The 144,179-nt window shown below is 38.1% G+C and overlaps 1 protein-coding gene and 1 long non-coding RNA gene across 2 annotated transcripts; both read right to left on the bottom strand.

Moving 5' to 3' along the window:
- Window positions 1-4,003: 4,003 nt before the first annotated feature.
- On the bottom strand, window positions 4,004-4,901 carry LOC111549890. The gene is made up of 2 exons (XR_002733863.1): window positions 4,736-4,901; window positions 4,004-4,394 (listed from the first exon to the last, which is right to left on the bottom strand). It is a non-coding gene; the product is annotated as an uncharacterized LOC111549890 (long non-coding RNA).
- Window positions 4,902-39,371: 34,470 nt separating this feature from the next.
- LOC111549888 lies at window positions 39,372-133,445 on the bottom strand. The gene is made up of 3 exons (XM_023223078.1): window positions 133,347-133,445; window positions 123,912-123,956; window positions 39,372-39,739 (listed from the first exon to the last, which is right to left on the bottom strand). Exons 1-3 carry the CDS (start codon window positions 133,353-133,355, stop codon window positions 39,491-39,493), a joined length of 303 nt encoding a protein of 100 aa, XP_023078846.1. The 5' UTR covers window positions 133,356-133,445; the 3' UTR covers window positions 39,372-39,490.
- Window positions 133,446-144,179: the final 10,734 nt, after the last annotated feature.

The following is a 144,179-nucleotide window of genomic DNA, read 5'->3' as shown; positions in this document are numbered from 1 at the left end:
ATTAATACAATTTCTCCTTTCAGTGGCAAGCACAAGGCAGTTTAATTTCACTTACTTCTCTATTTGACAAGGTTGTTTTTATGATCTCTTCCATTTCTAGCCAAATGTTCTCCAGTGCAGTACTCCTCAAACTTGACTGTGCATGAAAATCACTAGGAGAGTTGTTAAAATGTGGGTTCTGATCCAGTAGCTCTGGAGTAAGGTCTGAGAGTCTGTGTTTCTAACAAGCTCGCAGTTAATATCCATGCTGCGGGACAATTTTACAACCCTGTTAGAGAAGCAAGGCTCTTGTTCGTAAGACACTATATTGTGGAGTATGAGTGGGGAGAGGAGTAAAAAGATCTACTGCCTTAGAAAATGGAGTCAAAAAGAATATTTAATTACTTTGCATTTCTAAAGATTCTCCAATTTTGGGATATCAGTATTGACATCTTTTATCAGACTGATTTCAAAAACTCGTTATGCTTTCCTTTTTAACATAAACAACATTTTTCTTGTATCGCTGACTTCTAGCATTTGAGACTAGTTAGTTCCTCAAATGTTAAGTCTGTGTTTATGTAACAAAAAATGAATCTAGATTTCTGTTTTCAAGGGTTCAAGAGGATTCTTTTCTTCTCTTATAGATGAATCTGTGAAGCCACAAAAATCAAAACCAACTAAGGCATGGTGGCTCATGCCTATAATCCCAGCACTTTGCGAGGCTGAGGTGGGAGGATCACTTGAGGCCAGGAGTTGGAAAGCAGCCTGGGCAATATAGTGAGACCCTGTCTCAAAAAAAAAAAAACAAAATAGCTGGACATGGTGCTGTGTACCTGGAGTCAAAGCTACTCAGGAAGCTGCGGTGGGAACATCAGTTGAGCCCAGGAGTTTGAAGCTGCAGTAAGCTATGATCGCAACACTGCACTCCAAACTGGGCGATAGAGTGAGACCCTATCTCTAAAAATAAAATAAAAATAAAATAATGTCATTATTTGTATAGGTGTATACATATGTTATCTGAATCAAAATGGATTTTAAGGCAAAAATACATACAACACAATTTTGAAGTTTCTTTTTGACAAGCAGTAGTAAGTTTCAGTCTAGCCAGGGGTGACCTAGTCTAAGAAAATGCTCCATAAATAATTGAGGGATACAGATTTGCTCCTTCTCCTTCAGAAGCTTCTGGCTAGAAAAAAAAAAAAAAAAAAACTGAAATAAGATTTCCAGTTATAAAGTAAAACAGTATCTCTGTTAGTGGTGTAGTGAAATAAAGCTTGATTCTTCTCATTTCCCAGATCAGAAAATCAAGGCATGGAGAGGTTAGTCCACTTGTTCAAGATTGCTGGAGTCATTAGCTACAGAGGATAAGGCATGAGAATAAAAGCCAGCTCACTGATGCTGAGGCCGGTTCCTTCCTCTCCCTATGCTGCCTGCCTGCTTAGGTTTCCACCCAACTTGGCTTTCCTGTCCTCTGGATTTCTCACCTTCAGAAATGTCATTGACCCCTTAACATTTCTGGGCTCAAGTGATCCTCCCACCTCAACTTCTTGAATAGCTGAGACATAGTGCACACCGCCATGCTCTGCTAATTTTCCTTTAGAGGCAGGGTCTCGCTATGTTGCCCAGGCTGCTGCTCTCCAACTTCTGGCCTCAAGTGATCCTCCTGCCTCAGCTTTCCAAAGTTATGGAATTACAGACATGAACCACCATGTCTGACCTGATTTTTATCGTTGATATGCTGGAATTTTAGGCAGGTACTAACTCAGTTTGCCAGTGAGATGTTAAGATTGGTTCTCAGCACAAGTGAATGTCCTGTTTCAATATTTTTGCCCAGACCCACTGGTATATTATTAATGGTAAACTTCACTTGCTCTCTTATAACTCCTGTCATGTATTATGAGATTTGAGAAATCTAGTCTTAGAACTCTAATCTTCTCCTGCTACCCCAATTTCCTTTCATTTGGCCATTCCCAAACCCAAATCTCTGTAGCCCATGACCCTGCCTCACACAGCTCAGTTACTCAGAGAGTGATGAAGGAAAGGAAAAGCGAACTGTCTTTTTTTAGAGAATCCTGGCCCATTCACAATACAAGCATTTGTTCTATCCTTCACAGCTAGGATAATCAAATGAGTCATAGTCTACATCAGGACAGTTTTGAAAATGACAGGAGCAAGGTTAAAACTAGGCCAGGGTTACAGGCATAAATTAGGACTGTGCTAGGCATATTGTAACATGGCCAACCTAAAAATGGCTACACAGGGCTCTCCACGAACTCCTCTAAGATTTCACTGGAAAAATCACTGAATGCCGGGAAGTTTAGTGGACCCTGAGCAGTAATCTATGCATGAAATGTGGTGTACAGCCTCTAGAAGTTTCACTACATTATAACTTTCAGGTGTCAATTGATTTAACAACTTTTAAGATCTCAAATTATAATGAACATATGCAGAGATACGCACAAAGCAACAGCGTAAAGAAAAAGATGAGACATATTCATTTTTTTTAATTTTTACTTCCAGCTGACTTAAAACCTCTGTTTATTGGATATAAAACATTTTCTGTGTTTGCAAAAAAAAAAAAAGAACACTTACATCAGAAATCAGTTTTGATCAAAGGGAGAAACCCAGTTTATATTTAATTACCGTTGGCTCCCTATTCCCATTCTTTGCTTAAGAGCCAAGTTTATGTTTAATTTTAAAAGAAAAGCAAGGCTGAGAAGTGATAAATTGTACTCTCTAAGAAGATGTTAAAATACTCTTATTTCATAACACATGTTAAAATCTGGAAGTCCCCTGTACAGTGACATCTAATTCCCTCATGGAATGCAACAACACAGAGAATGGGGTATTGTATCATCTTAAGCTGCCTTATAGATGCTATCTCTAAAATATTTTCCCATTTGTTTCTTAACAACTCCAATCTTTGTCTCCAATAGTCTCCTAATTCTTAGTCTCCTTGAATTTATTTGCAGCCCTTGTGATCTTTTGCAAATGCTTCTCTGAACCTGTATCTCCCCAGTATAGAATGTGTCAAGGGCCCCCAATAAGGAAACTATAAAGTATTTAACCCAATTTACAAATCCCTACATCATCTATGCCTCCAGACTTATCGCTGAGAAAGTAATGGGCTTGCATTTGTTGAATGATTGTAACCCAAGATTAAAAAGACATGCCAAGCCTTTCTCTCAAGTGACTTACTTTCTTTGAAAAGGTAGTTAAAATACTAGTGTTGGGACGGACTGAGATATCCCAGGAGCTGGTTGGAGAATAGTTTTTATTTCTGTTTTGCAGAGCTCGTGGTAATTGGGGAAGTGAATAGGAGGAAGTAAGAGGGAACTGAAATTGTTTTAGTCTAGGAAGCAGGTGGAGGAACTGGGTTCCAAGCTGTGGAGAACAGCCGAAACCTGGAGGAGTGGAAATGAAACAAAAATGAAAAAGGAGCCGAGAGACCAAGATTGGAAGAGAACTTTCCAAACTATTTTTAAATCTCTTCCAGGTTGCAAGAGCTCATTTCATCAAAAGAAGACTCACGTTTTATGTTTGGTGCCATAGATGTGGACCCTTTGACTCAGTGATTCTCAATCGTGGCTGCACATTGAAATCACAAAGACATTTATAAGATGATCATTTATAGCACTCAACTCTGGATGTTCTGATTTAACGGTTTTAGGTGGGGCTCATAAGTATACTGTTTAAAAGCTTTCCCCTCCCCGCCGCCACCACCAGGTGACGCTTGTGAAGATGAAATGAGATTACCCATGTGACTTCACTTTACACAGGGCTCTCTAAAGGTTGATCTTATTGATAGGATCCTATCTTATTGATAGGATTACTAAATCAATGGCCACTGAATTTCAAAGCAAATGGGAGAAAGAGCACAGTTATGGACTCTGCTAGGGCCTAAGCTCTGTTCATAACAACTTTTTCACCTAAATCTTGAAGTCCAAGTTAGGTAAAGAATAGGGTCAAGCAGCCCAGGAGAAGGAAGAGCACACACAAAGGCACAAAGGTGAGAAATAGCATATTCTGTGCAGAATGAATTTAATTTTCTGATTTATTCAACAACCATTTATTGCGTAATTAATCCATGCTTCACACTGTCCTATTCAGTGGGGGCATAAAAGTGACCAACAAGAAATTTGCAAACTAAAGTGGATTGGACACAGCAAGGCTGTCTTCTCCTCTGGAGTGCTTGCAATGGTGGGTTGGTCAAGTTGAACTTTAAAGGAACCTTTAGGAGCAAACAAGGGGCAGGACCTTCCTGCAGTGAAGTTCTCATGCCTCAACTAATTCAGAGTCAAAGACTGGAAATCAGGAAGAACCGGCTTAAAAGTCCAGTGTGATTAGCTTCACAAGAGAAAAGTACATGAGTAAGGGTCTCATATACATCCTCTTATTGGCACATTGCAAAGACTCTGCAATATGAAGCAGCATTATTATTATTATTGGCTCTTCAAAGCAAATGTTAATAAATCGAGAAAAAAAATTTAATACCTAGTATTAATCCCACAGAAACTATAAAAGGCATTTAATATTAAGATATTAAGATTTAAACACTTATTCAGATCTTCAGATGTGTAGTGACCCAGTTCATCCAAGTTTTAGTAGTTGCCAGAGACTCTTTATGGAAAGATACATAAATTCACAAACACATATACAGGATTATTGTGATCGCAACTCTTCCCAGATATGTTTTTTTCATTAAAAATTTCCCACGTTTCTAAGGAAGTATTTGTATGAATCAAGAGTAGCTTACCAAGCCAGTCCAGGGAGAACCAGGACCAAGGATATAGAGACCCCTGGGCACTGAGGGTGTTCCATAAAGTGACTGGGAGTTGAGAGGGGAAGCTGGAGACTCAAAAACCAACTACAACACCTAAGTTAGTGCAGTGATTTGCAAATATGGTCCTAGAATCAGCTATGTCATCATCACTGGGAACTTGATAGAAATGCAAATTGTCAGGCCAGGATACACATTGAGCCAGACCCCTTGAGGGTAGGATCCAATCATGTGTGCTTTAACAAACCCTCCAAGTGACTTGATGGTTGAGAACCACTAGATTAGTGGTCTCCACTCCTGGCTACTTATTGAATCTATTTAAGGACTATATTAGTTTTCTAGGGTGGCCATGACAAATACCACAGACTGGGAAACTTAAATAAAAATTATTTTCTCACAGTTCTTAAGAATAGGAGTCTGAGATTAAAGTGTTCACAGGGTGGGTTTCTTCTGAAGCCTCTCTGCTTGGTTTATAGGTAGCAGTCTTCTCACTGTCTTCACATGACATTTCTTCTATGTGTCTGTCTCTGTGTCCTAATTTCCTCTTCTTAGGACATCAGTCAGATTAGGGTCTACCCTAATAATATCATTCTAACTTAATTACCTCTTTAAATATGCTGTCTCCAAATACAGTTACATTCTGAGGCACTGGGGGTTAGGGCTTCAATATATGAATTTTAGGGGTGTCATGAGATAACACCCTAAATAGCTCAGATCACAGCAAGAACGTTTCATTTAAAAATATCAGTATCACATGAGACCAACTGACTCTGAATTCTTAGGGGTGGGGCCCCCAGCATAAGTATTTCTTAAAAGCTCTCTTGTGAGTCATGTGTGTAGCAGGGCTGAGAATCAGGCTATAATGGGTAAAAGGCCAAACAGTTGGGCACATGGCAGAAGATGTAGCCATCAGTGGCCACATGCTGCCCGGTAAGGCAGGTAGACCCTACCAGGAATAGAGGGTGCTATGAGGTAGCAGGAACTCAGCCATAAGAAGTCTGGCTTAGGGAAGCATATGCAGTCAAGCCCTAAAGCAAGAGTGAACAGACTGAGAATTCAGGTAATAGCCTAGAGGTGTGTGAGATAGCCAGTTTATAAGACAGCAACATCAGAACGAGTGTGAAAGATTAGAACTCAGCTGTAATCCACAGAGCTCATTTGACTCTGGTGGCACAGGTTTGTGACCAGGGTCTCCTGGCCAGGAAGTTGTTGCCAGGGCCAGAGGATATAGCTGCAGAAACCCAAGAGATGTCAGTGAAGGAATTCAGATGGCATCTGAGGCTTTTACAAGACATCCTACCTTTTAATATCTCAAATACACATATCTCTTTATAGTGTTTTATAAAGAAAGAAAACAAAACAAACAGCAATAACAAAACCACTGCCCTGAAGATAAACTGTATTTATGGTGTTAGGAGGCTGTGTGAAGAGCTATCCAATTCCTAGTGAGTTCCTGGACTTTATATTCTGTGGGTGATGGGGAGTCTCAAAGAGTGACTGATTAAACATCTAACCACTTTTGTCTTGTCAAAGCCAACAATCTCTGCTTTGTTATACTTCAGAGAGAGGAAGCCAGTTGTGTTCAAATTGTCATTATTAGCTCCATTTCCAACACCACAAAAATTAAAGGACTGCTGCAAAGAAACAAATGGAATCCAGGAAGAACACGCAATCTCTTTGAAACCTCTTCGCCCCCATCCACCCACCCGGCCCAGAGACGGAGGAATTACAGGGAACCCAGCTGAGTAATAATGTTGTTGATTCCCTGCTAATCGGATTTTTCTTGAGTCCAGCAACAGTCAAGTGTTTACAAGACTTCTCTTTTCAAAACAACTCAAAAGACATTCCCAGCAGAGAAGCTAGGAACCAACAAATCAATAATGTAGGAACTTCTACTGAGGATTTTCATCTGCCCAGCAAGGAGAATATTTATTTATAGAAAAACTGGCCACTCCAGTTTAGTGTGGTAATAACATGGTGCAGCTAGTTCAAAGAGTGGCACGGTTGAACAAAGCCTTGTATTATGCCCACAGTAAATGGTCTCCATGAGGAAAGGCCTATAATTTAGAGAGATTTGCCATGGATGGTAAAGCCCGGGTCATTGTAACAGATACTTTTTACCAACTCTATTTGTGGAGAGGGCATGCAAAAAGGAAGGAAAAAGGTTAGCGTCAGGAAACCTGGAAGGAGAAAGTAAGCCTCATTTGTTTTTACCTACATGAGAGCTATCTTACGCCCAACCTGAAGCCTTCCTTGATGGTTGGAGACAAATTTATTACAAAGGCACAGAATTTTTGACTTGCAATATATATGTTTTGTTCCCTAAAGAATCATTTCTCCACTGTCCTGCTTATACATTATCTCTCTCTACCTGCTCCTTGAATGCTGAGGAAAAATGATGTACTCTTCAATTGCATTTTTATATTAGGGGGTATATCATGGGGTGGAAGTCAGAAAACACTGACTCAAAATGTCAAGTTCTTCTCCAGGGAATTCCCTGGGGCATGGCTCTTTTGGCCTTCTGTTGTTTATCCCATCAATCTTTGTCATTGCTACTGGAAAAGCAGGAGGTGCAGACTGTAGATGTGGCTGTTTCAAAGCCAGTCTCTGAAGATGCAGGTAACAATTTCTTAGACCTATTTTTTTAATCATCAGGTAAATATTCTGTCAGGAATGAGGAATTGTACATCTGAACTTATCTCTCTGTGTCTGTCTACCACTGTCATTTCTAGTTTTTATCAGCCAGCTGTGATGCAGTCCCAAAGATGACATCTGTCCAGTGGTATGCTGGTAAAGATTTAAAACTGGCTCTCTGGGGAAAATATGACTGATTCGTATTGTTTGACAATTTCCTTGGTGCAAATACTTCCACATGGCTCATTTCAAGCTATCAACATGAAGTTCTTGGAAGCAAAGTTGGGAAGAGATACACCATTATGTAGTATTTCCAGAACACAAATACAGTTGAAGGAAAAAAAACCCAGGAGTATATATAATAATAAAATGTAGTAAAATAAGTAGTAAGTGATAAGTTTTGAGTATTTTTGAGCTTGTTTTTAATAAAATTTACATAACTGTAAGTTTATATAATTCAGTTTTTTAAATGTTTGTGTTTATCATCCATCTTTACAAAATTCCCAAAAATCCAAGATTGGCTTATATGAGCCAATAGTAGCCAGTTTCAGCTCACCGCTGGTCCTCTGGAAGGTGAAGCCCAGATTTATGAATGAAAGGAGAACACAGACCCACAACATCAAGCATTACATACTGTGAAAACCTTGAGCCTGTGAGCAGAGAAGAGGCTGATCAATTGGCACTATAGGCTTGAGGAATAAACACAAAACCGCATTTTCAGATTCCAGCCTGTAGGGCAGAGGTCACCAATTAGTGGGCTGAAAAATATCTTTTGTTGAGGAGTTCTGATCCCACTGGGCCAGCTTGTGCATTAAGCACTGCAGAAATCAGCTGGATCTGAGAGGTAGCTGCCACCTTTGGGTAAGATTTGTGAACTCTATTTTACAGCTCTCCAAACCTCTCATTCCATGGCTTGTTGCATTCATTTACACTGCCCCTGAAGGCAGGAGTGCTTCCAAGTAAGCACTCAGCCAAGTACACCCATTCAAGAAGCCTCATGGCTTTAAGTGACATCTACATGCTGATGCATTCCTCCCCTGAACTGGAGACTCCCGTATCTAGCAACTGCCTACTCAGCATCTCTCCTTGAACATTTAACAGGCAGTTCAAACCTAACATGTTCAAAAGTGAACTGCCCCTGTCACTGTGTTCACCCACTCAGAAAACAGCTACTCTATCCTTCTAGTTTCCTGGCCAAGAGTCATGGCCTCATCTTTGACACCTCTTTCTCTGTCCCACATTCTATCTGGTGGCAAATTTTGCCATCTCTGCCTTCAAAATCCATCCAGAAGCTGATCTTTTTACCACATCCAACACAACTTTCATAATCTCTCCCCTTCATTATTGCAATAGCATCTTAGTCTCTGTTTCTGGCCTTGCCCATCTACTGCCCATTCTCACAACAGCTACAACTGAGCCTTTTACAACTTAATTCTAGTCATGTATTTTCTCTAGGGAAAGAACTCAAAATCTCCCTATTTCACTTAGAGTAAAAGCCAGAGTCCTTATGCCTTTGTTTCTGCTGTTCCCTAAGAAATGTTCTTTCCCCAGATATTCTCATGGTCCCCTTTCCCATCTACTAAGCCTTTTCTGAATGTCACCTCTTCACCTGTCTTCAGAATTGTAACCTCCAGCAAAATCCCCTTTGGCTTTCTTCTCCATTGCACTTATCACTAGCTGAAAGACTGTACATTTTACTTTTTTTTTTCTTCCTGGAAGAAGTTAAGCTTCCTGAGGGTAGAAATTTCTATTTTGTTCACTGCTGTATCCCCAGCACCTAGAAACAATGCCTAGCATGGTGGGTCTCAGCTATCAGTTGGAGCAATGGATACCCCCCCATAGGAAATTAAGTTATTTCAAATACAATTAGGGAGGTGTGGTGGGATGGGAGAGGAGGTAGGGAGAAAGGAGTTAGAGGAGTCATAGGAAAATGCAACATTCCAATTGGACAATTCAGAATCTAGTCTCTTCAGGTTTCTTGCTGAGAGTCAGTGAAGGGTGTGGAATTTTAGAAAATTCCAGCACTTCTGATGTGGAATAGGGGCATATATAAAGGCAGGCTGTGTGCTTTCCCAAAAAGAACAATACTTTGAAGTGAGATAAATGTTGTTGCTGCTCCTGTCGTTATTTTCTTGGGTATATAATTTAACCCCTCTAAGCCTCTCCTGGTTCTCCTTTCGTGGAATTCTTCCCTTTTTAGGCAGCTGGCTTCTGCGGCATCTTTTACTCCCTTGATCTGTTAAAGGCTGTGCCCAGCAGCCTTTCTACCACCCTCTTCTCTTCTGACTCTAGCCTGATAGAACCACACCTTTCACCTTCCTGATTTCACTCACGCTACTCCCTTAGCCTGAAGAAAACAGACAAATTCAGACAGAGACAGCAGTGCAAATTCAAGTCCACCATCTGTTCAGATCAAACTGTCTTTGTGTTCCCATGATCCCATCTCACCCACCTCCCTTATAACTGCAAGATGTCATGGGACAAGTGTAAGCCTTAGAGGAAAACCCGAATTAACCACAGGACCATCATTTCACAGCCATGTTAACTTGAATCAGTCCCTTAAACTGAACAAGCTTCTGTTTCTCTAAGTGAGAAATGGGTAGGCAGTCAGGCATCCTGGCTCTAGCAATAGACTCCTTGGGTCATATCACAGCTCTGCTACTTTTAGCTGGGTGAAAGGGCAAATTAATGTCTCCAAGCCTTGAAGTCTTCCTTGATGAAAGTATGAATAATGAGACCCACTTCACAGGGTTGCTGTACAGATTTGATGAGATGTAAAACCCTGATACACTGCCCTCAATTCAGGTCAGTTATTACAATTATTATTATGGGGCCACTGTAAATAGCCATGAGCTAATGTCCGTGTCCTGGACAGCTCTGTTTGCCCCTCTCTATCCACGCTGCCCCAGCCTTCTTCCCCGAACTCGGGTCCTATGAAGCTCAGTTGGAGGACCTCCATCAGAGCTCCTTCATCCTTGGGCTTCTGTTCGGGCAAATGGAGGCACTAGCAGGAGATGTGCTCCCTCCCTGGGAAGCTCCATGGCTCCTGTCAAACGACTGTCTCCACAGGATGCCCGATGCACTGTATATACGGTCTGGGGACGAGTAACCACTCCTTCCCCTTGGCAGCGACCTCCTGCTCTGACTAGCTCTGGGATATTATATTATCTTGGTTTTGCTTCACTGTGGTGACTACCCTATAAATAGTTTCTTTATTGAACTCTATGTGAGCGTGCTAACTGCTTCCTGACTAACACCTGAGTGTACATTACTTTGTGAAGTTACAACACACATCTTTCACCTATGTGCTTATTTGTCCCCACATCCCTAGCAACTGGCAGGGTCAAGCACTTGAGGGAAAACAAAACAAAACAAAACAAAAAAACACTGGGTTGGGCGCGGTGGTTCACACCTGTAATCTCAGCATTTTGGAAAGGTAGATCGCTTGAGTCCACGGGCTTGAGACCAGCCTGGGCAACATGGCGAAACCCCGTCTACGAAAAAAAAGAAAAAAACGAAAATTAGTGGGCATGGTGGTGCACTTCTGTAGTCCCAGCTACTCAAGAAGCTGAGGTGGGAGGATATCTAGAGCCTAGGAGGCAGAGGTTGTAATGAGTTGAGATCACACCTTTGCACTCCAGCCTGGGTTACCATGCAAAACGCTGTCTCAAAAAAAAAAAAAAAAATCACTGTTCAAGTTTTTAAAAAATACACTGCCGGCCGGGCATGATGGCTCACGCCTGTAATCCCAGCACTTTGGGAGGCCAAGGCGGGCAGATCACAAGGTCAGGAGATCGAGACCACAGTGAAACCCCGTCTCTACTAAAAATACAAAAAATTAGCCAGGCGTGGTAGCGGGCGCCTGTAGTCCCAGCTACTCGGGAGGCTGAGGCAGGAGAATGGCGTGAACCCGGAGGCGGAGCTTGCAGTGAGCCAGATTGCACCACTGCACTCTAGCCTGGGCTACGGAGCAAGACTCCATCTCGGGGGGCGGGGAACACTGCCTTGAATGTATCCTCCAAAACTCATGCTGAAATTTATTTGCCATTGTGACAGGATTAAGAGGTAGGATCTTTAAAAGGTGATACAGTCATAAAGACTCTGCCCTCATGAATGGATTAATTGCAGGAATGGGTCTGTTTCATGAGGGTTCAGCCCCTATTCTCCGTGAGTCTCGCTTGCCGGCTGTTCTTCCTTTCACTTTGCACCATGGAATAGCCCTTGCCAGATGTCCGGCACCGTTATTATGGACTTTCCAGCCTCCAGAACAATTAGTCAAATAATATATTTTCTTTATAAACTGCCCAGTCCGTGGTATTCTGTTATAGCAGCAGAAGATAAGTCTAAAACAAAAAGAATGACACTTATAGAATGACACTTTTCCCTTTTATGAGGCATTCTTTGCTAAGCCTTCTATAAAATGTATTAGCATTTCTTATCAGCATCAATGGACAAAATTCGTTACCAGGTGCCAAGCACTTCTATCAGGTGTACATCTTAGACCCCGTGGAGAACTGGAACTGCTTCCATTGCTCCACAAGACTTTTCTTCTGCAACCTCCCTTCATCACTCTTTCTATAAGCTCCCAGGTTAACGTCTCTTTGCTATTTTTATTTGTTTCCCTGAAGCATAGTTTGTTTCCAGCTGTCAGTTGTAGTGCAGTAACCCTTTTAAAGTCCTATCATACTTCCTTCTAGAGATAATTGATGCTAATGAGGCATAAAATAATCCATTTGAATAACTGATAGAGAAGTTTCAGTTTCAGTTCAGTTTCTTTTCATGGAAAATAAAACTTCACAACTTGATCATGTGTGAAAGCAAAGTCAACCATTTCAAAGAAAGAAACTGATTAAAAAGAAAACACACACACACACACACACACCCCATAACTTGTTGACACTAAGGTATCTGAACACAGAAGGCATTTGGGCCAAGGCAGAGTAATTGAGATTTGTGCTTACTTTTCCCTTGGTCTTGCCCTAATGGGTTCATGAGGATTGTCTGTAATGAACAAATAATTCTGTTAAATGAGTTTATTGGTTAATTCATAAAACATATGGCAAGCTTCCTCTGCCACAGCATTTGGGTAAAGGAAAAGCAAATGAAAATCAAGAATAAACAAATGATGTGACACAAAAACAAGGTTTTGAAGTAGACCAGAAAAGTCAACTAATTAGGGTTTTATTGATCTAGAAAAGAAGAAATCCCAGTTCTATTCTAGGCACATTTGCAGACACCTAAGTATCAAAATGGAGATGAAAACCGTGTGTACATTAAAACTCAATGCATACGGGCCCTAATTCTCACATTCTTCTGTAGGTTATCACAAGCTTGCTCTGTAGACTTTATGTTGCAAAATAGTGAATACTATACAAAAGGAGCAGTTACCGTCCTCATATTAGTCTGGATAAGAATGACAGTGCTGTAATATTAAATAACCCCAAAAATCACAGTTTTAACTTAGTAAAATCTTATTTCTGATTCTCATAGTGTATACTGCTAGTCCAGGTGAATGTCCAGGATAGGCTTTTTGATCTTGTTTTACTTCCATTTCAACATGTATTTTCAAGATGGCTGATCACTTCACCAGAGAAGATAGTGTTACTGGAGGAGGTCTTCTACCAACAATTAAATACGCCAGCCACATGGTACCTAATGTCCAAAAGGAATGTGGAGCCATTACTGTAACACGGAAGCACTATACAGCTGTAGTCATTTCTGTCACAATTCCATCTTCTCCAAAATCCAGGTCATAGTGAAGCCTCTTCTTGGCTTGTGTCTTTCTCTACCCTGGAAGATGCTAAATTTTTAACAGCAGAATATCATAGTAGGAGGAATAGTGGTTTGACTTCTGTTTTCACCAATTCCCAAGTGACCTTGGACATATTATTTAACTTCCCCAAGCCTAATTTTCCTCATTTGAAAGATGAGGATAATAGCAGTTCCTATCTTATAGGTTTGTGGAATTAAAAGGAATAATACATGAAAAGTAGTTGACATTGAAGAAGCATGCAGTAAATGCTTGGCCATCCCAAAAAATGCAGTCATGGACAAAGTTTCATGTGCTGTCCATCTCATATACTCTCTACCCACTGAGAAATGCCTGTGAGAAAGGGAGATTAAGCAGCAATGCCTATGAGAGAGGGAGAACTCAACTAGAGGACAAGCAAGTGTCTGGATCTGAGGTCTCTGCGTGGAGGTTATGAAGTGTCTGGGTCACTACAATTAGAATTGCTTCTGATCCCTGTAAACACTGCCCTGGAAAATGAACTTAGGTGAGTACTTTGCAACTCCCATGGAAATGAAGGTGATAGACAACAGGCAGCCTACTTCTCTGGAACCATTTCAAATCTGGTTTAAGTTCACTTTGAAAAGTAAACAATGGTTTACAGCAGTCCTGTGAATAAAACCTACATAATACTTTACCCAAAAGCACACTTGACCTTTTAAACTTGCTTTCAGAAAGAGGTGAAGATGTCATTCTATTTCAATAGAACTACTACTGTATGAAATGTTTGATTTTATGTAAAATCATTATAGGTATGATTTATCACTTTGCAACAGGATTCAGTATAGAATTGATTTAAATAGCACACCTTTGAACTTTATCTTTATTAGTATATATACTTATTATATATTATTACATAATAACTATTATTTATTTGTCTGAACTTTATTATTTTTACTGTTTATATTTATGTATTTTTTATTTTCTCCACTCCCCTCCACCTTTCCTGGCCTCTGGTAACCACACATCTACTCCCCATCTTCATGAGATCCATTCTGTTTTGCTCCCACATATAAGTGAGAATATGTGTGTTATGTCTTTCTGGCTTACTTCATTTAATGTAATGTCCTCCAGTTCCTTCCATGTTGCTACAACGACAGGATTTTGTTCTTTTTAATGAATGAATAATATTCTATTGTGTATATATGCTACATTTTCTTTATCCATTCATTCATTAATAGGCACTTAGTCTGATTCCATATTTTGTCTACTGTAAATAGTCTTGCAACAAATGAGAGTGCAGATATCTTTTCAGCATATTGATATCTTTTGGGTATATACCCACTGGTGGAATTGCTGGACCACATGGTACTTTTATTTTTAGTATTTTGAGAAACCTCCATATAGCTTTCCACAGTAGTTCTCCTAATTTACATGCCCACCAACAGTGTATGAGAATTCCCCTTTCTCCATATCCTTACCAGCATCCATTATTCTATGTTTTTTTGATAACTGCCATTTTAACTGGAGTGAGATATCTCACTATGGTTTTGATTTGCATTTCTCTGATGATTAGTGATGTCAAACTATTTTTCATATACACATTGGCCATTTGTATCTCTTATTTTGAGAAATACGTGTTCAGATCTTTTGCTCAGTTTTTAATTGAAATTTTTTTTGATTATGGAGTTGCTTGAGTTCCTTATATATTTCAGTTATTAATTTCTTGTCAGATAGAGAGTTTGTGAATATTTTCTGCCATTCTTTAGGCTGTCTCTTCACTTTGTTGATAGGTTCATTTGCTGTGCAGAAGCTTTTTAGTTTAATATGGTCCCATTTGTTCATTTTTGCTTTGATGGTCTGTCCTTTTACCCAAGTCTTACACAAGAAAAATATGTGCCCATATCAAGTTCTGGACCATTTCCCCATTGTTCTCTTCTAGTAGTTTTATAATTTCAGGTCTTAGATTTAAGTCTTTAATCCATTTTGAGTTGACTTTTGTGTACGGTGACAGATAGAATTCTAATTTCATACTTCTGCATATTGTTATCTTGTTTTCCCATCACCATTTCTCAGAGACTGTCTTTTTTCTATTGTATGTTCTTGGTACCTTTGTCAAAAATGAGTTTGGCTTTAAATGTGTGGATTTATATCTGGGTTCTCTATTCTATGTGTCTGCTTTTATTCCAGTACCATTCTGATTTGATTATTATAGCTTTGTAGTATATTTCGAAGTTAGGTAGTGTGATGCCTCCAGCTTTGGCTATTTAGGATTTGTGTAGTTCCATATAAATTTTAAAACTTCTTTTCAGTTTTGTGAAGAATGCCATTCGTATATTGATAGGGATTGCATTGAATCTGTACATTGTTTTGGGAACAATTGTCATTTTAACAATATTAATTCTATCCATGAGCATGAAATATATATATATATAGTTTTTTTGGTGTCCTCTTCAATTTCTTTCATCAGTGTTTTATTGCCTTCCTTTGATAGAATTTTCACTTTGGTTAGATGGATTTCTAAGCATTTTATATTATTTGTAACTACTATAAATGAGATTGCTTTCTTGATTTCTTTTTCAGGCTGTTCAGATAGTTGACATATATAAATGCTACTGATTTTTGTACGTCGATTTTGTACCTGCAACTTTACTGAATTTGTTTACCAGTTCTAACAGTGTTTTGGTGGATTTTCTAGGCTTTTCTAAGTGTGAGACTGTGTCATTTGGAAACAAGGCTAATTTGACTTTTTCCTTTCCGATTTGACCTTTCTTTCTTTCTCTTGCCTCATTACTCTGACCAGGAATTCCATATTATATTGAATAAAAGTGGCGTAAGTGCACATTCTTGTCTTGTTCCAGATCTTAGAAGAAAAACTTTCAATGTTTCTCCCATTCAGTATGATGTTAGCTATGGGTTTGTCAAATACAGTTTTTATTATTTTGAGGTATGTTGCTTCTATACCCCATTTGTTGAAGGTTTGTATCATAAAGGAATGTTGAATTTTATTAAGTGTTTTTCAGCATCTATTGGAATGATCGTACAATTTTTGTTCTTGGTTCTGTTAATGTGATGTATTATTTTCACTGATTTGCATATGTTAAACCACTCTTGCATCCCTGGGATAAATCTCACTTGATCCTAATAAATGATCCCTTTAATTTATTGTAGAATTCACATTGCTAGTTTTTTGTTGAGGTTTTTTAATATATACATATTGATCAGTGACTGTCTTGTAGTCTTTTTGCTGTTGTGTGCTTGTGTGATTTTGGTAACAGGGGAATGCTGCTCTCATAGAATAAATTTGGAAGTATTCCCTCCTCTTCAATTTTTTGGAAGACTTTGAGCAGAACTTGTGCTAGTTTTTCTTTAAATGTTTGGTGGAGCTTCAATCTCATTATTCATTATTGTTTTGTTGAGGTTTTCTATTTTCATGGTTCAATCTTGGAAGGTTATATGTGTCCAGGAATTTATCCACTTCTTCTAGGTTTTCCAATTGGTTCACATATAGTTGTTCATCATAGTCTCTAATGATTCTTTGTATTTCTGTGGTCTTCATTGTTATGTCTCCTTTTTTGTTTCTGATTTTATATATTTGAGTTTTCCTATTTTCTTAGTCTAACTGAAAGATTTTCAATTTTATCTTTTCAAAAAGTCAACTTTTCATTTGTTGATCTTCTGTATTATTTTTATTCTCAATTTTATTCATTTCTGCTCTAATATTCATTATTTCTTTCCTTCTACTAAATTTGCGTTTAGTTTATTCTTGCTTTTCTGTCTGCCTGTAAAGCTGTCTAACATGCCAACAAGTTTTCAAGAATGCAATACAAACTAAAAAGGGTTTCGTGAAGGCCAAATATGCTCAACAGAAGACTTCACTTCTCTACTTTCTTTTGCAGCTTTCCAAAAGAATCATGGCAATATCCAAGTAAGCATATACACAGAGATTTAAATTACCATGATTTTCTCCTTCAGAGAAAGGGAATGTTCTTATTTCTAGAGTTCAAATATATTTTTCAAAGTGTCCAGCTTTCAACAAAAAATTGTGAGACAGCCCACATTTCATTGATTGAAAGTAATCAATGAAAACTGTCTTTGAGGAAGCCCTAAATGTTGAATTTACTAGGCAGATACTTTAAATCAGTTATTTTAAATATGTTCAAAGAACTCAAGTAAACAGTATCTGAAGAACTAAAATGTAAAAACAACATCTCACCAAACAGAGACTATCAATAAAGAGATATAAATTATAAAAAAGAGTCAAACAGAAAGTCTGATGTTGAAAAGTATAATAACTGAAATGAAAAATTTAGTAGAGACATTCAACAGCAGATTTGAACTGGCAAAAGAGAATCTGTGAACTTGAAAACAGATCAATCAAATGTATCCACTCTGAAGAATAGAAAGAAAAAAGAATGGAAAAAAAAGAAAAAAGAAATCAGAGCCTTAGAACATTGCAAGATACCATGTCCAACATAAGTGTAATAAGAGTTTCAAAAGAAAAAGAAAGCAGAAGGGAAAGAAAGGAATATTTGAATAAATAATGACCAAAATTGTCCAAAATGTGTTTAAAAAACAGCAATCTACACATTCAAGAAGCTGAATGAATCCAAGTAGACAAAGAAGATTCACACCAAAACTCATAATACAACTGTTGAAAAAGACAAAGAGAAAATCTTGAAAGCCACAAGAGAAAAGCAGCTCATCACGTATATAAAAGGGATCCTCTAAATTAACAGTTAATTTTTGTTAGAAACCATGGTGCCAATCACATAGTCAGAGCGACAAAAGAAAAAAAAAAAAATGTCAACTAAGCAAAACCACTTCTTAAAGAGGAAAGAGAAATTAAGACATTCCCCACATATAGAACCAGAGAATTTGTTGCTAGTTGGGCCCCAAAAGAATACTACCATGAACAAATATATGGTAACAGATTAAATAATCAAAACAAAATGAACACATTCTTAGAAAGACATAAACTACCAAAAGTGACTCAAGAAGAAATAAAATATCTGAATAGACATATAGCAAGAAAAGAGATTGAACTAACAATTTAAAAATTCCCATAAAGAAAATTCCAGGACCAACTGGCTTCATTGGTGAATCAACCAAATGTTTAAGGAATTAACATCAGATCTTCACAAACTTATATAAAAAATAGAAAACATTTCAGACCTCATTTTATGAGCTTAGGATAACTCTGATACCCAAACTAAACAATAGTATATCTAACAAAAAAGTGCAAACGAATATCCCTTATGAATATGGACACAAAAATCCTCAAAAACAAAACAAAACTAGCAAACTAAATCTGGCAACATATATCAAGAATTATACATCATGACCATTAAATGAGATTTATTTCAGTAATGAAATATTGGTTTAGCATACAAAAATCAATGTAATACATAAGTAGTCTGACTCCCAAAATATTATGTGCAATTTTTCAGGTCTGACCACAGGACCAATTTCAAAAGCTTTACCTGGCAGGCCTCTTGGGGGAGAGCCACCTTCTCTACACAAGACATGGAGTACAGCTACAGCTAGTGCACTGCAGGCTCCAATGAAAATTGCAGTCAAAGACTCAGTTTCCCCTGGCTAGTCATGCATTTATGCATGTTTCCATTCCTAGCTCAGGATCCTCCCTTCAAAGGCGTCATTAGCAGGAGGCCCTTGACCAAGGTCTTTTCAGGTGCATCTACTAAGCCTGGGGGACCTTGAAGACACTTTTCTTTACTCTGACTTGGTATTAAGTACTTTCCCACTCCTTTTTGTCTCTTCCCCTTCCATCCCCTGGGTCAGGAAACAGCAGGAGCCTTTTTGGGAGGAATCCCTTAGCAATGAGATAATCCCCATGTGTGCAATGATACATCTGACTCCTCTCAACACCATTCCATGGGGGAAAAAGGGAACATTGAGAGAGCCAGCACTTTTTCCTGTTTAGCCTCTTGCTTATATTATCACCATAAGTGATTAAAAGTTTGACTGTTACTTTCACTTTGGCTTATTATTTTAATTGGCTACCTAGACCCTGCAGCTCACCTCTCTTAAGTTCAGTTCTCCTTTTTTATTATTATACTTTAAGTTCTAGGGTACATGTGCACAATGTGCAGGTTTGTTACATATGTATACATGTGCCATGCTGGTGTGCTGCTTGACACAGTAATGTATTACATAACTATTGTAATATAATAAAGGACAAAATCCACATGATCATCTCAATGGGCAATGGGCACAGAAAAGACATTTGACAAACACCTAACAGCATTTTATTTTTATGATAAAACACACAAGAACCTAAGAATCCTTTTTTTTTTTTTTTTTTTTTTTTTTTGAGACAGAGTCTCTTGCTCTGTCGCCCAGGCTGAAGTGGTGCAGTGGCGCGATCTTGGCTCACTGCAAGCTCTGTCTCCCAGGTTCCTAAGAGTACTTCCTTAACTTGATAAAGGGCATCTGTAAAAACCCACTATTAACATTATTCTTAATGGTAAAAGACTGAAAGCTTTCCCCTTAAGATCAGAAATGGGACAGGTATATCCTCTCTCATAATGTCTATTTAACATTGAATTTAACATTCTAGCCAGAGCAATTAAGCAAGAAGAAGTAATGAAAGGAATACAGACTGGAAAGAAACAAGTAAAACTATCTCTATTTCCCGATGACATAATCTTGCATATAGAAAATTCTTTTTAAAAAATCCACAAAAAAAATATTAGAACTAATAAATTAGTTCAGCAAGATTGCAGGATGTAAGATCAGTATACAAAAATCAACTGTTTTTTCACACACTAGCAATGAATAATCTGAAGAAAATTAAGAAAGAAAGCTATTATTGCATCTGTAATAGTATCAAAAATAATAAAATACTTAGTAATAAATTTAACAAAAAAGTTTGGTATTCTACATTGAAAAATAAAAAAAAAAACTCAAAGGAAATTTAAAAAGACATAAATAGATAGAAAGGCATGCCATGTTCATAATTTGGAAGATTTAATATGGTAAAAATGGCAATATTCTCCAAATTGATCTACAGATTTAATTCAATCAGTCTCACAATTCCAGCTTCCTTTTTTAGAGAAATTAACACACTGATACTCAAACTCAGAAATTTAAGAGTCCCAAAAAGCCAAAACAACCTTGAAAAAGAAGAAAAAATTTGGATAATTCTCTGTTTCTATTTCCAGTTGAGACTGTGTGTTACTCGTCCAGGATAGACATATAGGTCAATGGAATAGAATTGAGAATAAAAAAAGAGAAAGAAAGAAAAAGAAGAAAGAATCTTGCTACATTTACAGCTTTTTTTTCTTTTTTTAAGACGGAGTTTTGCTCTTGTTGCCCAGGCTGAAGTGCAATGGTGCGATCTCAGCACACTGCAACCTCCACCTCCTGGGTTCAGGTGATTCTTCTGCCTCAGCCTCCTGAGTAGTTGGGATTACAGGCATGTGCCATCACGCCCAGCTAATTTTGTATTTTTTGGAGAGACAGGGTTTCACAACATTAGTCAGGCCGGTCTCAAACTCCTGACCTCAGGTGATCTGCCCGCCTCGGTCTCTCAAAGTGCTGGGATTACAGGCATGAGCCATCACGCCCAGTCCATTTACAGCTAATTTTTTAACAAGGGTGCCAAGACAATTGATTTAGAAAATAATATTTTTTCAACAAATTGTGCTGAGATAATTAGATATCCATGTGTAAAAATAATGAATTTGGATTCCTACTTCACACCGCAGAAAAATCTATTCAAAACTCTATGTGTAAGTGACAAAACTGTAAATGTCTTCAAATCAACCATAGGCATTAAGTCTTTATGACCTGAGATTAGACAATGATTTCTAATTATTACTCCAAAAGCACAAGGAATAATAATAATAATAATAAAATAGGTAAATTGCATTTTTCAAAACAAAAACTTTTGAGCTTCAAAGGACACCTTTGAGAAAGTGAAAACACTTGCAAATCATAGAGCTAATAGGTACATATATTTAGAATACATACAGAACCCTTATAACTCCATAACAAGATGATAAATAATCCAATTTTAAAATGGGCAAAGGATCTGAATAGACATTTCTCCACATAAGATATACAGATGGCCAATAAGCACATGAAAAGATGCCTAATATCATTATCTCTAGGGGAAATGCAAAGCAAACCACAATGTCATACAACTTCACACCCACTAGGATGTCTAGAATCAAGAAAAATGAACAAATGTAAGTGCTGTGGAAGATGTGAAAAAATTGGAACCATCGTAAATTGCTGGTGGGTATGTAAAAATGGCACAGCCACTGTGGAAAACCATTTGGCAGGTCCTCAAAACTAAAGATAGAGTTTAATAATAAGATTCAGCATTTCTACTCCTAAACACATACCCAAGAGAATTGAAAGCTTATGTCCACACAAAAACTTATGCATGCATGTTCATAGCAGCATTACTCATAATAGTCAATAAGTGAAAACAACCCAAATATTCATCAACTCATGAGTGGATAAACAAAATATGTTATATCCAAATGGAACATCATTCAGCCATAAATAGTAATGAAGTACTGATACATGATACAACATAGAAAAACCTTGGAAACATTATGCTAAGTGAAAGAAAACAGACCCAAAAGACTACATGTTGTGTCCCTTTATAGAAAATATCTAGACCAGGAAACCCCACGGAGACAGAATGTAACTTAGTAGTTTCCAGGGGCTTGGGGGCAAGGAGGAATAGGGAATGACTGCTAAATGGTACTGAGTTTCTTTTTGGTGTGATGAAAGTGTTTTGGCATTAGACAGAGGTGATGGTTGGATACCCTTGTGGGTATACTAAAAACCACTGAATTTTACACTTTAAAAAATGTGAATTTTATGATATGCAAATTATAGCTCAATTTTTAAAAACCCATGGAGAGGTTTAAAATGAAAATTAACGCCATCAATAACTCTATGTTTTGGAGACAAGCACCACTAACATTTTGAATATTCCATTCCAATCTTTTTCTTATGGATATATACATATTTTAAGTCAAACTCATATCCTACATATGTAGACATATATTTTCCTCTATTGGCATTATATTTTTTGTTGTAAGAACAAAAATTTTAAGAAATATTCTAAAGACCTCTTTTTTTGGAAGTGTTTATTAATCTTGTGCCAATAGAGCAGTTCCAGCTCATCCACTGATTAGACAAATGCAAGAAGTTGCTTTCTAGGAGCAAGCCTTCACATTGAAAATGATTTTGAATCGTGACATTGTAGAGGTACCAAGATGCTGTAGAAAAATGGTTCGACAGGATATTTTGCAAAACGTTTTTCTTTCTCTTTCAACATTCCTTTCCTTTCTTTCATAAATATATTTGTTTTTCAACACAGGTCTACAGTCAAAGCCTGCATACTGGCTAATGATTAACCGGCTGCTCTGATTATTTGCCAAGTTAATGTTGTACGGGAATATTGCACATTGAATGATACAAAACTTGGATACCGCACATTAACTCTGGTACAACATGTATTCTAAATGTCCCCCATTTGACTGGGAAAGTCTAGTACATTTCAAGTGTGGTTTATTTTTGTTTGCATTTCATTCAAAGGCTGAAACAGTATACCATCTTTCCTAAGTGCACAAATGGCTCCAGCATCTTAACCATGAAAATTAGGATTTTTTTTAAGACAGTGTCTTGCTTTGTCACCCAGGCTGAAGGGCAGTGGCACCATCATAGCTCCCTTCAGTCTCAACCTCCCAGGCTCAAGCAATCCTCCTATCTTAGCCTCTTGAGTAGCTGGGACCGGAGGTGTGAGCCACCATTTGATTAAGACACCAAATTTTAATTCCAAAGTACTGTGACCCTTCCTGGGCACTCAAATTATAGAAAAGATTTTTGAGGCAAAGCAATGGCTCTTTATGAAATAGGTCCTATCTATAGCATTATAAAAGTATTTCAGAAGATGGTTTAAATCAAATATATAGCATAGATGATACTCATTAAAAAGCATTCACATAAGACTATGTTTTGTAGGCCCTTGGAAAAATTTCATTGGTTATCAGTTACAATATAGTAAGTCAATTTTTTTTAGAAAAGGCAATTGAGATGCTCATGGTTAGATTTGCTCAGACCCATCCAGCAACACAATGACAGATTGAAAGTCCTGGTTCTTTAATTCCCAGGCCTGGTTCTAATGCTGCTGGATCACAAGGTCTTTATAATAGAGCTTATAAAAACACATTTTATGTGAGGTGACTGGTTAGAGAAAATATGACCTTTCAAATTATATCACCGTTTTCCACATAAAAGCCTCAGCCAACCTCCTAATTTATGCGACCTTTGGAAGCCATAAAATCACTTCCCAGGGAGAGTTGATGTTGATTTGATTAGGGTCTGCTCTTTTTGACCCAGAGTGGATAGGAGCCAGCCACCCAGGGAACAGCCCAGGGAACATCAAAATTCACTCAGCCCAGGGAGAAATCTGCAGCCTAAGCAAGTCATTTGAGCCCAGTAATGCACTTGCTAGAGACAGCTAGTTACTCCAGCTAAAGGTTTAATCTTTATCTCCTAATTGAAAACCTTAAAAAACCTTTAGATTTGCCAATTGCTTGAAGAGGAATATTTCAGAGATGTTAAGGAATACAGGACTCTACAAATAAAAATGCTAAGAGTATGTATGCATAGACATTAAAGTCATCAGAAAAGGAAATGCTGCCTGACTGAAAACTCGTACATTTAATAGAATTTCTGTTTATTAATAAAGCAGTTTTACTTCAGAACTTGATGAATGACTAAGTGAAACAGGGGAAAGAGCAAAGGACTTGACAAAGTGCTGTTTAATAGCTTTAAAATACATCCTGTTTTTTAATATAAAGTCATTTTTATAGTATATCTGCCTTATGGGAAATCCCAAAGAATTGGATAATAAAAGATACAACTAAGATTTGTTGGATTTTACACTCAATACTTTTTGTAATGTACAGATTTAGGTACCTAGGGCGAAATTCTCTTTTAATATATAGGATAAAAGTAGGAGATATATGTGTGTGTGTGTGTGTGTACATATATATATCCTTTTAGGATATATAGATACGTGTTGTATATACTGTATACTACACACATCTATATATCCTACTTCTATTCACAAAACATCATAGTAGCATTTTCCCCATGTGATTATAAATACTGTGAGAACATCATCATAAACTGCTGAATAATATTCCAACATATAAAAGTGCTACAACTTATTGAAATATTCCATTATTGATGAACATTTAGAGTTTTCAATTGTTTTGTATCATAACAACCCATTAAACATTTTTGTGGATAAAAAGTTTTCGTGTATTTCAGCTTGTTGTGTGGACTACATTAATTTATAACGTATTAAATCACATTTCCTTTTAGAAGATGAGTATCACCAACAGCCTTTCTATTTTTCTATTTTTCTCCAGGTATATTACAGCCTTATTTCTGCAATTATAATAATTGAATTTGGACTATGAATCAAAGAACCAGGTTCAATACTGTGTTTTTACCTGCATGCCTCTGACATTCCATAGATTTCTTGGATAATAATTACTCTCCCTTTAACAACACCATAAGTCCATTTAATCTATGAATTTGAACCTTGAACAAGAGATAACTGAAGAATTATGTAAGAAACAAACAGAAGAAGTGATGTTCTCAAACTCCGGAGATCTTCAGGCAGCTTTGAAAATCTTTTTTGTCTTATGTTTTATTCCCATAAAACTTAAATCCTACTGGGGCTTTAAGGTAGTATCTGAGGGGTAGTTTTTCAAGATGTTCTTGTACAGCTTCCTTCTAGAAATATCTAGAGTTCTCTAAACTACATTTGAAAGCTCACTAATTTAAGACTTGTAACTTTGCAGATGGACTTTCCTACCTGGGAGAATAAATTGTTCTTTTCTGCTTCAAGGACATTTTAAAATGCTAAAGTAAGGCTTGCTATCCTCAGAGGCAATACTGGCATCCTGAGACAATTTTGGCCATCTGATTCCTTAGGGTTTGGCCAACAGCTGTGCCCAAAATGGATAATTGTGCCTGGTTAAGTTTAGTCCTCTCTGACATCACACATCACAGAGGAAAGCAGTCCCACACATTTTTCTTCAAGGAGAGAAGAAAATTCAGATGATTCAGAATCAAGGAATGGAAATGACAACAGGCATGCAAATGTCACACTGAAAACAAAAATCCCTCCAAGCTCATTGGCTAAAGAGACAGTAGAAACATCCTGGGTGGAACTGACAGCTGTGACTCTTGCGCTTGGTGGCCTGGAACCATTCATTCACAGCACCATCAGGAAGTGAAGGCAGGGAGCAGCGCAAGGCCGGTTGTGTCTGTTTACTGAGTTCTGTAGGCCTCACCACCTATCATGTAGTAGTCTTTTTATGGCAACTAGATAAACAATATGCGTCACCATGGCTATTTCACTTTATCGGAGAAGTTGAAGAAAGGCTTCTACAAACTGCAGATATCACGCACGTGTGTGGGCCTTTCCAAGCTATTATTGCACAAAATCAAAAAGAAATTGAAATGTTTTCTGCCAATGACTGATTATTTTTATCCAAGTCAGACAGAAAAATATTTCTAAACATAGAGATGCTTACCAGCTGTTCCTAGAGGCATTCACGTGACTGCGACACCCTTTCTATCAGCCCTTTAGGTTTGGAGTTTTCCATGCCAAAGAGAATAATCATCTTCTGCATTTTAACCCCAGCTCAGAGACACTTCCAGGAATTCCAGTCCTCCAAGATTTCAAATGTCTTTATTCCTGTTCTACACTTCAGTTTTGTGCTGAAAGCATATAAAGGAGAAAGAATGAGGGAGGAGGAATTCTGCCCCCTTTTTTCTGTTTTCAAAATTTGTGTCATTCACTTTTTTTCTTTTTTATTTATTATACTTCAAGTTCTGGGGTACATGTGCAGGACGTGAGGTTTTGTTACATAGGTATACATGTGCCATGGTGGTTTGCTGCACCCATTAACTCGTCACCTACATTAGGTATTTCTCCTGTTATCCCTCCCCTAGCCCCCCAGCCCCCAACAGGCCCCTGTGTGTGATGGTCTCTGCCCTGTGTCCATGTATTCTTATTGTTGAACTCCCACTTACAAGTGAGAACATGTGGTGTTTGGTTTTCTGTTCTTGTGATAGTTCGCTGAGAATGATGGTTTCCAACTTCATCCATGTCCCTGCAAAGGACATGAACTCATCCTTTTTAATGGCTGCATAGTATACCATGGTGTATATGTGCCACATTTTCTTAATCCAGTCTATTGCCCTCTCTTTAATCCAAGGTCTTCTCAGCTTTGCTTACCAATATTTGTTGAATGATGAGTTGATGTCTCAGTTTTACCTTCATCTTGCACTCACTGTGTTTCAGTGGATCCTTACCTTCTTTCTGATCTCTTCTTTGTGATCTTATTTATCAGGATCTTTCCTTGAGGGACTTGGGATATGTAGCATATACTGTGGAATCAGCCAGGGCCCATTTATCTGTTCAGTTATACTTATCTGACTATTATATTTAATTTATGAGGCATTGTCTGGCTCATAAAGTTTGTAGAAGTCCAACCTTCCCTCTCTTTCTCTTCCTGTTCCACCGCGCTCACTTCCTACACTGGTACATTTGTTTGTTTGTGCTCCCCTATGATTTATCCCCACTTCTCCAATTGCTCCATACTCTGACAAGGTTAAATTGTTGGCCCGATAAAATGTTCTCAAGAGGCACCCATGATTGTTGTCCTAGTATCTAATTAAGAAAGGTTGGAGAAAATTCAACAGCAGGACCACAGTGTCATTGGGAAGGGAGGAAATCAGATCAGTTTGCTTAAAGGATATCTGCACTCACATGTGCATTGCAGCACTATTCACAACACCCAAAATATGAAACCAACCTAAGTGCCCATCAACAGATGAATGGATATGTGGTGTGTACACACAATGAAATACTATTCAGCTGTCAAAAAGAGGGAAGTCCTGTCATGTGCCACCACATGGATGAACCTGAAGGACATGATGCTGAGTGAAATTAGAAGTGCAGAAAGGCATACAACTTTACAATTTCATTTATATGTGCAATATAAGAAAGTCAAACTCACAGAAGCAAAGAGTGGAATGGTGGTTACCAGCAGCAAGTTGAAGTAGGGTGCAGAGGTGGGGTTGGTTTGGGGAGATGATGTTCGAGGATGTAAGATTTTAGTTAAGTAGAAGAAATAAATTCAGAAGATTTATTGTATATCATGAGGGTTATAGTTAATAATAATGTATTGTACACTTGAAAATCGCTAAGGGAATAGATTGTATATGTTCCCATCACAAAAAAATGATAAGTATGTACAATAATAAATATGTTAATTAGCTTGACTTAGTCATGTCACAATGTTTATATATATACACATATGTCAAAATATCATGCTGCATACCATAATACAAACCACCATCAGAGAATCCTATAAACACCTCTAGGCAAATAAACTAGAAAACCTAAAAGAAAAGATAAATTCCTGGACACATACACTTTCCCAAGACTAAACCAGGAAGAATTTGAATCCCTGAACAGAACAATAGCAGGCTCTGAAATTGAGGCAATAATTAATAGCCTACCAACCAAAAAAAATCCAGAACCAGATGGATTCACAACCAAATTCTACCAGAGGTACAAGGAGGAGCTGGTACCATTCCTTCTGAAACTATTCCAATCAATAGAAAAAGAGGGAATCCTCCCTAACTCATTTTATGAGGCCAACATCATCCTGATATCAAAGCCTGGCAGAGACACAACCAAAAAAGAGAATTTTAGACCAATATCCCTGATGAACATCAATGCAAAGATCCTCAATAAAATACTGGCATACAGAATCCAGCAGCACATCAAAAAGCTTACCCACCATGATCGAGTGGGCTTCATCCCTGGGATGCAAGGCTGGTTCAACATATGCAAATCAATAAACGTAATCCAGCACATAAACAGAACCAAAGATAAAAACCGCATGATTATCTCAATAGATGCAGAAAAGGCCTTTGACAGAATTCAACAGACCTTCATGCTAAAAACTCTCAATAAATTCAGTATTGATGGAACGTATCTCAAAATAATAAGAGCTATTTATGACAAACCCACAGCCAATATCATACTGAATGGGCAAAAACTGGAAGCATTCTGTTTGAAAACTGGCACAAGACAGGGATGCCCTCTCTCATCACTCCTATTCAACATAGTGTTGGAAGTTCCGGCTAGGGCAATCAGGCAAGAGAAAGAAACAAAGGTATTCAAATAGGAAGAGAGGAAGTCAAACTGTCCCTGTTTGCAGATGACATGATTGTATATTTAGAAAACCCCATTGTCTCAGCCCAAAATCTCCTTAAGCTGATAAGCAACTTCAGCAAACTCTCAGGATACAAAATCAATGTGCAAAAATCACAAGCATTCTTATACACCAATAACAAACAGCCAAATCATGAATGAACTCCCATTCACAATTGCTTCAAAGAGTATAAAATACCTAGAAATCCAACTTACAAGGGATATGAAGGACCTCTACAAGGAGAACTGTGAACCACTGCTCAGTGAAATAAGAGGACACAAACAAATGGAAGAACATACCATTTGGATAGGAAGAATCAATATCGTGAAATGGCCATACTGCCTAAGGTAATTTATACATTCAATGCCATCCCCATTAAGCTACCAATGACTTTCTTCACAGAATTGGAAAAAACTGCTTTAAAGTTCATATGGAATGAAAAAAGAGCCCGCATTGCCAGGACAATCCTAAGCCAAAAGAACAAAGCTAGAGGCATCATGCTACCTGACTTTAAACTATACTACAAGGCTACAGTAACTTAAACAGCATGGTATGGGTACCAAAACAGAGATATAGACCAATGGAACAGAACAGAGCCCTCAGAAATAATACCACACATCTACAGCCATCTGATCTTCGATAAACCTGACAAAAACAAGAAATGGGGAAAGGATTCCCTATTTAATAAATGCTGCTGGGAAAACTGGCTAGCCACAAGTAGAAAGCTGAAACTGGATCCTTTTCTTACTCCTTATACGAAAATTAATTCAAGATGGATTGGAGACTTAAATGTTAGACCTAAAACCATAAAAACCCTAGAAGAAAACCTAGGTAATACCATTCAGGACATAGGCATGGGCAACGTCTTCGTATCTAAAACACCAAAAGCAATGGCAACAAAAGCCACAATTGACAAATGGGATCTAATTAAACTGAAGAGCTTCTGCACAGCAAAAGAAACTACCATCAGAGTGAACAGGCCACCTACAGAATGGGAGAACATTTTTGCAATCTACTCATCTGACAAAGGGCTAATATCCAGAACCTACAAAGAACTCAAACAAATTTACAAGAAAAAAACAACCCCATCAAAAAGTGGGCAAAGGATATGAACTGATACTTCTCAAAAGAAGACATTTATGCAGCCAACAGACACATGAAAAAATGCTCATCATCACTCGCCATCAGAGAAATGCAAATCAAAACCACAATGAGATACCATCTCATACCAATTAAAATGGCCATCAATAAAAAGTCAGGAAACAACAGGTGCTGGAGAGGATGTGGAGAAATAGGAACACTTTTACACTGTTGGTGGGACTGCAAACTAGTTCAACCATTGTGGAAGACAGTGTGGCAATTCCTCAAGGATCTAGAACTAGAAATACCATTTAACCCAGCCATCCCATTATTGGGTATATACCCAAAGATTATAAATCATGCTGCTATAAAGACACATGCACACGTATGTTTATTGTGGCACTATTCATAATAGCAAAGACTTGGAATCAACCCAAATGTCCATCAGTGACAGACTGTATTAAGAAAATGTGGCACATATACACCACGGAATCCTATGCAGCCATAAAAAAGGATGAGTTCATATCCTTTGTAGGGACATGGATGCAACTGAGATTGTGTAGCGACATGGATGCAGCTGGAAGCCATCATTCTCAGCAAACTATCACAAGAACAGAAAACCAAACACCGCATGTTCTCACTCATAGGTGGGAATTGAAGAATGAGACCACTTGGACACAGGAAGGGGAACATCACACACTGGGGCCTATTGTGGGGTGGAGGGAGTGGGGAGGGATAGCATTAGGAGATATACCTAATGTAAATAACGAGTTAATGGGTGCAGCACACCAACATGGCACATGTATACATATGTAACAAACCTGCATGTTGTGCACATATACCCTAGAACTTAAAGTATAATACAAATATATATATACACACACACAATATTTACTTGTTGGTTTAAAACACTTAAATTTAAATTTCAACAAATGGAAAGGGAAATGGGTTAGGAGTCACTCAGAACTGGATCAGATTCCCGGCTGCACAACTTACATGGACAAATCCTTTAACCTTGATGAATGTCCACTTTCTCATCTTTAAAATTTACCTAATAATACTCACCACAAGAAATTTCTGGAAATATGAAATAAACTAATGTACATAAAATGATTGGCAAGTTATAGATGATCAATATCAGGGTTAGTTTCCATCTCTCTGCCCCTCAGTTTCATTCCTTCTGCCCTCTCTTCTGCCCAGAGCTCTTTCATTCTATATCTGATACACAGACAAAATACAATAAATAGTTATTGACTGGGTGAACTTGTGTAAAGATGCTGGTAAGCAGACTATGTTTGCAAATGTGTAGAGTAATATCACCCTTCTTGCCAACCCAAATTCTTGCTTTGCATAGGGACTTTCTCAGGTCTCCAGAATTCCCAGACAGATAACAAGAGGGATACAGGTGAGATGGATATTATTGTTTTTTTTTTTTTAATGTGCCATCAATATGTATAACTCTGCATGTAAATATTTATACTGGGTGGATTTATATAAATTTTCTGTTTCTAGGCAAGAGTTTCCTACATTCCACTTTTCTGGATTATGAGGAAATCTTTGAATAGTGTGGGCTCTGCCAACCTCTCCGTCTAATTTTCTGACATCTCTTTTCCCTTCCAGCATTCCCATGCCATCTAAATAATTCAAAAGTGCTGCTATCTCCTCGATGCCTTTGCACAAATCATTTGTTCCATTAGACACATCCTTCCCTTAATCTACCATGTATTAACTTGTCCTGTAGCTCAACCATTACTTCTGAGAAGACTCTCCTAACACCACCTCCTCTTTTCTGAGAGTTGTCTAGGCTTTTCCACTCACCATATTTGCCATTTTATTATTGGTTTAGTTTCTGTCTACTTCTTCCCCTAGATTCTCATCCTCATGAGAGCTGGGTCAGCAATTTTTCTTGCTTTCTTCTGTGTTTCTATAGTACTCCATAGTTCCTGGCACATAGTAGGTGCTTTAAAAGTATTTGTTGAAGGAATGAATGAAGAGGTGAAAGCACTTCACAAATTCACATTTGCTTCTCTTCAAGTAATGCTCCTGTATGTAGAAAATGGTTGGGTATCTTTCCAACAAGGTCATGTTATATAATTTGGCAAACCTGAAAATGATTTTACGTCCATCTGAGTCCTCAGCACTTAACTCAATATTGTTTTTAAAAAGTTTCTCATAATAAAATACAACTAAACTTTCAGTGGGTTTATAGAGGAAATACAGGAAAGAAATATCCCTTTTAAACAGGCAAGCTTCATGGGCCATTCATATCTAATGTGCAGCAGAAGCAATTATAGGTATTGTTTCCAATTCCATTATTATACTCATGATTTTTCAATGACGATGCAACCACATACCTCTGATTTCCTTCTTAGAATCTTTGTGATGTTGTCGATACAGGTGCACGCCTTCAGTATGTACAACATGAATCATAGAGTGTATGACATCACAGGAGGTTTAACAAACATAAAAAGTAACTAGAGTACGGTTGCTTGACTGGTGTTGCTAGGTTACTATCTAGTAATCCTCTTGCTTATCTTGGGTTTCTGGTATTTTCAATTCCATTTAGTGAGGGTTGGAGCTACCCTGATGTGTTTAGTTCTGCAATATATTCAAAGTCTAGCCAAAAAGAGGTGGCTATTCATTATCGGTGGGAGCTAGGTGTTTAAAAAACACATGCAATGAGAGAAATAGACCAAATCATCAGGAAGGACAGTGTCAGGAAGCTTTGTCTGACTTATTTTAATTCCTTTTTTTAACTATCTGACTGCATGTAAGTATTCATAAAGCTTATCTTGCCAATATAAAATGTGCTAATCATGATATTAACATTTTTACCTATTGATACATATTTTCTACTTCCTAAATGTCTTTTAGCACAGGTGGGAGAAAATTGGGTAGGTAACATGGTTTTCAGTAGTTCAAGTTTGCCACTCACGGATATTTAAAAATAGAATAATGGCAACATGGCTTTCCTAGAAATGCAAGAAGAATCATCCACTGACTGTCATAAAGCACGAACCATGAGTAACATACATGGGACACAATAGTTATGAACTTTTTTCTTCATTTAGAGCTGAAGAAGAGAAAGAAAAAGCGAAAAGACAAGAAAAAAGAAAAGAAGAGAGAGTGAGAAAGAAGAAAGAACAAAAGAAAGAAAGAGAAAGAGAAAGAAAGAGAGAGAGAAAGAAAGAAAGAAAAGAAAAGAAAAGAGAGAGAGAGAGAAAGAAAGAAGGAAGAGAGAGGGAGGGAGGGAGAGATGGATGGATGGAAGGAAGGAAGGAAGGAAGGAGAAGAGAGAAGAAAGATAAAAGAAAAGAAAAGGAAGGAAGAAAAAGAAAAGAAACTCAATAAATGAGAAGAATCATTCGTCCATTGAGGCAGGCAGGAGATCACTATGTATATTTTACACAGGTAATAAATGGCAGGGATATTGCTGAGGACAGGAGGAAAGAGGAATTAAACCCATAGAAAATTAGACAAAGTGCAATACTCTAGGAGTTAGACCTCCAAATTAAATCCTTACAATACTGTTGAGCAAGTGTTTTGATATGTGTATAAGCAGAGTTCTGCGAGAAGAAAGTTTTAATGCCTTCTGGAGGACAGCAGGGAGGCCTCAGAGAGAAGACAGCCCTTGAGCAGACTTTCACAGCAACTGCATATTTCCTCCACCAAAATCTCCATAAGGCACTGAAGCAATTCACTGCATTGCTGAACAGAAAGTTTATGAAGGGGAATAAAATACATCTGAGATTGGACAGCCACTTGAATTACCTCTAAAGTTCACACAACTCCAAGGTAACATTAACAACCACAACAATTACTACTATTACTAACATTTATTCACAATATTTTATTTTAAATTACCATTTGTTAAATACTAAGAACGTACAGGACTTAATGCTACAGAACAGAAACCATAAGTGGCAGGAGGCAGTATCTCTCACTGATTAAAAATGAATGAGGACATGCATTGAACAATGAGATAGTTTAATAATGTGTCTCATGTGAACCTGCATAAGACAGAAAAAATCTTGCTCTTTAAATCCATTAAACAATAACAAAGAAATTGGTGTCAGAAAACTTAGATATGCGTATGCAGCTATATTAAATAAAACAAAGACCAAAAGAATTGGAATAATCTTAATTAGATATTTATTCTAGTCAATATCTATATCTAGTGTGTACCATTTTGGACAGTTGTCTTTCTTTCAAAACCCTTCAGCTAGTATGCCTACCCCACCGTCACCTCCACTGCAGCCTTCAAGACCAAAGTCTCACGTTGTTATGTTGATCAAGGAGCCAAGTTCAAACAATCAACAGAGTTGTGGTAAAAATTGTAGTTTGTTAAATAGTTTACTGGTTCAACTTAAGCATAAAAAAAGTCTAATTTTGCCAGAATATTGCAGTAGAATCTTCGTGAAAGATATTCACAAAGGGGCTAAGTCTACAAAAATTTAGCTTAACTAGATTGGAAAGGAAACAAAAATTTAAAACAAAGAAACCAAAAAAATGTGTGTCTGATCAGTCATAGCTTGCCAATAGCTCCTCCAGCCAATAGAACCCCAGAAGCAGTTTCCTCTACTGATCCCATACCATCTTCTCAGATCATTCTTTTTAAGAGGCCCCAGTGAAAGTCAGTTCCACTAGATGTGTGCTGACTCAGTCTGGCCAGCCAAGCGTGATTGAGAGCTCACCTGAATGCAGGAGCCATGAACCAGTCAGTTCATCTCTGAAGTGAGAGAAAGAACAGTTCACATCTTCGCTAATTAGATACTAGCAAACTAAATGAGTAGATTCATAGGAGTAGGCTATCATTTTACCACCTGAATGAGAAAAGGAGAGGTGGCACAGATATGATTCTTCAGCAAATTAGCTACAGCTGCCAAATTGCACTTTCAGACAGCCCAAGACAGTAACTATTTAACAGAATATCTGTGCTGGGCCTAAAATTTTCCTAAGACATGTTTTTATATATCTTATCATCAGTTGGGCTGAGGTATAGGCTAAGAAGTTAGATGAGACATTGGTTTATCTTTCTAACTGAATTAAGTTTGTGAAAGTACACAGAAAAGATGGATTCATTTAACATTCATGACTTTGATTTATTTTGCCTCAGTGCATTTATCTGCAAAATGAGACAGACAAATATCTGTTTAAAGGCACCTCCTGGTATTGAGCTGAAAGTAACATAAATAAGAAAGGCATTTTAAAAGCTAAAAATGCAAGTGTAATTTTTACAGTGGATGATTTTTCTCTTTAAGCTACTGATTTTTTTTAAAGTCTTATTTTCTTTGTATTTTGTTTCTACCTTTGCAGCATGAGAATACTTTTTTTTTTTTTTTAGAGGCAAGTTTGCCACAAAGTTTGCTCTTGTCGCCCAGGCTGGAGTGCAATGGCACGGTCTTGGCTCACTGCAACCTCTGCCTCCTGGGTTCAAGTGATTCTTGTGCCTCAGCCTCCCAGGTAGCTGGGATTACAGAGGCCCACCACCACACTCGGCTAATTTTAGTATTTTTAGTAGAGATGGGGTTTCACCGTGTTGACCAGGTTCATCTCAAACTCCTGAGTTCAGGTGGTCCTCTTGCCTCGGCCTCCCAAAGTGCTGGGATTACAGGTGTGAGCCACCGTGCCCAGCTGAGAGTACTTAATACTCACAAATACAAAGGACAATTGTTCAAATCTAATAGTAAAACCATAATTGGATATTAATCTGTCAAAGTGCTTAACTCTACTAGATCAACAAGATTCTAAATAACAACCTGAAACAGAACCTGTCATTAATGAACAAATTTTCAAAAAGTAAATTACATTTAAAAATTCCTTGAGAGTAGATCTCATGTTAAAACATTTTACCACAATAAACTAAAAGAAAAAGTGTTTAAGTAAATAATTTGTAATTTTATTGGGTTTTCCTATTTGAAAATGTCTTTGTGGACTTCAGGGAAAGGATGCTGTATAAGAAATTCTTATTTTACAAATCTCATGTTGATTTTAGGCTCCACCGAAGAATATGATTAGAGTTTGGCCCACAAACTGTTGACAGAAACATTGTATTCAAATTTTATTTGGTGACTTTCATTGAATGAAAAGTTTATGAAGATGTTTGTCTTTTACATTATATTCCTTCCCATTCTGTCCTCATATGTGTGCACTGGGGGATGATAGGGAGATGATGACAGGAGAGATTTATTAAAGGAGGACTAATTATTTTCTGGCCAATTTCTAATCTAAATCTAAATTCCTAAGAAAAAAAGACAAGTCTTTCACGGAACTGCTACTTAGCAGACATCAATTTCTGCTGTCATTTCCAGAAAAGCACAATGATTTAGTGTGGGACTCTAACATCAGACTTTTGGGTTGGGATCTCTGCTCTGTCACACACTAGCTGTGTGACTAGCTGTGTGACAGAGGGCAAATTATTTGACTGTTTTATCTCTATGTTCTCATGTGTAGAGTGGGAATAATATACAGTTGTTAAGATTCAGTAAGTTAATGCATGTAAAATGCCCAGAACATAGTTAATGCTCAGTAAGTTTTACTTATTATATCAATTTTTTAAAAATTTGTGGGGGTTTTTTGGAAAAAATTAATCTTCTCTGCTGTTAGAAAACAAGAGTTGCTTAAGGTGAAATGAAAGAAAGAAAAGTAAAGAAAGAAAATTCTATTAGTCTACTAGTTGTGGAAAAATCATATTTTATATCTGACTTAGAATTGAAACGGAAGACCTCAAGAAGAGAAAGACTCAGTCACACCAGAAGAAAGAATTGCCCATGAAACTTGAACTATTGCTAGCAGAGGTCACCATGCAAAAGCAGGAGCCTGCAAGCATTGTTGAACACACAGTCTTTTTAGAGGACAGCTCAGGGACACAGGTCAAAACTATGCAACTTCCATTCTCTACTACTCAGCTCTTCTTAGGAATATACGTGCTAAAAAATCAGTCAAGAAGGGAATAAACTCTACCATGTTTATAAAAATGCCTATTTCAATATTATGTATAATCTTGAAAAACTACAAAATGACCTAGCTCATAGGGAAATGTCTAGTTGATGAAATATTATATTATTAAAATCATACATATAAAAATTAGCAACATGGAAAACAATGTTTAATACTAAGAGAAAAAGGACTTGAAAGTGTACATAGCTTATTACTGCATCTTTATGGAAATACATTCATAAATATTTAATGCAATTATATGATAAAAGGCAATAAGCAAGCTGAGAAAAATAGTTGGGTTTGTGATAATAATTTCTTTGTACTGTTTTTGTCAGTATAATTTCTTTGTACTGTTCTACATTGATACTAAATAAATACGAAATTAAAACAAACACATATATGAAGCATAATGCTAAGATCAATCAAGTAACTCATGTTGTAACAAACCAATAGCTTATATAACTGTTCAATTTCATGAATTAGTAGAGGATTTGTTTTACTTTTCTGCTGGTATTGATACTGTTACTAAAGCAGTGTTCATTTCACATGTGTAATAGGAAACCTATGTGTCATAACTTAGCAAGTTTGAAGTGAAAAAACATCTTATGGATTTTTTCCATCTAAAAAATAAATGTCAAATAGTTCATCGTTCAATAGTTAATTATGATTAAAAAATAGGTGGCACAGTGAAAAACCAACATTTACTGAAAACATATTATGTGATATGTAGGGTTTTTAGAAACATATGATTTCTCCTTTCAAATGCTTCAAGAAAATTATGATTGATAATACCAGAATAAATAATGAATCAAATGCCATTGTGGTCAGGCACCATGTTTGCCTCTAGGAGTTCCATGAACCACAAATATAGACTGAAAAGAATGTGTGTCAAAGAAGTAGACCATGAATTCCCTTGCTGCTGACTTCGGCTCAGAAACATGACCCCACAAAGCACACTGGAGCTCACCAAGTTGCACCCAAGGATTGGACCAGCCACCCACAGTGGAAACCAGTGAAAGACCACAGGATACTAGGTGACTCCTCCTCCTCCCAGCATCAAGAGGATCACAAGGACAGACACCACCTTGGGAAGAAGTAAGAACTGAAAGGAAGAAGCCACTATAATAAGGACTTGAATTTGGAATTCCTGGAATATTTACCTTAAAGAGAAATCTGAAATCAAAATAGACTGTTTAAATCAGAGGAGGCAAAGAAACCACTGAATGACATTATTTTTCTTCTTCCTTGCTACCCAGAGGGGTAAGGTAGAGATGGGGAGGAGAGAGCTTGAGTTTAAGGAACATTATATAGAATGTAGAAAAAGAAGATAATCTTCTTTGTTCATTTAAGCAGTATATGAATAGCTTTTTATATTTCGGAATCTCTGAAAGAAGAAATCACATTTTATTCTTGTACTTATCCCCCTTTAGAAATTAGTTATACAATAAATGGCACTGAATGAATAAATCACAAGACTTGAAGGGATGAGAGAGGTTTTCTAATTCATCATCCCAATTTCAGGTAGACTCCCATAATTCAGCACAGAAACCTTTTTCTTAAGGACCTGGAGTATTTATCGTGGGTTTGTTCTTAGCCTGTGCAGTAAGCAGGCACAACAGTCACTCTCCACCAGCCCTACCTTTCCTTTCCTCCTTTCATTACAACTTGCAGGCTGTTTTTCTTTACTTGCTGATTGTTAATAAATTTCTGCCCTTCCTCTCCCCACCCCTCATATCAGCTTACTTTTCCAACTAAGAAAAACACCCGTCTTGTTGAACCATCTATTACAAACACTAGAGCAGAATAGCAAAGGGATTTTTTAATCAAGGAAAAACTTAAGGTTAAATTATTACTATCTTGATTATGTGGGTTGTTCAAAAGAACTTTAATTGTTTTCTCCAATGAGAAATTCCTCCAGATAACCTATTGAGTATTTGAGTCCTCTGAGTCCTCCTGAGACACTAGCACACTCAATTTTTTATATCGATCAAATTATAAAACACACCATACATGCAATTTGTTAACTTGACTAAGTTTTGTTTTGCTTTTGTTCTTTTTAGTGTTATTTGTTGTTCTGTCTCCTTTAGGGACATTTATTTGGAATGAAATAAAAGTGACTTGTAATTATAGTTTAATGCCTCAAAATAGAAAAGTGTGCCAAATTGCTTATCCAAATACATATTTGGTTGGGATTTCAGAGTTACTCCTGAGTCAAGGCCCTGGAAAGTCTGAACCATTGCTTATCTTTAATTTATGGTTCTCTGCTAAGGGCAGCGCAGAACTGATTGTTCATAAAGGTAAAATTTTGGCTTATGAAAGCTGTGCATCACAGAACAGGCATTAAGACAAACTTCTATTGCATTCTTTTTCTTAGTTGTGGCATCTGTTTCCCTCCGTTTAATACTCCCTCATGGAGGTATATCCAATCCTGATTAACAAGGCTGTGGATAACATGGTCTGAGATAAAGGCAAAGTGTTCGATGAGCACTTCCTGAGATTCCTGAGCTCTTTCATTTCTTTCTTTCTTATTTTGGCCTCATAAAATAATGTTTGTGGTGTCTCACCAGAAGTGATCTTGTACACCTTAGCATTTTAACATGCAAACTTTTAAAAATGCATATATCTCCAAGTTTAGAGTAAGAGTAAGATGGAGAACTGTGCTTTTCTCAAATGTTTGCCAACTTTCAAACCCTTGGCATTTTAAGTGGAGATCCTTACAACGTGGAGCTTTCCCTGACATGTCTGGATGTGTATGTACCTGAACCAACTGAATTTAGTCTTTCAGGGAAGCAGAAGATGGCCAAGGTGACTATGGGGGGCAGTGAGGGCCCTGTGGCTTCATTCCTAAAGCTCAGCACAGCGTTCCTCCATCTGTGCAGCTTGGTTGATGTACCAACCAGGATCCTGACAAGAAACAGATGGCACACTCAAATTGGGTGCTTTGAAGAGAGATAGTAGGGGGACTATTTATTAAGGTGAAGGTAAGTTGAGGAAGCTACAAGTACTCTGAGGCTACTGACAGTTGGATTGGGAGGAAGGATTGGTGGTACCCTAGGTCAGAAGGGGAAAGGGGAGGAAGTAGTTACCAGAACCTAGAGACAGATAACAGACATAGAAAGAGATATGTGGTGAGAGCTGTTGGCAAGAGCCTGGCTTCCAGTGGGGATATAGCTGGACTAAAGAAATTGGACACAGCCAGCCCAGAATGGACTTGTCCTTGAGCTCCACAACTTGAATCCCAGAATAAGGGAGGCTGTTGATGCAGGTCAGACTTTTGGAGAAACAGGGTGAATTCTGGATCTGAAAGTGAAAACAGAAGACATACAAAAACCAAAGAGATTGCTTTCCGAACTCCAAGGTCATGGCTGCTGCTAATTCATAGGTACCTCTTTGTAAACTAGAAAAATAAAATGCCCTTTTTGAGTGACACAGACCTACCAGTGCACAGGGTTTTGTTCTACTGGACTTTGATCAATCTGAGCCAACTGAAGTAATTCTATTCCCCTTGCCAGAGTTATTGGTTTGGTGATGGGTGCAGAACCTAGTCCAAACCAGTCAGCATCCTGACTACCCCCTGGTAGAAGTCAGGTTTCAAGGGCAGGCATGTGTCTGGCAATAGCCTGATGGGAGTGAAGTTCAGAACATTTGATCTATGGCTGTTCAAGAAATTCTTTCTTCCTTCCCCAAATGAATGAGGGAGCTTGTGGTCCTGAGAGATTCTAGCATTTACCATAGGGGAACCCAGACTAAGAATAGGCCTGGTGTCTAAAGGGCAACAAAATGAAGAAATTATCCATAGCTCTTTTTTATTATTATTATACATTTTATATCCTGAGACTTTGCTGAAGTTGCTTATCAACTTAAGGAGATTTTGGGCTAAGACGATGGGGTTTTCTAAATATCCAATCATGTCATCTGCAAAGAGAGACAATTTGACTTCCTCTCTTCCTATTTGAATTCCATTTATTCCTTTCTCTTGCCTGATTGCCCTGGCCAGATCTTCCAATACTGTATTGAATAGGAGTGGTGAGAGAGGACATTCTTGTCTTGTGCCGGTTTTCAAAGGAAATGCTTCCAGCTTTTGCCCATTCAGTATAATATGGGCTGTGGGCTTGTCATAAATAGCTATTATTTTGAGATACATTCGATCAATACCTAGTTGATTGAGAGTTTTTAGCATGAAAGGGTGTTGAATTGTATTGAAAACCTTTTCTTCATCTACTGAGATAATCATGTGGTTTTTGTCATTGGTTCTGTTTATATGCTGGATTACATTTATTGATTTGTATATGTTGAACCAGCCTTGCATCCCAGGAATGAAGCCGACTTGATTGTGGTGAATAAGCTTTTTGATGTGCTGCTGGATTTGGTTTGCCAGTATTTCACTGAGAATTTTTGCATCGATGTTCATCAGGGATATTGGCCTGAAATTTTCTTTTTGGTCTACCCTGTCTCTGTATTTTTCAATCACATTAGTCAATATATTTCCTTTAGTTTGTAAGTTAGCCAGAGTTGAATTTTCTTTTGCTTGGAAACAGGGATTCATAGTTCTTATTGACCTTTCCACTGTGGACAACTTAAAGCTTTTTAGCTTCCTCATTATTTGAACCATACAGGACAATGAAGACTTTTTAAAAATTGATTCAACCCTAACTACATTTTCAACTCAAACCAGATTGATTTCAATCATTCCTGTAAGTCTATCCTTACTGATGTTCACTTAGAAATGAAAGTACCTGCAAAATTGCTTAACACATTTCAGGTCATGTTTTCTTTCTGACATCTTCTTTAGCACAATTGCAATGAAAGTATCTTTTATCATCTCCTCAAACAATTGTATTTGCATTTGTCAAAAAATGCTCCCTCTGAGTGGACATCTGCCCAAGATATCCTTTTCATATCCACAGTTGAATTTTCTTTTGGTAATTTGAATATTTTGCATTTAACTTCCTTGTTCACAAATATGAAGGTATAATTTAACATTAGAGATATTTCTGTAAGAAGAAATAAGAAAATGCAAACTAAAGTTTAGCAACTCAGGAATTTGGTTAGGTTTAACTATCAGGAGCTGGACTCCAAAAGTAGACTAAAGTGTGGCTGCTCTAATCTCTGCAGTGATCACAGCTTGTCTGAACTCTTTTGTGTATATTTGGTTTATTTCTAGCTGACAAATTGAGATTTCTTTACATATTTAAGGTATGCAACATAAAACAGCCTTTAAACCAGCTTCCCCATAGGTAATCTTGACCTCTTGAAAATCTGCCTTTGCACTACCCACAAGAAGTTGATGGTCACTCTCCCAGTTGGAAAGGAAATGTCACATAATAAGGCCTCAATAGACTTTTGTATGGTTTCTTGCTTCAAAGAATTTTGTTCAGGCCCCTCAACAAGAAAGATAAAGTCCTTATAGTCTCGCTTGGCTTCCAATCTGGTTTCCTCCCTTTCTCTTCCATGCCCTGAACTTTAACTTAATGAGCATTTCCACTACACAATTCTGTTTTCTAGCTGTGTCTTTGCTCCATCTCTCCACCTGGAATGTCTTCTCAGACTCCCCTCCACAACCTTCTCAGGCTTACCTGGCCAACTACTACTTATGTTTGGCTCAGTTGGCACCCTCTCCAAGAACGCTCCGCTTTTCACACTCTGGCAGCTTCACTTCCTTCACGCTCTCATGCTAGTTCTGTCCTTGCAATTCTACTGTCAGCATATCTCAATGTGTGGACTCACCCACTAGACTGAGCTCCACAAGCAAGAATAATGTCTTACTTCCCTTGTTATGCCCACTGACCATGGAGAGGGAGTCCTATACTTAAAGAATTCCATGTACAAAAGAATATCTTTATCTCCTTATCCAGGTATGAACGCCCTAAAACATTACATTTCATATCACAAAACACAGTTGAGTCAACTGAGAAAACAATTAGTTTGCATTAAAGTTAGACATTGAACTGAAATTCCTTTTGAGCTGTAAGTGGAGAAGATAAATTTAAATTCAAACAAAATTTTAAGTTAACAATACTGTAAGTGATATTTTGCTTTTCTTGATATCATTGTATTTTTCCAATAGCTTGCTAATCAGATTCCAAATACTTTCAGTGACTGATGTGATGGTACCTTCAAAAAGCAGCAACAAAAACAAAAACAACGATTGCAAAGCATTCTTTCAAAAATCTGTCATCCACATTGTGTAATAAGCATAGAGTTTTACAATATAAAAACAGTTCTGGAGATGGATGACAGTGATGCCTGTACGACATCATGAATGTATATAATCCCACTGAACTGTACACTTCAAAGTGATTAACATGGTAAATTTTATGATACATGTAGTTACCACAAAAACACTGGGGGAAAATCTGTCAAACAAAAATTCCTGGTGAAAAAAATATTAATTCTAAATTTCTGATAGGCTTTCTTCCACCTGCTTGGTCCTCATTTCTAATAGCCAGATATTTCAAGGGAAGTTCTAAAGTAGAATTAAAAAGGAGTCTGGTTCTTCTTAGGACCCTTCTAGTTGAGGTCTTCTAGGAAGCTCTATCTTCCTATTTGAAATCATTAAATGATATCAAAATCTACCTTACTCATCCAAGGGTTGTGAACCAGCAAGGAGGGAGACCTCCTGTCACCACAGATGGGGGAGCAGCCTGGCATGGAACAAGTGTCCACTGAGCGGCGAGGAAAGCCTGTGACCATGGTGAGGGGAGGAGGCAGTGCAGCTGACAGCCAAGTTGATCAGCTAGTCCAGAGAGATATGGCCAGGCAGGCTACGGGACCTTGTAAGCAGGGGTGGGCTCCCTTCCAGGACCATGACGGGGACCTTTATCTGACCATAGAAGGCAGGTAGCTCTATGAGTACGTTAAGAGCTCAGTATCTGACTGAGAGGAAATAGTGTAATAGTATTCATAGCTGTGACAGAAAACATTTTAAGAATAAAGAAAGTCAACTCTTTTCTTTCTTTCTTTTTTTTTTTTTTTTTTTTTTTTTTTTTAGAGGGAATCTCACTCTGTCACCCAGGCTGGAGTGCAGTAGTGGAAATCTCAGCTCATTGCAAACTCCGCCTCCCAGGTTCATGCCATTCTCCTGCCTCAGCCTCCCAAGTAGCTGGGACTGCAAGCACTCGCCACCACGCCTGGCTATTTTTTGTATTTTTAGTAGAGACGAGGTTTCACCGTGTTAGGATAGTCTCGATCTCCTGACCTCGTGATTCGCCCGCCTCAGTCTCCCAAAGTGCTGGGATTACAGGCGTGAGTCAACTCTGTCTTTGTAAATAACTGGACACTAGGGCAAAGAAAGGCAGCCCAACAAGCCCCATAACCAGTTGGCAGAGACCAGCTTGAGAGTCAAGAGGAGAACACTGAAGGTTGGACTAGGGATGCAAAAGAATACAGGGACTAGGAACTAGGACCGCCTGTACTCACCACCAGTCACAGGATTTAGGGCAGAGATACTGAAAAGTAACCACCATGACATTATTCTCTGCCCACATTCTTACTATGTGGGTACTCAGGATCACTAAGGAAAGCATGTATATAATTTGCCTAGAATGCCACTTTGATTCTTTCAGTTAATTATCCTTTTATTTCAAAAATCTCATATTAAGAGTATTAGAAACCAGTGCTATCTCTGCCATGTCTCAGGTTTCCCTATATGTGTGGATACAATTCTAGGTCCTCTATTATATTTCATATTGTTGCATTTATCTATCTGTCACCACCATTATTGTATGGCTGCAGCTCTAGAATAAGTCTTTTCTCTGATAGGACAAGTGCTCCCCATCTTGTTCTCCCATATCAACTTCCCAGATCATCTGAAATGGCTTTCTGTATGTACTTGAATTCTTACAAGTCTTGATATCACTGCTAGTTTTCTGCCTTCAACGCAGCTTCAGGCACGATCAACAGCAGCCCTGGAAGCTGCTCAAAAATGAACAGGAAGGGGCCAGGCGCGGTAGCTCACAGCTGTAATCCCAGCACTTTGGGAGGCTGAGGACAGTGGATCATGAGGTCAGGAGATGGAGACCATCCTGGCCAACACGGTGAAACCCCGTATTTACTGAAAATACAGAAATTAGCTGGGCATGGTGATGTGCGCCTTTGGTCCCAGCTACTGGGCAGGCTGAGGCAGGAGAATCACTTGAACCCAGGAGGCGGAGGTTGCAGTGAGCCGAGATTGCGCCACTGCACTCCAGCTTGGTGACAGAGCAAGACTCCGTTTTGAAAAAAAACAACAAACAAACAAACAAACAAACAAAAAACAGGAAGGAATGTGCACCTTCTGGAAAAACAAGAAGAGATGAAGAGTGAGACAGTGAGAGAGGTAAATCAGAAATGGAAGGAGAATTGGTGTGGTTTGGATCTGTGTCCCCACCCAAATCTCATGTCAAATTGTAATCCCCGATATTGTATTTGGGGCCTGGTGAGAGTGATTGGATCATGGGAATGGAATCTTCATGAATGGTTTAGCACTGTCTTCTTGGTGCTGTTCTTGTAATACGGAGTGAGTTACGAGATCTCGTTGTTTAAAAGTATGTAGCACCTCCCCCATCTCTTTCTTCCTCCTGCTCCCACCATAAAAGACAACTGCTCCAGCTTTGCCTTCTGCCATAAGTAAGAGCTCCCTGAGGCCTCTCCAGAAGCAGATGCTGCCATGCATCCTGTACAGCCTGTGGAATCATGGGCCAATTAAACCTCTTTTCTTTATAAATTACCCAATCCCTGGCATTTCTTTACAGCAATACAAGAGTGGACTAATGCAAAAAAAAAAAAAAAAAAAAAAAAAAACTATATAAAATACATGCTGTTAATAAAGATGTAAATCCAGTCAGAGCAGACAAATGAGAAGTAACTGCAAAAAATCAAAAGGTATAAGAAGATATATGAATTGGGTTGTGGTTCCCCAAAAAGATATGTCAAAGTCCTAATTCCCAGTATCTCGCTCAGAAGGGTCTTATTTGGAAATAGTCATGCAGATAAAATCAGCTATCATACTGTAGTAGGGTGGGTCTTTAATCCAATATCATTGGTGTCCTTATAAGGAGAGGAGAAGACAGACGCCTGAGAGAGAAGGCCATGTGTTGATGGAGACAGAGATTGAAGTGCTGCAGCTTCAAGTCAAGGAGTGCCAAGGATTGCTGCAAACCACCAAAAGCAAGAAAGACACAAAGGAGGATTCTATCCTACAGATTAGAGGGGAGAGTATGGACCTGCTGACACCTTGATTTTGAACTTTTAGACTCTGGAACTGTGAGATAAAATAATGTAAAATAAATTTCCATTCTTTTAAGCCACGCACTTTGTGGTATTTTGTTACGCATGCCTAGGAAACTAATATAGAAGTCATACAATATCTCATCAAATGTGATACACCATTGATTGTAAGATGCCCTGTTATTTTATGCACCTTAAAGAGATTTTAAAAAGCTGGGCCGGGCGCAGTGGCTCAAGCCTGTAATCCCAGCACTTTGGGAGGCCGAGAAGGGCGGATCACGAGGTCAGGAGATCGAGACCATCCTGGCTAACACGGTGAAACCCCGTCTCTACTTAAAAAAAATACAAAAAACTAGCCGGGCGAGGTGGCAGGAGCCTGTAGTCCCAGCTACTCGGGAGGCTGAGGCAGAATGGCCTGAACCCAGGAGGCGGAGCTTGCAGTGAGCTGAGATCCGGCCACTGCACTCCAGCCTGGGCAACACAGCGAGACTCCGTCTCAAAAAAGAAAAAAAAAAAAAGCTGCCAATTTGCTGGGAGTGGTGGCTCATGCCTGTAATCCCAGCACTTTGGGAGGCTGAGGTGGACGGATCATGAGGTCAGGAGTTCGAGACCAGCCTGACCAATATGGTGAAACCCTGTCTCTACCAAAAATACAAAAATTGGCCAGGCGTGGTAGTGCGCGCCTGTAGTCCCAGCTACTTGGGGGGGGGGTTATGGCAGAAGAATCACTTGAACCCAGGAGGCGGAGGTTGCAGTGAGCTGAGATCATGCCACTGCACTCCAGCCTGGGCAACAGAGCGAGACTCTGTTTCAAAAAACAAAACAAAACTAAACTAAACTAAAAACCACCAATTCAATTAAGGCACATCGTCAGTTGTAAGATGCAAACTAATTTAAAGATGTTAAGAAAAACAGTATCTTAGAATCTATAAAATATGGTACCTCGATTCTATCAGCTCAGTTAAATAGTAATGTTTGGGTGAGTGTTAACTTGTGCATCATCTAAGATGCCAGGTACCTTGAAAGTACTTCCCACTTGGTTGTCTAAACAGACATCAACCTATACTGGACACTGTCAGATAAGTAAGGTATGTAAAATGATACCAAATAGGTATAATCCGTTTTAAGGTAAACATGGGTTGTATCACGTGGCGTTCATCTTTACTTCTGGGGAATATCAAGCCTGGGGAAAAAAAAAAATGACTGAAGTGTTTCTTCCTTCTTCCTTTTAAGTTACTTCTGTGTTGCTTGTTACCATAATCATGGCTTTCATTTTATATCCTCTTAGAATCCCTAAATGTCTAGGCTAGTGGTTCTCGACCTGACTGTACATCAGAATTAGTTTGAAAACATTTTTTGAGAATCTATTCCTAAAATTCAGAAGCTTGGTAACACGTTCTGTTGAAAAAATTATGGAAAAAGATTTTCTCATACATTGCTGGTAGCAATACAAAAAAAATCTGACAATACTCATGGAGAATAATTTGATAATATCTATCAAAATGCCTTTCCACCCAGAAATCCCACTTTTAGGAATTTGCTCCCAAGCGTTACAGTGCTATAAATACAAAAAGAAAACAATTCTAGGTAAAAAGGTTACTCACTGTGGCACTGTTTGTCATTTTTGAAAAAATGGAAATTATCCATGTCTGTCTACAGGAGACTAATTGAACAAGTTCTACTATAGCCACACAATGGAGTACCATTTTACATTAGAGTTATACAAAAAAAAAAAAGACGACTTCTGAGAGTGAATATGGAGAGAGAAAAAAAGGAAGACACAAAAGAGTATGTTGCCACTTGTATATATCTATCTTACATAAATATATAATTGTTTATTTTGTCAAAAATATAGGAAGGATATACCAGAAATAAACATAAACGGTTCACTCTTTGGGGTCAGAGGAGAGGAAATCGGTGGTAACACAAGCTGGGAGGCATATAAAGCTTCTCAAAGTACAAATTTTTAACAGTTTTGAGGGTTTGCGGGATGTATAAATATTTTACATATTCAAAAATAAAATTGTATCAACAAGGATGGAAAACAAATGCTAAAATGTAACTCAAACAGAAACAAATTGACCCAACTGTATATTAAAGTAACACAACCTCATAGGAAAGAAAAGAATGATTCAAATAACTCGTGAACACATTTTTCTTAATGTACACATTTAGTGAGGTATTATCTCAGGCTAGAAAGAGGAACATGACTTAGTAAGTTTGTTGATTATTAAAACTATTTTGTGTATTATAATATAAAGCAAATGAGTAAATACATTGGTGTTGTCAGGATTCAGGGTTCACACTGTGGGAGAAGCAGTGTGTAAACATGGAACGGGGAAGGTAAGGAGATATTGGTTCAGAACCAGAGGTATTGGTTCTGAAATGGAATCATCAGCATGAACTCAAGATTTCAAAAATGTATATATTCTCTGCCCCAGAAAGGACTCAGAAACGATGTCACCTTGAGGCATTGAACATATTAATATCAAGATCTTGGTTTTGAAATACTTACTCCCTACTCACTACTGAAAGCAAACAATGTTTCCTGGAGAAATGGCTAATTCCAGATTACAGACAGATCGTGTATAAGGTGAACCCTGAACACTCTGTGTCGGAAAGCTAGGGAAGTGCTCAGAAAATGATAAATACAATCAAAAGAACAAAGTGGCAAGCATGAAAGGCCAAATATGAGATAATTTGGGAATTTAAAAAATGAACATAATGGACCGTAACACATTGAATTTTTTAAAACTCATGAGCCTGTAGTGATACCAGAGTAAGGAGTCTTTTATTTACACAAGAATGCGAGAAAATAAATGTAAAAGGGATAATAAAATTAGGAAATGACTATTTTGCAATCTCTAATGTGGTTAAGACAAAGGTCATCAGTGCATACTAAAACTACTGGGTGAAAGTGTATTGGAGAACATGACATTCACATAGAACCAAAATGTCATCCCATCAATTACTTATTAATATAAAGGAAAAAGCATAACTTCCAAATGAGAAAAAAAAAAAAAAAACTTGACAGACACCATCTTAACCAGGTAACCAAACATCACACAAAACACACAGAGGCCCCTGATGTGATGTAATCGAATGTACACAACAGCATCTGTGTGGTTTTTCTGCCAAAGATATTTAACCTAAATCTAGTCATGGGACACAATCAGACAGGTTCAGAGAAATTCTCTAAGACAAGCCTTAACTCTTCAAAAATGACAGGTTAATCAAAGGCAAAACACAGGTGGGAAACTGCTTGGAACTTAAGAAAGACAGTACAACTAATGCAAGGTGTGGGATTCTTGATTAGAGTCTGGATTTTTAAAATCAGCTAAAAGATACATTACTAAACAAATCATTTTGGGACAACTGAGATAGTTTAAATATTGACTTGTTATATTGTTCACTGTAGTGCGGAACTTTTTTAAACCCTATTTCAATCAGATGATATTATTCATATGCAATAGGTATCAAAGTTTTAATGGCCAAGCATTATTAATATAACAAATAGGTCTTCTAAGCATTTCATGTAATATTTTTTAAGTTTATTAAGAGAGTTTTTTATGTCATAATAAGAATACTGTTTCAAATGTAGAGATTATTTTACATTTGATAAAGATGAAGCCTGTGGTTTTTATAAATTCCCCTTTTCTCTCTCTGCCAATCAACTGAAAATAATTGTTTGGCAGCTAGTCAACTCCACAAAAACCTACCAGAGAAAGCAAATTGAAAAGTTATAACAACAAATAAACCAAAGAAAAAATTAAATTAAAATAATTCATGCATATGAACAGATACCTTCATTTTTTTCATCTCTTCTTCTCTTGTAATAATTAGCACATGGCCTTTTATATGATAGATGATTGTCACTTCTCAAGACCCAGCCAACTAACAGTTACTAAGATTGACTCAGAAACAGGGCACAACATGAAAAATAAAGTTCCTAGAACTTGAACTATGACAGAAAATTGGTGATCACTAGGCTACAGGATCAGTGCTTCCAATGATAGAGGCCACATCCCAAAGTGTAGTTAAACAGTGGAGATGGTAAACACTTGGTGGTCATGCTGTCTTTCCTTTTTCTACACCCACAACAGACACTGTATTCTTTTTCCTCGGCTTGCACCTTTGCCTCATCATTTTCTTCCACCCAGTACTCAAAGTCACCACCAATAGTCAGTTGACAGGAAGGGGAGCATCACACACCGGGTCCTATTGTGGGGAGGGGGTGGCGGGGGATAGCATTAGGAGATATACCTAATGTAAATGATGAGTTAATGGGTGAAGCACACCAACATGGCACATGTATACATATGTAACAAACCTGCACGTTGTGCACATGTACCCTAGAACTTAAAGTATAATTTAAAAAATGCATTTCGTATGAAATAAGAACTACAATTTTGAAATTCTTCTTGTTTGAGATTAGGCCAGAGTAGCAAGAAGAGGAGGGGTTATATCACCACAGCTTTGAGAGGAAGCTTGCCAGGCTAACAATCATGCAGAGATAAATAACGCTCAATAGCTGTTAAATTAGAAAGTGAACTAAAATAGACATGAGCAGCAAAAATAATTTTCTTCTACATCCCAGCTTGTATCATGACCTCAATATGGCAAGTGCTTACCTGGTTGCAAACTGCGCAAAAGCAAAAAAGCTGCCCCACTTCACAAAGATAAGTTGCTGATTGAGATATCAGAAAACAAGTCTGAACCAGATGGCTACAAAGGTGTTATTTCAAAGTTTTCACAGGGCTAGTGGTATCTGCTAACCTGGGGTGTTTGGAACAAATTCAAAGGAATTCTTCATTGTGCATTCTCTGAGTCGTTTACAAGTAACACCTATGCTTCCTCACTCTTTGACATTCTACCATTATTAACTTTTTAATACTAGGCTTTTGGGTACTAAATAGGGTACACCATGAAGCAGTTTGAAATTTTACTGAAAATGACATATTTTTGAAAAATGGTTGTGCAGAATTTTTTATTTGCAAAATATTTTTGTTACAAGCATCTTAGCTAATTATCCATCCTAGTTATTCAGGGACTAGATTACCCTTACATTACATATATGAAACATGAGAGAGGTAAGTTCAGCTTAGTGAACTCTGCATGCCTCCTAGCCAGTGAAAATCAAAATAATTTGCCCTACATTGTACAGGAAAATGATCACCTAGCCATGATTAAAACCCTCAGTCTCAGAAACTCCTGCTCAGTTCCCTGAATAAATTCAGCCCTTTTTATACGGATTTTGTTGTTTCAGAATATATTTATTTTTCTTGAAAAATTAGTCTCCTATAGTAAACGCATAGTAGTCAAAACTATAATTGTTGACTATTTAGGAAATAAGGATGCCATTTATTTATTTTATATCTTCCACTTCTCATACGCCCAGCATTACCATTTCTTTCTCCATAGCTTATAAACATGCCCAAGAATCTCTAATTTTATGAAATCTCCTGACCTTACATCCTCATTAATAAACTAGTTTGCTGCTTCCTCTTTTTAAACTTTTTGACAAAATAACCTATATTCACCATCTTTATTCTGGCACTACCCAATCACTCCTTAGCTCACAGAAATTTACTTTCTGTCCCAATCAATTAATTTACATGTTGTATCCAAGTGCATTCACTGAGTCAATTATTCTCAAGTCCAAAGGGCACTTTGAGATTTTATTTATTGTTCTTGATCTGATTGATGTATTTAGCTTTGTTGAGGTCTCTTTCTCAACTCTTTATATTTACCTCTGTCCAGTCCTCCTCTATCTCTTTCATGAGCTACTCCTGGTTTGTCTCTCTCTTAAACGTTGAGTTTCCTAGTTCCATTCTTTTTCCATTGCCTTTTTCATGGTAAAGGTTCTCTTTGGACTGTCATCCACTTTCAGGATTTTAACTACTTTCCATGTCCTATTAATTTTTGAAACTAAATCTTCATCCATGACCTTCCTTCCAGATTTCAACTCACATATACAAGTATCTGTTAGGCACTTCCAATAATATGAGATCCATAGGCTACATATAAAATTTATTTTACCCTCAATCCTGCCCTTCCCCTATTCCCTACATCATTTTAATAAATAAACATCTACAAACCTTAATTCTGCGAGCTTTGCTAGTTTTCTCTGTGCTCATTCTCCATGTTCAATTAAATAACATATTCTGTCCATTATATCTCCTAAATATTTATTAAATTAATCTTCTCAGCTCTACTTCTACTATATCTCCCATGTAGTTTTATTCTCATAAGTTTAATTATGTTCTAATTGAGTTTCTTGTTTGTAGTCTCGACTTCTCCAAACTCATTCACTGCACCAAAGCCACCTGGGGTAAAACCAAATCTGATGATCATTCACCTTCTTACAGTCCTCAAAGCTTCCCTATAGCTTACAGAATAAAGTCCAAGTTCGTAAGAGTGTGTACAAGGGCCTTTATAACCTGACTTTAGTGTACCATTGCCAAAGATACCTGATACTCCCTGACTCACTATTTAGTAGTACCAAAATATTTATAGTTTCCCAGGCACATGGAACTTTATCAAGCCTCAGCTGTTGACTGTGTCTGGAACACTCTTCAAATATCACCCCTGTGGGACTTATTAATAGTGTTTTCACTATTTCCAGATACTCTTCTGGGTACATGGTAAGATAGCACTCCCCACCCCCCTGAAGATGGGCATGACCATATGACTTGCTTTGGCCAATGATAAGTGAGGAAAACTGATGTGAATTGCATCCAAGCAGAAGAATTTAGGAGTGATGTATAATTTTTTGTCTTCCTTCCTCCTGTCATGGCAAAGCAACATTCCAGAGGCAGTTTAATTTTTTTAAAAGCTAATTGCTGTATTTTATTTAACCATTTGTCTTGAAACCAGCATCTGAAATTAATTCAAAAGAATGGTATCCTCTAGATCTGTCACCGCATTAGTTGGGTGACTTTGGGCAATTTAGCATCTCAGAGTCTCAGTTTCCTCAACTGTAATATGTAGATAATAACACTATCCACCTAATAGGGCTGTTGTGGGATTTTTAAAAGTCAGTTCACATAAGAATGCTTTAAAAGGTAAATATCTAGATATTTGCTTTATAAAATGTACCTGTTACTGTGGTGGTTATTATTATGATATAATGATGTCATTTGCCTGATGACTATCTCTTTCCCATAGGCTTTGATTGTGCCTAACTTTCTGTCCTTCAGTAAAAATCAAGCTAGATAAGCCTTGCTCCAGATAGCTCTCTTTATCAAAATGCCAGTACCAGAATTGCCAGTTTGGAGACTGGAAATATCCAGAATAGAAAAGGAAAGAGTGCAGACATGTGGTCAGGTTTCAGCTACACCACATGGTCAGGATATGTTTGCATGATTAACTTCTCTATGAGCTTCTGTTTATTCAATTTTAATATATAAATAGTAATATGCAGAGGGTTTGGGGGGATTAAAGGAAATAACATGCATAAGGAGTCAAGCATCATATCTAGCACATAGCAATTTCACAATACGTGATTTTCATTCCTAGTTACTGTTATCATGTTTATCATCGTGAATCCTGATGAAAGGCTGTCATTCTGGGACCATAAATAGGTTTTAACTTTGCTTTGCCTCCACTACAATTCACAAAACTAAGGGCAGACACGCCATCACATTTTATTTATCCAGAATGCCAAATACAGTGCTCAGTAAATATTTATTGGGTTCAACTGAATTTTTAATCAAGTGTTTTGGATAGCTCAAATCCATGTGGTGAATCTCTGGGTTGAAGATAGAGTTAGGGTTACATTTGGAGATGGCACAAACTCCCGGCCTCTCCCAGCTGGGAGACAACTGCCATTGGCATGTCATGCCACTGGTCTTAGGAACTGCCTGTCTATCTGAACTGTTCGAATTGCCACCTGTAATGTTGGTGATTGTTCACAAACACTACACACATATCTGTATCAGCTTCAGCACTGTGCAGGTGCAGTAACACACACAGACTGCCTGAAAATATTTGTTAAGCTCTACAAAAGGGCAACCACTGACAAGAGATAATACAATAAACTGAGGAATTCTATCACTCACCGTAGAAAATCTCATAGAAACAATTAGCATCAAAGTTTGAGAATTTGGGACCCTGGCTGTAAAAGTATATTACGTGTCTTTTTTGTTTTTTGTTTTTTTTTTTTCTGTATCTCATACTCTGACCAGCTTTCAGCAGAGAATGAAAAGTATGGAAGCTTTAAAACAATCTATAGAAATGTGATAACCTGCTGAATAGCCACAACTAGAAAGGGGAAGAAAAGAAGAAGAAAAGAAAACTTCTACACATGATTTTGGATGAAGTTCAATATGCCACACAGAAATCCATCAATAGATTCCGACAAATCAGTATTAAGCGAAGAAAATTCATGATTCTTTTTCCCAGTAACTTGGTTCAGATAAAGAAACCCTAGGACTAAGGTCACATATATAGCATGACAGTCAATTGGGAACCAATCTACTTATCCTTGACCTGACATCTGACATTTAGTTTTCCCTTTGTATGCTGAAATACTTGCATGTATATCAAATGACTGTAAGAAGCGAAAACCAAAACAAGCCTTCATCCTGCATAGGGAATATGAACCATTTGTCAAGACACCAGCCTCCCAGGCCACACCAGCATTTGAGACCTATGACTACCAATGATGATGCCATCAGCAACAAGTGGCCAGGAATCGCCCAATCCAGACAAGTCCATGTGATCTTCATGTTCTGCTTTCTTGTGCAAAGGCATTCATCTTTTACCTACCCGATCAAACACTGAGGTTCTAATAAAAGTAGCTTCTATGGAGTCTGGATCTTAGGGAAATATCTTCATCAGCCAAAATAAATACATTCATACAGTATTTTTTAAGGTACATTATTCTTTGTCTAGTTTGCATTTTGCTTATTTTATCAGGCATGAGAAAAATGCCTTCTGGCCAAAAAGGAGAAGTATTCAAAAAGAAAACATAGAAGAAAAAGAAACAGTTGCTAGAACATTTTATTCAGACCTCTTCCTGAAACTTTATCTGGCAAGCCATTTCAGAAAACATAACACATAATCTGCTAAAAATTTTAAAAGTGACTGGGAATTTCTATTATCAATCCCAATGTTCTGACCAAAACTTTCTCTTCTAGCTCTAAGAGCCAAATCTGCATTGACATATGCTTTTCTTCCCACAGCCTCTCTGGATTTCATGGTGGATAAAGTTATTCCAAGATTTTAGAAATTGGATGACTTCTTGTTTCATAATGATTTTGTGAGAAATTATATTACTCTGTGAAGAGAGAAGTGAACTCAGGTCTAATTTTTCCAGTGACTTTTTTCTGGCCCAGACAATTCATTAAATTGTCTTGGCACCATAGAAACATTTATTTATTACCTATATTGCTTAGTGTGGCAGAATGGAAGAGAAAACATGTTTCGCTTGAAATTTGAAGTTAAACTGGGAATTAAGAATTGACTTCTAACTCTACCTCCTACTAGCTGCATGAATGTTATATAACAATTCTGAAATGTGGTTTTTATTCCTTTCTTTCTCTCCTTCTTTCCCTCCCTTCTTTCCTTCTCTTTACCTCGCTGTTTCTCATTTATTTATATGATTATTTGATTATCCAACAATCAAAGGATTATTGGGAGGATTAGGCATATGAAAAGCAGACATTGCCTCGAATGTAATAACTCCTCCATAAGCATTAAATTCTGTTTATTTCACTGGTTTTCCATGTGAGCAATCCCTATTTTGTTAATGTGCCAAACGTCTAAGTAGGCATGCATCAGAATCACCTAGAAGGCTTGATAAATGCAGACCTCTGGGCCCCACACCCTAAAATTCTGATTCAGTAGGTCTGTGGGTAGGCCTGAGAACTTATTACCTCGAACAAATTCCCAGATCATGTTGATGCTGCTGGTCCAACAACACACTTTGAATGTCACTACACATCTTAACAGACAGTAAACAATTTCCTCACTTGGGCCAACTCCAGTTATTGGTGTGCTCTGTTCAGAAAGATTTTGAGGCCATGTCAGGTTTGGGGTGAGACCATGTTTTTGGTGTGCTGAGTATTTAAACATTTCTATCATCCATGCAAAAACTTTTTTCCTTTTTCTCACCACTTGCCCCTTTCCCAATCAAAATGCTAAATCAACCTCAAATTTCAGCAGCTTCAAATCATATGGCCAGTCCTCACACAGGAGCAGGAAGGTGCAGAATTGTTCCATCCACTTCCTGGTACTAGACCTCCTTTCAACCCCACAGACACCTATAGAACAGTCAGGAACAGATGCTTATATATGTCCATCAACAACAGAAAACCCATGACATCCAGAAAAATAAATAAAAACGATAATGATGTCAGCCCTTAGCATGCACATATATATTTTTATTTAATTTTATTTTTTATCTTGTTATTCCAACAATTCAATGATATATTATTGTCCCTGGTTTAGTAATGAAGAAGTGATGTTTGGAGAGTTTTCTCAATTAGTTTTCCCGAAGTTATTCAGAAAGTATGCAAAATATTTCTAATCCCAAAGACTGTATTCTTAATCTCTACAGAAATAAGAGGGAGAAATACTCAAAACACTTTCTCCATTGTTTGAAAGCAAAACACTATTGTCCTTTGGGGGCTAAGATTTGTTTTAGTTTTATTAAATAGATGCAATCTATCATTCTCATATATCACATTCGACTGAAGGATCTGACACATACAGTAGCACCCTCCACCTGCAACTCTTCTTTCTGAAGTTTCAGTTACTTGCAGTCAACCATGGTCCAAAAATATTAAATAAAAAATTTCAGAAAGAAACTATTTGTAAGTTTTTAATTGTGTGCTGTTCTGAGTAGCATGATGAAATCTTGTGCCATCCTCCTTTATCTTGCATGGGATGCTAATCATCCCTTGGTCCAGCATATCCACACTGTACATGCTATCTGCCTGTTACTCACTTCATCACCATCTCAATTAGCAGATTTAAAAAACAGTATTGTATGTGTATGGTTTAGTATTATCCATGGTTTCAGGCATCCACTGCAGTTCTTGGAACATAGCGTCTGCAAATATGGGAGTATGTAAATGGAGTTCTATGCAATTTCAGAGTCATCTCTTCTAAATATAGACTATGTATACATGCTCTGGCTTAGTATTCTTCAATATTTTGTAATCAACTATTCTTATTACAGAAGTACCTCAGGTAAAAAGCAACATATCTTAACTCAAGATTCTTATTTATCCCAGGTTTTAAATTTAATGCATATTCAATGCTTTGCTAGGCTCCAATATTAGATGTCTTTACTTTTTACTTGGAAGGCACTAGGGTCATATTTTATTACTGATTTCTTGCTTCCTAATGTTCACTATCAAATTAATTTAATTTATGTGTACCCATGCATGATTCATTTCTTATTTCTAAGAAAAAGCATATTTCAAAGCAGGTCAGACATTGGTAAATTACGTGTATGCTGCAATAATTTAATATGACTGCTTAATAAAGAAAGGACTGCTATAAAAATCATTCCCTCAAAGCTCTGGAGAATTTAGGTTAGTGGTAGAAGCAGAAATTTTTCCTCCCAGGTTGCTGGTATATTTATGAAAATGGATAATCAAAGCCATTTTGAAATGTCATTTATTCTATTCCTTTTATGTTTGGGAAATATCTTTTTTTAAGTAACATGTTTGTATTGACAGAAATTAATTTGGCACTTGTGAAAGGTGCTTCAAGGATAGTACTGTGAGTTGTTTTTAAGTTTTCTTATTCTCTTGGATAACTCATATTGTCCTGAGCAACATAGAGGGAAATAGCCTGGTATTTGTTTTTCTCTGCACCTTACAGAGCTGTCTTTGAGATCAAAGAGATTCCTATGTGAGAATGAGGCTCATGTAGTACACGATGAACAGGCAGCTGATGCCAAACAGGCAGGGGAGTCTGATTGTGAAGACCAACTTCCAAGTAACCAAAAATATCAACTGCTGACATAGGGAAACGAGCATTACAGGATTATAGAGCTTTGAAGTCCAATGTCAGTTAGAGAAAACCTAGCCTGACATTTGTATTTCACAACTGATTACACTGAAAAGGACAGAGTATCCAAGATCTCAAAGTCAATTGCAGTAAAAGAAAAGTTTATTAAAATAATGACGAATAATGCCACCAGAAACCCTCTGAGTTGTGATCTAAGCCAGAACAAAAATTAGGTGACATATTCACCAGTAAGCAGCCAACTATAGGTGGGAAAGGGCTTCAAGATTCTAAGTAGAGGGAAATAGCTTTTTATTTCTTAAAGAAAAGGAAAGGAGATTCATCATCATACTATTTTTATTTACAGCTACAAGAATATTAAGAATGAATTAGAGAAACAGTCACTGAAAACGTATAAAAACTTTTCTACTAGGACGTATTTTATTCTATTTAGGAACAATTTTGACCAAAGTGTGTCTGGTCTCCCTGGTGACTTCCAGGGAGTTGGATTCAGCAAGAAATCTATGAAAAGATGACTCCAGAGGAAAGAGTCATTAAGATAGGATCCTTCATGAAAGGGACACAAAACGTATTTGCCGACTTTACACTTTAGGTTCACAGTATGATACCCGGTATTAACTCTGGTACCATTTCTAGCTTAACCACAACACTTATGAAGCCGAGACTTTGATTCTAAAACAGACCTCATCCAAGCAAACGTATTACAAATTTGAATCTACAAATTAGGATAAATACAATATTATAGTGTAAAACTACAAGTTACACACACACAAACAAAAAATGTCCCCAGAATTAGCTCAAAATTTTATAGAAGGAAACTTAAATTGCCATATTTACCAGAATGTAGGTAAATATTTGCCTCCATTGACAATTGGTGCAAATATTTAAACAGCATAGGTACCTGTTTACTTATAAGGTTGGTGTTGATTCCCTTGTTACTATAGGAGACAGTTAAAGTTGACTTCATGCTCTAACCAAAAGCTTTCATAGCTGTACTCTTGGGAGGTGTGGATGAATTCCACTACTGAAAGCTAGGGAGCTCCCTATGTGATCAGGCCTTGTCAATGTTAGTTTGAATCATTTCTAACAACGTTAGTAGTTACTCTAGGTAACCAGGAATTGCTTTATTTTTTGGATATTGTACACATTTACACTGGCACATGCACCAGGAATCAAGGGAGCAAACAATATAAAATTAGCAACTAGGTGCTTTGGTATGTATCCTAAGCAGACTAGTCACTATTTCCTGGAAATTCATACTAGTTTACACTTACGTTAATTGCACACTCTGTTCGGGATGCTTAGAACACCTCTTTCTTTTCCCAACAATGCATTTCTGTTTACCTCCTGAAGACTCAATTTCCTTTATCTTTCCTTCAATATTAGAGAAAACCATACGTAGACTATATATACGTTAAATGGCAAACTGCTTTGTCATTTAACAACATGTGATTATTTCATATTCTATCATATTATATTAGCATATATAGATGTATTTTTAATGTACTACAAAGTTTTCCATTAGATTACATAAAACAATCTATTCAACCAGTCCCTTACTGGCACTACTATTAGTAGTATCCAGTTTGTGCAATAACAAAAAAGGCTTCAAAAGGTTGTAAATTGTTGTATCTCTGTTTGTGTGTCTTTGAACATACGAAATTATAGCTAGAAATTGCTGTGGTTAAGGAGCTTATTTATTTTAAATTTTGGTACCAATTTCTAAATTGCTCTATCAAGGGCTTACAACAACAGAAATAGGATTTACGAATGTTTCTTTGCCCACCCCAGAGCCAACACCCTACCAGCAAACTTTGTTTATCTTTGTACATCTGACTAGTGCAAAGTAGCATATTTTTCTTAGTTTTTTTGAATATGAGTCATTTAGATACACATTTTAGACTTTCTAAGGTTTTGTGTTCTATGTTGAACTACTTCAACCCATTTTTAAAAGTTCACGTACAGTTTGAGAATATATTTTTTAATAATCTAACCTACAATCTGAATTTTTATTTTATTTTATTATTTTCTCTCTCACACTCTGTCTGCATCTTTTGTATTTATCTTTGTTAAATCTTCTCTTGTTTGTTTCAGCCATTCTGCCAGCCTATGTAGTGATCCCATCACCCACTGCATTAATCCCCCTCCCAGCTTTGTGCTCGCATCCTTCCATAAGAGCAACTGTCATTTTCTTCATTCAGATTTCTGGCCTCATGTGCAGTGGCCAGAGCCCATCCAGTTGAGATGCTGTTGGCGCTCAACTGAGGCCTTGCCCATCCTGACAGAATATCCCACGTGGCCTCTTATGCCCATCTTTAAGCTCTGAAACATGCTTGGGAGAAATCTCTTGCATAGGAACCATAAACGGAGATGTTTCTGCTGTATTTAAAGAGAGTTGTTTACCCCCACCTCTCACCACTCATCGTGCCTTCTCCTGGTTGTTTTATTCAGCTGTATAATCAATCCTGATGAGTCATATCTTCACTACTGAGGGAAAGGGAATGGTAGAAAAGCTGAGGGAAACAGCCTCCTGATTTAGTTTATAAATCCACTGACTAAATGAACAGACGCTCTTGGTTTGTTTTTCCACCAACTCACACTTGAATGTTTTGGAGTCATCTGATTTATCAAATACATTCACATTTTTTTCTTTCCTTTAAAGTGGTAGCTTTACTTAATAAAAAATGAAAACTGATCATAAATTGAATAAACCTAATTCAACCCTCCTTGCCCTTTTCTTCATGACTTGTTATGGTCATCTTATTTTCATCTGCAGATGATTCAAACTTATTGTAATTCCTTCATATCCTTCCAAATCTTTTCCCCAAATATTTTTAATTCGGGAGTTCTATCTAGACACACCCAGAGAGCTGGGTCTCAGGGCTCAGGAGATGTCCAAATCCCCTCTCCAGAGGGCAAAAGTATAGGGTAGGCAGGAAATGATCTACTTCTTTAAAATCACAGCATGTCTAGACTTATGCCCAAATACATCGGTTCATGATAAAGTAGTAAGTAGGACTTTTGTGGAAAAATATATGGTAGAGAAAACAACACAGAAGCTTACATCCTTTCAAAATTGGACATTGCATAGGGTTCAGGAATTGTCTAGCCACAGGTTGTTTACATGTGGTCTGAGCATTTTCTTAATGTGATCCTGTACTTAAGTGTATATAGGTTCAGCCAGAAAAGAGAAAGACGAACATCAAATTGTTGCAATGCCAGAAGAAAATTATAGGGTGTTTCCATGTTTGAAAGATCACTAGTTTTCACCATTGGTTTGGAGCAATGAATTATCCATAAATAAAAACCTTAGAGATCTTTGACCAAAAACATATACTCTGTTTACAAAAAGTACAAGTTCAATGAGTAGCCACTCCTATCAAAAAGATTGTGTACTCGATTTGAAAAAAAAAGATAGAGAAACTAAAAGCATTGAAGTAGCTTTGGAAATTTTCTACCAACATATTCTAGAGTTTCCTTTCCACTACTGACTTATTTTATAACAACAACAACAAAAAAAAAAAAAAAAAAAAAAATAGGATAACTTTTGTTTCTGTTTTTGCTTTGTTTCATTTTGAGACAGGGTCTTGCTCTGTTGCCAAGGCTGAAGTGCAGTGATGTGATCACTGTCATTTCAGATTCCTGGGATAAAGTGATCCTTCCACCTCAGTCTCCCAAATAGCAAGGACTACAAGTATATGCCACCACTCTGAGCTAATACTTTTTCTTATTTGTAGAAACGAGGATCTCATTATGCTGCCTAGGCTGCTCGAACTCCCAGCCTCAAGAGATCCTCCCACCTCAGCCTCCCAAAGAGCTTGGCTTATAGGCATGTGCCACCTTGCCTGGACAGAAAAAGCTTTTAATAACTAATTCTATTTAGGAAAGTCTGTAAATAATGATAGCTTTCATTTATTGTTTACTCTGTGCAAGACACTGTACTAAGAAGTTTACATGCATCACCTCATATGATCTTCAAAATAACCCTGTACATTGGTCAACACTGGCTCCACAAATCTATGACAAATAGAAATTCCACACGATTGACAACATAGAAGTTTATTTCTGACACACAAAAGTTTATTCTAACCCAGTGTGGGTCAGGTAAATTTCCAGGGCAGTCATCCTCAGATTTCACATCACTGCAGTATAAAACAGCTAAACATTGCACTATAGCTTTCAAATTCTTTAGACTAGAAGTGGCACACATTACTTTCATTAACAGCTCACTGGCCAGAATTACTTGTATGTCTAAATGTAACTGCAAAGGAGGTGGGGAATGTGAGGAAGCACATGGATATTTACTGAGTGTATTTTCTATATTCTATAGAGTAGGCATTATCTCCATTTATAGATAAAAGAAACTGAAGCGTATCTATAAATGTATAGCTACGGAGAAGTAGCTCTCTCATTCAAACAATAAACTGCATCAGCTGTTCAAGTATTGGAACCATCTTTGTTTTGCTAATAGTAGTAAGGCTGCCTTACTTATCTTTGCATCTTATATAATAAACTGCATAACTAGATAGGGATCAGCAAATTAATGTAGATATACTATGACTTTTTATGAATTGAGTAATGTGATTATTTCTTAAACCCTCAATTATAAATAGAAGAGTCTTCTACTTGTTATCTCTATAATCCCAAACACATATCTCATACTAAATGCTCAATTAGTAAGTATGTGTTGGTTGGTTGAAACAATTTTCACCTTCCCATTAATACTTTCCATTTGGACTAGTTATTTGCATTTTCACATTCTGATAACAGAGGTAAAATATCCTAAAGAAAGGCAAAGACTTTTCTGGAAAAAGAAGATAGTTATTTATTTTAATTTTTCTAGATTTACCTGATGATTTTCAGCTTGGATAAAGAAAAAAAAGCATTTTAAAGTCATTGAAAACTGACACATACCACAGAGTGCTACCAGTCAGTCATTGTGATTTTATATGATTTGGTTGTCTTCTTTTTAACACATTATTATTTTCAGTTTCTAGGACAGTCATAATTTTGCATGAGTTCGTACCAGATTTCTCTCTCTGCCTTTACGTATTTTTTTAAACTTTCTATTCTTCTTAATATTCTTCTATCCTCTTATTTTGTTTTTGAAAGCTTCTTCATCTGTCTTCTGGTATGTTTATTTATCTTTCAAAATAATCTTCAATTTAGTATTTATATGCTATTTTGTTGGGGGTTTTTGTTGTTAACTGTTTCTTTCTTCTTGATTGTCCAGATGTTTTCACTTTACAGCTTTAACTGGACCTCCTTTTACCTCTAATATCCCTGACACTGTTCTTAGCATGACTACATACTCAAGTGATGCTTAAGTGGACTTGTAGGATGGTAGTAGCATCAAGTCTTTTTACAATCTCACTGCTCATTTGTTTCTTTTTTTTTTTTTTTTCAGTTTTCCATTATAATGGGTTTTTTGTCTTTTATTCTGTTCTTCCAGAGACCACACATTTTCTCTAACTTCCCATTCTTAATTATGTAATGCATTTAACACCCGGTTTGTGATATATCTTTACCCCTCTGTTTCTGTATAACTTCTATATAATTGTGTGCTGATGAAAAATATGTTCTTCATTTCTTTTTCAACTATGTATCTTTATATAAATTCATCTATTGATAATTAAGCTTTTTGAATAAAATGAGCAGACAACCAAATCTGTTAAGCATAAGCTGTTTTGTTTTTATTGTTTTTATAGTCAAGAGTAATTAAAACTAAAGATATTAGTTATATCATGATGAGTTTCTTTTTATCCAACGGATTACTTTCTTAAAAATGGTCGAGCTAATTACCAGGTAATTCAGCACTGACAAAATCATTGCTATAAAAATAAGTTTGGGTGGCTGGCAAGATAGCCGAATAGGAACAGCTCTGGTATGCAGCTCCCAGCAACACAATGCAGAAGGCAGGTGATTTCTGCATTTCCAACTGAGGTACCCACCTCATCTCATTGGGACTGGTCAAACAATGGGTACAGCCCACGGAGGGTGAGCCAAAGCAGGGTAGGACGTCCCTCACCTGGGAAGAGCAAGGGGTCAGGGAACTCCCTCCCCTAGCCAAGGGAAGCCATGAGGAACTGTGTCTTGAGGAACTGTGCATTCTGGCCCAGATACTATGCTTTTCCCATGGTCTTTGCAACCCACAGACCAGGAGATTCCCTCGATATACCTACACCACCAGGGCCCTGGGTTTCAAGCACAAAACTGGGTAGCCATTTGGGCAGACACCAAGCTAGCTGCCGAAGATTTTTTTCATACCTCAGTGGCACCTGGAATGCCAGCGAGACAGAACCATTCCCTCCCCTGGAAAGGTGGCTGAAGCCAGGGAACTAAGTGGTCTAGCTCAGCAGATCCCACCCCTAGGGAGCCCCACAAGCTAAGATCCACTGACTTGAAACTCTCACTGCCAGCATAGCAGTCTGAAGTAGACCTGGGATGCTCGAGCTTGGCGGAGGAAGGAACAACGGCCATTACTGAGGCTCGAGGAGGTGGTTTCCCTCTCATAGTGTAAACAAAACCACCAGGAAGTTCATACTGGCCAGGGCCCACTGCAGCACCACTAAGCCACTGTAGCCAGACTGCCTCTCTAGATTCCTCCTCCCTAGGCAAGGTATCTCTGAAAGAAAGGCAACAGCCCCAGTCAGGGACTTATAGATAAAACTCCCATCTCCCAGGGACAGAGCACCTGGGAGAAGGGGTGGCTGTGGGTGCAGCTTCAGCAGACTTAAACATTCCTGCCTGCTGGCTCTGAAGAGAGCAGTGGATCTCCCAGCACAGAAGGGGAACTCTGCTAAGGGACAGACTGCCTCCTCAAGTAGGTCCTTGACCCCCATGCCACCTGACCAGAAAACACCTCCCAGCAGGGATCAACAGACACCTCATAAAGGAGAGTTCAGGCTAGCATCTGGCAGGTGCCCTCTGAAACAAAGCTTCCAGAGGAAGGAACAGGCAGCAATCTTTGCTGTTCTGCAGCCTCCACTAGTGATACCCAGGCAAACAGGGTCTGGAGTGGAACTCAGGCTAACTCCAGCAGACCTGCTGCAGAAGGGCCTGTTAGAAGGAAAACTAACAAACAGAAAGGAATAGCATCAACATCAACAAAAAGGATATCCACACAAAATCCCCATCCAAAGGTCACTGCCATCAAAGACCAAAGGTAGATAAATCCACAAAGATGAAGATAAACCAGCGCAAAAAGGCTGAAAATTCCAAAAACCAGAATGCCTCTTTTCCTCCAAAGGATCCCAACTCCTTGCCAGCAAGGAAACAAAACTGGACGGAGAATGAGTTTCACAAATTGACAGAAGTAGACTTCAGAAGTCGGTAATAACAAATTCATCCAAGCTAAAGGAATATGCTCTAACCCAATGCAAGGAACCTAAGAAACTTGAAAAAAGATTAGACAAATTGCTAACTAGAATAACCAGTTTAGAGAAGAACATAAATGACCTGATGGATCTGCAAAACACAGCACAAGAACTTCATGAAGCATACACAAATATCAATAACCAAATCAATCAAGTGGAAGAAAGGATATCAGAGATCGAAGATCAACTTAGTGAAATAAAGCATGAAGACAAGATTAAAGAAAAAAAGAATGAAAAGGAATAAACAAAGCCTCCAAGAAATATGGGACTGTGTGACAAGACAAACCTATGTTTGACTGGTGTATCTGAAAGTGATGAGGAGAAGGGAACCAAGTTGGAAAACACTCTTCAGGATATTATCCAGGAGAACTTCCCCAACCTAGCAAGACAGGCCAACATTCAAATTCAGGAAATACAGAGAACACCACAGAGAAACTCCTCAAGAAGAGCAATCCCGAGACACATAATCATCAGACTGACCAAGGTTGAAATAAAGGAAAAAATGTTAAGGACATTCTTATACACCAATAATGGACAAACAGCCAAATCATGAATGAACTCCCATTCACAGTTGCTACAAAGAGAATAAAATACCTAGAAATTCAACTTACAAGGGATGCGAAGGACCTCTTCAAGGAGAATTATAAACCACTGCTCATTGAAATAAAAGAGAACACAAACAAATGAAAAACAGTCCATGCTCATGGATAGGAAAAACCAATATCATGAAAATGGCCATACTACCCAAGGTAATTTACAGATTGAGTGCCATCCCCATTAAGCTACCAATGACTTTCTTCACAGAATTGGAAAAAAAAAAAAAACTGCTTTAAAGTTCATATGGAATCAAAAAAGACCCCGCATTGCCAAGACAATCCTAAGTCAAAAGAACAAAGCTGGAAGCATCATGCTACCTGACTTCAAACTATAATACAAGGCAACAGTAACCAAACCAGCATGTTACTGGTACCAAAATAGAGATATAGACCAATGGAACAGAACAGAGCCCTCAGAAATAATACCTCATATCTACAACCATTTGATCTTTGACAAACCTGCCAAAAACAAGAAATGGGGAAAGGATTTCCTATTTAATAAATGCTGCTGGGAAAACTGGCTAGCCATAAATAGAAAGCTAAAACTGGATCCTTTCCTTACTCCTTATACAAAAATTAATTCAAGATGGATTACAGACTTAAATGTTAGACCTAAAACCATAAAAACCCTACAAGAAAACCTAGGCAATACCATTCAGGACATAGGCATGGGCAACGTCTTCATGTCTAAAATACCAAAAGCAATGGCAACAAAAGCCACAATTGACAAACGGGATCTAGTTAAACTGAAGAGCTTCTGCACAGCAAAAGAAACTACCATCAGAGTGAATAGGCAACCTACAGAATAGGAGAACATTTTTGCAAACTACTCATCTGACAAAGGGCTAATATCCAGAACCTACAAAGAACTCAAACAAATTTACAAGGAAAAAACAAACAACCTCATCAAAAAGTGGGCAAAGGATATGAACAGACACTTCTCAAAAGAAGACATTTATGCATCCAACAGACACATGAAAAAATGCTCATCATCACTTGCCATCAGAGAAATGCAAATCAAAACCACAATGAGATACCATCTCACACCAGTTAGAATAGCCATCATTAAAAAGTCAGGAAACAACAGGTGCTGGAGAGGATGTGGAGAAACAGGAACACTTTCACACTGTTGGTGGGACTGCAAACTAGTTCAACCATTGTGGAAGACAGTGTGGCAATTCCTCAAGGATCTAGAACTAGAAATACCATGTGACCCAGCCATCACATTATTGGGTATATACCCAAAGGATTATAAATCATACTGCTATAAAGACACATGCACACGCATGTTTATTGCAACACTATTCACAATAGCAAAGACTTGGACCCAACCCAAATGTCCACCAATGACAGACTGGATTAAGAAAATGTGGCACCTATACACCATGGAATACTATGCAGTCATAAAAAAGAATGAGTTCATGTCCTTTGTAGGGACATGGACGCAGCTGGAAACCATCATTCTCAGCAAACTATCACAAGAACAGAAAACCAAACACCGCATGTTCTCACTCATAGGTGGGAATTGAACAATGAGATCACTTGGACACAGTAAGGGGAACATCACATACTGGGGCCTGTTGTGTGGTTGGGGGAGGAGGGAGGGATAGCATTAGGAGATATAACTAATGTAAATGATGAGTTAATGGGTGCAGCACACCAACATGGCACATGCATACATATGTAACAAACCTGCACATTGTGCACATGTACCCTAGAACATAAAGTATAATAAGAAAAAAAAAAAAAAAAAAAACGTTAAGGGCAGCCAGAGAGAAAGATCGCATTACCCACAAAGGGAAGCCCATCAGACTAACAGCAGATCTCTCTGCAGAAACCCTACAAGTCAGAAGAGAGTTGGAGCTAATACTCAACATACTTAAAGAAAACCATTTTCAACCCAGAATTTCACATCCACCCAAATTAAGCTTCAAAAGTGAAAGAGAAATAAATCCTTTACAGACTAGCAAATGCTAAGGAATTCCATTACCACCAGGCTTGCCTTACAAGAGCTCCTGAAGGAACCACTAAACATGGAAAGGAAAAACTGGTACCAGGTACCAGCCACCACAAAAACTTACCAAATTGTAAAGGCCATCGACACTATGAAGAAACTGCATCAACTAATGGGCAAAATAACCAGTTAGCATCATAATAACAGGATCAAATTCACACATAACAATATTAACCTTAAATGTAAATGGGCTAAAAGCCCCAATTAAAAGACATAGACTGACAAATTGTATGAAGAGTCAAGACCCATGGGTGTGCTGTATTCAGGATACCCATCTCATGTGCAAAGACACACATAGGCTCAAACTAAAGGGATGGAAGAATATTTACCAAGCAAATGGAAAACAAACAAACAAACAAACAAAACAGAGGTGTTGCAATCCTAGTCTCTGATAAAACAGACTTTAAACCAATAAAGATCAAAAAAAGATGAAGGGCAATACAAAATGGTAAAAGGATCAACGCAACAAGAAGAGCTAATTGTCCTAAATATATACGCACACCATACAGGAACACCCAGATCCATAAAGCAAGTCCTTAGAGACCTACAAAGAGAATTAAACTCCCACATAATAATCGTGGGAGACTTTAACACCTCACTGTCAATATTAGACTGATCAATGAGACAGAAAATTAACAACGATATTCAGGACTTGAACTCAGCTCTGGACCAAGCAGACCTAATAGACATCTACAGAACTCTCCACCCCAAATCAACAGAATATACATTCCTCTCAACACCACATCACAATTATTCTAAAATTGACCACATAATTGGAAGTAAAACACTCCTCAGCAAATGGAAAATAATGGAAATCATAACATTCTCTCAGACCACAATGCAATCAAATTAGAACTCAAGAAACTCACTCAAAACTGCACAACTACATGGAAACTGAACAACCTGCTCCTGAATGACTACTGGGTAAACAATGAAATTAAGGAAGAAATAAAGAAGTTATTTGAAACCAATCAGAACAAAGACACAATGTACTAGAATCTCTGGGACATAGCTAAAGCAGTATTTAGAGGGAAATTTATAGCACTAAATGCCCACAGGAGAAAGTGGGAAAGATCTAAAATCAACACCCTAACATCGCAATTAAAAAAAATAGAGAAGAGCAAACAAAAAGCTAGCAAAAGACAAGAATTAACTAAGATCAGAGCAGAACTGAAGGAGATAGAGACCATAAAATCTTTCAAACAATCAATGAATCCAAGAGCTGGTTTTTTGAAAAGATTAACAAAATAGACCACTAGCCAGACTAATAAAAAAGAAAAGAGAGAAGAATCAAATGGACACAATAAAAAATGATAAAGGGGAGATTACCACTGATCCCACAGAAATACAAACTACCATCAGAGAATACTATAAATACCTCTATGCAAATAAACTAGAAAATCTAGAAGAAATGGAAAAATTCCTGGACACATACACCCTTCCAAGGCTAAACCAGGAAGTTGAATCACTGAAAGTTCTGAAATTGAGGCAGTAATTAATAGCATACCAACCAAAAAAGTCCAGGACAAGATGGATTCACAGCGGAATTCTACCACAGGTACAAAGAGGAGCTGGTACCATTCCTTCTAAAACTATTCCAAACAATAGAAAAGGAGGGACTTCTCCCTAACTCATTTTATGAGGCCAGCATTATCCTGATACCAAAACCTGGCTGAGACACAACAAAAAAAGAAAATTTCAGGCCAATATCTCTGATGAACATCGATGCAAAATCCTCAATAAAATACTGGCAAACCAAATCCAGAAGCACATCAAAAAGCTTATCCATCACAATCAAGTCAGCTTCATCTCTGGGACGCAAGGCTGGTTCAACATACACAAATCAATAAACGTAATCCAGCATATAAACAGAACCAATGACAAAAACCACATGATTACCTCAATAGATGAAAAGGCCTTCGATAAAATTCAACACCTCTTCATGCTGAAAACTCTCAATAAACTAGGTATTGATGGAATGTATCTCAAAATAGTAAGAGCTATTTATGACAAACACAGGGGCAATATCATACTGAATGGGCAAGAGCTGGAAGCATTCTGTTTGAAAACCGGCACAAGACAAGAATGTCCTCTCTCACCACTCCTATTCAACATAGTATTGGAAGTTCTGGCCAGGTCAATCAGGCAAGAGAAAGACATAAAGAGTATTAAATCAAAAGAGAGGAAGTCGAATTGTCTCTGTTTGCAGATGACACAATTATGTATTTCAAAAACCCCATCATCTCAGCCCAAAATCTCCTTAAGCTGATAAGCAACTTCAGCAAAGTCTCAGGATACAAAATCAATGTGCAAAAATCACAAGCATTCCTATACACCAATAATAGACAGAGAGTCAAATTATAAGTGAACTCACATTCACAATTGTTACAAAGAGAATAAAATACCTAGGAATACAACTTACAAGGGAAATGAAGGTCCTCTTCAAGGAGAACTACAAATCATTGCTCAAGGAAATAAGAGAGGACACAAACAAATGGAAAAACATTCCATGCTCATGGATAGGAAGAACCAATATTGTGAAAAGGCCATATTGCCCAAGGTAATTTATAGATTCAATGCGATCCCCATCAAGCTACCATTGACTTTCTTCACAGAATCAGAAGAAAACTACCTTAAATTTCATACGGAACCAGAAAAAAAACCCTGTATAGCCAGTCCTAAGCAAAGGGAACAAAGCTGGAGGGATCACACTACCTGACTTCAAACTACACTACAAGGCTACAGTAATCAAAACAGCATATTAATGGTGCCAAAACAGATACATAGACCAACAGAACAGAACAGAGGCCTTAGAAATAATGCCACACATCTACAACTATCTGATCTTTGACAAACCTGACAAAAACAAGAAATGGGTAAAGCATTTCTAACTGGCTAGCCACGAGAAGAAAACTGAAACTGGACCCCTTCCTTACACCTTATACAAAAAGTAACTCAAGATGGATTAAATACTCACACATAAGTCTTAGAACCATAAAAACCATAAAACCATTAAAAAAAGACTTAAACATAAGTCTTAGAATCATAAAAACCATAAAAACCGTAAAAACCCTAGAAGAAAACCTAGACAATAGCATTCAGGACATAGGCATGGGCAAAGACTTCATGACTAAAACAACAAAAGCAATGACAACAAAAGCCAAGACTGACACATGGGATACAATTAAACTAAACAGCTTCTGCACAGCAAAATAAACTATTATCAGAATGAACAGGCAACCTACAGAATAGAATACACTTTTTTCAATCTATCCATCTGAAAAAGGGCTAGTATCCAGAATCTACAAGGAACTTAAATAAATTTAGAAGAAAAAAAAAAAAAAAAAAAAAACATCAAAAAGTGGACGAAGGATATGAACAGACACTTCTCAAAAGAAGACATTTATGTGGCCAACGAACATATGAAAAAAAGCTCATCACCACTGGTCATTAGAGAAATGCAAGTAAAAACCACAATGAGATACCGTCTCACATCAGTTAAAATGGCAAACAAACAACAGATGCTGGAGAGGATGTGGAGAAACAGGAATGCTTTTACACTGTCGGTGGAAGTGTAAATTACTTCAATCTTGTAAAAGAGAGTGTGGCGATTCCTCAAGGATCTAGAACCAGAAATAGCATTTCACCCAGCAAACCTATTACTGGGTATATACCCAATGGATTATAAATCATTCTACTATAAAGACACATACACATGTACGTTTATTGCAGCACTGTTCACAATAGCAAAGACTTGGAACCAACCCAAATGCCCATCAATGATAGACTGGATTAAGAAAATGTGGCACATATACGCCACGGAATACTATGCAGCCATAAAAAAGGATGAGTTCATGTCCTTTGTGGTGACATGGATGAAGCTGGAAACCGTTGTTCTCAGCAAACTAACACAGGAATAGGAAACCAAACACTGCATGTTCTCACTCATAAGTGGGAGCTGAACAATGAGAACACATGGACATGGGGAGGGGAACATTACACACCAGGACCTGTTGGGGGAGGGGGTGGGGAGCTAGGGGAAGGATAGCATTAGGAGAAATACCTAATGTAGATGTCGGTGTGTCCACTTATCACTCAGCGATAGTCGATGTCCCACTGCTTGGTGATAGGCGAAAGTCTCACTGATTGGCGATAGGTGAAGGTCCCTTCATGGTTGCCAAATGTGTCCAGAATTGGTGGGTTCTTGGTCTCACTGACTTCAAGAATGAAGCTGCGGACCCTCGCGGTGGGTGTTACAGTTCTTAAAGATGGTGTGTCGGGAGTTTGTTCCTCCAGCCGTTCAGATGTATCTGGAACTTCTTCCTTCTGGTGGGTTCGTGGTCTCTCCGCCAGGAGTGAAGCTGCAGACCTTTGCGGTGTTACACCTCTTAAAGGTGGCGCGTCTGGAGTTGTTCCTTCTTCCCTGTGGTTTTGCGGTCTGACTGGCTCTAGGAGTGAAGCTGCAGACATTCATAGTGAAAGTCACAGCTCTTAAAGGCAGCGTTGACCCAAAGATTGAGCAGCAGCAAGATTTACTGCAAAAAGCGAAAGAACAAACCTTCCACATTGTGGAAGGGGACCCCAGTGGGTTGCCACTGGCTGGCTCCAGCAGCCCACTTTTATTCCCTTATCTGACCCCACCCACATCCTGCTGATTGGTCCATTTTACAGAGAGCTGATTGGTCCATTTTACAGAGAGCTGATTGGACTGTTTTGACAGGGTGCTGATTGGTGCATTTACAATCCCTGAGCTAGACACAGAGTGCTAGACAGAAAAGTTCTTCAAGTCCCCACTAGGTTAGCTAGATACAGAGTACTGATTGATTGGTATATTTACAAACCTTGAGCTAGACACAGTACTGATTAGTGTATTTACAAACCCTGAGCTAGACACAGAGCACTGATTGGTGGGTTTACAATCCTTTAGCTGAACACAGAGTACTAGACAGAAAAGTTCTCCAAGTCCGCACTAGGTTAGCTAGATACAGAGTACCAATTGGTATATTTATAAACCTTGAGCTAGACACAGAGTACTGACTGTTGTGTTTACAAACCCTTAGCTAGGCACAGAATGCTGACTGGTACGTTTACAATCCTTTAGCCAGACATGAAAGTTCTCCAAGTCCCCACTAGACTCAGGAGCCCAGCTGGCTTCACCCAGTGGATCCCACCTGGGGCTGCAGGTGGAGCTGCCTGCCAATCCCATGCAGTGCGCCTGCACTCCTCAGCCCTTGGGCGGTCATGGGACTGGGTGCTGTGGCGCAGAGGCAGCACCCCTCGGGGAGGCTCCAACCTCGCAGGAGCCCACAGCAGGGGGAGTCATGGCGGGGGAGGCTTAGGCGTGGCAACTACAGGTCCCAAGCCTTGCCTGGGGCGGAGGCAGCTGAGGCCCGGTGAGAATTCCAGCACAGGCCCGGTGGGCTGGCACTGTTGGGGGACCCAGCGCGCCCTCTGCAGCTGCTGGCCTGGGTGCTAAGCCCCTCACTGCCTGGGGCCAGCCCGCAGCTGCGAGTGCAAGGGCTGCCGAGCCCATGCCCACCTGGAACTCATGCTGGCCCGTGAGCCCTGCACTCAGCCGCGGTTCCCTCCTGCGCATCTCCCCCCGGCACCTCCCTGAAAGCAGAGGGAGTAGGCTGTGGCCTGGGCCAGCCCAGAGAGGGGCTCCCACAGTGCCGTGGTGGGCTGAAGGGCTCCTCAAGTGCTGCCAGAGTGGACACGGAGGCGGAGGAGGCTCTGAGAGTGAGGGCTGCTAGCATGTTGTCACCTCTCAAGGTTGATGGTGCAGCAAACCACCATGGTATGTATATACCTATGCAACAAACCTGCACATTCTACACATGTATCCCAGAACTTAAGTAAAATAATTAGAAAAATTGTATAACATATGAAATTAGAAATATTTATTACAAAAGTGTAATTTTTGAAATGAACACAATTCTGTTTAGTGAAGAATTAACTTTATCCAAAGAGAAGACTGATTGACCTTTGGGAAGTATGCTGTAAATGCTTAGAATTAGTCAAATGATGGAAATCTCTCCCCTGTCAATACAACTGAGAGTTTATGCTAATGAGATGACTCAAGATGGGCTCTTGGCTGTGCCAGAAAGACCAACCCAGTGGTTAAAGATTTAGAATTTGAGCCACATGAAACAGCCTCTAAGGAGGGAGAGAACCACATGTGCAATAACTCAATCAATACTGCCTACATAATGAAGCCTCAGTCAATACTCTCAACACTGATGCTTGGTCAAGCTTCTGGAGTTGGCAATACTCTGTGTTTTTCTACATATGAATACCAGAAGGATAACACATCCCTAAGAACACACCTGTGCATTTGGGAACCTGCAAGACTTACATTCAACTTTCTGCATCTCTTTTTTTCCTAGTTCTGAATTTTTATTCTTTTCCTATAATAAAAAATAATTATGAGTACAGCAAAATTAAAAAGCTTAAAAAAAAATTTTAACAAATATTTCTTGGGTACCTACTATACCTCAGGCATTATGTTGGGCACCAAAGTCACATTAGAGAAAACAGACAAAATGCAGACTGTTATAGAGCTTACATTTTGGTCTGGAAGAAAGAAAATAAAAAGCAAAGTAAACCGAATTATAAAAGATTATAAGTTGCAAAATCATGAGATTGTTAAAAACACAACTTGAGACACAGGTACTCTCCATAGCAGAGTCAGGAACTATTTCTATAAGGCAGTCATATTTACACTGCTGTGTAGTGTACGAGAATATTCTCAAAGTGGGGAAGAGCAGGTGGCCTACAAAGGCCTTGAGGAGGAACAATTCAGTATGTTTGTACAGTAGAGAGATGGCTGCTGTGATATAGGGCCAAAGTAGGGGATCAGGGATTAATCAGGGAGGGGGTAGAATTACATCAAGTGTGAAATGTAGGCAGATGCCAGGTAAAATACAACCTTGTGATTTACATTGTATTATATTAGATATCAGACGCCTTTAAAAGATTTTAAGCAGGGAAGTAGCATGAGTCTACTTACGTTTCCATAAAAATATATTTATTAAGTGCCTACTGTATGCCAGACATGGGTTTAGACACTGGGGACATAGCAGTGAACAAAATAGACACAAATATCTGGTGGCATAGAAATTTCATTATAGTGTTTTGAGAACATCCTAGTGATTGCTGAGTGGAGAAGGGATCAGAGCAGCCAAGACTATGAGATGACCACTAAGAAATTTCTCACCAGATTCTAATAGACAGACAATGAATGCAGGCCTCCAGTTGAATGACTCACCTAGGCTGGTATGATTTTATGAATAAGATGATTTGAATACACATCCCCTGTCTTTTAAAATCAAACCAGTATAAAGTGATATACAACAAAGAATGCACAATAATCATTAAATCAAGATATATTATATACAAATATAAATTCCAAATAGATTAAAAATATTAACATAGACAGATACAACTATAAAATACAGAGGCATACTTTTTCAATTCTGAGGTGCAGAAAACCTTTCTAAGCATAGCCTGAAACCCAGAAACAATAAAGGAAAAAAATGGAAAGTTTGACTACATAAAAATAAAAAGTCTGGCCAGGCACAGTGATTCACATCTTTAACACAGCACTTTAGGAGATTAAGGCAAGAGGATTGCTTGAGGTCAGGAGTTTGAGACCAGCCTGGGCCACATAGTGAGACCCTGTCTCTGCAGAAAATTTTTTTAAGATGAACCAGGTATAGTGGTGTGTGCCTGTGGTCCTAGCTACTCAGGAGGCTGAGGCAGCAGGATCACTTGAGTCAAGTGGTTCGACATTACATGAGCTATAATTGTGCCACTGCACTTCAGCCTGAGCAACAGAGCAACACTCCATCTCTTAATATATATATATATATACAACTCTGAAAGGCCAAAATCCCATAAATGTAGTTTAAAACACAGCAAAAACAAAAAACAAAAAACTGGGGGGATAGGGAAAAGCTGGCAAAATACATATAAGGCATTAATAGATAATACTGAAAGACCTCCAAGAAATCAATATAAAACAATTTTAGAGGTCCATTTTAATTTCTGTCAACATTAGCAGGACATCTAATTTGAATGCCCACTACTGTGCTCATTTGAGAAAGTTCACTAAATATCTTTTTCATGCCTAACATGTGCTAAGGGCTAGAGAGATCAATATAAACACAACAGATGTGTACCAATCTCTCAGGTAACTTACAGTTTGGGTTTGATTCTCATATGATAAAAGCATTCCATTATAATCATAGATATTAGGATCTATAGATCCTAATATCTATAGGATCATTTTTCTGTGCCCCAATACTAATAAATAATTCTAATGCTTTTGTTTATTTATTTCTCCATAGTTCTATAATGTTTTCCATTGTTCTTTGGAAATATTATAATTCTTAAGCTACAGGGTCCCAAAATGGGGTAATGTATATTTTTAAGGAATATTTTCTATTTCTTAATTCATCATACTTTTAACCAATTTATTGGGCTCACATTCTGTACCAGGCTGTAATATATGCTAGGACTATAAAGGTGAGTAAAGGTGATTCTTGTTCTCAGGGAATTTACAGCCTAGGGGGAACAAAGACTAATTTATCAAGAAGCAGCGAATGGTGGATGCATGCTCTCATAGAGGAACATATGGGACTGGATAGGAACAGAGAGGGACTATCCAAATCAGACTCAGAGTAAGGAAAGGTCATGGAGGCTTCTGGGTTGACAGTGGTAAAATTCCATCAAATCTCTGGGTTTCAGCCAAGTGAAGAAGGGGAGGGGCCTCCTCAGCAGAGGGACTAGAAAGTGCCAAGGAAGGAGTGAAGCAACATGATGTGCCTGGAAAATCGCTAGAAAGTGAAGTGTTTATGACAATGAGGCGCAGTAGATAAGATTAGAAGGCAGACAAGGAAGCTCCGCTGAGGATTTAAAAATTATTCTGAAAGCTGTGGGAGAGCCATTGAAGACATTTAAGCAGGGGCTTAAATTACTTTGAATTTAATAATGACTACCCTGGCAAGAGTATAGAAAAGATAATTAGGTGATAATTGCATAAATCCATCTTAAAAGTGATGAGAACTGAATGAAAGCAGTCTGGATCTCCTGTTATGCATCCAGCAGAAAATTTTAAAACATAGTTGATGACCTATTGGATGGGAGGGATAGAAGGATAAATGAAAGAGATGGGTTCAAGATGACTCCAAGTTTTCTAACCTGGATGCTGCAGTGAATAATGGTTCTACTCATGAAGATAAGACACATAAGAAGAGCAAGTTTGGAGATAAATAAGATAAATTCCAGCTGGTCATATTGGATTTGAGGTGACTTCACTATCTAACTGAATATATCCAGGAAGCTATTGAGTATTTGGGTCTGGAGCTCAGGAAAGATGACTGCACTGGACATTAAAATTTGCTACCGTCTGGGCGTGGTGACTCACGCCTGTAATCCCAGCACTTTGGGAGGCCAAGGCAGGCAGATAACGAGGTTAAGAGATCAAGACCATCCTGACCAACATGGTGAAACCCTGTCTCTACTAAAAATACAAAAATTAGCTGGGCGTGGTGGCACACACCTGTAGTCCCAGCTACTCAGGAGGCTGAGGCAGGAGAATTGCTTGAACCTGGGAAGTGGAGGCTGCAGTGAGCCAAGATCACGCTACTGCACTCTGGCCTGGTGACAGAGAGAGACTCTGTCTCAAAAAAAAAAAAAAAAAAAAAAATTTTAACCAAATAAGTTGTAACAGAAACCATGGGTTAATATGAGATCACTCAGGGAGAAGATGTGGAATGCAAAGAAGAGGTATATTAAAAGGTAGCCCTGAGAAGCCAGTTGAGAGGGAGTGGAGGAGAAGAAAATGAAAAAGAGGAGTCAGAGGGAAATGAGAATAATCAGAAACCTGTAATGACACAAATCCAATGAAAGTTTTAGGATGCGCCACTGATATATTGCAAGGTAAAGCTAAAATATAAATTTGTCTCTGTGCAACATCCTTTAGTTCCACAGATTTAAGTGGATAAGTAACCAGATAATTAGAATAGGATGTATTTTAGGTAGGTTTACAATGGGGTAGGGTACATACCCATGTGAGCCCACTGAAAGGCTGGAAAGTTGTTAATGTTGTGTGCTGCTATTGTTGTTTTCTAAAGAAAGTGATACCCAAAACAGACTTAGAGGAAAAGATGGAGTTATTTTAGTGAGGTGTTGATGGAAGAGAGAAAAAGGTAATCCAGGAAGAGAAAATATATTCAAAGATCCCAAGGCATGAAAGGATGTGATTAGAACAGAGTGGTGAGAAGGGCATTAGCAGAGGTCAGATTGTGCAGGGTCTTGTGAACTTAGGTAACATATTACTTGCATGTAGATGATTCCCAAGTGTTTATGTATACACAGTCTCTAACTCTTTTCTAAATCTCTATTTTGTCTTCCAGTTACCTTCTAAAATTGTTCATCTGTTAGTCTCAAAATATATAAAAGCTAATTATGCTTTAGTAATAATCCTGTAGACTCATGAACCAGGCTGCCTTTATTTGATCCCTGTTCTTTCACTTAACACTGTACTGAACTGAGCCCAGTTACTTAGCCTTTCTGTGTACTGGTACCTCATCTATTTAGTGGGGATAATGATAAGAACTACTTCATAGGATTTTAATGAACATTAAATGAGTTAATACATGCAAAGTGATTAAAACAGTGTCTGGCAGATAGTGAGCCATAATAATTATGTATAAAACTAAATATATCAACATTCTGAAACTTTCTATTTCTATATTTACTCTCTATATCAATGGCTCACTATCTTTCATTCATACAGGTTGGAATCTTGATGTCACCCACTAGAATGTGAGCTCCATGAGGGTTGTTGTTGGCACCATCTAGAGTGTGCCTCACACTGGCAGCTCAGTGAAAATTTTAGAATAAATAAATGACTTACGATGATTGTCTGTCAGTTACTCTTAAAATCTCAGCTGTCAAAACCTATTAACCCTACTTCTATAAGATCATTCACTTGTATATCTTCTTCTTTGTCTACCGTCTCCACTTTCATTTTTTGGTTGAGTACTATAAGGCCACTATAAAGTACTCTAACTGGCCTCCGTGTATCCATTTTCCTTTTCTACCCAGGCTCCCTGTCCTTCACTCACACACACACATCTCCATGGACTCATTGCCACTAGATTCAGATTTTTAAAACAGTTTTGATCCAGATACAAACATGTTATCCTAGAATTCAAGGTTTTTTATTTTTTTATTTTTTTATTTTTTTTATTTTTTGAGATGGAGTCTCACTCTGTCACCCAGGCTGGAGTGCAGTGGCATGATCTTGGCTCACTGCAACCTCCGCCTCCTGGGTTCATGCCATTCTCCTGCCTCAGCTTCCCAAGTAGCTGGGAATGCAGGTGCCCACCACTATGCCCAGCTAAATTTTTCTTTTTTTTTGGTATTTTTATTAGAGATGGGTTTCACCATGTTAGGCAGGACGGTCTCGATCTCCTGACCTCATGATCCTCCCGCCTCGGCCTCCCAAAGTGCTGGGATTACAGGCATGAACCACCATGCCCGGCCGAGGCCTTTCACAATATCACTCTAATCTACTTTCCCAGTATTGAGTTCTGAATTGGATCATAGAACTAAAAGGGAAACAAATAGATAACATATATTCATTGCAATGTATGCTAAATTACAAACAATATAGTTAAGATGATATGTACTATCTTTTGAGAGACATTCCTATAATTCTCTCTTAAGATTGGTATAACTTAGAAATGTTTATAGTAAAAGATAGTATTAGATGAACCTTGAGAGAAATGTAGAACTCAGATGAGTAGAACAGTAAGCAAAGGGTATTCTAGGAAAGCAGAATAAAGATGTAAATATAGAAATGTGTAGGGCATGTACATGTGCCAGTAGGTAGATTTGAGATATTCAAGGAAGGCAGATAAGGAAGCATGAGGTCTGAGCTATGATGGTGAAGTTCAGACAGGAGATAATTTAGGATATGGGTCCATGTTGACAGAAAGCTGTTTGGAGGCAAGAAAAGATAAGCACAGATTAAGATCTATTAAGTTCCAGGAGAAAAAGGTCCCAATAGAAATATTCAGTGAGAAAGGGCTTGAACTTAAGCTACTATTATGGGTTGAACAAGAAATTTGGGAGTCATCTAAACATAGAAGGTTGGTGTAATCATAACAAAGGGTGTGCCCATATTGAGGATGTAAAAGATGAAAAGAATTCATTGTAGAAGACAGATTGGTTATAAAGAGAAAACCAATAAAGAGCAGTTTCATCTACATCAATGGAGAAAAAGATTTTAAAGGAAAAATCAACCATGTTAAAATTATTGGGTAGAGGTGGAAGAAAATAAGCATTGGATATTATGTCATTGATTTAAAGCCTGTTGTCAATCTTGAAAAAAAGAAGGTACTCAGAAACTAAATTGCATCCATTCATTTCATAAATAACTATTGAGTATCTACTAAGTGCCAGCCACCGAAGTGGATCCTAAAAATATAATAGGGAACAAAATAGATGGGATCTTTAACTTCAGAAATCTTAAGATTGTGAAACAGACAACCAGATAGTTAGAATAGAATGTATTCTAGGTTAGCATTAAGATAGGAGGAGGTTCCCTATGAAAGCCCACAGAAAGATGGGAAAGTTGTTAATGTTGTGTGCTGCTATTGCTTTTTTCTGAAGAAATTGATGCTCAAGGCCGACTTGGAGGATAAATTAGAGTGATTTGAGTGAGGTGTTGATGGAATAGAGAACAAAAGTAATCCAGGAACAGGACAATATGTTCAAAGACCCAAGGCATGAAAGGAGGTGATCAGAAGACAGAGTGGAGAGACAGGATATTAGTAGAGGTCAGATTGTGGAAGGCCTTGTGAACTGAGTGTATTAGTCAGGGTTCTCTAAAGGGACAGAACTAATAGGTTAGATGTATATATGAAAGGGACTTTATTAAAGAGAATTGATTCACACGATCACAAGGTAAAGTTGCACGATAGGCAGTTTGCAAGTTGAGGGGCAAGGAAGCCAGTAGTGGATCAGTCTGGAGTCCCAAAACATCAAAAGTAGGGAAGCTAACACAGACTTCAGTCTGTGACTGAAGGACTGAGAGTCCCTGGAAAAAACACTAGTGTAAGTTCAATAGCCCAAAAGCCAAAGAACTTGGAGTCTGATATTCCAGGCCAGGAAGCATCTAGCACAGGAGAAAGCTGAAGGCCAGAAGACTCAGCACATCTGCTAATTCTGCCTTCTGCCTGTTTTTTACTAGCTGCACTGGCAGCTGAGGAAATGGTGCCCACCCAGATGAAGGGTGGGTCTTCCTCTCCCAGTCCACTGACTCAAATGTCATCTCCTCTAGCAACACTCTGGCAGACACACCCAAAAAAAAATACTTCAATTCAATCAATCCTTCAATCCAATCAAGTTGACATTTAATACTAACCATCACAAGTCCACCCCTTGTCAACTTGAACCCATATAGATCTCCAAATAAAGACAATAATAAGGTCATAATTATGCCTAATGTAATACAGCTATCTTTCATACAACCAGAAGTGCACTAATCCTTAAACTAAATGTTATTACATAAAGTTAACAACACCTATATGCTGATATGGAGTCAATAAATCTTATGTCGCATGATAAAGGAAAAAGAAAGGAAATAAAATTAAGATATTTTCTTAGTACAAGTGTATATATACACAAACATTTTCTTAACAAAATAAGGAGGAAATATTCATGACAATTACAGTCCTCATTTTGGCAACTGGTCACGTGGTCATAGCTGGTATTGATGACTACCTTCTTCTACTACCCATCCTATATTCCCTTTACCTTCAGCTGGCACCTCAGCATGCATGGTTTTTCACCTGGTGGAGTGACCTAAACCTTCATTCCTGAAGAGTCTGGGCCATTTGTAGTCCCTGCATGGATTGGGTTGTTGTAGTTTCCCATTGACTTAATCACAGGACATGGTAATACTAAGAGCTGCCCTAAAGGATCTCCTGTATTCCACACATACTCTTCCTTACCTCCATTGTGGAGTAGTAGACTTTCATCTTGATAGTCTAAGGTCAATCACCCCAACCAACACTCTAACTCCCTTCTTAGCCTGTTAACTTACAAGTAGGAGGAACCCAACATGGCCAGGTGGCAATCTTAACTTGCAGTTTAGTGGAATCATTGTTGTGTCTCCTGATGGCAGCATTCCTCACTCTGGAGTTAAGATCTCTAGGCCAGCAGAATGTGCTGTAACAGAAAGCAAGAATTTTGCTAGTGAGTCACCGGGGCTGATGGTGAGTGACGCCACTTCCACTTCCATCCCTTCATTCCTGAACCCATGAATCCTGGCTATGGGAAAAACAGTACCATATATTGGATCCTAATTTAGAGAATACATAGCCTTCTGGAGAACTTTTCCTTAGCCCTGAAAAGCACTGTCACCTACTTAGTGTTGTAATTGTGACTTCAAAAGGCCATTCCACCCTTCTATCAATCCAGCTGCTTCGGGATGATGGGAAACATGGTAAGACCAGTTAATTCTATGAGCATGAGCCCATTGCCATACTTTTTTAGCTATAAAGTGAATGCCTTTGTCAGAGGCAATGCTGTGTGGAAACCATAATGGTGGATAAGGCATTTTGTGAGTCCACAGATGGTAGTTTTGGCAGAAGCATTCAGTGCGGGATAGGCAAACTCACATGGGGAGTAAATGTTTATTCCTATGAGGACAGACTGCTGTCCTTTCCATGATGGAAGAGGTCCAGCATAATCAACCTGCCACCAAGTAGCTAGCTGATCACCCCAAAGAAAGGTGCCATATCAAGGGCTCAGTATTGGTCTCTGCTGCTGGCAAATAAAACACTCAGCAATGGCTGTAGCAGGTCAGCCTTGGTGAGTGGAAGCCCATGTTGCTGAGCACCTGTGTAACCTCCACCCCCGCCACCATGGCCACTTTATTCATGGGCCCATTAGGCGATGACACGGGTGGCTGGGGAAAGAAGCTGAGCAGTACTCACAGAATGAATCATCCTGTTCACTTGATTATTAAAATCCTCCTCTGCTGAGGTCATCCTTTGGTTAGAATTCACATGGGATACAAATATCTTCAGTTTTTGACCATTCAGAGAGGTCCATCCACATTCCTCTTCCCCAGATTTCTTTGTCACCAATTTTGCAGTCCACTGCTCGAAATTCTGCCCCCTGGGAAGATTTCCCTTGGCCACTGTTCTTCAGGCATGTCCTAGAAAGGGACTCTAGTGTTGTAGCTGTCCACTTTCAGGTGGTGCCTGTATATCATGCATGGCCATCTGTAAATCAGGCCCTAGTCTTCTCTTCTTCTGTCAATTGATTATAGGAAACTCCCAATGAGGCCATCAGTGCAGGCTGGGGGAGAGAGGGCAGGGTGGCAGGAGTGGACACCATGGGCATTTGAGCCACTTCCTCATGTAACTTACTTATGTCTTTAAGAGCTACTCAAGCCCAATCAAGCATATATAACTTTCATTTGATGATGGAAGGCTGCTGAAGTGTGCATGCCCCACTTTATGGCTAGATGGGTCAGAAAGCACCCAGTTCACGATAGGCGGTTCAGGTCACATGGTGACTTGACAACTCATAGTCAAACGTTCAGTTTCTAGTAACCCAGTAACAGGCCAAGAGCTGTCTCTCAAAAGGAGAGTAGTTATCTGTAGAAGACGGCAGGACCTTGCTCCAAAATCCAAGGGACCTTCACTGTGACCTATGGGGGCCCGCCAAAGGCTCCAAACAGCATCCCTATCTGCCACTGACATCTCAAGTCGCATTGAATCTGCTGGGTAATATGGTCCAAGTGGCAGAGCAGCTTGCATAGCAGGCAGGACCTGCGTCAGAGCCTTCTCTTGTTCTGGACCCCACTCAAAACTGACAGCCTTTCAGGTTACTCGATCAATGGGCTGGAGTTATATACCTAAATGAGGAATGTGTTGCCTCCAAAATCCAAATAGGCCCACTAGGCATTGTGGGTAGGAGGAGCCAAATGCAACAACTTATCTTTCACCTCAGAAGAAATATCTCAACCAGCCCCACAACTACTAGACCCCTAGAAATTGTACTGAGGTAGAAGGTCTATGAATTTTAGTTAGATTAATTTCCCATGTCATGGCACTCAAAAGTCTCATCAATAAATCGTGTGTTTGCTGCTTCTTGCTTGCTGGATCCAGTCAGCATAATGTTATCAATGTAATGGACAAATGTGATATACTGTGGAAGGGAAAAACAATCAGGATCTCTGTGAAAGAGATTATGATATAAAGCTAGAGAGTTGATATACCCCTGAGGTAGGACAGTGAAGGTATATTGCTGGCCTTGCCAGCTGAAGGCAGATTGCTTCCGGGGGGCCTTATGAACAGGAGTGGAGAAGGTATTTGCCAAATCAGTGGCAAATGGCTACATACCAGGTGCCAGGAGATGTGTTAATACGTTCCAGCAATGAAACCACATCTGGTACAGCAGTCGCAATTGGAGTCACCATTTGGTTAAGCTTAAGATAATCCACTGTCATTCTCCCAGATCCATCTGTCTTCTACATAGGCCAGATAGGAGATTTGAACAGGGATTCAGTGAGAATCACCACCCCTGCATCTTTCACGTCCTCGATAGTTGCACTAATCTCCACAGTCCCTCCAGGGATATGATATTGGTTTTGATTTACTATTTTTCTAGGTAGAGGCAGCTCTGATGGCTCCACTTGGCCTTTCCCACCATAGTAGCCCTCACCCTACCAGTCAGGGATCCAGTGGGGGAATTGCTAAGAATTTCTATGCCAATTATGCATTCTGATACTAGGAAAATGACCACAGGATGAGCTCAGAGGCCCACAGGACTCCCTGTAAGTCAGATCTGAGCTAAAACGCCATTAACTAGCTGACCTCCATAGGGCCCTACTTTAACTGGATGTATTAGTCCATTTTCACGCTGCTGATAAAGACATACTGAGACTGGGTAATTGATAAAGAAAAAGAGGTTTAATAGGTTCACAGTACCACATAGCTGGGGAGGCCTCAAAATCATGGTGGAAAGCAGAAGTCATGCTTTACATGGTGGCAGGCAAGAGAAAATGAGAACCAAGCAAAAGGGGTTTCCCTTTATAAAGCCATCAGTTCTCATGGGACTTATTCACTATCAATAAATTCAGCCTAATCCAACTTTCCGTTCCTTCCACCATTATCCCACACCCTTAATATCAATTTCCATGTCTGTTCTCCAGATTTCTGATTATATAAAGTAGAAAACTAAAACAGTTTTCTTGGAGTGTAGCACATCTCCTTATGGGTCATACTCTGAACCTTACCTCTAAGGACTTGCTGGGACTTGAGTCTAGTTATAGGTCTAGAAGCAAACAGGGGTATTGGGGGTGGGTCCTGAGGAGAATCAGCATTGTCTTGCCTGGCAACTGCCTCATGGGAAGTCCATCACTGTTGCCTCAGGTAGTGCACGGTTAACCTCTTCAGACAAAGGTAGAAATGTTAAGGGCAACCTAGCCAAGGTAGGGGATGTCACACCACTGGAGTGGGGAGGCTGCATCCTCTGGCAAAAAAAGGTCATCAGAGTTAATAAGTTTAGTATCCCCAGCTTCATCAGGGTCCTCCCACACATCCCCATTCCAAATTGCAGGGTTCCATTCTTTTCCAATCAATGCCCTCACTTTAACAGTAGACACCTGGTGAGACTAAGTGTATACCTTTCATTGCAGATCAGCCACTCATATGATAAGAGCTTGTGTCTGATTTTCTGAAATTTCAGCCCTTTGTCTACAGGAGATTAGATTCTCACTCAGGGCAATCTTTGAAGACTTGAGGCTTAGTATGTGTGCCTGGAGCAGGGAGTTAGGATCCCTGGGCTCATCTTTTTCTTTCATCACTTTATCCAGCAAACTCAGGCACAAGCAACCAACTTCATTATATTCCTTGGTTCTCCACATATGATCAAATGTATTATGTAGAGACACTAAACTCCTTGCCCATCATGAGCAGTAAATCAGGAGTATCAAATGCATTTATTTTGCATAGCTTTCTAAACAGTTCACACCAAGGACTCTCCGTATTCTCCATACTATTAGAGATAGAGTCCTTAGCATTTTGGGGTCTAATCATATTAAGTGACCAGTTCCAAAAATCCCAAAACCAACTAAAGAAATTCATCCTTAAAATTCTGTTCCTCTAGAACCACTCCCAGTACCAAAATCCGTATTAGGGTTCTCTAGAGGGACAGAAGTAATGGGAAGGATATATATATGAAAGGGAATTTATTAAGAAGAATTGACTCACATGATCACAAGGTAAAGTCCCACGACAGGCTATCTGCAAGTCAAGGGGCAAGGAAGTCAGTAGTGGATGAGGCTGAGTCCCAGAACTTCAAAAGTAGAGAAGCCGACAGTGCAGCCTTCACTCTGTGACTGAAGACCAGAGAGGCCCTGGCAAAACCACTAGTGTAAATTCAAGAGTCCAAAAGCCAAATAACTTGGAGTCTAATGTTCAAGGGCAGGAAGCATCCAGCATGGGAAAAAGGTGAAAGCTGGAAGACTCAGCAAGTCTGCTAATTCCACCTTCTGCCTCTTTTTTCTAGCCACTCTGGCAGCCGAGGGGATGGTGCCCACCCAGATTAAGGGTGGGTCTACCTCTCCCAGTCCACTAACTCAAATGTTAATCTCCTCTAGCAACACCCTTGAAGACATACCCAAAAACAATGCTTTGCATTCTTCAGTCTGATCAAGTTGACACCTAATATTAACCATCACACTGAGGTAAGGATTTTCAACTCTTTATTATAAGAGAGAGCTTGCCACAACAGGACTTCGGGTTCAGAAACATTCCTCTGGATTCTGCGTGGCAAATGGTTTGCAAAACAGTCAGATGGGAAGCCAGGAGTGAGAAGTGGTTGAAAGAGAGATCACTAATTGAGGACAAACATCAGGGCTGAATTGATAGTAGAAGTGCACATCCTAAGGACTGAAAGTTTCAAGTAGTGATGGTTGGAGAGACCAGTATATTGTCAACAAAGAGGAACATGGATTTTGCTCTGCTCAGTAAGGACCCAAATAATTTTAGGAACCTGAATGTGCAATTGACTAAGTTAACAAATGCTATAAAATTATCCAGCAATGCAAAGTGACCTGGGAAGATTAAGGCCTTGAGTATGTCCTGGGGCTGGAGATTAGTTAGACAGAATGAACATTTACGAATCCTCATAAATAAATAATTACATTGGAGCTGCCCATCTTAAACTTCCTTCATCCAAAGATGAATTATGTAACAGCTTGACCTGGAATAAAGGTCAAAAGCTGATTTTAAGGGAAGAAGAAGAGTGGCAGAGTAGAGCTAGACAGATCAGATATATAGGAAAGAAACAAAAGTAAACAAACATTTCAGAATACTGACCATCAGAGGTTGGTCACTGTTAGTCTCAAATGCATAGAAGATCCTATAACATAAATTGAGATACCTAGAATTATTATAAAAATGTGAAATACGATAATGCTAGAAGACTGTCTGGTCTGTTTTGTTCACAGATCTATCCCTAGAGCAGTGGTGGTGCCCAGCAAGTTTAAATAAATATTTGTTAAATTAATTATTGAATTTATTTGTAATATTTGACAGATACATCTAGATGAAGGAGCAAAACTACTGTAAAAAAAAAAAAAATCCAGAAGAAAAAGTTATTTCTTTAGCTTTAATTTTCAAAGGTAATATAAGGAACTTGCTTAGAAATGAAGGTCTAGTACAGGGAATGGGTCCAAAAGGAAAAGATTTTTTGAAATAGTAATACACAGAAGGTGAATAACACATCACACAGCCCACAGTTTATTGACACATCTTCCCTGGTCTGTTACGTCAGTACACAGAATTGAGTATATTTAATTTGAAAGGCACAGAACAAACCAGAATATCTTCCTCTACAGCATAATGTGTGTCATACCGACTTTGGTTTTGATCCTTAGCTTTGTATTTGAGCATATGAGGCCTGTTAGGAGACATTTGACCACACACAGTCAAAACAATAGCTTAACTGTTTCAATACTATCCAAATATTAGTATCAACATAACAGTAATCTGCATTTCTTTAACCCATTACATTTACAAATATGCTTCATTTCGTTAACTCATTTGCTGGTTGGAACAACTCACTCTATATAGGCAAGACAGAGATACTTCACAGATGAGTAACTGAATCTCAGGGAGCTGACAGGATTTACTGTGACCACCTGATTAGAGGCAGAGCTGGAACCAAAATTTAGTGTGCCCAACCCAAACCAGCATTCTTTCCAGTACCCCATACAGACACATCTCAAACCACAGTTGAGTCACATTTGAGAACATGGCTACAGCCCATGGTGCATAAGCTTTCAGTCTGGTGGTTTAAACGCCACTTGGCTTCACTACAGAGCTTCAGCCTAGTGACCTAGTGCCGAGTTTCAGAATGCATTGTGAAAATCTGGGTAAGAATCCTAAGACAAATGTTGCCCTCTTCCAGAACAGTAGGCACTGGCATCCCTCAGTGTGCATTTTGTTCAGGGAAAGTAATTGCTCTGAGGTCAAGACAGAGCATCTTAGTCGTAGATTTCTACCAGCTTACTTCCGTGGCACTGATTCTGGGTGAGATCATTGGGAGACACCAAGATACCAAGTAATTCAGCCTTTAGATGAACAACATAAAAAAAATGCAAGTAGCCACTCCAAAATCACTTTATAAAGGACTTCAAAAAATACTATGAAACAAAAATAAATCCATTGTTCCATCTTTTTGTTATATATTTCAGAAAATGAATTTGATATGATTTTATGAAGGAAAGCACACTTTACCTGACACCAGAAACTTTGCCTTTTTGTCGCTCTATGCCAGCTGTGAGACTTTGATCAAGCCGCTTGCTTTTCTCCTGAGCTTCACTTTTCTTATAAATTTTAAAAAAAAAAATCTTTTTCAATTCTATAATATCATCATTTGGGTATTTTAGATAGTACTGAGTTTCGATTGAGATATACTTTAAAACTTGAACCCTGAAAATATCTAAAACATAAAAATAAATTATAGACATACTGAATCATGTTAATATCTGTCAAAACTGAGGGATAGTAGAAATATGTTTGGAGTTAACGAATTTTCCTATATTTTTTTGTTTCCACTCTGAAGTTTCTTGAGTCCTTATTCATTTGCCCAAGAAAGCTTAATTTAGAATTGGCCTGACTCCGAGTCTTTAGGATTGGTTAGGATAGTCCTAAGTGCTACTTAAATGCCACCTTCTATTTCCTGGGCAAGAGTGCCTGGGCTAGCACAACCCCACAGCCCGGCAGGACAGCAGTGGTTGTGGTAGGAACTGCAGAGGGGTTGCTGTTTCAGCCCCTGAAATTAGTGCCTAGAGAGCTGGAAATTCTAGTAGTCTCTGATCAGAAGGTCCGGAACTGGAAATAACAGGAGTGAGAAGTTCATAAAAGAGAAGGCTACAATCCCAAGGGAAATTTGCACAAGAGCCCACCACTGCACACCACATTCAGTAGAGAAGAACTCAATGCCATTCCTGCCTGGCTTTCTACCTTCAGACCTGTCTTCTCCTGGCTGATATTAGTATTAAATAATGTGGCACCTGTGTCTAGATCTACTCAGTGAGAACAACAGGGTCTTCACCCCACCCTGCCCGCTTCTCTTCAATCCTGTCTCCTCTTCCTTAACCTTACTTCTGTTTTCTGTCACCTATTCTTCTTTCTGACTGTAATTCCTCTACCCTAGCAACTTCTCATATGGTTTTTGAAATTTCAGGCAGGGCATAAACAACAACATGACCATGCTGAATCTTTAGTGTCCACATTGCCAGAGTAGGGAATATGAATTTTTACAGCAGTTGTTAGTGCTCCACTCCCAAATAAGACTCCAGACACACCCTACACCTAAGCAGGTAGAGGAGCCAGGTAGAGAAGTTCAACCTCTTAAAAGCCCCATGAGACTTCTCTCCAGGCTCCAGCATCTCATTGAATGACAATTAAATGACTTCTAAAAGTATAATTTTCAAATAAAAAAAAAAAGAATATATGACTCATGATACCTAATGCATGTCAGTACCAACATTCAGTTTTCCAAGTACCTTTTCTCTTTGGAAATCAGATAAATATAAATCTCTAAACTGATACTAAAAACTGACATACCACCAACTGTGTCTAGAAACTAGCAGCTAGTGATTCCTGATAATGAGGCCAGAAGCTGATATCAATATGGCAATGTGGGAGACACTGCAAGTCTGATTACTCAGTCATTTAGCTGATGAATACAAGGAAGACCTCAAGTTATCTACACCAGGATAAAGACTTGGTGAGAAGATTAACCAGAGTCAGTGCATGAGAAAGGAACATCAGCGAACTGAGCTTCTTAACTGTTTTGAGAGTGTTGCTACTAAGTAAAAAACAGTGACAGGCACAGTAGATGTATCTATTCTTACCAGTCTTCAAACAGTGGCTCTACCTTCATGAAGTAGGATAATCTATAATGATTTAAATGGCAATAAGAAACCAGGTAAATATTTTAGAGTCCCCAGTCATACATCTTATACTCCAGCCATATCAAATGTCTTACTTTCTTTAAACCAGCCTGGCCTATTTATAGCCACTAAGGGTTTGAATGCTCTATTACCTTCCCTATCTGAAATGTCTTCTCCTCTCCAGGGTATGGAGCACCGTTACCCAGTTTTTAAAACCAGTTCAATTTTTTTTTTCCAGCAGATATCCCTTAGCTGAGTTAGGAAGTTTTTCGTGGAGGAGGAAGTGTCTTACAAAATTGATTTATTTCCTCTTAGAGAATTCATCACATTATATCATATCTAAGTGTGCACATGTCATCTCTCCCCATTCCCCACCCCCTACCTCCCCCTAGAACTTAAGTTTAACTGGGGCGAGAGCCATGTCTTAGTTCTCTCTTTGTTCCTAGAATAGGTCTGAAAGGTAGTAAGCTCTCAATAGGTATTGAACAATGAGTTGAGAATGCATCTGAAGGCAGGTTAGAGATAGAGTTGGAGACAGCAGGGGTCCTGTTGGTAAATGCACCCAAATTCATACAGCAGGAAAGCCTTGGGAAAGCTCTAATCTCTTTGTAATATATTAAGTGATACCTAAGACATAAGTAAGCTGCATGTTTGTGCTGTGAAATTTTGAAGACTTTTGTATTCAGCATAATGAAAAGAACTTTCTATAATTTTTTAGAAAAACAAAGGCAAGGAAACAATTCCTGAACAAACTAAAAAAAAGAAACAAGTTTGCTGTGTGAAGTCTCAGATAAGAATGAATCTCCATTAGTGGATTCTGGGTGAATTTAAACTTCCAAGTTTCCAACATTCAGGAATAAAATATTTAGAAGACAAAAAATGTTATAACTGTAAAATGGAGTAGTGATAAGTACCTCACAAACATAAAACAATTATGATCTCTATTTTCTGTCTTTTTAGAGAAAGTGTGCATATGTCTCTATCTTGTATAATTAATGTAATGATATGAAAAGCTAAAACTTCTAATTTCTTGTAGTTGACAAGATGAGGAGGCATCCAGAGAGCTGGGAAAAGCTCATGGTTACCTCACAGATTCTGGGAACATATCTCTCTAATCTGTATGACTTCACACACATTGGACTTGAGTCTGAAGAGAAGCCCAGGATAATTTCACAAGAGAATAAATTTCTAATTTTTTTCAGAAGGGAAAGTAAAACATCATCCATGTCTGGGCAAGAATGCTGAGGGAGATTCAGCGTGTGTTTATGAACATGGGAATGATGACTTACGCATGTTTGGAGAAAGAAGAAATATATTTATTTCTCTTTGCAATCATCTCCATGTATTTTTGAGGTACAGGAACACACATTTGAGAGCCCTGACACAGAAGGGCAAAAAAAGAAAAGAGAAGACATCAAAAGGAAAGCAAAACTACACCATGTTGTCCTTGGAGGTGTAAGATGTGAGAATCTGAAGGTGAAGAGACCAGTGGGCTGAGTTACCCACTGGGAGACATGGGTTTTGCGCTCCATCTGGTTTAGTCATTCTAACTAGTACTGAGGCAGACACAACTGGAGAGGAAAGACGCAGGCCTTATATTCATAAACCCACTCTGGGAAAACAGCCGCAAAGCCTGATGGTTCATCAGAGGACACAGTAGGAGCAGGTTTGGCAGAAGTGGCATTTGTGCTGCTGACCGTTCTGTTGTGCTCTGTGCTTTGCAAGGCTCTGAGGGATGCAGGACAAAAGGGCATTGATGATCTCTTGGCATGGTCTGAATGACAGAAAGTTGCATGTGGGGCCAACAGGCAGATAGAATGAATGGCATCATTTAGAGCCAGAAGTCAAGCAGAAGGGATAGGGCGGGAACATTTTCATTTCTGCGTTCCATCCACACAGTCCCTAGAATTGTTCCCAACACACTTGGGAACTCAGTCAATATTAATTAGGAAGAAGGGAGAAACATACTTAGAAGCATGAAGTATCATTGAAAAAGACTGAACGTGGGCAGAAAGAGATGGAAAAAAACTTGACAAGGTATACTTATTTTGAAAGTTGGGGTCAAATCTGTAAGCTTTCAACTCATTTGCAAAGAAGAAGCTGAGAATCTTGAATAAATTCTCTGTTTTAGGATCTTAGACAGGATTGAATCAGTGGCTTCAGCAAGTAACATATTTTCTTTGCTTGTTTGTTTTCTAATGGAAGAAAAGATAAGGTCCTGAACTTCAGACATTGCTGAAATTCTGTTATTAGTGAATCAGGGGCTTGAAAGGCAAGAAGCTCATTAGTGGCTTCTGCGGAGAAGTCTGGGGCACTCCATGCTAGAAGGAAATGGAAAAGCTGCCAGTTAACAGCAGGAACATCTAAATCATCACACTTAGGAGGAGAACTGGAAAAACAAGACAGTATTTTACCCTCCACAGAAAAATAATAATGAAAGAAAGCCTTCATTGAGTATATATACAAAATGTCTTAAGTCAGGCTGCTAAATAAACAGCCGCTGTTGATGAAGGTAAGAAGATAAACAGGCATTCTTAATGGTCAGAAGGTTAGAGAGCATCAGCTGTGGGGTAGAGGGCACTTGCCATTGCTGATCACCAAGTCAAACATATCCCAGGCAATACTGACTCAGAAACCAGCAGCTGGTTGCCCCTCATTCTGTGGCAAATACTAGGTTCAGTCTATTATTACAATATCTCATAGCTTGGTGGCCTGGGTCATATCAACCAACCAACTAATATTTTTAAACATTGACCATGTGCGAAACACTAGGCTCATCATTGCTGGGAGTGTCGCGGGGGGGGGGGGGGGGGGGGGGGGGGGGGGGGTTTTTTTTTTTTTTTTTTTTTTTTTTTTTTTTTTTTTTTTTGAGATGGAGTCTCACTCTCTCACCCAGGTTGGAGTGCAGTGGCATGATCTCGGCCTCACTGCAACTTCTGCTTCCTGGGTTCAAGCAATTATCTGCCTCAGCCTCCCAAGTAGCTGAAATTACAGGAGCCCACCGTCATGCGAGGCTAATTTTTGTATTTTTAGTAGAGACGGGGTTTCACCACCTTGGCCAGACTGGTCTTGAACTCCAAACCTTGTGATCCACCTGCCTCAGCCTCCCAAAGTGCTGGGACCACAGGCATGAGCCACCATACCTGGCCGCATCCTCCTTTTAAAGCATGTCCCTTGTACTCACAGAAACAGGATCTAAACACAAAAAAGGCTAGCAAGCATTGCGGTTCCCAGAATAGCACTGAATAGCCAAATGATAATAAATATTCCAGGGGTTGAAAGGAGGGCAAGATTGCCAGGATATGAGGTTGTTTCATTGAACTGTTCAGAGACCAAAGTACATTTAGGCTGAAAGATTGTCAAGAAAGCAATGCAGTCCAAAGCTTTTCAAAAATTAGAAAATTGAAGGTATCTGAGAAATGTCCATGGTATTACAGTGACTAATAGTTCCTCGGAGGAACTTAGTATTTGAATCACAGTTGCACCATGTATTTCTGGGAAGTTATTTAACCTCTCTGCACTCAGTTAGCTCATGAATAAAAGAGGAATAATGATAATAATCCACACAAACTATCGTGAGAACTGAATCCAATCATTAGCCAACCATGACGTTCTCTCCCTGAGATCCAGACAAAGCCTCAGACCCTTCTCAACACAGAGCCCCGGGCAGCCTCAGCCATTCCTAATTCAATAGAATTTCCAGTGGGATTCAACGTATAAACAATATTTAAACATATTTGAACAACAATAAACAAACATTGATTTTTCAATAAATCAAGGGAATTTTTACTGCTATATGACAAATTCTGTAAACAAATTAAAAACCACTATTTTTTTTAAGTTGTAATCTAACTCCTTTCAGAAAGCTAAATTATTTCTTGGTTTGATTCGCAACTCCCAAGTCTCACTAGATCATCGCCATTAGTTGAAACCAATTACACAGGAGGTCTCCACAGTTCCTGATTGTTCTCAGAGCATCTGCTTCAAAATAAAATGTATGTTTTCATTTTTAGGTATGACAGGCAGCAGTCTGGTTTAATATTATGATGTGGCATGTCATGAGGTGGAAGCTGAGCTTGTCCCACTTCAGTCTTTCTTTCAGACAAGGAGGCTGAAATCAATTATAGTCACACACACACCCCACTGCTGCAGATGCTCCCCCCGACCGTGTGGCTGGTTTTCATTTAATGGGCGGAGTAAATCTAAGAGCCACCGAATGTTAAATATGAGAAGAGATCTTAGAAGTGATTTAGCTCACTCTCCTACCTAACATACAGTTAGTTCCCTGTTACGGAAGACCATAGGCTGAGGCAAGTCAGAAGTTCCCCAGCACCTTCATTGGCAAGATCAAATTAAAGGCATAGTAGTCACATGAAGAAAAGTTGAAGCAGCTGGAGCAATGGCACCTGGGAAGGAAAGAGAATCCACCTATTCTGTAATCTTCCCTAGTGAGTCCATCAACTGCTTGCTTAAGTCAGTGCAGTATTATGTTTGTGTCCAATATTATAGAACTTGGATAGGCAGGGCTAAAGAAACCCTAATTCTGATAGATCAACAATGTCTTATGTAAAAGGAAAGAGAAATGTAAAAACAGTTGAGACTAAACATCCCTGCTTTACATAGTTCAAAGGGCATGTTTGTGGTTCAGGAACACCCGACTGCAGAAATGGGAAGATGTTGGGATGAAAGCGTGGAGATGGCTCCCTCCAGACTAGTTAATGGGAAGATTATGTGTTGTGTCCAGCTTGATAATGGAGGGAATCTAAGGGGTTTATCGATGAAGTGCTGATGGAAGTACTCACCTGCACACCATTATTTATCTCCTTTGATTTGCTAAAGTATAAATAATCAAAATGATACATAAATTTAATTGCTGGTGTCGTGTAGTTATTTTTGAGGAACAGCCACAAATCTAAGATCTGGTATTTAACAAACAACTCAGGCTACCTACTCAGACTAAACACATAGTGTGTTTTCCAGGCTGTAATTTTATAAAAACAAAATGTCTTTAGAGAGAGAACAAGCTAGTACTATTACTTTAAAAATCACTTTAGGAAAAGTTTCCTTACTAAACTAAAATAAAACATAGACAATGTAATCCATTTTGCTGGCTGGCCCTGATCCACCCTGTTATGCCATGTTATTACCTTCATTTCATTGACATCCCACACAAATGTCTTCTCTCTGACAGGCTCAGGAAGCAGATAAACTCCTCTCTCTTATGGTGGGGTTTTGTTTCCCTAAAAGCAGACATTTCAGTTCTGGACCTTTTTATACCCTTAAAAATTATTCAGATTCTACAGACCTTTTGTTATGTGTATTTTGTCTGTTGATGTTTACTGTGGCAAAAATTAAACATTTTTTATAAAAATAATGTCAGCAAAACAAAATTGAGTAAAAAGGGTGACATTATGTCACAGGTTTGCACAGCTCTTTATTGTCTGGATTAACAGAAGAGAACTGGGTTCTCATATCTACATCTGCATTTCATCTGTTAGGATGTGTTGTTCTAGTTGAAGTACAGTATGTAAAGAACATCTAGCCTCACACAGATATGTAGGGAGAAAAGGGAAAACTATTCTGATAGTCTTTTCAGAGAATTATAGATATTCATTCTACCCAAACTGAACAAGTAGCAATTTCTTAAAGATTAGTTGCAATGAGGCATCTGAAACATTACCAACAAACTTTTTGTACTATATTACACTAAAATCCATTGGTCTATCTTGTATTTTTTTCTTTTTCTTTTTTGAGACGGAGTCTTGCTCTGTAGCCCAGGCTGGAGATCAGTGGCGCGATCTCAGCTCACTGCAAGCTCCGCCTCCTGGGTCCACGCCATTCTCCTGCCTCAGCCTCCTGAGTAGCTGGGACTACAGGGGCCCGCCACCATGCTAATTTTTTGTATTTTTTTTAGTAGGGACGGGATTTCACCATGCTAGCCAGGATGGTATCGATCTCCTGACCTGGTGATCCACCCGCCTCGGCCTCCCAAAGTGCTGGGACTACAGGCTTGAGCCACGAGGTTGTATTTTTAAATGAATCTTTTATCTATGTATGATTTTTATAAGATCATTTTATAAGGTCATTAATACTTGTAATTATACAATATCCAAAAATCACATAGATCTGTGAGATCACAGTCTCATAGATATTAGGAAGCTTTCAAGCTTATGATAGTTGACACAAGTGTATTTTCTCTGTGAGTACTTGGTGGCAAAGACTACAACTGACTACTTGTGTAATTTGGAGCCACTGCCTTGATTTGTGCTAAGGCAATGGGACTTTTATTCACGATAGCTTTTGCCCTATTAGTGCAAATGTAACAAAGGGGAAAATGCAAATAATGTCTTAGTATTGTTAGGAAAATAGTTTTAATCTCAAAGACAGACTGAAAATGTCTCAGGGACCCATAGGGGTCCAGGGAGCATAGTTAGAGAATAATTGTGTTGGAGTTTTTCAACAAATTTTGCAAGCCAAAATAATTAAGTACAAAAAGGAAGAATATCCAAATGGGCAACAGCCATTAATTTTTTTTATAAGTACTTTATTATAAAGTCAATAAAAATATCAAAATACAGGAATGCTATGTTCTCAAAATAGAGAGCTGCTCCCTTTGACCCATAATTTTTGTCCATAATTCTTGATTACTTGCATTTCTCTGAGTCTCAGATCTTCCAGCTGTAAAATGGAAACGATAAAAGCACCTTCACACATTTCTCTTTTTTTTCACAATTACAAACTCTTTATTGAGGACATCTATGACTCATGAGTGTGAAGTTATTTATGATAGTTTTCTGTGATAAAAATATAACTGCACTTTTCCTTCTTATATATTCTGACATCAAAATGCTCTTTAATAGTTTCTTCCTGAAAGATTTTTAAAATAAACTTAATACTGACAAGGCAAAATTTGAAATGAAATGTGAAGATCCCTAAAATTAACGCCTGCTACATTTTTATCTATAGAAAAAAGGACAAGGATAGTACTTGTCCCTTGTACAATATGATTGACTAAATCAGAATGATGAGAGTTATGGTGAAAAAGGTTGTGAGTTTATTATCCAGCTTAAGATTTTAATTATTAAATGACATAAAATAATACTTTTGATGTGCTTTGACATTTTCCTTTATTAGAAAATGTTTTCAAATAGCTAAGTAACAGCACCATTTGCAAAAATATTGAATTTTGCAGAATATAACTCTCAGTGTCGCCTGGCATGGGATGAGACATACTACTCAGTGTGAATTCCTAAGACTGAATGAGGGCTTTGAATTTGAATAAAGGTTCACAAACTTCACAAAAATCTTTCCTTCCTTCTGGCATGAACTTTGAGAAATACCTCTGCCAGTGTTGACACAGTTTTAGGAGGGCTTCATGGTTTATGATCAGATTAGTCTATCTTCCCCCTGGTGCATGGCTCCCAATTCCACATGTGGAAATGTTTCTCCGAGAGCAGTAATGAGTGAAGCCTGTGCTTCAAGAGTTCCTGCAGTCAAGAGTAATCAAAATCTAATAAAGGCAGTCAGTTTGAGAGATACTAGATTTCAAATGTGGTCTTATTTTAGCAAGCTAGACAATAGGGAGAAGGACTTGGGTTCCTATACTATAAAAATGTTTGAAAATAAACCCTCCTCACCTCACTCACCTGAAAGCCAATAACACAGCTACATGAGTTTCAGGCTGTAACTGCCATGTGAAAATGAAAGCTAGATATAGGATGAAAAAGAGAGTGTGCAAAAAGTGACCACATCACCTTCTATGTTTCTGCTTCATACTTCTGAGCTGCCATTGGCCTTGAAATGGAACAAAACTGAGCAATGGAAAGAACCCCAGGGGCTGAGAAGTTGTATCCATGTGGCCAAAAAATGGTCATCATGAGCATGGATGATGATGTGTTATCTAAGCAGTTTATAGGTGTTGAGCCAATAAAAGGACATGGGGTATAACTTGGGCAGAACAATGTAATGAAGAACTATGCATCAAGGATATCAAAGGTTAGAAAATGATTGTGGGAATGCATCTGCCTAAACACAGCCAATCAACCCAAAAAGTCTTAGTACACACTTACTATGTACCTACTGCTGTGTTGTACTCTGATCATTGGATGACAATGTTCATTTCAACAATGTCCTATACAGACCAGGAGGCTAAGGAGGAGTCACCACAAGAGGCAACATTTCCTAAAAAGAAAGGGAGACCAGTGAGCAGGATGTCCTTCACCATAGGAAAGCTTCATATTCTTCACCAAGAATATGAAGCTCTGCCATCTACCTTAGCAGTAGCAATAGCACATCTTCAGATATATACAGAAAGACAAGTGAGAAGGCGAAGGAGTAAATTGAAGAGTAGACAAATAGATCAAAAGTAATCTTTCTGTAGAATACCCAGGCATCTTCTGCAACTTGGATCAGTAGTTTAATAGATAATTCCCTTTCTTATTTAGTTTCTGCAGTCCCTTGAGCTCAACTTAATCCTTGTATAAAGTGACAGCTGGAAGTAGTATTTCACTTTAAAACTTTCAGAACATTTCTTGCAGTCAAATATTTGGTTTTGCGCCCATGTTTGTTTTTGCACCTCCTTGTGCTACACAGCAACCCTGCCTTCTGCAAGCCAAGGCCAGACAGAGCCTAGGAGGCAAGTTCCAAATGGCTGACAGTGCCAGATTCCAGATAAAAGAAGGCATCTTTCCTCTCCTGTGTCTCTCTTTCTTTTCCTGATGACAAGGAGAGTGATTTCTCTGCAATGTGACATTTGAAATTATGCCTAGCTTTCACTAAAGATAAGCAAGCTGCCAGCCCTGGAAGAATTGTGATGACCCAGGATTTAAGAGCATGGAAAGTATTGGGAGGCTTATTGCTCACCCTCTTGTATAGTACTAGTAGAACCAACTCCTCACAAATCACCTTTTCTTCATTTCCAGAACCTCTGCACATTACAGCGAGGCAAAAAAAAAAAAAAAACAAAGAAAAGAAAAGTTAGAAGCAAAAGACAACAGTTCAGGTTAGTCGACAGAAGGAGAGAAGTGATTAAACTTCTCCATAAAGAGAGTGAGAAAAAAAAAGGGGGGGGCTTTTTAGATATAGGCTAAGTATATTAGATCTTTTCATAAGTGTCAAAATTAAGGTGACATTAATATTTTTAAAAACAATTGTGGAAGACTTTGTTAAGACTAAAATGTGAGGTTTAAATGATTAACTCTTCAAATATGTTGGCTTCTCTCTTGCTGAATTTACAAACTATTTAATAACTCTGCCTCTAACACTTTGTACTAACTTTAAACATAGTAAGTTACAGTGAGAATTGTTAAAAATAGAATTCTGGGAAATCAAATGCTCTAGTTCTTTTGCTCCTTATTTTCTCCTCATTCTTACCATCTCTGAGAAATTTAAGATGCCTTCTCTCTTTTGTTCTAATCACCCTCTGCAATTATCATTTGGGTATCATCACCTTCTTAAATGTCTATAATGGTTCCCCAAATTCTTCAATTAAAAGTAAAAATCATGATCATGACTTTCTAGACCCAGCAGCTGTGAATTCATTCATCAAACATCTATTGCATACCTAATGCATGTCAGATATTTGCTAGGTGTGGAAAATATAGAGATGAAAGATGGGCTTAGTGTTGAGTAACACGCAGTTTTGGAGGAGAAATTGATCCATAAGTGACTTCTACCAATCAGTGTTATAAGTGCTATGGGACCACGGAGACAAGACCCTTAAAACTCAGTGTTGAAGAGTTGGGAAGGCTCTCTGGAAGAGATGATGATTAGGTTGATTTTTAAACAAAAAGTGGACATTAGCCAGGTGAAGGAAGTTTATGTCCAGGGGACAGCATGTACAAAGGTGCGGAGGTGAAGCAATTTACAAATAAAATGCTATTTCTATCAAATTACCAAGATCATTTTTCACATAACTGGAAAAAAACTATTATAAATGCACATGGAACCCAAAAAGAGCCCAAATAGCCAAAGCAATCCTAAGCACAAAGAACAAAGTTGGAGACATTACATTACCTGACTTCAAACTATACTACATGACTACAGTAACCAAAACAGCATGGTATTTGTGCAAAAACAAGTACAAAGACACATAGAACAATGTAACAAAATAGAGCCCAGAAGTAATGCTGCACACCTACAACCATCTGATATTTGACAAAGTCAACTAAAACAAGCAATAGGGAAAGGCCTCCCTATTCAATAAATTGTGCTGAGGGAAATGGCTAGCCACATGCAGAAGATTGAAACTGGACCCTTTCCTTAAACCATATACAAAAATCAACTGAAGATGGATTAAAGACTTAAGTTAAAACCTAAAACTATCAAAACCCTGGAGGATAACCTAGAAAATACCATTCTAGACATAGGACCTGGCAAAGATTTTATGAAGAAGATGCCAAAAGCAATTTCAACAGAAACAAAAATTGACAAATAGAACCTAATTAAACTAAAGAGCTTCTGCACAGCCAAAGAAACTATTAACAGAGTAAACAGATAGCCTACAGAATGGGAGAAAACATTTGCAACTATGCATCTGACAAAGGTCTAAAATTTAGAATCTATAAGGAACTTAAATTATCAAGTGAAAAACAACCCCATTAAAAAGTGAACAAAGGACGCTTTTCAAAAGAAGGCATACATGTGGCTAAAAACCATATGAAAAAAAAATAAAAGTTCCACATCATTAATCATTAGGGAAATGCAAATCAAAATCATAATGAAATACCATCACACACCAGTCAGAATGGCTATTTTTAAGAAGTTAAAAAATAACAGATGCTGGTGAGGTTGTGGAGAAAAGGGAAACCTTACGTGCTGCTGATGAGAATGTAAATTAGTGCAGTCATTGTGGAAAGCAGTCTGGTGATTTCTCAAAGGCCAAGGTGGGCAGATCACGAAGTCAGGAGATCAAGACCATCCTGGCTAACACGGTCAAACCCCATCTCTAATAAAAGTACAAAAAATTAGCCAGACATGGTGGTGCACGCCTGCAGTCCCAGCTACTCAGGAGGCTGAGGCAGGAGAATGACTTGAACCCGGGAGGCAGAGGTTGCAGTGAGTCAAGATTGCGCCACTGCACTCCAGTCTGGGTGACAGAGTGAGACTCTATCTAGAAAGCACAAAAAAAGAAAAAGAAAAAAACAAAAACGAAGAAGAAAGAAAGAAAGAAAAAAAAAAGGAAGAAAGAAAGATACGGACATATGGGCAGATAAGATTTATAAACAGCATTGTAATTTCTGATCACACACTGCTTTGGGGAGCTATCACTGAGGGAAAGGAGAAATCAAATAAGATTCCCAGTTAATGATTTTATTACTTTAAAGAATAATCAGGCCTGAGAACAGAGATAACCTTATTGTGGACATGTTGCTTTTGAATGACCTTTTGCTTTATGATTCTATACTATGTATACAGCCTGTACTGGATTAGGAAGTACACACTTACTCATCAGCATGTTAGTCACATACATATTAGTTAAAAAACCGGGAGAGTAAATGAGGTTATTTGGATTTTATACCTAAAACACATGATCAATTATCTGGAAGGTGAAACCAAAGAATGATGTCATGGAAGCCAAGGGAAAAAGGAGTCTCAAGAACAAAGTGGTCAGCAGTGTGAAATGCAGCAAAGACAGCATGGAAGATAAAGCCAGAAACCATCATTGTGTATGGCAACTGTGACCTTTCCACAATAGTTTAATTAGAGTGTTAGGGATAGAAATTGGAGTGTAGGGAGTTAAGGAGTGAATGAAAGATATGTAGAAAAATGTGCCAACAACATTTGTGTCATCCAGGATAGACTAACTTAGGCTGAAGGAACAACTCTCAGATTACAGTGGCTGACCATAACAGAGGCTTATTTTTCATTGTGCTACATGTCCAATGCAGGTCATCAGGAGAACTCTGCTGATGGTAGTCACACAGAGGCCCAGGCCAGTGAAGGCTCCACCTCAGCACATGCATCTGCAATTGCTGTAACAAGAAGAGAGAACTGCTGTACCTCACCTTGGCAATTAAGTGCTTTCACCTGGAAGCAAGACCTGCCATTTCACTCTTACTTCACTGGTCAAGACAAGTCACATGGCCAAACAAGGCAGAGAAGTAGAATGCTATCGTGCATCCAGAAGGAAGAGAACTGGGATATTTGCATACAGTCCTCAGGAGCAGGTTAGAGCATTAGCTACAACAGGGATATAGGTTGGTGGAGATACTTTTTGTTTGTCTGGTTTTTAAGATAAGATAGACAATGACACTAGTAGAATACATTTCTCGTCATGTTTCACAGCTTGCCCTTTGTGCTGCTGTTGTGCAATCCACCAGGTAAACATGTTTGATCCTCTCTTTTGGAACATCCTTCCTCCTGTCCTGTATTGGGTACATCTTGCTCTACCTCCAAACTCTGTTTATGAATCACTTCACACATGAAGTTGTCCCTTGACGAAGCTACTTGGCTACTTGTGTCCAATTATATTTAGATAAGTATATTTTCTTATGTTTCCATTGTTCACTTGTATCTTTTTCATACATTTTGAAGCCCTTTTCCCTAACCTCCTAAAAGGCAAGAATGTCCCCATTTGTTTATTTTCTTTCCATGTGGTAACTGGCCATAGGTATGTGCTCAGTCCACGATGTCGGCTAAACAATTGGTTTCTCCAAGACCAGAGAAGATCCTTCAGCAAAGTTTATGGGGTGTTACCACCCCTGAGCACACAGAGTCATTTATACAATGGTTTATGAACAAAACTTCAGATTCTGTTTTTTTTTTTTTTTTTCCATGGCTGAAGAGGCAGGAAATTGAGCAGCAGTGGCAGCCTAACGCTTATGGAAACTCCACCCCATGAATTGGCACCATGGTAATTTTGCGTAGTCTGCTTTCTGGGACTAGCCCAAACCTGTCAAGTTCTCACTTTGAAAATTTGCAGATGCATCCACCACATATTTATGCACTTGCTTTCATATGCAAAGAAGTGGCTACCGAGAAGAGACACCTCATCAAGAAAGCTTACCACTGAGTTGTTTTGATGATGACAGATTTATTCAGATTCACCTTCATTTCTCCATCTGGCCCTCCAGTACCATGGCTAGGCATGTGCAGAGTACCTCTGGGTTCAGAGTTCAGCTTGGTCTGCAGGACATGTGTACTAACTGGCACCTAAGCATCAAAACCACAACCAGGCCTCATTAGCACCATCTGATCTTCTGAGCTGAACAACCACAGACATGCAAATTGAGGAAGACTTTGGAAATGAAACAGGTGCACATGCATTTTAGTAACGATTTCCATTTCACTCAGAGCTAAAAATTTAGACTCAGCTATTAAATTTTGGGGCCAAGAGGAGTCACAAAAACCACCCACACACAAAATAAATAGGTCAATACATAACCCAGACAGGCCAGAAGAGGCCTTTTGAAGAAAAGGGAAAATTTGTCAAGAAGTATGTTTAATGAGAGGATAGATTATGCAGCAAAGACAGTTTATGATTAGAGAAAAGCTCAGCCACAGCTATGTGGATGTGTCCTGAGGACAAGTATCTATTGTGATCCATTGAAGCTACTAAATAATCTTTTCACACAGGTGAGAAAATGCCATTTTTGGTGTTGCTAATTTTAATTCTCGATACAGGATAGCAGCAATACCGAAGAAGCCTTACAGCCAAATTGCAATCATAAATAATTTTCCTCTCAAGTGAGTTGGTTCCAATTGGCACTTATCAACTTACAGGTCAGCACAAATGTTTTTATAATAAACCATAAAAGGGGAAAATATACTCTGCACTGGCAATCAGAAATTCTGCTTTCTTGTGGCAATGCGACTGAGTCTGACTTTAATATCAGCTCCTTGACAGGTTAGGTGGGTGCAATTTCTTACCTTTGAAATGGTGTGTAAAATATTTTAACAATGGGCAACACATACTTCAGGGGTAGGTTGGCTGGACCACTGAGTGGCTCCTAACACAATCACTGGTGTCTTCTTCCCATCCCCACCTCGACTCACTAAGCACATATTTTTTGTATCCACTTCTCCCTGCTTCTATTATTCTCATTCTCTCAGTTTTTTTTTTTTTTTTTTTCCTCATTCTGTATGTTTTAGTCCTGCTATTGGCACCTAGACCTCCCATACCCACTGCTAAGCTTTGTGGAAGGACTGAGGATGCAACTGTCTTACAGCTACAATGAAGATGCTGCTGAAATGGAAGCCTCATGAGGGCAGAATCATGGCTTCCTTGCACATAGTAAGCATTCAGTAAATATAGACATGCAGGGTTTAACATATTTTCAGTAGCTGAAACACATTTCTCCTAAGCTTTCACATGAAAATATTTATTAACATTGTCAAGGTACCATATCGCATTTATATTCCTCAAACATCCTAACACAAGGAACAGAAATTTGCTTCTGGACTATCAAGTTTCTAAATACTTCCAGTCAGTCTCTCAATCAGTGGCTCTATTTCAGTAAAATCAAGAGAATGGAAATGGAAATAGAACCAGGAAATAGTTTTGTATATCCCAAACTAATTTAGAACCAGACTCCACAGCATTTTGAAATTCATGTTGTCACTGTTGTATTTCTAACATTTTCCACAGCAGCTAAAAATCTCATGCCATAAAAAAAGCAGAGGGGATGACTACAATACAAAATCTGTAGGAAACTCTCAAGAATGTAAGTCTTTTATGAGAGAGTTACAGCTCAGCAGACTTGTTGAAAGAGGGTTGTAACAGGAGAAAGCGGGAGATACTCAGCACTTCTGGCCTATAAAAAAGAGTCGTTTTTCAATTTTGCTCTTCCACTGCCTGATGTCCTGACATCTTACTCCAAATTCCATTGACTGGCCACCAGCACAGACCAGTTAACAACTATTTACTAAACACTATTGTAGCTAATAAAGCCCTCCAAACCATTATTCCATCTGTTTGTTCCATGACACAGTTTGACTTTATAGAATAAAATATTAAAATCATCTGCCATAAACTCAGACTGTTATTTTAAATTTGAGACAGTTTTTGCCAAAGCCAACAAGAATTTTAGAGTAAATTATCCTTAAGGCAACCAGGATGACACATTCCAAATTATCGTGAGGATAACCATCAGCCTACAACCTTGCTGTTCTTTGAAAACAGAAGCACAAACTACTTTTATCCAGTAGGGTCTTTGAAAATTTGCACTGCACTGCTTCAACAATTTAAATCTAAGTAGAAGGAAATTACTTAGGAAGTAGAAAGAACTGTAATATAGTCTCATCAGATGTAACAGTCTCAATCCATTTACAAATAGAATGACAAAATATTTAAGCTTAATAGTACAACTTGATTTTGTGCCAATACTTTTTTGACTACTGCATGTTAACACAAATAGTCAAAGGGTGCTTTTCTTACTTCCCATGTTAATCCAAGCATGCCCTGTCCTTATGAAGGGAAGTTAATATTTTCCAAAGAAAGAGAGCCCAATAAATGGTGTTGTGATTACTTCGCCCAATTCCAACATGTCCCGTTTATCTTCAACGTTAGATAAACCTCTAAAATCTAGATATGCAATGCTCATCCCATACCTTAGCACATTTAGCAATCCCTAAATCCCAAGAACCAAAATTACAAAGCAAAAAGTAATCTGTAGTACAATGATTAAGAAAAATATATTTTACCTCCTTTCAGTCACTATAATTTGAAAAAAAAAATTTTTTGAAAAATAATGAAATACTCAAATCCACAGATAAAACATCACCTGAATCATTATAATTTTCATAAATAAACATAAAATATGTCCTAAATAATATAACTAAAAAATATATTTTTAGAAAACAGATAAATTGATGATTCCTTTTTGGCATTCACTCTGACAAATAATATGGAATAGCTACTTTCTGTTTTTTAAAATGTGGAATTCTCTGGTTTTGGCAACTTGGAAACTCCCACCTTTTTCTCTCATGTCTTTGGTTATTCTTTTTGAAGATTAAAAATTTAACATTTTCATTATTCAAAACACTTCTTTGTTATCATTTAATAAATTAAGTTAAATTGGCTTGAGAATTTTTGAAAAAAAATTAAATTGTATCTAAGTGGTATTATTTTTAATGAAAGGGAGAAAAATTTAAAACAACCTAAACCCTATTTGCTTGTTAAAAATAACTCTTTTGAATTTTTTAAATTCTAAAACTTCATGACACCAATTACTAATCAAAGTTTATCAACTGCCCAAATGTGGTACATGGAAACATGCTGGTCTACCCTACACAATCTTGCGGTTTCAAAATAATAAACAGCAGGAAATGAAAGAGACTAGAATTGCCATTGACCACGTTGAACACCAAAGAACTTTCGTTCAAGTGAAGAGAAGGCACAGGTGAGGTTGGCGAAAACATAGGAAGGAAATTAACAATAGTAGGTTTAATATGAGCTAGGAACAAACTGAAAAAGTATCTCATTTAATCCCCCACAACAAACTTTAAAATATGTATTATCTCCATGAAAGCACAGAGGCAAGCAAATCATAAAGAAATAAAATAATTTGCTCAAGATCTACAAGCGAGGGATCAGTGGGGCCTGCAGGTATGTGCACTGTGAACTCTACTATGCAGCTTTACCATTGTAGTTCTACTTTTGTGTTTCAAGATCACACTGTATATTTTAGTCCACCCAGCAGACACTGTTAGCCCTGTTAGCAGTAGGGGCATGCTACAGAAGAGCTGAGTGCGTTTACATCCAGATCCTGAGGCTCAGATTTGCATATGTGAGTAACAAAGCCGGTGAGAGGCAAAATTGCAGAGTTCACAGATACGATCTTTACTGCCTCCACCCAACTTTCCCCTGAGGCACCCTGATGTCTTGCAGATGCCTGGCACCTTCAGCTGGCCCAAGCCCTGAAATAGAGTAGCACTTCTAGCTCGTCTCCTCCTGCAGCACCTCAGATTGCCTTGAATTATAATTACCTATGTGGCCTCCTCATCATGATTTTCTAGAGACCGACTTCCACTCTTGTCACCTAGGCTGGAGTGCAATAGCACCATCTTGGCTCACTGCAATCTCCGCCTCCTGGGTTCAAGCAATTCTCCTACCTCAGCCTCCCAAGTAGCTGGGATTACAGGCATGTGCCACCATGCCCAGTTAATTTTATATTTTAGTAGAGACAGGGTTTCACCATGTTGGCCAGGCTGGTCTTGAACTCCTAACCCCAGGTGATCCACCCACCTTGGCCTCCCAAAGTGCTGGGATTACAGGCATGAGCCACCGCGCCCAGCCGCATTTCCCTATTGTGCTTACCTTAAAGTGGTTTCTCAGTGAATATCTGTAGAATAAATTCATGAATGTGTGACTGGAACTCCCTCTCATTCCTCATCAAAATATTCATATCCTGTATTTTAACTCTCCAGTTCTCTGATCTTTGCTCCTTAAGGTGGTGAACAACTAATACATGCTGTTAACATATCAAGATGTCATTGACTGCTTGACTCTCTCAGGTCTTATGTATCAGTATCACTGTATGTATTTGTTTTGAAGACTAAATACTCAATATTTGCAATAGATCCACTGGCTACTTGTATCTTGGGAATTTGGACACAGGCCATTAGAGAGCGGAGTATCTCAGTAAGACTGAATGTGGAGTGATAAAAGTGCCTAGGGGGCAGGGCCAGTATGACAATGCCTAGAGTGGTCTGGCTCACAATAGCAAACAACAGCAGGCAGAAAGCAGAGTGCATGCGAATACCTCACATTTGACAGATGGCATCTCATTTCATACTCACAACAACCTTTGAAGCAGGTTCCAATTTTACTGAAGGAAGAAAGAAAAGGCCCAGAAACATTATGTATTATGCCAAGATCAGACAGGGAGTAAGGGTAGAGAAAGGCTTCAGTTTGGGCCTGCCAATAACTCTTTTACTATGCCCGAGTCCTTCAGTCCCTCAAAGTTATTGTCCAAGCAGCAGCTAGAGGACTGAAGACTTAATCTATTATAAGGAGGGTTTATCAGGAAAACTAGGACTGTTAACCCTCTCAGTGTGAATGGAGAAAGAAATCTTGGGATAGAAAAGAAACATAACTCATTTGGGACACAGTTGCCTAGCCTTGGCTAGGACAGGCTGATAGCACCACCTGATATGCCACCAAAAGTGCCACTTCTCTTGCCACAGACGCCCTTGCCCATGGTAGCCATAAGGCTGTTTCTGAACCTGCATCAGCCACATAAATAAAGGCCTGGATGGTTTCTGTGGCACAACCTGGGTAAAGATCTCATTTGATAGGAAATGAATTTCATATCCCTACAAGATATTTTGATTTTTTCTAAGAAGAGTAACATAAACATTCAAAACAATCTTGTAGTTGATTACATGGATATAGTGAAAAGAGCGCAAGACCGAAAGACAGGTGATGGTTGTGAGAATTATATGCGATAATGTATATAAAGCACACAGTAGAGGTTCAAATGAATTATGGCTATTATTATTATATTAGGACCTCATATATTAAAAGAGATTGTTATTTAAAAAGAAATTTATGAATACCAACAACCAGTCCTAAGCTAAAATGGCCTCAGTTGGTTCCTGGTAACCAAAATGAAGTTGATTCTGAGAGGAATTCCACAAACTCTCTCTTGATTATCCTGCGAGCATGATTTGTGCAGTCAGGGTGGCTCATGGCTGTTTAAGCACCACACTGAAGGTTGTTGTGTATCAGTCTAATAGTCAGTTTCTAGTGCTTTCCCATGGCTCTGCTCAATTTTTAGAAATATATTCTTTCTTTTATGACTACAAAGAAAATATATTCTTTCTTGAGAATATGAAAAATCTTAAAAATTATAAGAAAAAAATGAAAATCACCCCAAATTCCAGTGATGACAACGGGTTTATATCTTTCCAGCCTGTCTCATTTTTTTTTTTTCAATTTCAAAGTGTATGTGTATATATGTATATACAAATATAGGCACTACCACAAATTGGTTTTATATTATACACAAACTTTTTAACATGTCATTCAAACAAAATATTTTATGACTATTCAACGTTCCTCTGAAACTTGGTTGCATCTTATGAATTTATTATAATTTAACCAAATTTTACTTTTGTCATTAATATTTTACCATTTTAAATATCAATGATTAGCATCATTGTACACGTCTGTGTATATTTCTAAAATAATTTTGTTTTTAATGATAAATTTGTGAATTTTCTGGAGAAAACAGAATGTGCGTATATCATGGGTTTTGATACGTTATCCTTCAATGTATTTATTTTGCTTAGGAAACTATTCATTTAACTCAAATCCACAAACTTCAGATATTATGAAGAAGAAGGTTACCACTGTGATAAGTTCAAAATGCTAACGATTCATTACTTTGATTTATGCTTCCTTTCTGACCTGTGAGTTTGAGTATTTTAAAATATTTATTGAACATTTGTTTTTCCTTGTTAAAGGATTGTCTGTTTGTAAACTTTTCCCATAATTCAATTGGCCTTTATCTATAATTTCAAATTATTTGAAAGAGCTCCTAAAAGATTAAGAGTATAAATCTTTTGCCAGTACATATATTGTAAATATTTTTCCCAGTTAATCACTTTTTATTTTTTTTAAATGTTTTGATTTTTGACATATATAAACACAGTTTTCATTTAGGCAAACTTATCCACCTTTTCAAAAGAAAAGAAATAGCAAGACCTATATAAAACAGATAACCTAAAATGGTGGCAGAAATAAACAAATGTACTTTAATTATGACAGAAAATGTAAATTGTTTAAACATTTGTATTAGAAATAATAACTTCAAGTTGAGTCAAAAAAATTAAATCCAACTTTATGGAAGACAGCCATCAAAATAAAGTCTATTTAAGGTGAGAGGATAGTTAAAAAATAAAGCATCAGCTAAGGGCAAATAACATTTGGAATATTGGAGTAAGAAATATCAGAATTCAAGACAACAATAATAATAGAAGTAGTAAGAAGGTCAAGAAGCACATTGTATATCAATTAATGAGAAAATAATCTACAGGAAATATATAATAGTCACAAAACTATGAGTTGAAGAGTCAAGATCAAAATATATAAATCAAAAACTTTAGAAATTCAAGGAGAAATCAGCAGAAATATAATGTTATTGGAATAACAGAATTTACCACACAGTCTTTGACGGTTCAAATAAGAAAACAAGGAACTAAAGACACAGATCTGAATAAGATCATTAATAAGTGTAAGTAGATAAATATAGCAAACTCTGTAGCCAAAACAGTACATCTTTTTTTTCAAGCACTCATTTACAACTTACAATAATATCATCCTACACACAAAGAAAACAAAATATCTAAAAAATAAGTTACACTGTATACAATGTGATCACAAAGCAATAACATTAGAAATTGTTAACAAAGTAAAAACAAATAGAAGAAAATGGGTTGGAGTTTTTTAAGTACAGTTATTCCTCAAAATCCACAGGATTTTGGTTTCAAGACCTCTCTCCCAATACCAAAATCCCTAACGCTCAAGGCTCTGATATAAAAAGGTATCATATTTACATATAACCTATGTACATTCTTCGTTTAATTCATGTCTAGATTACGAAAAAAAAAAAACCTAATACAGTGTAAATGCTATGTGAATAGTTACACTATATTGTTTAGGGAATGATGACAAGACTCTGTACATTTTCAGTACAGACACAATATTTTTTAAATATTTTAGATCTATGGTTGATCAACTCCATGGATGCAGAACCCACAGATATAGAAGGCTGACTGTACACACATTTCATCAACTCATATTAAATATAAAATTAAAACTTTGTTTACAAATTAGATCCATATTATTGCCAGAGATAAATCCAAGACTTTTTAATTATTAACAAGGTATGTTAGGCAAAAAGATAAAATTTTAACCTGAATTTGTGCCTTAAATGCAATTTGCACAAGCATAGAAAGGAGGTTTTTCATGGCCACAGCTCAATAAAGAGCCTACATTGTAAAAAGGTAGGCCAAGAAACCAACATAATCTTGGACTATGTTAATAGGCATTAAACGCTCAGATGAATGCCAGGCATGATCTCTAGACTACTATGTATGGTGCCTGCTTCCACACCTCTTGCAAATCTCATCTTGGGAATAGAAGACATCACATGGCTCAAGGTGGGGAGGAATTAGGAAATGCTAAGAAGATTGGGCAGAGTAAAGCAATCTCATGTGATTTTTTTTTTGTTTGGTTTGTTTTTTTTTTTTTTTTTTTTTTTTTTGACCCACTGTCAGGGTCAGGACAGCATAAGACATAGTGGGATGGGACAAGGATGATAAGCATCTTGTCCAAAAGCATAAAAAGATGACCAATGCTTTCTTCATCTCTTATTTTCATTTATCAAAGGGATGGTACTATTATGAGCTATGCATTTGGGGTTAGATTATTTTTTTAGGAAGCATCATTGACTTCAGGCAGAGAGGACCAACAGGATGGAGCCCTGAGAGAGAATGCAAGGAGGAATTGGCGACCTGCTGAAACCCCTTGAACCTGTCTTTCATAGGTGAAATGGTGTGCTCAAGTTTTCTTCTAACTAGTTTCTCATGGTAGAAAAGTTAGGAAGGGATTCCGAGTAGAAGCACAATAGAAGAAGGAAGGAAGTTCATTTGGCTAAGACGAGTTCCTTGACAGTGCAGTAGGTAACAGGATGGCAGACAGATGTAGACAATAAGAATACCCAGGTCACTGGTCAGGCCATGTCTAAGAACTGTATTCAGGGTCTGGTACTACATTTTAAGTAGAGAATGTGATAAATGAGAAAAGTGGGACAAGGAATGATGAAGGGTCTGAAAATCACATCCTATGAGGAAAGGTTGATGTTTAGTCTGCATAAAAGGTAAACTGAATCAGGAGCTTCATGTCTATAAGCATATAAGAAGCATCCATGTCTCTATTCTATCAAAGGGGTAAACAAGGAGGAAAATGGTGCCAGTTATGGAGCATCCATATTTGCCTCCAAATGAGGAGCATTATAACAATTCTAAAATGGAAGAGTTGACTTATGGAGCTATTGAGAACTCTTATCTGGATGTGTCTAAGCAGAGATTGGTAAAGATTGTCTTGTTATTTATTCTTTAAAAATTCATGTAATTTCTTCTCTCATTCATGTATTCATTCCTTTTACTGGATACCTACTTGGATCAAGCCTATACTAGGTGCTGAGGAGATCAAGAAGAATAAAACACAATCTGACAAACAAGGTACTCCCATCTTCTGAAGAAGATTGGCACAATATTAAAAAACGTGATAGGAAGGGGAACTGACCCAAACTGAGAAGGCTTGACTTCAGAAGTAATTCTAGGAGGATGGGTATAGAAAAAAATGCACCAGGCCTCAGAACCAGAATCAGTCCACCTACCCTCCCTCCGTAATGTGGCATTGGCACGGGCAGTCCCTGAGGGGCTAAATTTCTGCTAGAGGGAGAGTCCCCAGGTCCAGGAGAGTATTTTTGAAAGTTTTCAGGCCTGGAAACTTAATTGAGGTCTTCTCTTGGGTCCTGGTAGTATCATCATATAAATAACCAACTTAGGCAATTAAATGCTAATAGCCTTATAAGAAGTTGAAACTGAAACATACTGCTATAAATGAAACCTACATTTACTACACTAGATACTACACTAGATACTCATACAGTGTATACTCACCCAAGTGCGCTGACTACCATCCTAACAACAGCATCGGCATGGGTGTAAATGGGAAAAACAAAGCCCAAATTGATGTGTTACTTTGGAGTAGGATAAGGGGAGTATTCTGACAGACTGTGTCAGCATAAGCCTCATAAAAATAACGGAATGTAGAAAAGAAAAGGAAAAAAGTGGACCGAGTAATAAAGAAAGATAATGTTGGCCGGGCGCGGTGGCTTACGCCTGTAATCCCAGCACTTTGGGAGGCCAAGGCGGGCGGATCACAAGGTCAGGAGATCGAGACTATCGTGGCTAACACGGTGAAACCCCGTCTCTACTAAAAATACAAAAAATTAGCCGGACATGGTGGTGCGTGCCTGTAGTCCCAGCTACTCGGAGGCTGAGGTAGGAGAATGGCGTGAACTCGGGAGGTGGAGCTTGCAGTGAGCCGAGATCGCGCCACTGCACACTGCCTGGGTGACAAAGCGAGACTCCGTCTCAAAAAAAAAAAAAAAGAAAGAAAGATAATGTTAAGTACAAATAACCAGCATCTACTTTGATTCAGTATACTACACCACAGGTTTTCTCCATAACATTTTCTTGTCAAATATTATTCTCAGGGCAAGATGGTAAGATCAACAATGTGGGTACTCAGAGTTAAGCCTCATACAGTGAGGACACTCCAGTCCTCTGAGTTCTCACTCTTCCTCTTCTATCTCTACTCCCTCTATCTCTCTGTGTCTCCCTCCCTTCCCTCAGTAGGTAAGGAGAGAGAGAGAGACAGAGAGAGAGAGAGAGAAATACAGAAATATTGCTCCGTTAGAGTTTGTGGCCTCAAACCTTTATATCACCCTTTGGTCACCATCAAAATGGAAGTTCTTTGGAAAAATAACATTATTCTATCAGACGTTGATACTCTCTTGGGCTGGGGGTGCTAATGGGGTACCTCTGCACTTCAGAGCTTGGCTTGAAGGGTGCTGACAAAATATGATGTGAATCTATGTAAACTATTGAGCAGGGTTCTGGCCACACAGCAGGTACTCAATGAAGGCCAGTTTCCTCCTTCCACAACCCTCCCTCTTGCTTCTCTCCTCAATAGATTTAAAGAATCACATTGCTAGAGTCATGGTAATTCTCCAGGGAAGTGGCCCAGGCTTGGGGTGATGACAAGTACAAACTCCTTATGTGATGCTATTCTTTGCCATAACACATCCATTGTGCCAACTGTGTACTACACCCTTCTTCTTGTCACATGGTAGGTCTTCAAAAAATGGGAATGCCCCCCACCTTTCTCCTTCTGTCAGAAGGAAATAACATTAGTTTCTCTTCCACTTAACTTCATTAAATCCAACTCAACATACATTTAGTGTCTTCTAAATACTACTTGTTATTTAGTCCTGTGATGAGCTCAGCTAACTGAGGTAGCAAAATGCTCAACTGTGGAGTTGTTGGACCACTAATAATTCGGAGAGACTCAAGCCAGGCTAAGTAGGGTTGGCAGCGGGTATGGGGAGGGTCCGCATAGATTGGTCTTGCTGCACTCTTCACTGTGACCTCACTCTGTCCAGGAAGGACACTGTGAGCCATCCCTCACTCATAGGCATTGTAGGGTCCTGCACATGCTCAGAATTTTTTTTGTTTGTTTGTTTTATTACAATTCTAGCTGTGAATGAAACACTATATTACTGACTTTGTAGCCCAGATTAACCCAGTTTGCTGAGGCCATGACTAAGTTTATCTGATATCAAGGATTTGGCAATGGGGACATTAAAAATTTAAGTACATCTTTTCCTGTAAGCACAGGGTGTGGCTAAAGCAATAATCCTGCTTTATTTTCAAATAACTTAAACATGACTTGCATCTTGACAAATTAACCTATAATTGCAAAATTACCAGCTCAAGAAAAATTATTGCAATTCAGGCACCCCTTCCACTGCTATAAACTACTCTCCGAGGTAGATTTTGATGTGTGCATCACCACGCATCTCTCATTTTGTAATGATTTAAAATAATGATGGTGTGATTACAAGAGAGAGAAGCAAGACATATTTTATGATAGCCCAAGATTTTCAAAAACATAAAGATGTGTGTGCTCTAATTCAACCTTTGCAGAAGTTAAGAGGTGATAGGTACACAAGCAGATGGACTTGGTCCACAAGCAAGATCACAAGCTTCTCTCATGTCATTCAAGGTTTCCAGCCATTTATCCTTATAGAGCCTTTTTCCAGGAAGGCAATACAACATGGATGCCCTATCCACAGAGCAACATATCTGTCCCTGTGAGGGGAACATCATCTTAGTAATTCAAAGACTAACTCTAAATACCTAACATTTATTAAGTCTGTGCCATGTGTGTATTAATATGCTGAGTGATTTACATGAATTATCATACATGAGATAGATAATATTATAATGTCTAATTAACAGATGAAGAAATTGAGGTTTAGAAAGTTACTGAAGCAATATTACCACTGAAAGGAAGAGTAGGAATTTGACCCAGGCTTCACTGAACCTAGAGCCACACTCTTATTTGCTGTGCTGGGCTTCCATGAACAGAAGAAACTCTTTCAAGTTGGGAACAGCCAGGATCACCATGATCCCCTGAACAACGAATTTCTCTTCTTGTGCTCTAGGCTGAATTGTTTGAATCAAGCAGAATCCAATATGCTCATACTCACACACACACACATTTTTCACATAGAAAATCTTCATGAATATACACAGAAAGTAAAGATATTTACTAACAGTAACATCTTTGAAAAAAAATTCTATACCACCACATAGGGCTTGACTTAAATGTGAATTATAACTGTGATTTCTCATAATTTTAAAAATTCTGGTAAATATGTTCTTCTTTCTCAGAAAATATCCCATACTGATGATGGAAAACATATTGTATGAGGTCCGTTCTTTGAACATTGCTCTTTTTGTGGTGTGCCTCATTTAAAATGCAAATATCACTGGAAGTGTAACTTAGTAAGTCATGAACAACTTTATGTAAGTAGTTTTATTATAACCCTCAGTTCTCATGAGCCAAGAGGGCATTCCGGGTGCTTAAACACACAAAGGACCTCAGCTAAAAACCAAACCAAAACAAAACAAAAAATCTGGTAGTCATCTACGGTTTGTCTCAAAACTAGTGAGCAGGTTCACAGAATGAACAACATGCAAGAGAAGATGGTATGTCTTCTATTGTAGGGGAGAGCTAGAGATCTCTGTTTTATAACATAGCAGCAGCTTTCCTAACAAGATTTTAATATCTGAGTTATGTCCAAATGTTATTTGGGCCTCTGGGCATTTTTGAAAACAACATTCTCAGATTCTATGCGTAATGATTGCTTTGCTTATAATAAAATACCACAGGATATTTTCTAAAATGTCCTATTGAATAAAAAGATGGACATGGACTGCTGTTCCTGGGAAGTTGGAGTAGATACACTTTGCCCTCTTACTTTCACTAAGTACGACTAAAAGTCATTGGTAGTCGATAGAGAACAAACATAATAAGACTCTGAATAGTGGAGAGAAGGAGGAAGACTGGCTATGGAAATGAAGACCCAAAAAATAGCACAGTGGTGAGATCACTGGATTTTCTTTTTGTTTCACATATATCCCAGACTAGAAGCTGAAAATATCAACCACCAAGAAATGCCAATCAATGGGTGTAGGAGGAAAAAAAAAAAAAAATGTTTGCTCTCTCTAGCCAGAGGACCAAAAAAGGCAACTTAGAAAGAAAGAAAACTTTTTTACACAGTCTGTTCTACTCCAGCCACTCATCAGAAAAAAAAAAAAAAAAAATCATAGCACCACTTTATCTGTGCCAGAGAGGTCAAATGACGGCCTAGACTTCTGCCCTCCTGAGGCTATACCAAGGCACCCCAATATCTCCACCAGGATGGAGTCAGAGAGGGTAAAATATGGAGCTGGGCTTTCATCCCCACCAGCATGTAATGAGCTCCCAAACCCACACAGCATCCATGGAGACCAAGTGTAAAGCCTGGACTGCCACTCCCACCTAGTAATAATGAATTAGTCCTTTCTCCATTGGGATGGTGTCAAAGGAGGCATAAGTGGAGAGTCAGTCCTTTCACCATCGTCCAGTGCTAACAAGGCCACCAACACCATGGGGAGTGGCAACTTCCATCTCCCCTTGGCAATAATGAGGACTCCAGTGTCAATAGAGGATGAAAGGAAAGCCTGAACTTCTTACCTCCACCTGACAATAATAAAGCATGATCTCTCTGTTGGAACAGTGTCTGATAAAAAAAGAAAAAAACAGCTAAAACAGAAGATTTATGCTGTAAGATTGAGAGTCTTACAACTGAATTCTGAAAATGTCCAGACTTCAATAAAAATATCACTCACTCTACAAATAACCAAGAAGTTCTCAAATTAAAAGAGACAATCAGTAGAACCCATCACCAAGAAGACAAAGATGTTAGAATCTCCTGACAAAGATTTTAAAGTTGCTTTTATGAAAATACTCCAGTAATCAATTACAAATGTGTTTCAAATAAATGATAAATTAGAAAGCCTGGGCAAAGAAAGAAGAGATAAAGAAAAATCAAATGCAAAAGAACTAAAAAAATAAAATAACAACTGAAATAAAAAGCTAAGTAGATGGACTTTAAAATAAGAATGGAGAGGACAGAGAAAATAAACAGAGAACCAGTGGATAGGAAGATAAAGGAATAGAAATTACCCACTATAAAATATCAAAGAAAAAAACACACTGATAAAATAAACAGAGTCTCAGGAGCTTGTGGGACTACAACATAATATCTACACTTGTGTCACTGGAATTATACAGGGAGAGGAGAAGGAAAGTGGTGCTGAAAAGAACTTGAAGTAATAATGGCTGAAAAGTTCTCAAATTTGACAAGAAGCATAAACTTACAAATTCACAAAGCTTAGCAAGCCATAAACAAAATAAAGCCAAAAAATTCACTCTAAGACACACAATAATTACACTTTTGAAAACCAAAAATAAAGAAAAAATCTTGAAAACAGTCTGAGAAAAACAACACTTTATCTGTGGAGAAAATAATTAAAATGACAATGAATTTTTCATCAGAAACCACAGAGGCCAGCAAAGGTGGCACAATATATAAAAAATGCTGAAAGAAAATCATCATCAATCTAGCATCCCATAACCAGCAAAAATATCTTTCAGGAATGAAGGCAAACTCAAGACATTTTCAGATTTAAAAAGCCTGAGAGTTTGTTATCATCAGATCTACCCTAAAATTATAGTTAAATGTTTGCCTAAACAGAAAGGAAACACTGAAAGAAAGAACCTTGGAGCATAAATGAATGTAGAGAAAATATTAATATTTAAGGCAATTATATTATAAATGGGGGGAGGATAAAGGGATTTAAAAGGAGGTAAGATTTCTGTACTTCACCCAAACTGGTAAAATGACAGTATCAGTAGATTGTGATGTTATGAATATATACATAATGAAATAGCTAGAGTTATACAAAAAGTCTTTTAAGTTATACCAAAAGATACATTCAAAAACACTATAAATAAAAAAAATATATAAAAATTGCTCAAGTAATCCATGGAAAGGCAGGAAAAAGAAAACATAAATGAAAAACAAACAAAAAATAAAACCAAAATGACATAGTTAAGTTATAACATATCAATAATTATTTTAAATATAAATGTACCAGTTAAAGGATAAAAGAAACTGAATTCATAATTTAAAAATTTCCCCCCAAAATCTCTAGGCCCAGGTGTTTTTACTGGAGAATTCTACCAAACTTATGTACAAGAATTAAAACCAATTTTACACAACCTCTTCTAGAAAATAGAAAATAAAGGAACACTTCCCAGTTCATGTTATGAGGTTAGTGTTATCCTGATACCAAAAACCATACAAAGACAATACACAATTAAAGAAAAAAACAAAGAGCAATATTGCTTATGAATATATATGCAAAAATACTTTACAAAATATTAGCAGAAAAATCAACAACATATAAAAAGAATTACATACTTTAACCAAGTGGCATTTATTCCAGGGATGAAAGTCTAGCTCAATATTTAAAAATCAATCACTGTAATCCATCATAACAAGCTAAGAAAAATTGCATAATTGTACCAACTTGACAAAATTCCACACTCATTTATAATAAAAAATCTCAGAAAAATAAGAATAGAGGGGAACTTTCATCAGCTTAAGAGCATCTACAAAAAATTGAGAGCTAATACTATACTTAATAGTAAAACACTGAATGCTTTCCCCCTATTATCAAGAAAAGGATGTATACTCTAACTACACTTATTTCAACATAATACTGGAAGTTCTAATCAATGCAATAAGATAAGAAAAAGAAATAAAAGTCATACATGTGAAGAAGGAAGAAATAACACTGTCTTTATTTGAACATAATATCTTGATCTATATTGAAAATCTTAAGGAATTCACAAAAAGACTACAAGAGCTAATAAGTGAGTCTAGTAAGGTCACAGGATACAAGGTAAACATATAAAAATCAATTGTATTTCTATATACTGGCAAAGGACATACAGACACCTAAATTAAAAATACAATACCATTTACAATTGCTCAAAAAAAAAAAAAAGAAATAGGTATAAATCCAACAATACACATACAGTATCGATATGCTGAAAACTACACAACAATAATTAAAGAAGATTTCAATAAATAGAGAAATATATCATGCTCATAGATGAGAAGACTGAACATAGTCAAGATGTCAATTCTCTCCAAAACTGATATATGGTTAATATCATTCCTTTCAAAATTCAAGTAATATTTTTATAGATATGGACAAAAGAATTCTAGAATTTGTGTGGAAAGGTACTGGCACTAGCACAGCTAAAATCACTTTGAAAAATAAGAAAAAAGTGGGAAGAACCAGTCTACCTGATTTCAAGACTTACAGCCACAGTAGTCAATCCTATTGTATTTGTGTAGGGCTAGACATACAGATCATTAAAACAGAACCTAGAAATAGACCTATACAAATATTTCCAGCTGATATTTAATGAAGTTACAAAAACACTTCAAAAGAGGAAAGGTAGCCTTATAAATACATGGTATCAGGCAATTGGGCATCCATAGACAACAAGAAGACAAGGAGTCAGGGAGGTGGAGAAAGAGGAGGCAGAAGGGGAAGAGGGAAGAGGAGGAAATCAACTTAGACTTAAGTCTGATATCTTATATAAAAATTAAATAAAATTGAATCACAGTCTTCACTGTAAAGTATAAATCTATAAAATGTTTAGAAAAAAATTTGGAGAACATTTTCAGGATCTAATAGGGCAAATAATTCTTAGACTTAAAACCAAAAGCACATAAAACAAAACTGTTAAATTGAACTTCATCAAAATTACACATTTTTGCTTCATGTAAGACTCTGTTAAGAGACTGAAAAGACATGCTACAGACTGGGAAAAAAATAATTGCACATCATATACCTGACAAGGGACTAGCATCTAAAAGATACGTTAACTTAAAAAAACTCTGAAAATCCAGCAACAAAAAATATTGTTATAAAATGGACAAAAGACATGAAAAGACATTTTATTGAGGAGGATATATAGATGGCAGATAAGCACATGAAGAAAATGTTCAGTATCAATAACCAGTAGAGAAATACAAATAAAAACCACAATGAGGTATCACTGCACACCTATCAGAATGGCTTAAATAAAAAATAGTGACAACACCAAATGCTGGCAAGGATACAGAGAAACTGGACAGATCAGCTGCTTGGGATTTAAACTGCTATGGCTGCTCTACAAAGCATTTTGGCAGTTTCTTTAAAAATTAAACAAGCAATTACCATGTGGCCTAGAGATTGTACTCCTGGGCACATTTTTTCCCCCAGAGAAACAAAGAGTTATGTTCACACCAAAATCCTGTACCCAAATTTTTATAGTGGCTTTATTCATAATAGCCTAAACCTGGAAAAAAATCCAGTTACCCTTCAACAGGTGAAAGGTGAAACAAACTCCAGTGCATCTATACCACAGAATACTACTCAGCAATAAAAAACAAACAAGTATATTTTCCAGGCAGAAAAATATGGATGAATCTCCAGTGAATTAATCTTGAGTGAAAAAAATCCAGTCAGAGAAAGTTATATATTGCATGATTCCATTTTTGTAACATTCTTGAAATGACAAAATTATAGAAATGGAGAACAGATTAGTCTTTGCCAGGGGTTAAGGAGAAGATGCGGCCAGTTAGGAAATGGCTGTGGCTGTAATAGGCAACATAAGAGATCTTCGAAGTGATGGAAATGTTTTATTTCTTGACTCTATCGATGTCAATAGCTTATTTGTAAAATGTGCTCCAGTGCTGCAAAATATTAACATCGTGAGACACTGGGAAATGAATACATGGGATATTTCTGTACTCTTGATTACCTCTTCCTTTTTTTTTTTTTTTTTTTTTTTTCCAGTAGAGATGGTGGAGGTGGAGGGTCCCAGGCTGATCTTGAACTCCTGGCTTCAAGGGATCCTCCCACCATGGCCTCCCAAAGCACTGAGGCACCACGCCTGGCCTATTTCTTACCATTGCATGTGTATTTACAATTTTCTCAAAAGAAAAAGTTGAATTAGGAGACAATACTCAGAAGCCATCCAAAACAAAATAAATGCAGGTTATTAACAACATATACACGTTGAGTTGTATCTATACGCTATTTGACATCCTCACCAGATGTTCGGAAACTGAGAAATTTGATCATGGAGATTAAATAATTCATGTTATTTTTCTTTTTGAAAAAGACCTGGAACAAGGATGGCAAGTGGATCAAATTTGATACACTCTTTGGTGGGAAAGGGTGCTATGAGGGAATAGGAATGTCTGTTATGGGCCCTGTATTGGGGGATGTTGTGGCCTGTGTACCACATAATTGCCATTTCTGCCTTGGAGTTTTAACCTAAAGGCTTGTCAGTAGGATCTCTGATAGCTTGGGAATTCCTGAGACTAGGACTTTCCAAAATAGCACCCATTTTAGTTTTATTCAAATGCTGGCATTTAAAAACTGCTAAATCCCCTGGGTTGTCACTCTGGCTGTGCCATGCGAAATGGCTGGGCTACAAAGTTGGCTATTTAGCTGATGTTCCACAATTATCATTTGCTGCCCCACAAACGCATCACGCAGTTCATTGCTCAGGAAAATTTTCTCTTTGTTTGAGTTACAGGGATTAAACGCATTACAGCTTAATCCCTTTGATGCATCCAGGCCATTTTAAAATTGAATGTTTTTCTATTAACTCTCCTACTGGGAACCAATTCACTGGCACTGTAGCTACAGAGCCAGGCAATCCTGATTAATTACAGAATTTTTGCCCTTCTGCCTCTGTGGGTCTCTGCAAAATATCTAATAACAAAAGCACCCAAATAAATCTATGGGGTTAATCAATGTTTCATGTAATTTGTAATAAGAAACTTCAAAGCCTTTCAAATAAATAGCGAGAGAGAGATGAGAACTAGCAGATTAAAGAAACCAATGTTTAAGAATTCATATCTATTATAGCCTCAAGCCATGTCAATTTTCAAACTAACCAAAAAACTAATTCATGTTAGAAAATTAGCACACACTTGGTTTGTTACAATTCTTGAAATGGAGAACATGAGTTTATAAATGAAATTATACATTCAATTCAGAGGCTGTAATGCTGCTGTCAGATTTATGGCCTCCAATTTACAGAGATCAAGGCATAATAAACTATCAGGGAGGGAGGCGGTCTGGTCTTCAGATCTGCTTTAAGTAGTTCGGTTGGACTGAACATTCTCCATATGGCAACCACAGGGATGAATGAGGGCTTCTACTTTTGTTAGTGGTGCCTGTGAAGAAAGCAACATCAGAAAGACCTGTCTGATGTACAAGAATGAATATTATACTTCACTTTGTGCTACAGAAAATGGAAGAGATCTGTGCAGGGGAAGATGTAAGCATCTTAATTGTAGATTAGCACATATTGAGAAATTAATCTGCCCACAGAATAATACAAGAAAAAATTGTGATCTCAGAAGAATTAGCATCACAGGAAGATCACAGAATGAAATACATTTTTATGCTGAAAAAGCAAAACTTGTGCAAACTTAAAATTCACAACCTACTTCAAGATATTTCTCATCAGCAGCCTTGTATACTATTTAGCATAAAATTTATTTTATACATCAACACGGATCAGTTTCACTCATGATTACTTTTTATTATGTTAACTGATTTGCTTACACTCTAAGATTGTATTTATTTCCTGAGGCCTATTACATAAACTTATTCCAAAGAACATCAGCGGTGCTGAGGAATTGTTAATAGTTGCTTAAGGACAAAGCACTATGATAAATAATGTGGAATTATTATATGGTGCCCCCACACACAGAATCCTTGGAAATTAAATTGGACGGGCAAGAATCGGTTTGATTTTCATGTGTGCAATGAGACAAGCCTTTTTGAAATTTGAAAGATAAAATTCCTTTCAAAGATGCTATTTGTCAGCCTAATAAGAAAATCATCTGTACTTTTTCCTACATATTTTCCTGAGTATTAAACTTTTTAATCAAGGCCATGTGAGCACTGAAGTATTATAAAGCTCATTTCTTTTACTTACGAAAGTCTATTCATCTGGGATATCATACACTATTCACAGTTTTTCCATTTTTATTTTCTAATTAATATTTTTTCTTCCTCTTTTCTTTCTATATTTGCTGTTTATTTTTGTAATTTGAAGCTAATCATTGCACAAGTATCGTGGGCTCCTATGTCTGCATACAGCATCATGCTGGAAGCTGGAAGAGATGCACAGTTGTGAGTCTCAGTTTCGGCCTTCAAGGTGGCATGTGTTCCAGTGAAAGAAAAAGACCCACAGATCGGACACAAAAGGGAGCATGACCAGAGCCTTGCTGCTCAAAAGGTGTTTCTCAGACTGGCATGCTCCCTTGGAGTTTGTGAGAAATGCAGTCTAAGCCCCTCCGCAGTCCTATTGAATCAGAAGCTGCATGTTAACAAAATCCCCACACAGTTCATATTCCCAGTACAACATAAGGATTGGGCAACGGGCTTGGTGTGGAAGGGGAACTGAGTATGGAAATAAGAAGCCTCAAAGTTCCACACAGTACCGCTGGGAGAAACAATTTGGAGGACATGGTTCGCAGTCAATTCCTAGGTGTAGTTATATTTGGATTTTGAACCTTACCTGGTATGAGGACAGTTGAGCAAAGGTACATGGATGGGGATCCATCTAAAATAAATAATTTAAAGGCTTGACGACACCTCTCAAATTAAAGGATACTCATTTCTGTTCGTATTTTTGGACATCAGATTTTTGTAATACAGAATTCTCCTGACATCACTAACTTGTAAATAAAAATAAGATCAGATTTGCTTTAATATTCAAGTTCCATAGATTTCTAGCTCCCATAAGATCAGAGTAGCAATAAATGCAGTTATCCACCAATCCAACCTCTAACACCTTACTTCTTTAAAATTCTTTTGTGGTAAAATATAGATTTTATCTATATCCAATGGCATTAAGTACATTCATATTGTTTCCAACCATCGTCACTGTCTATTTCAAGAACTTCATCATCACAAACAGAATCTGTTAACCATTAACCAATAATTCCCTATTCCCTTCTGCCCCCAGCTCCAGGTAACCACCACTCTACTTTCTGTCCCTATGAATTTGACTACTCTAGGTACCTCACATAAGTGAAATAATACCGTATTTGTTCTTTTGTGATAGTTCACTCGGCATAACGTCATTTTGGTTTGTTCATTATATAGCATGTATCAGAATTTTGTTCCTTTTTGAGGCCGAATAGTATTCCATTGTATGTACATATGACATTTTTTTTAAACATGTATTTTAGGTTCAGGGTACATGCGTAGGTTTGTTATAGGTTAACTCGTGTCACAGGGGTTTGTTGTACAAATAATTTCATCAACAAGGTATTAAGCCCAGTACCACATAGTTATCTTTTCTGCTACTCTCCTTCCTCCCACCCTCCACCCTAAAGTAAACCCCAGTGTTTGCTGTTCCCTTCTTTGTGTTCATAAGTTCTCATCATTTACATACCACATTTTTATCCATTAATCTGCTGATGGACATTTGGGTTGTCTTTAGCTTTTGGCTATTATGAATAGTGCTGCGTAAAACCTTACCTTTTCATGTTACTGAGTGTAAAGCTATTGTGAGCTACCTCTGCCTTGTTCTGAAGCTGAGTAATCTTGGCACCTTTCACAGAAGCTGTCATCATGTGCATGATGGAGTTGTTGGGGGCAATATGCCCTATTTCACTTCATTTTTGCCGAAGTGCAGATTGACTGCCAAAACCAAGACACTTTAATCCAAGTTCTACTCACTCATTTGTTGAAAACTTACCAAGACACAGAATTCCAGTGGGAAGGAGGACATACTCTCCCCCAGCAGTAAGCTTACACTCAAAATTGGCCCAGCTGCCAAGTGTACAGTGCTGAGTGTTAGCCATTGCCTGTCATTCAGAAGCAGCCGCTTCCTCCAAAGCATGTGGTGGCACCCTAGAGGTGGGTTAGAGGAGATCCCAGTACCATTCTGAACATCCCAGAGCCAGTTGCCACTTTCACAAACCCCATTCTGGGTGCAATCTACAAAGCCAGTATGGATCTATTTCCTTCCAGCTTCCCTGGACTATTGTTTGGTGACTAATTTCAGAGGAGTTCTTTAGTCTTTTCTTCCCATCTCACCTCAATAGAGGTTACTGCCAGTCCCATGGATATGTTTTTAAAACTGAATAACAAAGTGGAAGAACTGGGACCTGAAGGGTTTCCACCCCACAAGCCCCTGTGTAGCAAGTACTTTTCCAGAATATGTACCTTGTAATCTCCAATCTCTTAAGGGCACTGAGTTTCACAGAGGGGTATGGGGACTCTATCCATCTATAGAGCTGGATCCAGGTCTGGCTCAATTAAGTCCCATTATATGCTGTCCTTGAACTGGAGTATTAGCTCTGCATGCAATACATCCAGGTGGTTCTTCTCAGACTAAGGGAATCTACCCAAAGATGTTCCAGCCTATAAGAGGATTTAAATTTTATTTCTTCTGAGTATTCTGTTACACATATGTGCACTTATGTTTCTGAATATTCTGTTGTACACGTGGGCACTTAGGACCCTGATGGGACAGGACCAGTAGAACTCTAATTAAATCAAAGAGTCGCCTCTGAAGGAAAAATTCATCCTGTGGGAAAGGAGAATCAGGCAAATAAACTTGACCCAGCTAAACTTCAGGTATCTGAGGATCACTCAGTTCTGAGTGCTGCATGGTGTCTATCTCTTGGATCTGACATCACACACAAACAGCTAGGTGTTAGAGAGCAGAGGTGTTTTGAGAAAACCTAGAAGGGTTTCCTTCACTCTGTAAAGCACTGGAGCTTAGAAAATGCTCTGGTGATGCCTACGTGCCAGCCAGTGACACAAAAGTGGCTGTGGGAGGTGGTGATTACTCCATATCTGTGAGGAAGATAGCACACAGTTTTGGTACCTGGATGACTTGAGCACATTCATGCCCAAACACACAGGTTGCAGTATTCAGAGGAAATGTGGGCGCAGAGGTAATGTGCCTGGCAGGGAAGTGGCACTGGTGTATCTTGGAGTGGTTTCAGCATCTGCATAGGTATTGATGTCCCAAAGAGATGCTGATGTCAGCTGACAGAGGCACCGCATTTGGAAAAGGAAGCTTATGGTGCTTGCTTCAGCAGCACATATACTAGAAAACGAAGCTTATGGAGGGACCAGAAGGAGGCTATTTCATGCAGCTTTATTGACATGACCTTTGCTTAAGGGCACTGGGGCAGAAAGTAGAAAGTGACACATGCTATCGTGTGTCATATAGGATCTATGTCTAAGCACTTGTGAGACACCCTGGGGGACTCCTAGGAAGCCCTAAAGGGAGACCCTCAATGGGAGTGAGGTTAAATTCCAACTCACACTATCCAAAGGCTCCCATTACTTTTACTAGGGATTTCCTTGGACTCGGAACACATACAATCCCTTAAAATAATACACATAAGAAAGCTGAAACTGGATCCCTTCCTTATACCTTATACAAAAATCAACTCAAGATGGATTAAAGACTTAAATGTAAAACTTAAAACCATAAAAACCCTAGAAGAAAACCTAGGCAATACCATTTAGGACATAGGCCTGGGCAAAGACTTCATGACTAAAACACCAAAAGCAATGGCAACAAAAGCCAAAATTGACAAATGGGATCTAATCAAACTAAGGAGCTTCTGTACAGCAAAAGAAACTATCATCAGAGTGAACAGGCAACCTACAGATTAGAAGAAAAATTTTGCAATTTGTCCATCTGACAAAGAGCTAATATCCAGAATCTACACAGAAGTTAAACAAATTTGCAAGAAAAAAACAAACAACCCCATAAAAAAATGGGTGAAGGATATGAACAGACACTTCTCAAAAGAAGACATTTATGCAGCCAACAAACATATGAAAAAATGTTCATCATCACTGGTCATTAGAGAAATGCAAATCAAAACCACAATGAGATACCATCTCATGCCAGTTAGAATGGTAGTCATTAAAAAGTCAGGTAACAACAGATGCTGGAGAGGATGTGGAGAAATAGGAACACTTTTACACTGTTCATGGGAGTGTAAATTGGTTCAATCATTGTGGAAGACAGTGTGGTGATTCTTCAAGGATCTAGAACTAAAAATACCATTTAATCCAGCAAACCCATTACTGCATATATACCCAAAGGATTATAAATCATTCTACTATAAAGACACATGCACACATATGTTTATTGCAGCACTGTTCACAATAGCAAAGTCTTGGAACGAACCCAAATGTCCATTAATGATAGACTGGATAAAGAAAATGTGGCACATATACACCATGGAATACTATGCAGCCATAAAAAATGATGAGTTCCTGTCCTTTGCAGGGACATACATGAAACTGGAAAGCATCATTCTCAGCAAAGTAACACAAGAAGAGAAAACCAAACACAGCATGTTCTCACTCATAAGTGGAAGTTGAACAATGAGAACACATGGACACAGGGAAGGGAATATCACACACTGGGGCCTGTCAGGGAACGGGGAGCTAGGGGAGGGATAGCATTAGGAGAAATACCTACTGCAAATGACGAGTTGATGGGTGCAGCGAACCAACATGGCACATGTATACCTATGTAACAAATCTGCACGTTGTGCACATGTACCCCAGAACTTAAAGTATAATTTTAAAAAATAAGAAAGAAAGAATACACATATATGCAAATTTGAGAATGCTTAAGATGAGCAAATGATTAGGTTTTCACTTCTTACCTCATTTCCTAAATAGGACTTATTTTTTAACTATGCTGTTTGTTATGTTTTTAAGAGTGAGGAACATTGAACCATTCACTGCTTTGAAACCTTTATTATATCTCTTTATGATGTATAGTAGGGGGTCACAGTTTCAAGGACAATGAGGTGGATGGACAGGTAAATATGTGTGAATGTGTGATGTGATGGTTACAAGGCAATAGAGAGTGGCTGGAGAGAGCACTGGCCCTGTCTAAAGGCATGCTGCTTTATTGAAAACAAAACAAAAACCAAAAACCCTTTGCCACACAAAACATGTCCATGGGCCACATTAAGCCAAGAGGCTACCTGGATTATCATTATATCATTGTTGTAACCCTCACCACATAGATAGTTGACCTCTACCTCAATGTGGCTGAGATCAACATGGAAGAAAACGAACAGAAGCTTATCATAGTATCACTCCAATTATCCCTGGAGCTGGCCAGAAGCAGGGACCCTACTGCTTCATCTTTGTATTCTGTGTACCAGTTCAGTTTGCAAATAATCAGCATTGTGATCTCATGGGGGAAACTATGTCAGATAAAAGAGAATGATAATACCAAACAACTATTGGGAGCTCATTTCTTGCCAGGCCCTGTACTAAGGATTTTCCTTATCCCGTTTCATTTACTCTTCCTAACTAACCTGTTGCATAAGAACTGTCATTATCACAATTTTGTGGATGAGAGAACTGAACACAAGAGGTGAAGCAGAAATTTGGTGACTTCAAAGTCTATGATTTTAACCAAAATATATATACTTATGTAAAGCAAGTATGAGTCAGTGGTTCAAGGATTGTGCAATAGGCTAGAAGGAAAGATACTGAATGTAGGTAATATTTAACAGGGAATTGCTGTTTCCAACAACAGACTTAGCAGCATTAGCAAGAGGAAGAGCAGTGGATCCAGGAGAGCTTGGAGAGAGGCTCAGTGGTGGGAGAATGAGATTAGGGTTAAGGTTGAAGTGCAATCTGACAGGAGGGTGGGTGGAGACAGTGTTGAGTCTGAGCTTCTCCTCCCCCACAATTTCTCTTTCTCCACCCCTACCCCCCACCCTTCATCTGTCCACTTACACAAGTTCCAACTAAGAAGAGATAACTGAAACTTAGAAAAATACTGTATTTCATATATTTGAAGCATATGTGATTTCTCTCTACATCTCCCAACCTCCCCTTGGGTGTCTGGCCTCTATTAAGTTAGGAAAACAGAAAAATATAAACTTTAGCGATGTGGAGAAAAGGATAGAGACTTTTCCCCTTTATACCACACCACAGTAGTGCTGTAAGGTCTGGGTTTGGTGTGTTACAGATGTTTCTCTCTGAGGGAAGGGCCTGAAGAGATCAGAGACAATGAACTCCAACCCCTACGGAAGCCTTGGGAGACAGAGCAAAGTGCGCGCTGTTCTGTCCCGTCTGGTCTCTGGACTCTATTTCAGAGTGACTTCTAGTACTAATATTTCTGACAGTGAAGAGACTCTCCCCATACTTCCTGATGTCACCCTGTGGTGGCTAATTGTTTTTTGTTTGTTTCTTTGTTTGTTTTAAGATGGAGTCTCGCTCTGTCTCCAGGCTGGAGTGCAGTGACATGATTTCGGCTCACTGCAACCTCTGCCTCCTGGGTTCAAGCGATTCTCCTGCCTCAGTCTCACAAGCAGCTGGAACTACAGGTGCACACTACCATGCACAGCTAATTTTTGTATTTTTAGTAGAGATGGGGTTTCGCCATGTTGGCCAGGATGGTCTAGATATTTTGACTTTGTGATCTGCCTGCCTTGGCTTCCCAAAGTGCTGGAATTACAGGCATGAGCCACCATGCCCGCCATGATGGTTAATTTTATGTCGACTTGGCTAGACACTATACCTAGATATTTGTTCAAACATTATTCTAGATGTTTCTATAAAGATATTCTTACATGAGATTAACTTTTAAGTCAGTTGACTTTGAGTGAAACAGATTACCCCTCATGATGTGAGTGGGCCGCATCCAATCAGATGAAGGTCTTAAAAGAAAAAGCCTGACCTCCTCAGAGGAAGAGGGAATTCTGACAGGAGACTGCCTTTGGACTCAAATTGCAGCTCTTTCCTGGGTCTCCAGCCTGCCAAACTACCCTGCATTTTGGATTTGCCAACCTCAACAGTCACATGGGCTATTTCCTTAAAACAAATCTTTCTTTCTATATATATACACATCCTGTCGGTTCTATTTTGTTGGAGAACTTTATTGAATCTACACCCTACTTCACCAATTCTAAGATGTATATCTTTTCACATTTCTCTAAAATCATAAGATATTTTAAATTGACATTATTTCCAGTGAAATATGATTGTTCCTGGTATTTGACAGAGTATTTGCCATTCCCTCAACTACATATTACTTTGGAAATGCAAACTAGTAGTTTGCTATATTGAGCGGAGTGACTGCAGTGTAGCCGCCATCCATGATTTGTATAGCCATGCAGTGACTTTTCTCTAAGGATTTCAAAGTTCTATGCCGTTTTAAATAATTATTTTCCATAACCCTGTCATCTAATTGCCATCTGTAAACTCTGAAAAAAATATTTTTCCAGGGGATGCAAAATATGAACACTATGAGGGAGACAGAGCTTCAAAGCAATCCTTCGAAAGGGAAGAATAGGAAAATGGAATGGAATATATTTGTCCTCAGTTAAGCCTCATTGTACTACTTAAGCCCCACTTTCCTTTCCATACAGGCTTACGGCATTTTAACCACCAACTGTACCTTCTTTATTCCGTTGAAAGTGGCAGTTACTTTTTCTACCTGGTATATTTTCAAAAGAATTGGATAATTGACCAATACTATAACTTTTTTTTATATATCACTGTCTTGCATAAAACTAAGACTCAAAGGTAACAGTACGTCTTAGGTATGTTTGTATGCCAGCATCTCAGTACTTCGCAAGTGCACAAAGTAGACGTGGATAGTTGTGAATACATGCATGTCATTGAATAACCAGACAACAATGTGAAACGTTGGCAAATGTCCAGGCTTTTTTTTTTTTTTTTTTTTTTTTTGAGACAGGGTCTTGTTCTGTAGCCCAGGCTAGAGTGCTGTTTGCAGCTCAATCTCCCAGGCTCAAACAATACTCCTACCTTAGCTTCTCGAGTAGCTGAGATTACAAGCGTGTACTACCATGCCTGGCTCATTTTTAATTTTTTTGTAGAGACAGGGTCTCACTATGCTACCCAGGCTGGTCTCAAACTCCTGAGCTCAAGTGAGCCTCCTGCCTTGGCCTCCCAAAGTACTGGGATTATAAGCATGAGCTACTGTACTCAGTCAGATGTCCAGGCATTTAAGGAAGCCCTTCAAATCTACATACTCAAAATCATCAAATAAGTGAGTATTTGCCCCCCTTTTATTTATTTATGTATTACATCTTCCCTTATATTCTAGGTGTGTGTGTGTGTGTGTGTGTGTGTGTGTGTGTGTGTGTGTGATTGAGTCAGAGACAGAGAGAAGTTGAGCAAATGAGAGAGAGATTGTCTCTTCTGGGTTGTGAATATTTTGAAGGTGGCTTGGTCAAAATACCATAGATGTAGTGCCACTGTTTTGAATACTGCTTCTGCCACATATAGGCTATGTGGTTTTGGAATAATTACTTAACTTTTCTCATCTTCAGTTTTTGTACTTAGAAAATAAACATAATACCTGCATTGAAGAGTTTAGTGAGGCTTAAAAATAATTTTTGAAAGAAACAGGCACATAGAAATTGTAGCTTTCATCATCCTATCTCCCTCTCCTGCTGTAGCCCTAGGCACGGTGCCTTGTACTTGGAAGGTAGTGTCATGTTTGTTGAATGAATCACAAAGAAGTGTCTTGACAAAAAACACACACTATTTTTGGCTTTCTATAAAACATGCAATAAATTTTATGGCCTGACTCTTTTGAGTACAAAGTAAAGAACCATTCATGATGTGATCCCTTTTTATCCCAAATGTTTAATATTTTCAACCAGAGTCATCAGATCCAATGTATTACTTATATTCTAGCCTCACTGTCCTATATAAATATCATCTTCATTTAGATGAAAACAACCATAAAACAAACAATAAACTGCAGATATTTCAGTTAAACCATGGAACTTACTTCAAGTTTATGGTATTACTAGCTTGAATTTTTCACAGAAAAAACCAAGATGGTCATTTCTAGTTTTTAAGAGATTAAAAAAAATCACAAAATAGACATCTTCATGTCAACATTGTTTCCCCTTTTGTTTCTTTCTTTCCTTTCTTTTTCCACTGTCTTCTCCCCTATCCACCATCTGTTTGTTTGGAAGATCAATGAATGAATCATCCAACAGGCGAACAAACTCTGGATGACACATTACTTTTAGCCACATCTGAAATGAATTGAAAGTTTAAAAGGCCACATAATAACATCGATCGGTATGCATGCTTTTCTTGTTGAAAGATAATCAGACGCCAGAAGGGCCCTTTGTAACACACTGTCCCAGGGACTATCAATTCCAACATCCATACATAAGTTCCCCCCATGATGCACTGGCAGTCATTTTGTACTTACTGATTGCGCCTCTATAATTCTTCTTCAGGTAAATGATTCACCAGATTATAGTAGCACTTAGTCAGAGAATCACAACTAATAGCTAAAAGCAAGCGTCAAAACCAAGCAAATGAGAGAGAGAGAGTCTCTTCCCACTGTTCCTGGTGGCAATGGAAAGAGTAAATCCTAAATAGACAGGAAGCTGAGAACAGACAGATGGAAGGAAGCCAGGATGATAAGAGGGAAGAAAGAAAGTGTTGGTGGATGCATTTAGGGCCAGATTAGTTCAAAAGCCTGAGTCAGATTTCAGCTCTAAGTTGCCGAAACTGAGTGGAAGCTGGAATCCAAACAAGTACTTCATTTATTCAGTGGAACTATTTAACCAATACTCTATGTCAGGACATGTTCTAAATACTGGGGATATGTTATTAATCAAAACAGAACTGTGTAAACGCCTAGAAATTATATTCCAGTGGGGGACGATAACAACAAACATTTAATGTAATCAATCAATAAATTAATTATAAAGTATATTGAAAGAGAAAGAGAAGTGCTGTAGAAAAATTAAAACTCAGGGTAAGGAGAATTGCAAATGCCAGAGTGGAAGCTTCCATTTAAATGCTGTGGTCTTAGCAGGAGAATTACTTAAATATCAATAATTCACCAGAAAATGGCAGAATCACAAAACTAAAAGGAAACCATTATGTAACATAACACAAAGAGAGCAGTTTCATAACAGTATGTAAAAGTATTACTCACATTTTTCATCTAAGTTAAAGAAAATATTTACTATGCATGTAACACCAGAGAAGCTCTGAAAACATTTCAGATAGTTGCTTGTCCATATGCTTCTTTAATAAAACACCTTTCTGCTAAAGAACACAGTTATGTGGATTTCACTTACTGACAAGGTCAAAGTCCCCTAAAAGCAGTTTCATCTCATCACTCTCCATGTGACTGATACCATTATCTTTGTTTTACAGGTGGGGACATTAGAATGTTGATGACTAAGCACCATGAGTCAGTGGTAGGGTTTATGGAAAACGCATGTCCTAGGCAGCATGCAAATGACTTCATCTTATGTGGGTTTGGCCATGTAAGAAGTTAAATTATCTCAGCAATTTTGTGAACTTGGCTTTCTTCATAATTATCCTTCTTCCTGTCTGCTGTCCCAAAAGACCTGGTTACTGAAGAAAGCTCTGTGAGAGCTAAGGATGAGTGTAAATGCCATGAAAACACCATAAACGTATTCAGTAGGTGCCATGCCACAGAGTTCTTCTAATGAAGGAGTTCAGGAAAAGCTTAAGCACTGCCAAAGAGTTTAAGTTCCCAAGTATTTTTTTTCCCTCTTAGAAAAATGCCTTTTTGGCTGGCACTTCATAGGAAAATGACAAAGACTTTACAGCAGTCCCTTATCTCTTTTCACTTTTTAAATCTTTAGAACTTGGTTAATACTATGTGTTTGTGGTTCGACTAGTAAACTCACTGATTACACTTGGCAAGTGACAGCAATAGCAGCAACCCCACAAAACTTAGGCAATAAAGATGGTTTCTTTAAATTTGGAATTCCAGAAAAAATTGGGAAATTCATCAAGAAGGGATAAAGCTCTTTAGGTTGTCTTATCACAGAATTTGAAATTTGTGGCCAAGAGAATGAAGTTAAATGTTTATTTTATACTACTTGATCATTCTGAAAGTTTTCCAAGTTATTGCAGACTAAACTTAAAGCAGGATATTGTGTTAATCAACTCTTAAATATTAATGTGGCCCTGCCAAACTGGTTTCCTTAAAACCTCTTTCGTTTGTGTTACCCTACCATTTTCTCATGTAACAGATGAAGATAAATGTGCAATGCTGTTAGCCCATTTTGCTACTTGGATTACTAGGTTCACACATAAACACATAGAGAGAGCACCTAATTATTCAGGGCAAAGGCCACTTTTGCCCAAGGCTACTTAATTTGTCTACCTATTACTCTTTTAATGATCATTTTCTTTCCCTTGAAAAGTATCAGGATTGAAACACCCAGGAATTCCAAAACAAACCACTCCTCCCTGTGCCATCCTTGTCCTGCTACTTCTGATCTTGGCTCTCAAACCCAATCAATGGCCTTATCAGAGCTGATCAAGCTGACTTAGGTTGGAGTTATTTTGATGAGAGCTTGAGTATGTAATCAGTTGTATGGATTTTTGCCCTCTCCCAGAAAGAGGCCAGAAACATGTGGATGGAGCCCTAAGGGGTAGCCTGGTCTGGTTTGAAAGAAAATAAATTGGCTTCACAGTGGCCACTGTGACCTCTGGAAGTCTAATTTTTCAGCTGGATTATAACTGGATGCCCTACATACAGCTATTCTCAAGAACTACACAAGCCTACAAAAGAGAGAGAAACTTTTAACTGGTGAGAATGCTGGAGCTACATCTGTCCAGGAAACTGGTAACACGGTGACATCAACTGGGCTCCAGAAGTTTTGAGAACTTCCATTTGGCTTTGAGAAACAATTCAAAGTGTTAATTCTGACTTACAAAGCTGTCTGTGTTTTGGATGCTGGTTACCTTAGAAATGGCTCTAAGGCTATAGCTCAAAAGTTCCCAGATTTACACTTCAAACACCCAGAAGCAACACCCGTCCATAAACAGACGAGATGGCTAGAATTAAGGGCTGCTTCAATCTAACAGAATCCTACTTTGTAAATTACAAATTTTACCCCTTGGCTTCCTTTACTGATTAGAAATGTGAATGTGGAGAAAGTACCAATGTGAAAATTTTACCATCAGCAGCTTAATATCCTTGAGTGTTAAAACATGTAAAGTCCAATCTTAAAAGAGTATAATAACAAATTCCAGTGTATATTTAAATAATGTTCTTATGTATAACCCTATCTATACCACATATTTATTCCATGAGATCATATATTTAAACAATTATCTTCTTACTGGCAAGCACATATTCCCATGAGTAATGAGATTTTAATAAATTAGATGTCATCATCTGTAAATACCTTGTTTTAAAATGTGCCTTTCATTTACACTAGGTTTTTAAAAGAATTTGGCAGGTCTATTTCCTTAACCTCTTCATGAGATTGACTAAATCTGCATACACTTGTACCATTTTTACTATATCCTAATTATTCAACCATTGTTTTATTTGTCCAAAAACATCTGAACATGCTTTGAATAATCCAGACAGTGAAGAGTTGAAACTGTCTGGGGATTTAGCATAAGCTTTCTCTGGAACTAGCAGCACCATCAATGCTCAGTGCTCCTCCTTTTAATATTCTAGTGTTTTAGGATCATTCTGTAACATTCCTTTCAGCTGCAGGATGTCTTTGTAATTCTTTTTTTCACAGAGGAAAAACAGAAGCAGAATGGATTAAGAGGCTTACCCAAGGCCATTCAACAGATTACTGATAAAGGTAGAATTGGTGTCTTATATCTCCTTGAAGAAAGCTCTTCCTTTTTGCGCATTTCTCTACCAACTAAATTAACCCATATCCTATCAGCAGGCGATGTCAATCTCAGAAGACAAACTGTTCTTGCTGTTCCTGTTAAAATATGTGTATGGAGCACATGTATGAGAACACCATATAAAGGAACAAGAAATCAGTGAGTGAGAGCCAATTCAAGATTTAAGTACCAGAGAAAAGTCCATAACTGTTCAAAATTGGACAGTTACTGGCAGCCTCAAATACTCTTGTACTGGTATCAAAAGCCGAGAACGGCTGCGCCAGAATGCTGGGACATTTCCTCATTCCCTTTCATACAGGCACAAGTATAGTCACCAGCATAAAAAGTCAAGATTGTTAGCAATGCCTAACCACCTAATTGCCCAAGTAACCGTCTTTTCTTTTACAGGCCTCATTGTCTTGAGCATGAAGGAAGTGGCAAACCAGCGGGACTGTAATCTATTATCTGTTACCACTAAGAGCAGGGATGCATTGTGACACCAAGAGGGAAAAAAAGGCCAGAGAGACAGACATGGGGGAGACTCACCCGAGTAAGGCTGTACTAGACATTGCCTTCATCTTTCCTACAAAAGACTCACTTATAACTGTGGGTACACTGGGGAGGGGAGCCAGGAGGAGATAAGAAAAAGAAATTGATTTGATAGAAGAGCTTGAATAGGTTGGGCAAGGCGTGATTTTACACAGAGGGTAGTTTCCTGGTCCTTGCTGTGGTCTACATACCTGTGAATCAATTACACATACACACACACACACACACACACACACACACGCTCTCTCCCTCTCTCTCTCTCTTTCATAAATTAATTAATCCTACAGAGTATTGAAAGAAGCCCATGCACAATGTGGCAGAATACATGATGAATCTACCCGCCAGGACCTTCGGATGGTGTGTATGGCGGGTTGGACAGCACTTATCAAAGGCACAGCTGTCTTGTTCTCATCAAAAAGCACATGAATAAAAGCCAATGCAAAATGAGCTGCAATTGTAACATTGTTTTATTAAAGTTAATCTGGCTGCCAAGTATGGTCCAAACAGCTTTTTGTTTGCTTGTTTTAAGGCCTAGAGCTTTTGGCTGTTGGCTTTTATGATTGAGACATCAATTTTGAGAAAATCCTTTAATTGTTATGCTTTTCAAAACCTTAATGCCCAGATACCACTCTAAAGGTTTCCTCTGTCTGATAGTCTGGAAAATGTCAGCTCCACAGCTATTCCATGATCCAGTGCAAAGCTAACTAGAAAAGATCATAAAACGATATGGCCAGAAACGTTAAAATAAAGTAGCTCTTTCTTTTCTCATAAACTAGATTCTAGTGTAAACTTGTATGAAGTAAAAGCTTAAAATTTAAAGCTTCACAATTTTAGAATGTGTCCATAAAAAATATGGGAGTAATGACAGTGAATAAATTATGTTTTTATAAACTTTTGGTTCTGCAAAAAATATTTTAAAAACATTCTGTAATGAAATGTTTTAAGAACCTAAATTAGAAAAGAGAAAGGTACTAAATATGAAGCCTGGCTAAATTATTTGTCTATAGATTAGAAATTAAATATAGATATTAAATTCCAAAATATTAGATATTAATTAGATCTAAGATGGTGTGCCAAGTAAATATATTCTTATTAGATGCTAGAATATCCATAGATGGAGTTCAGGCAATTAGCATATCCTTTAAAATAGTATGAAAAATTGTGTATCTTTGTGAACATGCTTTCTGTTAGATTCTGAGATGGGTTCACAATATAAATAAGAAAGTTTTAAAACCACTGACACAAAAGATATGTCTTACACAATTCAAACTTTCAGTATTCAGTAATCCTTTGTTCTTTTTGATGGTTTTTCTAACTTAAGGTTGTTATACTTACTCAACTAGTAAGGCATTATCTCAAACTTTTGTAATATTTGGGCTATGCAATCATTGCAAAATGCAGATTTCTTTTCATCATTCCTTTTCTGTACAGAAAAAAGGAAATTTTATCCTAATAGGATAAGGACTATGTTATAAGTAATAATAATAAAATTAAAATGTTAGTGAATTTATTTAAATATCAAAACAGAAATGCATATATACTGCCCTATTTTATTATCCATAAATCAAAAAGCAGTTTTATTCTGTTCATTATTTTTTAACGACAGGAAGAAAATTTCTCTTCCCTTCATTTTAAAGGTATTCATAGGCACTATAAGTATCTTATAGAAGGTTATTTGGCAATACACTTAATGATTTGGATACTGAATAGTTACTTTAAACTGTACAGACTTTCTTTACTTAAACAAGCAATTTTTCATTTCAAGAAGAATCTCATCAAAAATTGAACAGCGCTTCTACTTCACTGTCTGGGAGAGATGAGCAAAGGCCAGAATACTTTCATTTGTCCAAAAGAACGTATTTTTCTTCTTCTCCAGACTTCTGTTTATCAAAAGCTTCCTCACTATGGGGGATAAAAAGAGCCCTCACAAAACTAATAGACAATCCAAAGTTCTCTATACAATTGCAAGTAATTTATCAACACAAATAAGAATAAACATTCATTTCTTGTCAATATGCATCATGAGGATGAAAGGAAAGTGTGGTACTTTGACATTTTTTTCAAACTGTTAACTTTATATAAACATAATTCAAGAAATGTTTTCAAGAAGCAGTAGACTCCTGGTATTGAAGCCTTATCTTCATATATATTCTGCTCAAGTATCATCAAGTTTTGAAAGCTAGCTACTGATTTGCCTAACTTATAAGACATTATCTCAAACTTTTGTAATATTTGGTCTGTGCACACATTATGTCCCGGTTAGCTATAATGAACTCCAAAATCAAAAGAGAAAGGATATCACGGGAGGAAAGGAAAGGGCATTTAGATATTTCACTTTTTGATCAAGTTTTTAAGGGTTTTATTATTGGTTTTCTACTTAATATGGCCCTGGGCTAGGCATGGTGGCTCATGCCTGCAATCCCAGCCCTTTGGGAGGCCAAGGCGGGTGGATCACTTGAAGTCAGGAGTTTGAGAGCAGCCTGGCCAACATGAAGAAACCCCATCTCTACTAAAAATACAAAATTTAGCCAGATGTGGTGGTGCATGCCTGTAATCCCAACTACATGGGAGGCTGAGGCAGAAGAATCTCTTGAACATAAGAGGTGGAAGTTGCAGTAAGCCGAGATTGTGCCATTGCACTCCAGCCTGGGCAAAAGAGTGAGACTTTGTCTTAAAAAAACAAACATATATGGCCCTGAATAACAACATTCAAACTTTTTTGCTTGATATTCAAAGATTTTATAATTTTATCCCCAAAATTCCATGTCTTTGTTTCCCAGAAAATTTTTAACCTTAGCAATATGCTTCAGGTTATGGGCTTTGGGAGCAGTCAAACCTGAATTCAAGCCCTAGTTCCAGCGTCTACCAGCTAAGTAACCTTGGCTATTTGGTTAATGTTTCACTTATGAAACATGCATTTTCTCATTTAATACTCCCAGCAACCTGACTGATTAGATTTCAGTGATGATCAAATGAGCTACTCTGTATAAAGCTATGTACAGTGTCTGGCACAGAGTAACTGTCCAGTGACTATCAGTCATTGTTATTAAAATATGTCTGCACAAATGCTCTGTCCCTGCCTAGTTCTTTAATCATGATTTTCTAAAATGTATTCTGTCTCAGTTCCATACTTTCTCAGATGTTGCCATGCATCCAAATGCCACTTATACGTCAAGTCTTTCCAATATACCTCCTCATAAAGTCTTCTTTTAGGATTTTTTTAAGCTCCCATAGAGTCTCGCTCTGTCGCCCAGGCTGGAGTGCAGTGGCCGGATCTCAGCTCACTGCAAGCTCCGCCTCCCGGGTTCACGCCATTCTCCTGCCTCAGCCTCCCGGGTAGCTGGGACTACAGGCGCTGCCACCTCGCCGGCTAGTTTTTTGTATTTTTTAGTAGAGACGGGGTTTCACCGTGTTAGCCAGGATGGTCTCAATCTCCTGACCTCGTGATCCGCCCGTCTTGGCCTCCCAAAGTGCTGGGATTACAGGCGTGAGCCACCGCGCCCGGCCTCTCTCTCTCTCTTCTTTCTTTCTTCCTTTTTCTTTTTTCGGAAAGCTGTTATACATACATTTATCAGCATATCACAAAGATAGATTTAAAGCTATCCAAAGGATCTATGTAGATTTAATATACCTTTAACACTGAGAAAACTCATATATCTGTTTCCCTACGAGAATCAGAGGGCATTCTGTGCACATAGAAATAGCATATTCATATTATTAGTGGAGAGATACTACATTTATTATTTAAACAGTAATTTTCTTTGCAAATGATCAAGATATTTGGTAGATAGACCATGTATTTATATAGTGAAGCCATGGCTTTATTTTTCAAGAATTGATAATATGTATAACTTGTTCTCCTTCTAAAAAGTGAGCTCCTCAGAGGAATTTGCTGGGACATGTATCAAGCCGAGACTGTATTAATGACTGTGCTGAGCTCAGAGTAGTCACTCAGAAAAAAGAAAAGATCTATTCATCTCTTACTTTTAAAATCTAATGTTTCTCAAGATGAGAGGGAATTTAAAAGAAAGAGAATACGTTCCACACACTAAACAATTACCAAAGCACAAGTATATTCTCAGCCTTGGAGATTGTAAATAGAGATTGCAGCAGCTATTTTTTTGTATGTGTCTCTTTTGTCATTTGTTCTGTAATTCAAACAAGTTTTTAAAAGATGCCATTGTCTGTGTTAGGTCAGCAGTATAATCCTGGGGAAACTGATATTTGGTTGTTTTTCTGTTTTGTTTTGTTTTGTTTTGTTTTTAAATCATGAGTTTGATTGGTGTTTTAAGCACTTCCAGTTCAGGCCCCGGGGTCAGCCCTGAGCCTCCCTGCGCTGCATCCAGAAGCAGCATTCTTTAGATTATTAAGAAGAGAGATGAGGACAGAGGAAGGGCATATTAGTAAAATCTCAGTTTGCATATGACACATTTTTCTGCCATGAAAAGATTTTTTCTGAAGGCAGATATAAAACACCACCAAAGATTAAAACATCATAACACACCAAAATCACATACTGAAAGTCCAGTGATCCATCAAACACATTCAGGATAAGACTTTTTATTGTATGTAAACATCGACATTTGTCTCCTATTTCAGGAAAAACAGAAATGTTCTCTTAACACAGAGGCACATCAATAAACCACCTTAACCAAGAAATTCAAAGGCGAGCTGGATCTCCATTATACAAATGGAATCGCCACAGGGTTCTAACTCCTTTGTAATGAACTAAACTTAATACTCGGATTTCCTCATTTTCACAACTTCCCTATTTTTCCAGTTGAGGATTTTAGTTCTGGAAGCTCCCTGTGCTCCCTGACAGAGGCTGTGTGCCTCAGGCTCCCCACCTTCTGCTGTTAAAGTGGAGACTAGCAGATATTGAAGAACTGAAGACATGTTAGTATTTAGATGAAGGTCTCACCCAGATATTAACAGGAGGCATTAAAGAATATTTTGGGACAGAAATTGTGCATCTCTGGGATAGATTTTGTGACAGGAACAAACATTTCAAGCATTGGCCTTTTGTGGGATCACTGGAACCTGCCCGCTCACATTCTAAATGAGGAGAGTATCCACTATGGGACGTCTAAATAGAGACCCAAGATTATGGTGCTTACTAGGGCAAAGCAGCAAGGAAAAACATCCAAACTAAAAAGGCAGTTTACTCTGTAAACAGTAATTTTAAATTGACATTTGATTTCAGATAAGTTGAAACATCTGAGCCCGAATCCCATGCCAAATTAAAACATACATAAAAACCATCCTTTGGGATTGTGAAGTTTTCAAAGATGGAGCAGTAATGTAAGTATATTCTTCACACAGAGCTATTCCTAATTGTGTCTCTTCTGGGTTCAAAACACTTCAGTTGTTCCCTGTTACACTGTAGGATGAAGTCCAATGCCTCAGTGTGGTGTGCAAACTCCTTAATGATCCCACGTCTCCTGCCCCATAGGTCACTCCTAGTCCCCTCCCTGGATGTTCTCTATACCACTAATACTGCATTTCCTTCAATTTTCTTGTTTCCAGTCCTTTACATGAGCTGTTCTGTACCTGAAGTGCTGGCTAATTCCTATATATCTTTGGGGTCTCAGCTTGGACCTTTCTCCTTTCCTTTGCTGACTCTTGAAGGCATGATTAGTTTCCCCTCAAATTTTCTCCATACCACAAGGTACTTCACTCATATGACACTTAAAACATGGTATTTTAAGAGCTTATGTCCTTGTCTCCATCCACTAATAGATAGTCAATTTCATAAAGGTAGAGGTTCTGATCATTTTGTTGGTGCTGAATCCTCAGCATACCCTCTGCATAGTAGGTTGTCAGTAATCATTTGCCTACTAAGTAAAGAAATTAAACTCCTGTAACTCTGTTAAGATCAATGACCAGCCAGGTGTGATGGCTCATGCCTGTAATCCCAGCACTTTGGGAGGCCAAGGCGAGTGGATCACCTAAGGTCAGGAGTTCGAGACCACCCTGGAAAACATGGTGAAACCCTATGTCTACTAAAAGTACAAAAAATTAGCAGGGCATGATGGCAGGCACCTGTAATCCTGGCTACTCGGGAGACTGAGGCAGGAGAATCACTTGAACCTGGGAGGCAGAGATTGCAGTGAACCGAGGTCACTCCATTACACTCCAGCCTGAGCAAGAAGAGCGAAACTCCATCTGAAAGAAAGAAAGAAAGAAAGAAAGAAAGAAAGAAAGAAAGAAAGAAAGAAAGATCAATGACCACAAGTACCTGAGTGGTTAGTGTCATTGCAGGGAAATTCATGAGAGCAGAGAACTTGTCCTGTCTACCCCTGTATCCCCAGCATTACCATTGTATCTGACACACAGTAGTAAGTAGATGCTCAACAAATATTTATTGAAAAAGAAATGGAAATACTGAGTAGCCTTTAAATTACAATATATTATATTTGACAGAGTGGTTAACACAATATTCATATTAATAACTCTAATAAGAATATTAAGAATTTTCAGGTTTTTTTAAGTCATAATAGCTCAGGAGAGCAATTATTATTCTTATTATACCAACGATTACTACTGTCAAGCTTAATAACGTTGCCTACAACAGATCAATAATTTTTTTCTTCTCAAGGATTATGCTGAATAAATGTTTCCTAGTCTATTGAGTAGTGTTTTCAGATTTGCATCTTTGAGTTTCAGTAATACCTAGTCTTCTTGAAATATGTTATTTTCCAACTATACAAATGTCCTCCCTGACTCCCTCAATAGAAACACAGTTGGATTTCTATATTTTTCAAAGAGAAAAACAAAAGAAACCAATAAATTCTTTATAGCCACACATCCTCACATAGTAAAACATCTAATTAGAAGGGTATTTGAGAAATGATCTGGCTCAGCAGCATGCTCAGGACTGAATGATTTATTCTTCCTTTAAAAGGAAGAGGATGGCTACAATCACAGTATTTGATTAGTCTGCTCTAAAAACTTAAATATTTTTTTTTTAAAATTAGCACTAGTCTACACACATACATCACTCAGAGTCATTACCTCTATACATTATGTAAACAACTTGCATAACTAATATAAATGATAAAACCTACAAATATAATCAAGGAGAACCAAGTTCAGCATTCATAGATTCATGATAATCACATTCCATAAATACAAATAGTACTCCCACCACTGCCCACGCCTATATTCCTACCATTTCAGTGAAAATCTCCTTTTTGCAGTTCTAGGTGAAGAAAATATTGCATCAGACTTAATGATGTGCTATAAGTTTGGTTACTATGAAAATAATCCCTATTTTTAATAAAGAAAAAGAACAACAATAAAACTATATGGAGTCCGGTTCTGCTCTAGAGAAGTGATTCAAGGTTGAGTTTCCTATGTTAAGAAAAATGAGCGAATTATAAAGTTGACAGCTTTTGTTTTTACATTTCCCATCTATCTTGCATAAGATTATCCCACACCCCCATAGCTCCTCACTTGGGCCTGACTTTTGAAACTTTACTTTTTCTGTTTGAATTCAGTAGTCAGCAGACAAAGTCAGGAACATCAGAAGTGTCCTTTGAGTGGCTCAAATTTGAAAGAAACAACCCTTTTGTAGACAGAGTGACAGAGGAGCTGCATC

The sequence above is a fragment of the Piliocolobus tephrosceles genome, chromosome 5, assembly GCF_002776525.5.
Source record: "Piliocolobus tephrosceles isolate RC106 chromosome 5, ASM277652v3, whole genome shotgun sequence".
NCBI classification, from domain to species: domain Eukaryota; kingdom Metazoa; phylum Chordata; class Mammalia; order Primates; family Cercopithecidae; genus Piliocolobus; species Piliocolobus tephrosceles.
This window is presented reverse-complemented; position numbering and strand designations above follow the sequence as displayed.

What these genes read in the sequence shown, in the direction of transcription:
- LOC111549888 (XM_023223078.1), bottom strand. An exon ending in CTCAACTGTCCTCATACCAG is followed by an intron (nt 39,740 to 123,911) that starts GTAAGGTTCAAA and finishes TTTCACTTTCAG; the next exon opens with ATCCAGAATTCACCCTGTTT.